Raw genomic sequence first — 108,889 nt, forward strand, 5'->3', positions numbered from 1 at the left:
GCAAAATCAGGAGAGCCATGCTCACACATACACACACAATAATATACTTCATAGTTATACTCCATATTACTCAATGTACAAGCTAGAAATTAAGCTCTGCACAGGTCTACTAAAGGGTTAATGGTGCCACATGGTGATCAACAGTAAAAATGACAGATTTGACCTCTTTGCAAAAGGAAAAACCACCAACATTCAAAAATGCATGATAACAAGGTGTCATTGCTCTGCAATCAAAAAAATGTTGTTATAATGGAAGTCAAGGGGCAAAAACAGCCACTAACAATAAATGAGGGAGAAAACAATAATCAAAAGCCAATGTTTTTACTTTATCTTTGACATGCCCAAGACAGCGAAAAAGGTAAAAAAAATCCAGTCCACAATCACTTTTAATATTGAAAATTTGTCATTTAGTTTTTTCCCCAAATCCACTTATTAACTTGGCAATTAAAAAGTTAAAATCATGGAATTTTTTAAAGATTTGGTAGTTTTGATCAGTACTGACTGTGATTAACAGAATTATGCAAATAAAATGAAAAAAATAATAATCTGATACATTTTCAGATTACAGATGTTTAATTTAGTGGATGTATTAAATTTGAACAATGCACAAGGGTTAAATTTGCACTGTGTACCCCTGCATAAAATGAAAACAGGAGGAATAATAAATCAAACACTGTAAATACAAGCTAAACAGCGCCTACTTCAGTAACACACAAATAGCTTAAGTTGTTAACCCCGCCTATCCAACTGCTGGGTGGATCAGTGGATAGCGCAGGCGACTTTCAACGAGAGGACCCGGGTTCGAGGCCCGACTGGACTCATCAGGTACATTACAAATAATAAGTTGTGTTTGCGTGTTAAGTTGTGTGAATGGGTTGTATGTCTTACTTGTGGTGTGAAATGTGCAAAAAGTAGATAAAAACTACTGTCAAATTTAATTATTTTATGATATATGAGAAGTATATGTATGCAACATATATTACACATATATGTGAAGTCATGTATGTCACATATATAAATAATTATATAGATGACATATATGTCTCTGTATGTTTTTTGCACACATAGACATATAAATTTGTATGGGATAGACATATATGTCAATATATGAAATTGTTCCATTTTCGAATAGGTGTCATATATAGTTGTACATATATGCACATATATGTTTCTACTTTATATTACCATATATTTTATATAGGGATATTTCATATATTCACATATATTACATATGCACATTTTATGCACAAATTTGTGTCTATGTATGCTTAGTGAATGAGACCCATTGTTTTTAGCAATGAAATGGGTGCTCTTTAAAGGGATAAATAAATTATGGAAGCTTTGGGATAAATGATGAGGAAATTTTGATAAATAATGGTGAGCACACAGTTGACGGCTCCCATTGAATTCCATCATATTTGTTTTTTCCTACTATGAAAGTCAATGGTTATGGCAGCTGTGTGCTTACCAGCATTTATCAACATATCGTACTTTCTGTTTAGGGTGGCAACTCGTGCCAGACACGTCCTGAACATGTTTTCGGGTGCGTTCTCCAGAAGTCGCGTTGGTCGACTGCATACGTCATGAAGGTTTAATATTTCAGGTTCAATTTCAGAAAAGTAACCGTTTCATTTCAAAATAAGAATGAAACTACAATGGTTGTATGTCTTAAAAGAAATAAATCTTAATTTTCTAATGAATTTTAACTGAAATGTGAGAACCTCGATATGCGGTCGAGCAACGCGACTTCCGGAGAACGCACCCGAAAACATGTTCGGGACGTGTCCGGCGGAACTGGCACGAATGGCCACCCTATTTGTGTTCATTAGAAAAAATTAATCCATACAGGTTTAAAACAACATGAGGATGAGAAAATAATGACCGAATTTTCATTTTTGGGTGAACTATCCCTTTAAAGGGCGGGGTGCATGATTTTTGAAAAACACTGCGAGTCGGGCCGAGTACCAAAACACTTGTAGCCAATCAGCAGTAAGGGGCGTGTCTACAAACCAACATCATTGCCTGGGTTGCGTATGTGTGGGGCGGGTCTATCAAAAGAAGATCCAGATTCTATCGGGATAGGGGCGTGTTTCTTTAGGTGATTTCAAATATCAACATTGGCTTTCAGAGATCATGCACCCCGCCTTTAATAAACTGCTGTCAGTGATTCTGTGAGCCTGGATTCCAAGTGCATTTCATTATGGGAAACAGTACTTATCACAGCATGCCGCACATTTTATACATTTTTTAGGTCACCCAGGTACACAGAAACCGCATATGGGTTCCCAACTTTGACATGAGCTAAAGACTATTGGCTATTTACGAAAACAACAATGATGGAAAACTCCAGCACTTGTGTTTACAATGCATGGGTTGATACGAAAAAAATGACATTTAAAGTCTTTTTGCACAACGGAGTAACTATTAAGACATTTTTCCCTACAGAGCAACCTCAGAGCAATGACCTTGATATATGAGCTGCCGCCATTCAACCTATTGACACATACACACAAGCTTACACCGGTTCTGTCGTCACTACATTATCCATTCACATTCTAAAACACAATGGTGCTTCACATTTGCATTGTGTTGCATCTTTCAAGCATACATAAAGTAAATTACACACGCACAAACAACTGACAATATGATATTACCACAAAATGACATCAACATACTGTAAGAGATGCCTAAGAGGTGTCCCACCCCAATCCAAAAAGAAAACCATAGCCAACACACATATTAATAAAATTATAACTTGTATGTCACTTCTGCCAAATGCATAAATGTATATGCTAATGGCTGACATCATTGATTGTGGGCGGGGCTTTGACTCACGGTTCATGAGGGCCCTTCAGGAGGCGCCGTACGCCACTGCTCACGCTTACTCTCAAACGGCGTCATTATGAGTCACTCTCTAGAGGCGAGAACCTGTGTATGTGGCCTCCATAAACTTAATAAAATACGAGCGCTGGCGCACACGCACACACTAGGCGGCCTTGTCTATAAAGACACTTTGTTTGTCAGTTGCATTGATCTAAAAAAATTGTGTCACGAAGAGAAGAATGTCGTATTTAAAAAAAGAAAGATGGACATTGAGGAAATGAAGGAAGGAGACACCTACGTGCAAGAGGACGGATGAAAAGAGAAGAGGGGGGTGAGAGAAAATGGAAGCGTACCACCAGCAGGCCCCCACAGTTCTGCCAAACCGCTAGAAGAAAAACCCTGTTTTATTTATAGTGCGGCGTATCCATGGAAACCCGAGAGGTCATTGCAAGCTAGACCTGTATTTCACCCTTACTCGAGGGAGTAGGATTTCACGGCGAGGCGCTTAGATGTGTGTGCGAGTGTGTGTGTGTGTTTGCGCACAACGCAGAACCGTGACTGATGGTGGTCACGCAGTCCCTAGAGCGGCTAGCCAGGCACGGTGCATGCTGGGATAGGTGCTCAGGAGGCGAGAGAAGCACAGGCAGAAATTGCGTCTTTCTCAGGGCGTTTTTACTTGTACACATGCTGGTCTGTGTTAGGATTTGGTGCAGGAGAATTAAATCTAATAGTACGAATCAGTGTTAAGGATAGGTTTAATGTGCCATATTTCAAAACTTTTTACATTTATGCATTTGGTAGATGTTTTTTTTTTAATCAAATTTAGTTCTCTATATTTCTAAATTATTGTTGAAATGCATAATTAGTAGTCTGTTAAGTGGTAACACTTTACAATAAGGTTGTATTTGTTTAAAGGATAGCTGAAGATTTGGTTATTATTTATTATAAATGTTCGTAACCAAACCAATCAGAATCCCCATTCACTTCTATAGGAGGAAAAAATACTATGGATGTCAATGGGACTTCTGGTGGGTTTGGTTACAAATATTCCTTAAAATATCTAACAGAAATTTTATTTTTCGGTAAACTATCTCTTAAACATTAGTAAGTAAATGGATTATAACAATGCGCAAAATAGTTTCATTTGCATTTACTTATCATTGTTAATGTTAGTTAAAGTCAGTACAATTGTTCATGTTAGTTCATCGTGCATTAACTAATGTTAAAGTCACCATGAAACGGAAGTGGCGATTACATTGTTTTCCCCATGGTGACATATATCCGTGAGTGAAACCGTGGCTTCTGAAATGAAATAAGGCAGGGTTGGATTTGAATTTGTCCATCAAAATCTGATTGGATCGTTTAAAGTTGGGTCTTGTTGCTAATTGCTTATTGCTGATCTTCTCCCAAACCCCGTCCACCCATCATACCATAAGACAGAAAGTAAAGAGAGATCGTTTTGAGGAGGGGAGGAGATTTGCGTTTTTAATTAAAGATTATGAGGCCACATTAATTTTTTAAAAATAATGAAGCTCACAGATAAGTCATTTGTAAAAACAAATTACAGTTTTTTATTTTATTTTCATGAGGACTTTTGATTTTAAAAATGCATTAGTGTATGCTGAAATTAATATAAAAACAGTTTAATAAATGCTGTAGATGTATTGCTTATTGTTAGATCATGTTAGCTAATGCATTAACTAATACAATTAAATAATTCTTGTAAAAGTTTGTGCTGTAATAAACAAAAATACCTTAAATCATGCAGCAGCAGGTGTGCTAATGATCAGATTTGTGACCAGATTAGACGTTACGTCAAACAACACGGCGGTCGCTGTCTAGAAAAGTGTGTCGCTCCAAAGTCCCTGTGTGAATGAGCAAAAGTCATGTGAGAGAAAGCACAGAAAAGCCAAAGGTCTGTTTGAAGGAGCTACAGAAACCAGTACCTAACTAAATAAAGGTGCACGAGTCAAGCATATCAAACGTTTGGCACAACACAGGACTGTAAGAGAGGGCGCCACAAATGAAGCCATGTAATAATGTTAATAGCGTCACAGTTAAAACATGGGAAATTATCTTGTGGTCAAATGAGATCAAGATATAAGCAATTTAAAAGAAATTCAAAGCAAGTGTATGTGGTGTAAAATCTAACTTCTAGACCTAGGTTGAAATATGTTGGTGGTTGCATCATACTGTGGAACCTCTTCATATCAGCAGGGACCGGGCATCTTGTTAAAATAGAAGGAAGAATTGATGGTGCAAAATATAAAGAAATAATGGCCAGAGTACAATAAAAATATCATGTCTGTAATACGGATTCCAACATCACCAGTTTCACAAAATACATTTTATTTTATGCTCTTAATAACAAACATTTCAATTAGGAAAACCTTTAACACTTTTTAAAAACCTATGTAAGACTTTGTTAAGAAAACCATGTTGGCTAATTTGTATGAATTTGTGTGAAGTGAAGCGTATAAAAACTAGAAAGTGTCAAAAGATAGCTGTCAAAATATTAATCGCGATTAATCGCTTACAAAATAAAAGTTTGTGTTTGCATAATATATTTACGTGTTTATTGTGTGTAATTATTATGTGTATATTTAAATACACACATACATGTATAAATTTACGAAAAATGTTGTTTATGTGTGTATATATATATATACATATAAAATGTAATTATGCTGAAGGTTACCAGTAACTTACTGTAGAAGATAAAGACTGAAAATGTTTCATGGTCATTTAATTTTGAATAAACTGTTGCCAGTAAATAACATACAGTAAGTTACTAGCAACCAGCTGCCAGTCATACTGTAATTTCTACAGATTTTTTTACAGTGTATATAGTATAAAATATATAAATAATAATAATAATAATAATAATAATAATAATAATAATAATAATATATATATATATATATATATATATATATATATATATATATATATATATATATATATATATATATATATATATATATATATATATATATATATATATATAATTTGTACAAATATATTTTTTTTATATATATATTTTATACTATATACACTGTAAAAACATCTATAGAAATTACAGAATTACTGTATTATGCAAAAACAAACTTTTATTTTGTATGTGATTAATCGTGATTAATCTTTTGACAGTCCTATAAAAAATACTATTTTTAACAAATTTCCGTACAATTGGCAAAGCGGCTTTTGTGTGAACACAAACACGTCCTGTAAATGTTCTGGGATCGCTCCCATAAAAGACGGCCTTGTAACATTTCCGTAACATTCACGGAAAGCATTCTGTGTGAACAAGATGCAGAAACAATTACGAAAGTGACGTGCTGTAGTGAGGCCATTTGTGCCATCACAACAAAAAGTAATTGTTCAGATCTTTGACACAGGGATTAAAACGCAGATCAACATTCACGACGAGAAATGTCGGCAAACTGGACTCAAGCAAAGATAAGGGAGCTCAACACTATCGGCGCTGAAGCTGAGATCATTCACCAGCATGACAGAACAGCGCATCACACGACTTGTATGATCTTGTCATAAACATAAATGCTAATCCATGGAAAACACGGATAATTAGCAAACTTCATCCGCTGTGGAAAAAACCTACAAAGTAAAAGGGACAATAAGTAGGATTTACCCCCATCTAGTGGTGAAATTGTATTTTGCATTCAAACGAATAGTGCTCTCTAGCGCCTCGCTTTTCCAAATGTGTGTTGCAACTACAGTAGCCGCTATGTACTCACTGATCTCCGTGTACGTTTCAGTTGGTTCATGTGTTCTGAATGAAAACGCATTGTTGAAACACGTTGGTAGGCTAGTGCTTTTTGTCCCTCTCTGCTATTATAGTTTATCAATATTGCAGAACGACATGGAAGACTCCTTGGGCTTACCCGTTCAATGTAAGTAAACAGAAGAAATTCTAAGCTTACAAAGAAAAGTCAGATCATCGGCAGAGGTGATTTGACACCAATGAGGACATATTTATGAATAAAGACATTGATTTTGATTAATAAAACACTTAAAATCCTACTTACTGTCCCTTTAAAAACGTCACGTCTTTACGGGATCTTTACGATATTTGTATGAATGCACGCGCAGATTCCGGAAAATCATTGGGAGGGTGAATAAACCAAAAATCGAATGATCCCAGACAAACCCCGGACGCATTTTCCGTGTATTTTCCGTAATCTCTGTGTAAAGAGGGCTATACCTTAAGAATCCGATGCTCTTGAAACACAACCACTTTGGAGAAGGCATTTTGAACTGCTAGGACGTGAATGCTGAAGATCACCTTTTAAAGCATCTTAATGTATCCCAATGAAAACTTGAACCTACCCTAATTCCTACATATTAGTTAAGCTGTTGGTGTTCGCATGGTCTAAAGATGAGTAGATAACCAAAAATGTCATTTTTGAGTCTACTTTTATTTTCTTTAAACAGATAATGAATCCTATTACACCAGAAACATGTAATAAGAGCCTCACTTTGATGTTGATGTTTAAATGCTTCATTGATTTCTGATATTAATCTTCTTTCTTTATATCAACCAACACACACTTGTGTGTGTTTGATGTTTGTAATGTAAATCTGATTAGAGATAAAGCTGTAAACTTTGTTAGTCTCCAGAGGTGACAGCATCATAAACAGCAGATCAAACGTCTCCCCCACCCGCTCCCCTTTAGGCCAATTCAATTAAGTCAGGCCCGTATTTACCATCAGACAACAGTAACACTGCTAGACTGTGGTGAGAAGAACAATGGTCCCTCACAGTCCTGTCTTTACACAACAGGACCCGCAGCCGACGCTGAACCGGCCGGCCCACAGGCCTGGTGCAGTAAAGATAGACATCACGGTCATGCTGGCTTAGTTTGAGCTCTTACGGAACGAGTATGGAGAATCAATCATACAATTTTAGGACTTTGGGTTTCTTGTGTGGATTTGCTTATTAGCTCATTTTTCCAGAAATACAATAAGGTTGTATTTGTTCATGTTAGTAAATCCAGTATAAAACATGAACAAACAATTAACAATATAGTTTTTCAGCATTTATTAATTGTTTATGTCAGTACAGTTATTCATGTTAGTTCATAGTGCATTAACTAGTGTTAATAGTTTCAACTTTAATATATATATATATATATATATATATATATATATATATATATATATATATATTAGTTAATGTTAAAATTAATAAGATTTACAATTAATAAATGATTAATAAAAAGATTAAAATGAAAATACAATTAATAATACAATTAATAATTAATAAATATGTTTGTGTGTGTGTGTGTGTGTGTGTGTGTGTGTGTGTGTGTGTGTGTGTGTGTGTGTGTGTGTGTGTGTGTGTGTGTGTGTGTGTGTGTGTGTGTGTGTATATTTGATATATATACAGTATCTTGTGTCTTTGTCAACTTTTTCACCCCTAATGAGTTTGCACCCCTGAGTTTATGTGCAGTTTAATAATGAATAATACATTGAACACATTTATTCATCTTAGTTTATGTTATTTTCAGCATTTACTAATACAAAGAGTATTAACAATAGTTAATGCACAATGAATAACACGAAAGATTGCATTGGCATTAATTAACGTAAAGTTTAAAACATGCTAAAAAACTATACTGCTTATTATATTGCTAGGGATGCACCGATATATCGGCATATAACCGGCTTTTTTCCACTATCGGACATCGGCCTATTGTTTAAAGACAGAGACGTTGATCAGGGCAGATTATATCCTTAAAATCATAAGGTGCGGAAAAGGGTGCACCGATATTTGTAATTTTTTTTACACCGATAGCCGATTATTCAGACTGATATCTGCCGATACCGATAGTTTAGTGGATATATTAACTTGCATTAACTAAATTCTGAAGATGACACTAATATTGAACATTTAACTAGTTTTCTATACACAGAGCTCAAATTCATAGCATTTTCCTGTTGTCTTTTGATTGACAGGATATATCGGCCATGACTATTGGCTGTTTTTAAACTATCAATTATTGGCTGTTATCTTGGTGCATCTCCAGGAAAATGCATCAAAAGTCATACTGTGTGCTTACAAAACTACCTGTATCAGTATCGGTAGATGTCATTCTAAGTAACCGAATTTTAGTATTGGCACAGAAATGTAGTATCAGTGCATCCCTGAATATTGCTTATTATTTGTGTTGTCATTTACCACGATTATATCGTTTCAAACACACATGCTGTTATTTTCACTGTGGAACAATAAAAGGTACAAACAATTTTTAGAAAACACCATAACAGGATTATAAAAGTATCCCACATCACATGTGCGCTACAAGTCTTCTACAAAAAAAGAATAGAAAAAGGCTTGAAACAGCAGGAGGGTGAGTAAATATGACCGGATTTTCATTTGTGGCTGAACTAATCCTATAATAGTATATTCAGACACTAAAGAGCAGGTAGACTGTGAAATCTTTTGTTCCCAGCTCAAACGCACACACAGACACGTATAAACCCTGATGTCTTGATACCCAGTGTGGTAGAATTGCACATGCACTCTCTGAGGTCACTAGCGCTCGGTGAATTAGTCACATGGCGGTGTGTTAATGAAGCAGACCTTCACAAACTATTTAATCATTAACATCAGGTTTCCACTGCTGCAGCGGGTGCGTTCTTCCACCCCATATTAAACATGCGCACACACACACACACACACACACACACACACACACACACACACAGGACAGCGCTCAACGTCTCTGTGACACACTCAGCCAGGTTCGACTGCATCTCCTCAGACAAATCCATTTTATCTCTCCTAGACTGTATCTGCTTGTCTCCATCTCGCTGTCTTTGGCTCGTTCGAAAGCACACTTACTCTTTCCTCTTTTACGCACACATTATCTGCATGCTTTAGTCTGATTTCTTTTTACTTCATGTCACACTGTTTGTTTCTCCTCTCACAGAAACACATGTTTAGATCCTTACAGCTCTCTAATGGTCTGTTTTGACAGTCTTGAAACACACTATGTGCAAATACACAAACACAAATGTATGGCTAATGCATGGCTTTATTGTATATTTCAAGGCCCCCCAAAACAAAACAAAATGAGTTCTGTTATATGTTTAATCAGTAAAACTTTTAAAATAAGGTTGTATTTGAGGAGCTCAGATGCATGACTTATATGCATGTTTTCTTGTAAATAAACATATTTTTATCTCTTATGTTAAAGTTCAGTAATTTCAGTTTAATGGCTATAAAAAGGTTATTAGTGTTATTAAAATGCCTTATTTTCACAAATGTTCCTTCATTTGATTGATATTTATCAAATTTCGTTGTCTTTCATTGCAAAACCCTCTAAGTACATGCACAAATCTCCACTTCTAAAATGTCAGTCATTCTTCAGCATTTAGTAATATTAATCTTTGTTAACGTTATATAATGCCAAAACTATTGTTCATGTTTACTTTTGATTTTAAAAATGTAATACTGAAATTAACATGAATTAAGATGCTTCAGAAAGATGTTTATTGTTAGTTCATGTTAGCTAATGCATTAACTAATGTTAACAAATACAACCTTTTGTAAATTGTTCTTTGCAAAACAATGTTATTTTGTGTATTTGGTTTAATACAATGTGTTCGGGTGGTTTATGGTAAAAAACACATTATTTTCCACAAACCATATATTTTTGTAGCTCCAGATTTCACTCTCTTCCTGAAACGTACGGATTTGAAAAGCGCTGTGTCCCTGATTGGCCAGCTAATCTCTACGTTGTGATTGGCCTGAATACCTCTCACATCAGCAGGAAATGTGATGCTTCCTACCATGTTTAAAAGATTCGGTTGCTAACAGGAGTTAACTTACAGGTTGAGCCCGAAGTGGGAGGAATTATGATAATGTCGGTCTTTACTACATCTCCAATCCCAGGAAGTAAACAGTTGCTTATAATCTGTGTGTTTGTTGTAGTCCAAGAAAAAAACTATTTACGTTGGAGACGATAACTCGCATCATCGTTAACATATACTAATACACACTTACACGCCAAAGGAAAATTAAAATTGTGAATCCGAGCATAGGTGCTCTTTAATCTATATTCTAGTGTGCATGAAACACTACAAAACACACTAATCTAAGCATTCACACTTAGCATTTTTTCTATTAAAATGGCATAAAAATACTTATTCACTACACATATATTTTAATCCAATGCTGTCTAAAGAAACATACACGGATATATTTAGCTACCAGAATAACAGCACGTCCAATTTAAAAGAACAGATATTTGAACTTAACCATAGCTTTCAAATTCTGAAAGAGTTGCATATATTCTGGCCTTAACCCTGCATAAAATTCAGCCTTCCCCTCGCTCTCACACACATAAATGGTGCACTTTGGACGGTCTCGCTCCTGCATGAAGATGTCCTTGGTTCTGTTCTGTTGCTATGGCCTATAAGTAACCTGTTCTCACATTCACCAACACATAGTCTCCCTCTCTCTCTCGTTCTCTCTCAGTCCTCAAAAACTTTTTTAACAACCAGGTGCATCCCTCTTACTTTATTTTCCAGCTTTAAATAGTGTATTTCATCACTCTATTCCTTTCTGTATTAGTTCATCCTCCTCTACAAATCAGTTGCAGTCTCTTTTTGCCACCCCCCGTCCGTCCTTCCCTCCCTCCCTCGCTCATCCTGCCATCCTGCCGGGCAGCAGTGCCCGCTGGCGCGTTGGCAAGACAGTGTCACGGCAGGCACAAGCCAGCGAGAACAGCAGGTGAAACAGATTTGCGGAAAAGCAGAATTAAAGGTGCGGGAAGCACCGAAGAGAGCGTTCACTCGGAAAATGGGAAGCCGGGGAATTAAAAAAAAGGTCCTGGAACAAAGAGTACTTAAAATTTAAAGCTGAATTAATGAAGTTATAACTTTTGGGTAATTTGGGTAAAGCTAAATTTGATAATTGAGTAAAAATTTATTTCTAGGGTAAAATAAACAACATGAAATGATCAATTTAATTACAAGCACTCTTACTGTCCAATTTAAAGCATAACTAGTTTTCTGACTTTCAACCAATTCTGCAACAATTGGCCTTAAGAAACAAAACATTAAAAACTGCTCACAAAAATGTGACCCAGTTTGTTAAAATGTGGCTGTTTTTACATTAAATCATCCAAAATAACAAAAAGAACTCTGTGAAAATCTTTAATATTGACTGAGAAAGATCATGTCAAAGATTGATATCTAATTGAAATTAATGATTGAAATGAAAATTTTATGCTCGTAATCTCATCCATTAGATTATAAAACTTTACCCTGGATTTCACAGACAGAGTCACAAATAGTTTTGCAACATGAAACCAATTTAGAGGCTAATATTTTTGAATTGCAGGCAATGAGATCACAACAGGAAGGTAAAAAAAATCTTTCCACCGACACTAAAAAGGGGCAAAAAATGAACAGGATACTGGGAACTGTCGTGTAGCCTGCAGTGGTCAATTCCCCACGGTACCGCTTTCTTTGTCAAATACACTCGCTGCCTTACACACACACACACACACACACACACACACACACACACACACACACACACACACACACACACACACACACACAGCGCCTGAGGGTTTATGTCCACTATCTTATCACTATGCAGTGGCAGCTCTCTCTCTCTCTCTGGACCCTGGGTGAATTCCCTGTGCTGTCAGGGCCCTGTCACATCAGCAGAGCTAACAGAATATACGCGAGAGAGAGAGAGAGAGAGAGAGAGAGAGAGAGAGAGAGAGAGAGAGAGAGAGAGAGAGAGAGAGAGAGAGAGAAAAGAGAAAGGTGGGCCATTGTGTTTGTGTGCTGTGCAGATTCACAGCCATAGGCTACGACTAAGCTCGCCCTCCTCATGCCCTCACAACTCGAGTTCCACACCAACTTGCTTCTGATTTCCACAGCTGCATAAAACATCATCAGTTAGATGTTGGCCCTCAAGCAAGTTATAGACTTTACCTGCAGTAGCTCATGCAAGCTTAAACTCACTGGTTTTCCAAGTCTTGGTAAAGGGATAATATTAGGGGCTAGAATAGTATGTCCCTTTTTCTCATAACAAACTTTTGATTGATGGATTTTATGCATCTACGTTAAAGGGATAGTTCACCCAACACTGAAAAAAATTATTCATTCAATTTACTCAATTTGCTTTTAAAGCAAGTAGTTGCAATCAATTTATTTAAGCTACATTTAAACATATGTTTTTTTTTAATATATAGCTTTAAAAAATTGATTGCAACCACTTACCTTAAAAAAGTAAGTAAATTAATATAGAATAATTTTTTTTCAGTAAAAAAATGAAAATTATGTAATAATAATAATGATAATAATATCAGATAAAAACAATACAAATAAAAGAAAATAAAAAACTATCAAGAACAGCATAAAAACAAAATTATATTAAGAAAATGCAATAGAAAATAAGAAGGTTTTTAATTTATTTTAAAAAAACCTCTAAGGTTTTTGTGTCATTATTTACTCACTATTAAAGAATTATTCTACTTTTAGAAAACAAAAAATCTAGATAATTTACTTAACCCCATGTCATCCAAAATTTTTTTTTTTTAGTCAAAATTTTTGAGGAAAAAATTTCAGGATTTTTTCAATATAGTGGACCTCAACAGTTTACATTTTAATTGAGTTTAAAATTGCAGTTTCAATGCAGCTTAAAGGGCTCTAAACGATCCCAACCAAGGCATACACTGAAAAAGATGATTCATTCAATTTACTAAATTTTTAAGGTAAGTTGTTGCAATCAATTTATTTAAGCTACATTTAAAAAATATTAAACTTAAACATTAAAACTTTAGTTTAAATGTAGCTTAAATAAATTGATTGCAACAACTTACCTTAAAAATTGAGTAAATTGAATGAAATTTTTTTCCAGGGTCTTATCTAGCCAAACCAGGGGTCTCCAACCTTTTTGTGAGATGGGAAAAATCTGGAGGGCTACTTTTTGATATTTATCTACTCAAAACGTTTTTATTTTACATGCAGATATGTTTTATATTGTTTAAAATGTTAACTTAACATGCATAAAAGAAGCCAAGCTAATATAAAAAATGTGCAATAAATAAATATTACAATTTAAACTATTAATAGAATAGTTAAATTATTATTATTATTATTAAACTATTAATAATTATTTCGGGGGCAACCAGGTGCCCGCGGGCACCATGTTTGAGACCAGAACTTAAAGTACTTTAAACCACAACCTCTCATCTGCACTAGCAGTGTGATGCGCTTTGTGAAACGCACGCTTGTGGACCATTTTAACAATAAACTGACACAAAGACATTAGTATCATTCAACATACAACAACAACACCAAAACGGTCCTCTTTCTCCAAACTTGTAAACACTAGCGATAGTTTTGCATACATAATGCTCATATCAACGTGATAACGTAATACGTAAGGTAACGCTGGCACATCACAAGGCTAGTGCAAGATGAGAAGTTGTGGTTTGAAAGTACTTATTTTTTTGGCGAAAATGACGATCGTTTTGCAAATAAATGTTTAAGGCAGATGGAGAAAGGCATGATGGTCCGAAGTGGAAAAGCAAGGAACGAAAAACTGGCAGAGAGGAGAGAGAGAGAAAGAGAGAGAGAGGACAGGCGGCTGTAATTGGCAGTCGTTCTTTGTTGGAGAAGGCCGCTGGCTTTAATAGGCTCTGTTGGTGACTCGAGCAGCGAGGTGAAAACTGTGTACACATACACACACATACACACACACATACACACACACACACACACACACACACGCACCCCTCCCCCAGATCTGGGAAGTGTCTGACCGCCCCTCTCACCTCCTTCTGCCCTGCATGCACCATACCTTCAGAACGAGAGCTCGTGCTGAATTACAACACCAGCGAATCTCTCACGAACTCGCTGCAAATGTATTCAGTTAATTGTATAATGTGCATTTGGTTTAACTCCAGTTTCAATCCGGCTCCACATACGCTGCACTTAAATGGAGCGAGGCTAATATGCTTGTCGTGTGCGTTTCCATATTACGGCGTAATTGTCGAATGGCTCATAATTCCCTTTGGTAAATGCTGTGTATTGATTGGTCAAGGGGAGATTGTAGGATAGCGGTGGTGTCCAATTAGCAGCAAGACGGACTTCTCACAGTGGGCGAGGTTAACACACGACATCACAACAGGCTTACCGGAAACACTTGTGAAAGTTTTAGTGGACTGTGTGTGAGGTTAGCACATGTGAGTTAATCCAAGTGACCAGAAGGGATGTGATAAGGAGAGTTTACTTTTTAAAGCCACAAAGAGACAAACATATAAATATACCAAAGCTATATATTATTAGCATGTCCTAATTGCAATTCGTAGATAAAATGTTCCTGTAGCTCGGGCTGGTAAAGCATTGCGCTTGCAATGCAGGTCATAGGTTTGAACCCCAGGGAACACACATTTGTGACCCTGGACCACAAAACCAGTTATAAGGGTCAATGTTTTGAAATTTGTAAGCTGAATAAATAAGCTTCCCATTCATATGGTTTGTTAGGATACACTCTTAAAACAAATGTGTTAAAATAACACGTCTTATATCTAGTTAACACATCTTATAACTCTAATTTAACACATCTCTTGTTTTAACACATCTTGTGTTGTCCCTTTTATTTATTAACTCAAAATCAACACGAAATGACACTTAATATGTTAAAATAACACATAATGTGTTAAAAAGGATAACACAAAATAATGTGTTAAAATTATCACATCCTTTCTTTGAGTGTGTGAAAATATTTGGCAGAGCACTCAAATTACCCAGTTGATTAAACACAACCACTTCAGTCTTACTATCATTGAGGCAAAGAAAGTTTTGTTCGAGCAAAAAATTTTTTAGATCTCTAAGACAGTTTAACAATGGCTGAACTGAGAATTTATCATTTGTTTTCACAGGCAGATAAATCTGTATATCTTCTGCATAGCAATGGAATGGGATGTTGTGTTTTTTTTTAAATGGCTTCTACTGGTGGCATATACAGTAAAAATAAAACTGGTCCCAATATGGAGCCCTGGGGGACACCACAAGTAAGTGGAGCAACAGAGGAACTAAAATCACCAAGGTGAACAGAGAAACTCCTGTCCAGACATATAAGACTAAAACCATTTGAGGGCTATGCCCTTAATGCCTACACAGTGCTGTGAATAAACATGTGCTACTTATGACTGGTTTTGTGACCCAAGGTCACGTTTTGTTAAAAAATGAGTAGAATAAATGCACTGTAAGTGTAATTGAATAAAAGCATTTGCCAAATGCAAAAATGAAAATGTAAAGAAAATCTAATAAACTCGTGAAAGATCACACCTATTATAACCAGCAAAGATGTCTACACTTCATGTGAAAAAAGTCATCAATCATAGTTGCTTCATTGATCATAATTTTCACATTTTTAAATTTCCTTTGGTTTGTAATGGCGCATTTCCATTGCATAGTACCCCACGATTTGGTTTGGGTCAGCTTACCTCACTAGGCTTGGTTAGCTTTTCCATCGAATTTAGTAACACTTCGCAGTGGGAGGGATTATAGGTGTGTTGTTGTATTTGCGCTGCCTGCTGCTGTATCATACAAGTGAGAGTGTTGTTGGATGCTAAACATCCCCATACATTCATTTATTTCTCAGTGTGCCACAAAATCAAAATTGACCAACACAAAGATATTTGCACATCGTGTTTATCACTACCTCTGTATCACATGATAGTTTCCGTACAAACACCGGTGGCGTCTTCAGTCGACACGCTCCGCTTAGCCTTATTTTTATATTACTGGTAGTGACGATTGTCTCAGACCAATTAGTGATCTACGGTGTTTTCGCCTTACGTTTGGTATCAGCTCGGATCGCTGTGAACCTCAAACGAGGTGGTACAAAAAAAGTATCGGGTACTATGTACGGCACCCAATGGAAAAGCTCCCAAAAGTAAGCTGACCCAATCCAAACTATACCAAACCGTGGGTACTATGCAATGGAAAAGTGCCATAGTATCCAATATGCAAAAGGAACAAACCCCAAAGTAAACGATGACGCGAGTTATCTTCTCCAATGTAAATCTCTTTTCTTGGACTACAACAAACACACATATTGTAGGCAACAGTTTACTTCCGGGGATTGGTGATGTAGACAAGACCAATATTATCATAATTCCTCCCGCTTTGGACTCAGCCTGTAAGTTAACTCCTGTTAGCAACCGAATCTTTCAAACATGGTAAGGAGCGTCACGTTTCCGGCTGATGTCATAGATAACCAGGCCAATCACAAAGTACAGATTAGCTGGCCAATCAGGGACACAGAGCTTTTCAAATCCATGCGTTTTAGGAAGAGAGTGAAATCTGGAGCTACAAAAATGTACGATATGTGGAAAAAGTTTTAACCACGTGAAAACTTAGTTTTTTAGCAATAAAATAGGTGCACTTTCAAGTTTATATGTAAAATGTTTTACTGCAAATTTATTTACTGTAAACTGCATGGTATTGCTACCATACTGTTTATCTTTTTTTTAAATTGTGCTCCACAGTATCATACAGGAAAATGAAATTGTGTCTCTGGCCATGTGCCCACTACGGCAAAAACCAAATATAATAGTATACCCATGTTTGTTGAGATTTTGTGATATTTTGATATTTTTAGTATGTTCTGTAAGCGCAAGCATGAAACTATGTGTTGTGTGATTTGTGTTTGTGTATCTGAGAAAGAAGCGAACATAGAACGAGAAGGTCGCAGGAGACGGAGCGATGGTTTTCCGTCAGCTGTGCGGCATGCGTGTTTTGTAGCGTGAAGGGGGGGTTGAATTAGATGGCTTCCTCTCAGTGAGAGACCTGAGCGTGGCCAGCAGCGTTTTCCTGCCACCACACGCAATTAAAGCCAGACACTGCCTGGACAAAGGGGGGTGGGGGATCCAGCAATCTCTAATAGAGGAAAAAGAAAATGTTCTTTCCGTCTGTAGTGATAGCTCTCTCCTGTGTCTCTATTCGGATAGATTGGCCTGTAAAACACCACACTTTCACCATGTAAAGTCACATCAAAGGGTCGATATTTCTTTCAAATAGGGAAAATTACACACACGTTTGAAAAAGCTGTCTTTCTGTAGTAAACTTGGAATGAACTGAAAACGAGTGTGTAAATTGGTTTCTTCATTTCTAAATTATGAGTCGTTTCTTCTGGACTTGAATTTATGAAACACCTCTGAATTTTTTTTTTGATGAGCCACATTCAAAGTGTTTGTAAATGGTGGATTTAAATTGCATTCACACGATCTGTATTATTGCAATTAGAAGAAACTAATTCAGAGATTAAACTTTCATTGCTTCCATATGCGGCTTTGCTGTTCATAAGCAATTCATGGTAACACTTGCCTATGGCCAAACACAAATCAAGTATATGTGGGTCAATGACAAAACAGGCTCCTAAAAAACGGACATATTTTTGAGTCAGGACTCAGGAAGAGTATGTTTAAAAAGTTTTGTTTACTGAACAACATTTCAGTACATTTTAATGATTTATTTTCACAATATTTTAGATATCCCCACTAATGTCAGGTGCTTTAAATGTGCTCCCTGCGTCATGCTGATTGGAATCAAAATTAAAGTGCAAAACAACTTGACCATAAAACTAACATTTGATAACTATAAAATTAAGAACAATATTTTAAAAAAAGTACAATAACTAATATAGACAACCTTAGTTTTAATTTATTAAAATATAAATTATTTAGCTTAATGTTTTTTATTTCACAGAGGCATTCTGTTACATTTATATTTAACAGACCTCTACTTAATGCTGGTATAAGCCTTTGCCTGTGATATTAAATTCATTAAAAATACAATTAAAATGTGTTTGATAAAATAGCCTTTTTTTCTAGTTTTACACATGGTTGTGGTTGTACCACCTGACACAGAAAGTGTAATATCCCACTGATTACATTAAAGGGGCCTTATAATACAATTTAATGTTTTTCTTTGTCTTTGGAGAGTTGAAAGCTGTTTGTGCATATCTGTGCATTCAGACCGCCACCGGCGAGAGCGTCAAAGTGGCCGGAAGTCATTCATTTTCAATGAGAGCCGGCGGTGAACTGTAACTGTGCATTCAGACCGCTACTGGCGAGAGCGTCAATAAAAGCTCTGGCTGCCCGACAACGACGCTAAAGAAAAGTTGTAGTGGACGCTCTGACGCTCGAATGCATTCTCTGAACTCCTCTCAGGCAGAGGTTTCCGCCTTCCGATTGGTTGCCGGTGAACATTTCCGCCTTCCGATTGGTTGCCGCCGAACCGCGTCATATCTCATTACCATAAAGTTGAGCTGATTTCAACTCTCCTCGACGCTCACGCTGTACATGACGCGCCGCGCCGGAGCTCGCCGCCGGCTCTCATTGAAAATGAATGACTTCCGGCCACTTTGACGCTCTCGCCGGTGGCGTTCTGAATGCACAGTAAGAGTCTTAAAGTCACAAAGATTAAAAAGATCTTAGACGCCTTCTTACTGTGGGTTCACACCAGACACGAGTTTAACGATTTGCGCGAGTAGATTACATACTAGTAAATGCAAAGACGCGATCAGATGCGTCCTCGCATGGGGCAATGCGGATGACGCAATATGGGTGGCCCGTTTGCCGTGAACACACGCGCTATTCGCCTCAAACGCGTCTTCGCCCAAGTTGAAAATATTGAACTCATGTGAAAATTTCGCATTACACGAAGTTAAATCATGCGAGTCATCTAGAAAGGGTAACGCGATGACCTGCCTTTGGTGTGTACGTAGCATTAGACTCCTCTGTATTTAGGAGAGAGTATCAACGTAGTGTACGCACTTTTCTTAGTGACGTATGACAAATTTGGAGGGCGGGGGCACAGAGCAGCAGCACAGAACCCTTAGTAAACTGCGTATGCTCTCATCTTGAATGGGGACGCGACTAAGATGGCGGCGTTACTGAAACCTAGTTATTTTCGTTTATAAAGTTTTAAAAATGGATATTTCTACAACTACACAGCATGGATTACCATCAGAAGGCCTTTGTTATCATCGTGGAGCCGTTTGGATTTATTTTGGGAAGGATGAATGCACATTTTTTGGACTTGAAGGAGTGGACCCCGTAACTTTACATTTGATTAATTAAGAGATCTAAAACTTTTTCTAAAATAATTGAGAATGTTTTTGTCTGAAAAATAATGGACATATGCACCTCGGACGGCTTGGGGGGTGAGTAAATCATGTGTTTAATATCATTTTTTGGCCACGCTATCCCTTTAAAGTCTCAAATGCAAAGATATATTATTTCTAAATGTGAAGGCTCATCCACGCCTTCCTAAAATGCCTCATTCAAACATCCCCCCACATATCTACATTACCGTGTGGGAAGATTTGCATAACAACGCCTAAATGTATACGCAAAAAAGGAAGGCATAACTTTTATTCTTGAGGTAGTATTATTGTCACCGCCACCATGTCGTGAAGACACTGTGCTTTGGGAGCTAATATAAAAAATATGGTAATGGGCGAAACGTTTCTGTTTTACGCTTGAGGTATTCGGCCAATCACAATTCACTGGATAACTGGCCAATCACAGCACACATCACTTTTCGGAATGATGCGCTTTGTAAAAATTTGTAAACACATTGCCATTGCCCCACCAAATACACAAATAATCTTTTTAGCAACGTTATAAAGTTGCTATTACCCTTTAAAGTAAGATTTATACTGTTTATACTTGTTAACTTCTTAAAAAAGGCCCATGATTGCGGTTGTACTACCTTGACATTTGAGAACATCCAAATTGTTGGACAAAAGTTTTTCAATTTGCCTAACACCATAACAATTTTTATTTGTCAAATTTGTTTATAGGCAAGGTTTCAAACATTAAATAATGCCAAAGTATCTTATTTTGATCTTTTTATAATTTAAACACCATTTTTAACAGTTTTCTTAAACTGCTAATTTGTACAGACAGTTGCCCCACCTGTATTTTTTTATTTAAAAATACTGAAAATGTACTTTAACTAAATAGGTTTTATAGAATAAAGTTACACATGTCAAAAATGTATCAAGTTATTTTTTTAAGTACATAAAGCCACCTGACACAAAGAAATGTATGTCATGTCATTGACCTATTTTTAGTGAAGTTTGTTTTGTGACCAGTAGGGTGAGCTGCCCATAAAACAAGGATGGCAACATCCAGGGTCTCCTGTTTACAGGACAGCAACAGCTATTAAGATAAATGGGAATCCTAATGGAGACCTCACTTTGTATTATAGACTTTCTTGTGGAAACCTGTTTGAAAATAAAGCCATTATTGTGCCAATAACGGCACAAACAAAAACAATCATTATATTTAAATGAGTAGACTACACATAAACTAACCATGCTATAACATTTACATTACGCTTTTCCAGAGCAACTTACACAGTGAAAGAATACAACAAAGCAATTCATTCTAGGAAGACAATAATATGAGAACTGCAATAAAAATTACAAAGTTTTAGCAAATTTTAGATTGAGATACTAAACATAGGAGGATGTTTTTCAATACAGAGTGTGCTTTCAACATGAAATATACTGTAACAACACTGTCAACTTTAACAAAACATTAAGGATTTGTTTGTAGTTTTGTCAGATTGATTCTCTGATGTTGTTTCACAAAGAATGATAAACATGACTTTAACACATTGTATTTAAATGCAGTTAGCTAAACAATTTTGTGTTTTCGACATTCCAGTTTAACATTAAATAGATAAAATAGCAGGTTGTTGTGATTATTGAGAAGTGAGTAGAGGACAGGAGAAGAAAAAGGGGGAAGAGAGAAGTGGACACGTTGTGCTTTTCTCCCAGCGGGTGTGTAATATCGTGGCTCCCGCGCGCTGACACGCGCACCTGGAAGTGCCGCTATGCCGCTCGCAGCACTGCACCAATTATAGCGCAACATCTCGCTCCGCCGTTACCATAGTAGCGCCGCGCTCCTGTTCCCCTGGAACGAATGAACCGTGGGGGAGCGAATATCTTATCAACCATCGCCCTGGTTACCGTGCTCGCTCGCTCTCTCTCTCCGCGCGCCCCGTCGCTTGAGTGAGAGGCCAGAGCTGCGTGTGTGTGTGCGTTTTGGACCTGTGCACAGAAGAACCTGGATGGAGTCGATAAGGCTGAAGGGGCCTTCGCAGCGTCCCGCAAGCATCAGCTATTCTGTGATCGTAAGCCATCATTTCATAAATGCACGCGCAACTCATGTACACACCTTTGGATTGCTTCCACACAGATTCAGATACACAAATGCATAGCGTTAATCACTTGTGATGGCCGTGCACGTGCACCTGGGCAGTAACTACATAGAGTGAGCAGAACACACGCTTCGCTAACCCCTGTACGCACATCCCACCTCTGCGCATGCGCTTCCTCGCTTCCCTCTGGCTCGCTCTCATCGGAGTGACGGCCGCGTGGAGTGAGACAGTCACAGACGCGGCCTGCAAACGAAAAAAGCTTTCACAGCCTCATTCACTCCTACACCACGGACAAAAATATCACGCGCAGCTCATTGGTTTAGCCCACTCGTGACACATATGCGCGCACGCACACGATTCAGTCAGAGGGCCGTTTTGAGCGCGCACTGATTTCACCTCAGTAAAATTGTAAACAGCATATAAAACAGATTTGTACAGTTTCTCGAAAAACGTGAGTGGTACCTGTCTGTAAAAATACTGAGGTGATGCTTGGGTGGGTGGTTGCCAGGGCATTGCTATGTGACGGGTGAGGGGTAAGTGTGCTTGCTTTGGGGTTTCAGGGTGGATGCTAGGCGTCTGCTACGGGTTACAATGCAGAACTTCCTTAGTTAGTAGTTTGTATTAAAGAGGACATTTCACAAGATTTTTAAAGATGTAAAATAAATAGTTGATGTCCGCAGAGCACATTAGTGAAGTTTTAGCTGAAAATATCTCAGATAATTTAGATAACATATTAAAATGCCACTTTATAGGTGTGAGCAAAACCAAAATAAGCTGATGACCTGCAAACGCTAATCGCCATAATGGTGGTTTGTTGAAATTGAAAATCAATTGTGCTGTAAATTATTTTCTCTCTCTGCACTAAATGGCAGTGTCATGGTTGGATAGTGCAGATTAAGGGGCGTTATTGTTATAATAAGATCCCCTTCTGACATCACAAGGGGAGCCAAATTTCAATGACTAATTTTTTCACATGCTTGCAAAGAATGGTTTACCAAAACCAAGTTACTAGGTTGATCTTTTTAATATTTTTTAGGTTGATGGAAGCACTGGGGACCCAATCATAGCACGTAAACATGGAAAAAGTCTGATTTTCATGATATGTCCCCTTTAAGAGCAGGTAAGAGCAATAGTTAACATGGATTTGAACTTACCAAATGTCATGATGAGCAACTTCCACATTATATAAATTATTATTATTATTTTTGTAAAGCTATACTATTGTGAAGATAATAAAAATAAAAAAACATTTTAAAGTTAGCACGCAAATGAACATATGACACATATAAACATCAAGAACTGTTTGGTTTGCACCTCTGTTTATTAAATTGAGGATGCCAAGACCTATGAACGGGTTGGCTTTGGACACAAACACATGCATTTGTTTATGCAGACCAATAAATTTGGCCCCCACATGGCATAGGAATGGCCTGCTGTTGCAGTATTCTGTCTCGAATGATATGATGAGTTTTGTTACTGTGCATTTCTATCCTTTGAATCAACTGAGATTAGTATTCGAAGTGGGGCAGACCTGTTCAGTAGAATTTCCAAATGAAAAATAAACACCAAATGACAATTACATAGCCTCCATGTTATATGGATGACCTTAAGTCCCTTTCACATGACTCACAGCTTCAACATTTTTGTTTGACTTCTGCATGGAAACCTTTGCAGATTTGTGTTATGAAAGTGATTAAATTAAAGCAAACTGAAGTGATAACGTTTCACTTAAAACAGAAAAAGTCATTTTGTATGACTTTGATTCATTGCAAAAACAAACTTGTAGTGCACGCGTTATCGAAACATTACCGTCTCTTGGTGTCAAGCAATCTTTCTTCCACTGCATAATGATACTTGATGCAAATTGTGGAGTATCATCAACCGTGCAATGAATGTTTGGTGGTAAATTGGGGTCAAAGTTGAAATTGTTTGATCTTGAATTGCTGAGTGCCGCAGTACAATGCTTGACCTGCGCACAGCGAGTTAACACATGCAGCGTAGCGCTTCGCTCCAAAGAGTTCAGGGTATTGAGAAATGTTGACATGAGTCATGTGAAAGGGCCTTAAATATTTTCAAAGGTTAAAGAGAACTTTTCAGGCCATTGTCATCAGGTTAATAAAGTAAAAACGTCCTCGAAATATTGTGAGAACACATTGATCATTTCCTTAATGTTTTTGAGTTCTGGTCTATATGCACCGTTTGATTCCCACTAGTTTTCATTTTACCTATCTTGTAAGGCTACACAAAAAGGAGGCAGGTACTACAAATAGCTGGTACACAGATACACCATTAGCTGGTGTAAATATTCAAATTGGTTTCACCCACCCTCCAATTCCAGCAGGCCTCAGTAGAGATAAAAAAAAACAAATATTCCGCTTGTACAGCATGTAAAACAAACAACCAAAACAACAAATCCCGAAAGGACCTTACAAGCGGTTTTGGGTAAGGGATGCTACATTAAATTGTTGTTGTTTATGGTTGTTTTTGTATCAAATATGGAGCGTCTTGAAAACTGTATGATGAATCGAAAAACAAACCCTTAACATAAAAAGGCAATCGTAACATTGAGGCAGTCAGTAAGAACCACTGTGCTAAATTACAATAGTGCTCCTTAATTATCACAAGCTTTAAAACAGACCCTTGGGAATACATTCTCTAAACGAAATTACGGCATTTCTCCACACATGGACAAACAAAACCACTAAACACACAAATAAAAATGATTGTCCATTTTCCATTTGGCGGTAAATAGTTCCAGAGCATCCAATAAAGGGCAAGATTCCGAAGAAGAACTCAAGACGGTTCCGAAGTGGAACAGAGAAAAGACGGAATGACGTTTGGCCATTCACTGTTTATTTTTGGTTCGCGACGTTCATTCTCAAACAGTGCTCTTCATTTGTTTTATCTGTTTGTTTGCACCCAGTGTTACGAGCCCTAAGCGCTCCGAGTGCCATTGCTGTCCGCTGGTAGTCCTTCATTATGGGATGGAAGTTGGGGGCAGGGTCCAGTTGCCCTACGGAAACCACCGGAATGGAGCTCCAGTTGGCAGCATGACCTTCTTGGAGAGACAGGAAGGACAGAGGAGGAGGAAAAGGAAACGAGAAAACAGCTTTAGTCATTGATTATTTGAGGAAAAACAACACAACATTGGAGTAGTAAGAAAATGACCCCATATATAAGAACATCACTAAAGCTTGAGATTGATGAATTGTCAATGCTAGTACATAAACTTGCTGACAAATGAACAAGATGCAGAACAGGTTGTTCTGTATGCGCAAGTTTTGAGAAAATATATGTTAACATTTAAAGTAGGTCTGCAACAAATAATCAATAAAAATCGACAGAGTTCTGAATTGGGCTACTTTTAAGCCGTTTTGGCAGGTTGATGCTTTTCCGTGGATAAGAGATGGAAGGATTTGGGCTGGGAATAGTATTCGAGATGTTTTTGGACTAATTTGGGCTGGTTTTGTTACACAGATCTGGCAACCTTGACAGGACAATAACAGAAACAAAAGCGCAAACGAACTCTGGTTAATAAAGGTTTATTTCGTCCTTTAATATAAGTGAGTTTGTATTTGTTTAATTGATGTATGGATTTTAGAAAAATAGTATTAAACCTCAAACTATGCATCTGTTTTCAAGTACGGGAAAAATCCAGGTCTTTATTACTGTAACAACGCATGTACATTAAAGTCTGAGTAATATTTTTGTTTTTATCTTATTAGCCGATTAATCGGAAAAAAGAATAATAATCGCCCAATTAATCGATTATGAAAATAATTGTTAGTTTCAGCCCCAATCCAAATAATTTGATTTAATGTCATTTTTGCATCCTGAACTGCAATTGATGCAACGGTGTGATGTTGTATAATTAATAATACAATAAATTAATAAAAAACAATTGCAAAAAACATGCAAAAGCAGCTAAACACCATCTCCGTCAAAAATGAGATGATGGTATAAACTGAAAGCTCTCGACACATATACGTTCTTCAAATACGTTTGCGTCAAATCAGCTAATCCCGCCCTCAGGACATTCAGAATAGCCCAGTCTCATGAAATTTCATTATATAGTCACGTACATTTTTTTATTATTTTTTGTGATACTATGACGAATATCCAAGTTTTTCGTGATGGTATAACGAATTCCTGTTTTCGTGTGATTATCACGGATTGATTACTCAACTGTTTTGTCCTATTTTTTTACCATTGCCATACGTTTTAGGGTTAGATTTACATAACGGCAGAACCCGCTTAATCTCCTTATCCGTTTCAATGTATATCTAAATATATATATCTCCCAAGGGTTTTCCCTCCTAGGACTTTTTTATTTCCCCGGCTAAAAAGTCAGGGTTTTTTCTCCTAGGGGGGGGTTTCAACCCGGGGAGGCAGCCTTCTTGGGCTTAACTTAGCACCCTCTCCTATATGTTACATTAGTAATACGCTCGCTTATAATGTTGATTCATAGCCGCAGCAAATTTACCTGCTTTGCTATCGTGTATTATGTTGTGCTATCTGTCAATTTTCTGTGCTTTTCTTTGCTTCTACTAATGTAAAGCTGCTTTGAAACAATTACTTATTGTGAAAAGCGCTATATAAATAAAATTGAATTGAATAAAATGACATCCCTACCCAAACCCAACTCTAACCCTAACGCCAGGCGACATATAAAAAAGAAATCAGAAAAATAGTATAAACCAATACTTAAAGTGACATTCTAATGCAAGCACCAAATCTAACCCTAAACCGAAGCAACAATGGTTTGAAAATAGGAAAAAGCAGTTGAGTAACCAATACGTGATAATCACACGAAAACAGGAATTCGTTATACGATCACGAAAAAACACAGAAATTCGTTTTTAGGCAGAATCCATAAAAAGTCTGATAAAAAAATGCTAATTCACAAGAAATCATGCCAGTCGCACTTAACAGGTTTTGCATCTGAGCTGAGCTTTAATAACAATTAATTCATAAAAAATAATAAATAAAAATATAATAATCGTTGATGCTGTTTATTTTGACATGCATAGGAACAGGATGCATGCACATCACCATGTTACATCCGGCTTTTTGCACACCTTTGGAAATTCTAACAAAAGCATTTAGGATTTTCTAGTTTTGTGCGATTTAGTTTTGTTTCGAACTAGGGATGCATAATCGAGATTAAACTATAGCAGAATAAAAGTATTTAAATATGTAGTAGTATATATAAATATGCACACATGCACATATTATTTAAGAAAATAAATATATTTATATATTAAGTATTTATATATAATATAAATTATACATAAATGTACAAATGTATATACACATGTAAACATTTCTTAAATATATACATGCATGTGTATGTAAATGCTATTATCTATACAAAGTTATTATACACAGTTCACACACACACACACACACACACACACACACACACACACACACACACATATATGATTTAAACAAAAACTTTTATTCTGCTATAAATTAATCGCGATTAATCGCTATGCATCCTTATTTCAAACCACTTGTTACAGATAACAGGACATTGAATCAATGTTTTGCTCTGACTACCCAAAACATTTATGTAAAAAAACACCCCTAGTTGATTCTTGGTGTGAGAATATGATGTATCAACTGCAATATTTTGAAATATCATTTTCCCCACTTGTAATGGAAATGAACGTTTCCAGATTGAGATCCAACACCAGTGCCTCTGATTAAAAGACCAACATTAAACTGGAATCTCTCTCTCTTTCTCCACATCTCTAGACCTTATTCGTTGCCATCTCTCTCTCCGCCACCTCTCCCACTGCAGAGCCAGAAATACTAAGTCCGTAAAGGGCTGTGATACCGCAGTGGTACACATGGCAGATTTTTTCCCAGCCTGCTTTGGGACTGGGTAGGGGGAGTCTGTGGCCGTGGGACTTTTGGAGATCGGAGACAACGGCAACATTTCCTGGGAAGACTTCCAGGCCTCATAACGAAAGAAGTGGGACTGAGGCAGAAAAGGGAGGGGTGCGTTCTGTTCGTCATGAGGTAACGTGCACAGGCATTGACTTCACCTTACGTGACCTAACCCTCTCTCTATTTCCCAAACACTCTCTCCCACTCTCATTACTCTCTGACAGGGCTTTGGCGTTTGTACACACACACACCCGGACCCCTTTCTCCCTCATCGACCCCTTAGACAAGCCAACACAGATGGGCTCCGGGCCCATCCACATGGCCAATCAGACAGACCACGAATGCATGGACAGACACACACACACATGCTTTTTTTTCCTTTTTCTGATACACACACACGAACACTCACAAGAATCATTTTGGAGGTTATTTTTTAACCCTTCATCCTCACTTCTATCTCTCTACTATACACAAAAATTACAACAAGCAGTACACAAACTTGGTTGCTTGTGCATAAATTTAATCTCTTTAGTTAAATTATGAGTTATAGTTATGTTTGCTTTGAAGTGTCCTATTCAAGTCTATTTAAGTCTAGTCATTTGTTAGTATGCTTCAATCCGTCTTTGGCTCTCACACATACACAGACACTGATACACATGTTCCTAAAATACTTTGACCGTCTGGCTGCGAGTCTGAGATTCCGCTACAGGATGAAGGGGGCGGGGCCTGACAGGCACTGTTCAAAGCCACGCCCACACCCGCAGCTATCAGGGACTTTCCGAGATAATGACCACCACACAGATGTCTTGTGACTGTGGAGTACATTATAACAAATCTTGTCCAAAATGTACCGATTTACACGAAGCACGCACCTAAACTGATTCGAAACATGAAAGTCGCTAGATACTGTATGAGACGACATTTGGCCATCCAAAACACACACACGCTTATGCATCAAAAGTCAATATACCCTCAACACCACTGCCTATGACCTATCAATAAAGGCTCTTTATACTCCATATGTCCTCCATGCCTGATTCAACTAGACAAGGCGTACTGTCAATAAAGCCCACAACACACACACAAAAAATCGTCTGGACTTCATCCAGACCCTGCCCAGTGCATTTGCACAAACACACAAAATTACAAATAAATTAATAAGAAAGTTTGCTATGCAATGTATTGATCCGTTAACTATCAAAAAAAAAATTGATAAACAAAGAGCCAAGAATTAAAACATGAAGCAGATTTAATTGTAAATAAAAGCTTCTTTGTTAATGTACTTTAAGTTTTTCTTTCATTAAACTTATATTAAGAACATCAATAGAAGAATAAGAAGCAAATGTTATAATTTATTAATTTAAATGAATCAAATATTGAATCTGCTGGCACTTGATAGTAGGCTAATAAAGAACAAGTAAGATTTTTTAAGGCCTTTTGCGAATTGTGGTAGGCCTATTTCATTTCCAAAGCCTATTTGTTGTTTTGTATGAAAAATTAGGGCTGCCTAATGATTAGTCACGACTATTCGTTTGCAGAATAAAAGTTTTTGTTTACATAATTATTATACACAGTACATCAACAAATATTGTGTGTACATTAACACATGTATGTATAATTTTAAGGAAATATATATATTGATATAATAAATATTTATATATGATATAAATTATATGTAAATATACAAATGTTTGTATACATGCAAATATTTTTTAAATATTTACATGCATGTGTGTGCATATATATATATATATATATTATACACATTTAATATGTAAACAAAAACTTTTATTCTGCTAAGCGATTAGTCGCGACTAATCGTTAGACAGCTCTATGAAAAATGTCAATATGCAATGAATAAAAAACAACACATTTTTATTTTTACTTATAAGGGCTTTAGCATGTTACTTTAAACTAGTTTTTGCCAACGGTCCGAGAAAAATTATAAATTTTCAAACATTTGGAGTTCTTTGCCTCCAGTACTTTGCTTTGTATTTTGCTCCATTTCTTTGTTATTACTTCAACGATTATGTACGATTTTGTCAGTAGGCTTCAGTATATTGCTGTCGATGAACAGCGCCCTCGCAGCGCTAGGTACCGCAAGAGGACAGATTTCGAATTGTTCTCGGTACACTGATGTCATAAGTTGATCAGTCTGCGCATCGCTGCATGAAGTCAAACGCAGCCACTGTTTTTAATAACTTGATTCTGATTAGCCAGTGCGACATGCACACACCATGCAATCAACAAGCTTGTTTTCCTGTCAGTCTTGCAGCTTGCGTTAGCTTTAAAGATGCAAAAAGTTTGACTAATACAGCAATATAATTATATTTAATAACTTTTTAACATGTCCACTGGAAATCTCCTGGTTGTCCCGATGGCCAGTAAATGCCTGCACACACATAGTGGTGTACGCACATAAGAATTAATTCAAAAACACATTTAAATATATAAAAATCTAAACACAAATTCATGAACACACTCTTTCTGACAGGGTATCAAAAAGAAACCTTCTGGGGTAAGAAACATACAAGTATGCACATGCAGATGCTTGGCAATTGCATTGCAAGCGTGTGGTCTCATTGTACATGCTAAACACGCATTCTTGCATTACAGAGGCCGCAACAACCCTCTGTACTTAAGAGGGCAATGAAGTTTCCATTAAATGTACAATGTGCCATTAAACTAGATGTGATATTTTTCAGGCAGTTAGCTAAAACATGTCGAAAGTCTAACTTAAAGCCAAAATTCTCAAACCGTGGTTCTATCATGACAGACTGCTTTGTCGTCCTGTGAAAAAATGTGAAATAAAATACTAAACGATTTCTTCAATTTTGTAAAAGTGTGAATCACGGTTTTATGCAAGACGTTGACTGTTAAAAACAGTTCGCTGTAACGCCCCTCGCAGCAATGCTAAGAATGCGGCGTGCATTCGTGTCACGTTATAAACGACACTCAGGCATTTCAAAACGTGACAAAGTGTGAAATCAAGCTTGCTGAGGAAAAAGCATTTTACATATCTGCATGTAGTTTATTTGCGCCCTTGGACTTCGCAGATAAATATACACGCACTAAACCTCTCTAAGCTCCAGCACACAGCAACACCTCCATGACTGCCTCCAACCGCTCGCTGCAGAATGTCTGATCAGATACGGGCTGGTCAGTATTCAAAACATAGACACGTACAGTCTATAATGATTTGTGTTTGACTCTTCCGGCGGACACACACATGCAGTCAGGGCTCCCTGGAGGATGAGACCGTCAGGGGTTCTGGGATATACGGACACCTGGCACTCCAGATGACAGGCGCAAAGGCCAGATGGACATCACAGGGCAGCCGCTCGCACAGGGTTCACATGCATGCGTTTAAACGTGCATGAAAACAAACTCATTCATATAAACACACTGAAACGGCTTTACTCTGACAAAAAAAAAAACAATAAAGAGGTCCCACGTGTGCATTTACAAATTAAGGTTATTACCTGTCCCAATGTGCACGTCTTGCATTGTTTCCTAATCAGACGTAACATGATGCATGACAAATGGCCAAAAAATGGTCCCAAGTTGACACTGGGGCAGTACCATTTGATTACGTCTTAATATGTACCATTTAGGTACAGATATGTATAATATTATGCATGCACGCTCTCGTAACAGTTTGTACCTAATATGTATAACTTTAGGTGCAAACATGTACTTTTTGGAAATTTGGGTACCCCAAGTGACAGCTAGGGAACATTTTATGACACAGCCATTTTGAATGTAGTTAAAGCTCCAATTTAGAATATTTTAGTTAAAAATAACAAATATGAAGTAGGGTGTGCAGGGCAAAAACTAACGCAGGGTTAGTTGTAACACGGACTGTTTACATTGTTGCACAGGGTTGAGCGTTTTGGTTTTCCGGTATTTTTTTCACGCTGCCAAAAGACGATTATTGTAAATGTATAATGTTTTTCCAGAGAGTTATTGATGAACGAGTGTTTTGGTGGCATGCAAGCAAATTTTTTTTTATCATATGTTTTTTTCGGTTACTAAGTTGGGTGTGTAAGATACCAAATCCAATGCTATGTCATATTAATCAGTGTCTTGTTGACTAATACATAGCATTGTTTTGAAATATGTCTGCAGCTCTTAGCAACTTTTTTGGTAGGTTTGAAAATATTTTTACCCAGTGGGGTTAATTGTAACGCTGTGTTACAACTAACCCCTCAGCACTTACTATATGAAAACCGCTAACGTTAGCTTAATTCTTGCCGTTGTTTTAAATAGGCTACACACGAATGATTGCTGGCTGCCAACAAAATAAATGTGCCTGTCTTATCAAAAATCATGTGTCAAATTTATTTTTGTTTATATCTTTAATATTAATTGAATAAGGTCACGTCAAAGATTGAAATCATAATGAAATGAATGGCTAAAATCAGACTTTGATGCTCATTATCTCAGAATTTGATTTTGAAACTGTAGTACGGTTTTTACAGACTGCGTCACATATATAAAAAAATTGTCACAATAGTGCTACTATTATACACAGATACATAAACAATATCCACTTCAAGTATACAGACAAAATAGTATTGAAAAATTTGCCTTCAAACTTAATTTTTAGCAAGTGTTACAACTAACCCCCTGCCTGTTACAATGAACCCCACCTATGGGGTAAGTTGTAACGTTTGCACTTCTGTCACGTTTGGTGTAATTGTCCAAGAATGGGAAGTACTAGAAACAAACTTCAAATGTTCGTTTGTAGCAGAGATGTGTGTGTTGCTTGTGTAAAAATATAATGAATCAAATTCAAATATATTTTGAATGATTGAGCCAAAACCAAAAAGAATTAGGTTGTGCCCCGCTCTCCCCTATTGGGCAGGTAACAAAAACGTTCTCTTTACCTTACCGCAATTTAAAATGGTACGCTTATAATCACAATTATTAAGTTGAGGTGTCATGTTGTTTTGTTTTCGACAAACAAAAATAATACCTAAAGTAACCTGCAATTTTATGTTTCAAACGGAGATGACGATAGAAAGGCAAAAGTTACGGATTGCAGATTTGATGTTTAATACACAGCATGTAGATTTTGTAGCAGTACGTTTTTTTGTTGTTGATGCAATTTATTACGGTAGTTTATTTTACCATGCTATTTATACTATTCCTGTAATAAACTATATAGTTTGTGAATTTTCTGTGTTTATTGAATACACAGGTGACCTTTGACATTTACATTGAGATTTACATTTAGTCATTTAGCAGACATTTTATCTACAGCAACTTACAACAGTGAAAAAAACAATAAAGCAATTTATCTTAGGGAGGCAATAAAAATCAGAAGAGCTTTAAAAAGTAACAAATTTACAATATTTAGAGAAAATTTTTGGGTATGACTTGACCATGAACCTCTTAATGGATTCTACCAACAAAACATTATTTCTTAATGGCTCGAGGTCAGGACTAAGCTGATTTTAAACGAAAGTATTTGACGAATGTATAATACGCACCGAGAGCATTCGGTCAATATCATTATGACATTTTTTGACTGATGTGGTTTTTGCATTTGAGATCCTAAATTGCAAGTAATATTCAGTTCATATTCATAGTTTCTAATTAATTGTATAAGAAAATAATTTTTTACACAAAATAAAAATGACACAAAATGGAAATAAAATAACCCATTCCAATGTACCATGGGAGGGACACTACATTATTTGACAGAAAACTTCATCAGATACAACAACTCAAAAACAAAATGCTAAACATGTCACATATTTTTGGAAAGCTGAAATTCTTCTGATTCGAATTATGTAAACCGTATTAAGATACAATCAACACAGAAGGTACAATTTGTGTCCTTTTTAGGCGTTTTTTTTTAGCCTTTTTCGGGAATGGTAAGGGGTTAATGTTCGTGTTTAGCTCAGTGGTATTGTGTTAGCAGCAGAAAAAGTCATGGGTTCGAACCCAAAAATATCAAAGGTATTATGGCAAAACACCCAAAATAATAAGGTTGTGCGCAATCCTATTTCAAATAATTGTGGAATGATGGCTACAATTTCAGTTACTATTGTTTCAGTTTAGTAGGCAGCATAAGTTCAATGTAAAAAATACTTTGCTGCCTTAAAATTTTTTGTTGAATCAACTCGGATTTACAAGTCCTTTTAACTTACTATTATTTATCTTGACTAGAGATGAGTTGTTATAACTACAGGTGAGTTGTTATAACTTATAAATTTAAGTTGACTTTTCTCAACTACATTTTATAAGTTGTGACAACTAATTTCTGTTGACATGACTTATAAATCTGAATTGATTTAACAAAAAGTTTTAAGGCAGCACATTTTTTTTACAGTGTTAGTATTCTGTAACCACTCCCTTGTTATGCTGTGAAGCCCCACCCATAGTGAAATATGGGTCCAAAATCCAGAACATTTACTTGATGCATAAATCTTGTCACAGTGTGCCTGGTTGGGGCACAGTATTAGTTAAACATTTGATATTCATTGCATTCATCCAGCTTGAGTAAATGTGTTACTGACACTTCTCATCATCTAATCATTAGATGATTAAAGCATCTAACAGAGGGCAGTGAAGGGAAACATTACCTGAAGAACATCGACTAAAACAAACGACTAAAAAAATCAACCCAGCATTTTTGTCAAATCAACATATATTTTATGTTAGTTTACCTTAAAAAAAATTAACAATTTCAACTTGATTTTATAAGTAATGTCAACTTATCACATGCCAAAACTTAAAAAAATAGGTTAAATTGACTTGCAAACCAAGTTGCTGCATTTTTTTACAGTGCACTTTCCCTGTAATCAACTAGACCTTATCTTCTCATGACACCACTGTCACAAACCCTAACTAGCTTACATCAACTCACAACTTATTTTCCCAAAACTGAACTGAGCTGAAAACAATGCAGAAACATTTCAAGTTACATTGTCTTAAAGATGGGTAGCACAAAAATATTTTTTTAATAATTGTGGGATAAAAGCTACCGTTTTATTTACTATTGTTAAAGATTGATAAAAGAAAAATATGGTGTACGTAGAATTATATTTAGTTTGCCAATTTGTCGGGATGAGTAATGTTGATATACACACACACTTTTGAAACAAAAATTGAACACATTTTTGTAGATTGTTTGTAAAACCTTTTATATAAATTGTAAGTCTGAATGAAGAGTTGGCACTGAATTATGTTTTATTTTTTTAAAGGTGTAGTTCGCCCGAAAATGATGTTCTGTATAAAAAATCTGTATATTTTTTTGTTCTGCTGAACACAAAAATATTTTAAGAAATGTTTGTAACCGAACAGTTTTGGAGCACCATTGACTTCCATAGTATTTTTCATTCTACTATGGAAGTCAGTGGTGCTCCTGCTTACTGTTTAATGAAAATTTTCCTTTGTGTTCAGCAGAACAAATAAATATTTATAGGTACTTGAGGATGTTTAAATGATGACAGATTTGACATTTTTGGGGGCAAACAAACCCTTCAAAGATAGAAGGCACAGGAAACAGACAGGAAATGACATTAGTGCACCAAAAATCAATGCATCCCAGGTTTTGTTTGGTTTGGTGATAAGCTCACGTGTTGTGATGGATTGAGCTGGGTGCTCATACTAGTGACTCAGGGTTTGAATCTGGCTCATGTTCAGCTATAATTTTTGTGAATTTACTGCACATCATCTTACCTCCAGCCCACCAGAAGGTTTCTTTTTGAGCTCTTCACACTTGCGGAACTTGCAGATCTGATGGCCGGTTTTCCGGTTGCGGCAACTGCTGCACTGTTCGCAGTTAATCCTGCGTCTGCAGGGCTGACACAGGCCACATCGCTTTCGTTTCTTCTTTCCGTTGGCGCCGATGGCCGACGAAATCTCGCTCTGCGTTTGTTGGTGTTCCGTCGCCCCCGTCGCGTGGGAAAGCGCTCCGTCTGCGAGAAACACGCCCGCCGGCGTCATGATAAAAAGCCCCGGGTGATACGGAAAGCTGCTGCCCAATCCACCGTTGCCAAGCAATGGGAAGTCCATCACGCTGGCCAGCGAATCAGAGGCAGAGACCGTCTCCATGTCCCCTCCTACATTTACATTTGACGCATCGCTGACAGGAAGAAGCATGCCCGCCCGCCGCAGGAGCTCAGCGGCCTGGGCGAGATGAAGGCCGCTTGGAGAGTCCAGAAGACCGGACACTAGAGCACTACGGTCCACTTTGGCGTACCCTACCTGTGCTCTGTGCTGGCCACTCGTGGGGTGTGTTTTCACACCCGTCGCCACCATAGAGCTCTGGGCGAGTCTGTTAGCGTTTGCGACGGCAGCGGCAGAGCAGGTCGCAATGTACTGTGAGAGAGCCCGCGAGCGTTTCAGACTCTTGCTGAGCGGAGCACTGATGATGCCGCTTCGGTTTCTTCGCTCGACCACAGGAGACGGCTCTTCATCCCCACAGCAGCTGTCCTGCGCCTCATCATCCTCAATAGCTCGACTTCCCTCCATGGACCCTCCGCTGGCAGACATGGGCCACAGCGTGAGGGGGAGGGAGATGACGAAGGTGTGGATGAACAGGAGATAGAATTGCAGTGCTGCCAAGACGAGACTGACGCATGCACAGCTGGAGAATGAGCCCGCTGGAGCTGCAGTCCACACTATTCCTGCATCAGGAACATCTCACAGATCCGTTTGCTGCAATGGTCTGAGAATCCAAAAGATAGAGGAAAGAGATAGAAAGATATCTCGCACAGAAAGGTGGTGAAAGTCAGAAAGGAAAGGGAAAAATAAAGCAAGATGGGTTTGATTAGATTCATGATTCATCCGGTGAGGCCGAACGTTTTATAAGTGTGTCACCCAGACCTGGAGAGCGCTGGAGAAACGCGTCACGTCTGTCTCACCTCGTAGCTTTCTAACCCTGTCAGGCGCAAAATAAATTAGCATCACGCTGCAGTGGCAAAGCATCGCACAGTGTCCCTAACTGCCTAAAACTGTTTATAACCAAACTAATGCTTTGAAAATAATGGTGCGTGTAGCCCGTGTGGCTGTGCTGATGCGAGAGTTCACAGTGACAGATAATCTGCTGCTCACGGTGGCCTCATTTGACCCATCGTGATGTCTCAGAAAACATTATCTGTATTAGATATCTGCTTTAATGACAATAATGCCTTGCTCCATGTTCTCGCACAGAACCGAAATGGTTATAAATGACTCAGAAGGTTAAAGAAAAGATTTTGTTTAGACATCCAACTGGACGTTTGAGTCAGTTAAATTGTTTTATTTCATAACCTTTACGTGCCAAAACCTGTTCCCGTGACAGCAATTGCTTTTTAGTGAGGAACCTCTATCAGGGTCCACGGGCGGTCTGTTCTATCACGAAGCCGCGTCGTGAGCTCAGGCGCAAAGCTCCTGGGGTGAGCCGAGAGTGAAATCAGGATGTCAAGGTGCGAACTCAGTCGTACGTGTGCATGCACGCACACACAGACGTCATGCACTTTACATTTCAATTAGGTGCAAATCCTTAGTACTGCATGCTATCAGTAATAATTAAAAAAAGAGAAGGAAAATAACTTTCAGGAGTGAATTTTTCAAATCTGTTAATGAAAACATACATATTGTTTATGTGAAAATCTTAATAATTGGGGAGTTTAATGTTGGCCTTATTCTAATTCCTCTAACTTTATTGATATGAGCTAATGTATTTAGGTTAACTGACTCATAAACGTGTTACATACATATTTAATAAAGATTTTTTAAGGTTACTTGACTAATATGTTTTTACAGTGTGGTCTGTCTGTTATCTAAAGACAAGATATACATATTATAGCAAGAGGCATAATTATGGTACAAACTTATTGGAGACAGGTAGCTTTCATATGCATGACAAAAACTGTCTCAATCCAGTAAATGATTGACCTGACTTGCAGATAAATAACTTCCTAGCAACAGTTTGAACGCCTGTGTAGATCATAATTCTGAATTGCCTCGTGTCCAATGCGCCAGGCGCCAGTTAAACATAAATGAGACTCAATGCGTTGGAAATTGCTGTGTCCGGTATTGCGGCGAGCCAGAGGGACAATAGCGCGCCGTAGCCCACAGAGCTCTGGACATCACCAGGGAACAATAGCCAAACGTGCACAAACAGCCCAACTCTACCCAAACGAGATGAGCTGCTTATCAAGAGCTACGTGTCAGCTCGTTTCAGTCAAACAATCGCGTCAATTAGACCCATTCATCTCTTCCTCTCATCAACCACAGACCTGGATTAAATCCATATATATATGCTACCCTTTAAAACGATTCAAAGATTTAAAAAACAAATATGCACCGCGCGCAAAAAGTTTCCATGCAACTCGATTGATTAATAATCAAATGAATATATAATGCGCATGCATGCTTAAGCGTCTCCACGAGTAATCCTGAAACGATTCAAATATTCCCACGCTGTGTATCCCACAGCGGCATGCTGACGATCGATAAAAACATAAAATGCCATAATAGTATGTTTACATTGACAACGCTACAGCCAAACAACTGACGGCGGGCAGAAACAAATACGCGTAAATGCGTAAACTATTCAGTGCGCCCATTTGGTTACCCGTGCCAAAGTTGCATCGATGCATCTAATGCATGTCCGACTACGGGCAAAATGTCAAGCAGATCTAATGCCGATCATTTGACAGTAAAACAGAAAGCCTTTTGTCTGATCTCGACCGAGGTGTCTATGGTGACAACACTCGGTATGCGCCAACACGTCGCGATGGTTAAATTAACGGACATTCCCTTGTTATTTCAGTGCCAACTTATTCGTCTTGCGTGAATGTCATTGTAACTTTGAGCAGCCCTGTAAGAAGTCGTAAGATTGCCCTCACTAACATATTAGCAAATTGCATATGTGCAAACACAGGCTGCTTTTCATTTCCACCTACCGACCGACGCGCTGGCGAGCCGAGGGGCGCGTTTACGCCTGTCCGAGCGGTCCGGCGCTCTCACGCTCTGCGCAGATTTATATAAAAATAAAAGAGCTAGAAGAGACAGTGATCACAAATATAAAGACAAGCTTACCTGAACAGAATTATACTCGCTGTTTTCCTTCAACAAACACCGGCAGATACGGGCAGAACGCACTTTGTCCGAAAGCGAGCGCGTGGGCTCCTCCAACCTCTCGCGTCTCTCTATCCCACCTCCACATCCTCGCTCCCGGAGACGAACATGCAAACACATTTCATAGATTTTTGGAGCTTCACACAAAAACCGAAGTGGACTTTCCGTGGCGGAAAAAATAAATAAACCTAAGTGGTTAAAGAGGGGCGCATGAATGGGAGAGGATGTAATAGGTGCTCTCTTCCCCTCTCTCTCTCTCTCTCTCTCTCTGTGCATATGAGAATGGAATAATGAATGAAGTATAGTTTTGAGAGCACTTCTTATGGAGAGGGCTGGAGTCTCAGCCCATTGTTGACTCTGATGTTAATGGCTGAGCTCGTATTTTTTTTCTCCGAGCGCATGATTGATTTGTATAAGCGAACTTTTGCACATTCATGTTTTCTTGGAAACCCGATGCTGATTGATTATTTTAATATGCAAAGTAAACATTTATGTATGGGAAATAGTATAAGCCAAAATATTATGCAAAAATGCAAAATATTAAAATAACGATTTTTTTGAGTAGCCATAACTACATATTTGATTTAAGTTAAATAAATGTCGTATAAAACAATAAAGTTTTATTGATCAAGTTTGCCCCATAATGCATTACGCGTTTACGTCATTTGGTAACGTGTGAATATTTAATTGTGAAAAGGTAAATACCCAAAGAGAATTACACAACAATCAAATAATAACATGATTAGGCAATTAAATATTATTTAAATATTTAATTAATTATTATAAACCATAATTGTTTATTTTATTAAGTAATCAGGCATATTTTCATTTAAAAATATTCTAGTATATTTACTTGCATTAATGCATTTTTAATTGTTATTCCAACAGTTTCTCTACGTCATTAAAATAGACGATGACGCAATTATTCTGTCCAAAAGTAAAAGTGAATGGGGCTTTACCATAATTCTCCGTGCTTAGTGCATTACAGTCACAGAATAACATTTTTTTTTGTACGCGTATCCATTTGTCCGTAAGTCCGGTCGCTCGTGGACGCTCCTCCTCGTCGCCTCGCGAGTCCACTCCACCTCTTGCGAGCGTCCTGCGCGTTTGGCAGTCGGCCAGCTGAAGTGTGGGGAAGTGACACCGCCAGGGCGGCAGAAATTTTCCTCCGTTTCGGGCTCCTTCCCAATCGCAGACGGGTGCTCGTGCATTGGCTGGAAAGTGGAGCAGCTCGTCAGGGACAATCAATGCGGATCGATCAGTGCGGCGCTGCTGGCTGCGGCTGTTACAGTCCTACACTATTACATTAACGGGAAAGTTTAGACACACAAAATAACAAACTCTATTTTAGTCCTTTATGACTGAATGTTCTCTTACGAAACACAACTCTGTGATAGTAGCCTACATGTTCATAAGATACTCAAAAGAATAATGGTATTACTATCATGGAAGTGTCTGAAAACAAAGCACTGGACTTCCTTAAAACTGCCATGATTGGGTAAAATGATCAAACCCAACACTTTACAGCGTTTTTTTAATATCAGTAAATGCATTAGCTAACATGAACTACCAATAAGCAATATAGCATCATTTATTAATCTTTGTTAAAGCCAATACAGTTTTTTATGTTAGTTTATTGCACATAAACTAATGTTAAGTTACATTTTAAGTTATGATGCTAAAATTAAAGGTGTCATAGAATGTAAAACTGTATTTACGTAGACATAGATAAATAATATTATATATTATATTATATATTTTGTACATGGTAACGACCTATCATGAGTCTCAAACATGATTTTTTCCTCCTTCTTATGTAAACATGCAAAAGACCGCTGGACAAAGGCCAATCTCAACATAAAACCAACTGTGCAGTGCAGTCGAGATGTACGCCCCAACATTAAATTACACATTAAATTAAGTACAATGTTGTTACAATGCTAAAACAAAGTTGTGACTGCAGAGTTATCGCTATATGCTAATTAAAGCTATATGCTAACATTTAAGGGCTCGTTATAGTTGTGCGTAGGTTCCGCGTTGGTTTTCATTTATACTTTTGCGTCGTCGTCCGCGTCGACGTGCAAACACACCCACAGACCGCTGGTAGGCAATATCCACGCGTGTAACCACAGTAGCAGCGCGACCGTCAAAGAAGAAGCTCGGCAAGTTAACCCACAAACGAAGAAGAAACAGCAACTTGTTGTGTATGTTTTGAGAAGACCAGTGATGGTGGAAGTAAATAAACAGTGACTTTTGTTGCAGTTTGAGTTAAATCACTCCTCAACTTGGCTCATCTTTGTTTTCACTGTCGCAAACGGAAATACCTATGACGCAGTTTTTTTACCTGACAGGAGGGGTTCTGGTGGACCAATCACAACGCTTTTGGTCCGCGTAGAACTGACGCGCTGTTAAAGGCGCAAAAGAGGATGTTTTTCGCCGACTGAGAATCCAAAAACGGTTACTGAGTTTTTTAAATGAGCGCATTCATAAGAACAGCCTCCCTCCTTCACAGCTCATTTCTAGGGAACGCCTTCCAAAACTCCTGCACGAATATTTGAACACGAGTGTTTGTTTACCACCGGCATATGCTGTATCGCGTGACTCGCGTCATGTGAAATGATGATAAACAAAAAAAGACGTTAAAACGTTAGATCAGTCGACGCTACTCCCATTTCAACTAGCATGTAGCAGACTGGTCACTGCCTTACAACTACAGTACAAGAACAACGTCAATATACTTGAATAACAGTACAACAATAATTATTCCCCAAAGAAAGAATAATCACTGTTACCTGTCGGGAAGAATTTTGCGAACTGCACGTCTGTCTTGACACCTCTCTGTTCCTTCACTGCTCTCCAGCGTTGAAATGTTTCTCCAATAACGACTCTGTTTACATTACATTCTTCTGACAATTTTCTCCCAGCGGCTTAAAAAAGTCTTTCTTTTGCATCCTCCTTCGAGTTTCTTCTCTACCGTGGTGCAAATTCGAGGAGGAAAGCAGGATCGACAATGAAAACAAAACAAAACTTAAGACGGAGTTTCATGCGCTATGCGCATGCGTCGCCTGTGTTTAGTTACTGGAGCGCGCACGTCTCTCACAAGGATCGTAATGGCAGTGATTGACAAGCCGGAGGGCCAATTGCTTATGCGATGACCGCATGAGCAATTGGCTGATGTTTTTAAGGGCTTATCTTGTGCACAGATGACGTATATTAATAATATTACTTTCAGTGCAGCTAATAAATAGTCTTTTATCATTTAGTAAAGACAATTTCAAGTAATATTGCAAAAATGTATAAAACAAACATCTTCTTTTGCACCTTTAAGTGTTTTGCAAAGTGCACGTCAGGCTATGCACAGGCTACGGCTAGCCTAGGCCATAGCTACGGTGTAGAACTTACGCACGACTATAAATTGGGTTTTAGGCTGAAGTTCTACTATGGATATTACAGTTATGTTTTGCAGGTCTATACTAAAAAAACACACAAACTTATCACTCAGAAACATCCATTAACAATCTCCAAACTATTGATTATTCCTCAAATTCCGTATCATCTTCCGATATAAGGTCTGTTTACACACACACAAAGCTACTAAAATGAGCTGCTCTAAGAAACAGCCAATCACAGCAGAGCTCAACATTATTATTCATGACCCTTTCAAATAACGTAATAATAGACCATTTCATTCAAAAGCCAAATCCTACGGTTGTAAATGGAGATGTAAAACCATCTCTGGAAAATTTTTGCCCTTAATAAAGCCACATAACTTTGTGGATCTGTATCACAGAAAAATTTAATAGATTATTTTAATGCATTCTTTGGCACCTTTTACATCAATTAAGATTAATGAATGCTTTAAAAGTATGCTTCCCAACCATATAAGTTGAAACAACAGTCTATTGTAGCATAGAGAGCGTGTTGTAAGGGAACTAAAGTGTAAATCTAAAGAATCAGTCATTAAAAACCCCATACTGACAAACCAATAATCTTTATATTGGAGGTGGGGGATGCAGGTCCTGACTTGAGCCAGTTTTGTTTGCGGGCCCATTGATTGGACCTTTGGATCTTGCATCATACCGTCAATACACCCTGAAGGACATTCCTGTAGTATCTCCCCCCAGTAAAAACACAGACACACATCAGTGCTATGTTACAACACATCTCATCTCCAAATAGGCCACATGTCTTTTGCTACACTGTTCACTGGTCTGATCTGCTATGGCTTTAGGTTCCTGACCCTAAAACTAATTAAATATCCAAAAGGTGACTAAAAATGAATAAACAGTACCCTTTCCGCATGGCTACATAATTCCCAGATAACTTTGATATCCCCCTTTCTTATCTATAGGTCTGTTTGTCTGTTGGGGGGATTGAGTGGGAAGGGGGTGGGGAAAGGACGCTGGATTAATGTCACATGGCTCTCTCTGGCAGCCAGACACATGACCCGCTCCACAGGAGAGGATAAAACCCACTTGAAAGACGAAGGCACAGAGACCGAGAGAGAAAAAAAGAAAGAGATGGAGGAAACGTCCGGTTTTCTTAGGCGCTGAGGAATGCTGTCGGCCTGCTTCTCAAACGCAGAAATACAGCCGACTCGTCCCCCTGAGAGCTTCTCTCGGTTTTCCATCTCTCCTTCATAAGCTTGTACCCCAGGTTTTGAGTTGCACATTGTCAACTTGACTGAGATGTTCATGCCTCCCCATATAATTGACAGTCTGTATACATGACATACTGTCACTGTTTTGTTACGGCCAGTAGGTTGCTATCTCTCACCTATGGTTTCTTTTATTAGTACCGCTCGCTGTGCAGTTGCTAGGGCGTTCCATAGGGTTTTATTAAGTGGTTACTCACTGGCCCAAATTGAAAGAGTCCCACCCCTGCAATATTCTGTGTTATGTCTTGTGTCCCTTTGATGTAAGCCAAAGTCATTTTTTATCCATACATCTGATTGCTCAGATTTCTCAGAAATCAAAGTTTAATACTTATTGTTTAATTCATCCTAAGTATGAGCAATAGCAATGCTTGGCTTGTGAAATGACACTATTGAAAGGTATCTGAACCGGTACAGCAGCTCTATCTGGTGGATGTGGGAGAAACTGCAGCAGGAAGATCTCTGTAATTTCCTGTGTTTTGCAGTACAGGAAGTACAACACATTATCTCCCACATCCTGTGGGTAGAGATTGCAGACCGTTTACTCCTCCAAACACTTAACCACTGATAATCAAAACATGCACATTTGACAAAACAGCACAGGGATGACCAATTTCAAATTGCATTTATTTATTTATACATTTGGCAAATGATAATTCAACACCATGATAGAAAATGTATGCAAATGGCACATTTGAAAAAGAAAGCATTTAGTTTTACAACAAAGACCACTAATACTTACACAAACACAGACATTTTAATAACACATTGTGCGCTTTTAGCTCTGTCCCAGCCCCTAAAACTCAAAGTCACATTAGTGTCGATTTAAAGGGTTTTACAGTATGTGTCGTGTTGAGGCAGATAACGCAACCAGGCATGAAACCTCAGCACAGTTACAGGAAATACAGTACATCTATGTATGTTTGCAGAAGTCCTCGGTCTGAAGGAGGGAAATGAACATCTGTATGTTTTAAGAGAATTACAGCAAGGTTTTTCAATTTGTAAAAAACATTTGTACGACTGGATTTACAGTATACTTGGATTAACCTTTTTTTGTAAGGCTATCAAATTTAAAGGATTAGTCAATTTTCTTAAAAAAAAATCCAGATAATTTACTCACCACCATGTCATCCAAAATGTTGATGTCATTCTCTTTTCAGTCGAGATGTTTCTTGAGGAAAACATTCCAGGATTTTTCTCATTTTAATGGACTTAAATGGACCCCAATACTTAAAATAGCAGTTTCAAAGGACTCTAAATGATCTCAAACGAGGCATAAGGGTCTTATCTAGCGAAACGATTGTCATTTTTGGCAAGAAAAATAAAAAATATGCACTTTTAAACCACAACTTCTTGTCTTCTTCCGGTCCTGTGACGTGCCAGTGGGACCTCATGCAATACGTCATCACGTCAACAGGTCACGGATGACATATCGAAACTACGCCCCAGTGTTTACAAGTGTGGAGAAAGAGGACCGTTCTGACGTTGTTGTATGTTGAATGATACTTATTAATGTCTTTGTGTCAGTTTATTGTTTAAAATGGTCCACAAATGTGCATTTCATATATGTAACATGTGAACTACGTCATTACGCAATTACGTGAGGTCGCGCTGGCTTGCACACAGCCGGAGGAAGAAGAGAACTTAAAAGTGCATATTTTTTATTTATTTATTTTTGCCAAAAATGACAATCGTTTTACTAGATAAGACCCTTATGCCTTTTTTGAGATCATTTAAAATCCTTTGAAACTGCAATTTTAAACTGCACTGAAACTGTTAAGTGTTGGGGTCCATTAAAGTCCATTAAAATGAGAAAAATCCTGAAATGTTTTCCTCAAAAAACACAATTTCTTCTCGACTGAACAAAGAAAGACATCAAAATTTTGGATGACATGGTGGTGAGTAAATATCTGGATTTTTTTTTAAGAAAATGGACTAATCCTTTAATTCATTTTCGGTTACTCTGCATCACTGGCACACACAAACACTCTCAGTTGCATTTCTTGGGCGGACTTCTCCAGATTTAAGCATTTCTCTTCTTAATGATCAGTGGTCCGACATTATCACCCGTTTCCTCGTTATGTTTGGCGTGTGCACCGTCACAGTAGGGAAACTGTCCAGGGGTAAATACAAATGCATATAAATAACAAGCAGACTCAAACTACGTATCAAACATTAGATAAAAGCGCAAGACAAATACTAAGATCCTTTCATTCCCCCTTAGGAGGTCAAAAACATCTCTCCTTATTCACTTTCATTACAAGCCAGTGAAAATGTAAACAAAACACTGTTTCTGTTTCACATTTGAAAAAAGGTCACATGGGTTTGAAATGACAAAGTGTTAACAGATTCATAATTTTAAGGAGAAACTATTCCTTTGAAGTGATCTTTTCATCCAAACAAAATGGGAGTGAATCGGTTGCACAGGAAAATGCCAAAAAATGGTCCCTATTTGTCACTGGGCCGTTCCCTTTAAAGGGGAAGTATCATGAAAATCTGACTTATGTTTAAGTAGGGTGACCATATGTGCCATTCTTCCCGGCCACATCCCGTCCAGGATTTTGGTGCGTCTTCCGGAAGTCGTATTTGTTGACCGCATACGCCATTCAGTTAAAAACATAAGATATACAATCGTAGTTTCATTCTTACCTTAAAATGTAACGGTTGCTTTTCTGTAATAATAATAATAATAATAATCCTCTATGACGTATGCGGTCGACAAATACGACTTCCGGAAGACGAACACAAAATCCTGGACGGGATGCGTCCGGGAAGAATGGCACGTATGGTCACCCTAGTTTAAGTGCTATAATTGGGTCCCCTGTGCTTCTATCAACCTAGAAAATGTGAAAAAGATCAAACCAGGAACTTAGTTTTGGTAAACTATTCTCTGCATTTGAAAAAAATTGCTTATTGAAATTTGGCTCCCCTTGTGGACATTATTCAATTCAATTCAATTCCACACATTACACACCCAACTCAGAATTCGAAACAACATAAGATGAAGAAATTTACTTTCATGTCCCCAAAACACTCTTTGTTCCATATATTAACCAAAACATATCAAAACTTTTCACAAATTCACAGTTTATCATCTTTTGACAGTAAGAGAAAAAACCAAAAGCACAGATTGCTTGGTCCTGTAGAAATAATGTAAATTGGCCGTGTTACAATTAACCCCGCGTTAGTTTGTGCCCCGCTCACCCCTACACATGTGTACCTAAATAGTACATTTTAGGACCTTTTTAAAGGGAACCTCCCCAGTGACATAGAGACCATTTTGTCTGACAGTGTGGATAAGACACTTTCTCAAACTTTTATGCACACTAAGACTAGCGAATAATTACCCCATTCCATTAATATTCATTCAACCACATAATTAATCAAGAAACATCTTAATGCAATGCTTTCGCTCACCTTCTTGGACCTCCAGCATCGGCAGTAGGCGACCTTGTTGCCGATGTCTTCGATGTCGAAGCTGTGCACTACTTTAGGGCTGTCTTTGTTGATCGTCTGGTTGACTCTGCTTTTTGTACCGCTCTGCCCGCTGAAGTAGCGCGTCACCAGGTAGGTACTCACAGCTGCGGCCACTGCAACAGGAACGATGGTGATCAGCCGATCTGCAAACGCACACATCAGGAGGCGCTTGTTTTTGACAGGGGTAGCGGCTCGCATGCTACGACTATCCCTTTTAAATTATTAAAGGCGTCATATTATGCCCTTTTTGGAAATCGTGATTTTGTTTTGGGAGTGTACATAAATAATTTATTCATGGTTGCTTGTTCAAAAAACATGTTAATTTTCATATATTTTACATAATTGTTTCCTCTCTCTTATCATACAACGGGCGCAGCTAAATCTATGTCAACAAAAAACAAGACAAAGTGCTTAAGAATCAGGGCAAAACAAACAACCTGTCTTCGACATGGTAACAATACTCTCCTAAAGCAACTGCTCTTCTTTAACATCTTTTTAAAGCATCTTAAACAAGGCCTTGCCGCTTTTTTTGCATATTCCCAAGGGGTGGGGGTCATTTGATTGGAGGGGGTTTATGATGTCACAAACCCAGGAAAAACTTTGTAACTCTGCAGATCTATTTTATGCTCAAACATCATCTCCTGTGCAGCTCTTTGGTGCAGCATTGCGTTAGTAGTGTGAAAAGTCATGGGTTCGAACCCAGGGAACACACATACTGACAACATGTATACCTTGTAAGTTGCTTTGGATTAATGTGTTTGCGAAATGAATGAATGTAACTGAAGTTGAAAAAGCATATTTAAGTATAATTGTAATCATGTTTAATTAAAATGTTTTACTTTTCATTTTCCCTTTAAATTATTCTTGATTGTTTTGTTATTATTATAGCTTAAAAAGCCTTTCTAGGGACAAGTGTTGGAAATTAGCTTAAGCTACAAGCACTATGACGCATCGCATGCATTGGATGACTGTCTTTTCAGTTTGTCTATGTTTATTATATCTGTCCCTATACAAATAAACTTAAATAAAATAATAAAATATGAACCCCCTTAAAACATGCATATTTTCTTCACCTAAATAACCGTAGGTTATAATAAAACAGTATCTTTTACTTAATATCTATTTTAAGGAAAGTTGAGTGTTTAAAATAACAAGACGTCTCAGATAAGTAAATGTATTAATGTATAAACATACATGATGTTTCAACAACTTCAGCCATCTCGATTTGTGACTAAGTGACACATAGATGAAACGTTACGTTGGTCTTGCTCTAACCTTATATTAACCTGCCAGGACATTTCAATCAAAAATGTAAAAATATCCACGAGAGGACTTTAGTACCCTGTTGTTTATTAAAATGGTAACCATTACTTGGCATTATACACAGCCACATAGCTGTATAACAACAAGCTGCATAATTGTACATCCGTCTATAGACATGATCTGCAATTTTTTGCCACTTTTTCTATTTAACTGTTTATAGAGAATGTCATAATACATCTTAAATAAATAGCAGAGGTAAAAGATATGCATCTTATATGTCACAAATAATACTTTAAATAGTCCAAATACTGCTTTCTTTTCCCATAAACATTACTTTTTAATCCCTAAATAGTTCTTGGGGATATACATTTTGAAAGCAGAACAAGACAACAGCTTTAAAGGGGACATATAATGAAAATCTGACTTTTTCCATGTTTAATAGATATAATTGGGTCCCCTCAGTGCTTCAAACAACCTAGATAACTTTGTTTTGGTAAAACCACAGGGATGCATAACAATTAATCATGATTAATCTATGACAGAATAAAAGTTTTTGTTTACATCATATATGTGTTTGTGAACTGTGTATAATAATTATGTATATATAAATATTCATGTATAATTTAAAAAAAATGTTTTTATATATTAAGTATTTATATTTATATATAATATAAAGTATACGTAAATATCCAAATATATATAAACATTTCTTAAATATCCAAATGCATGTGTGTGCATTTATATACAAAGTTATTATACACAGTTCACACACATATGATGTAAACAAAAACTTTTATTCTGACGGTTTCATCGGACGCACGTGATACACGTCTGGATCCGAACCTTACTTCCGGTTTCGTTTTTTTTAATGGTCTGACTAGTTGCTAAACTGATCTCTTGAACAAATGCCTCGTCGAAAAAAAACCATGTTTTGGTTTCCTAGGTAATCTATGTGTTGTTTTTTTGCTTGTTATATAAATAAACTACGTTTAAAGAACTTTGTTGTTATTTATTCTTAGCGGAGTTTACCGGAAGTTACGTGCGGATCGCGAAAGCCGCTTGTTTATGTTGTTACTGCTGAAACGGTCTATAGATTCATCACGATTAAACCATTCTCTGCAAGCATGTAAAAAATAGGTCATTGAAATTTTGTTCCCCTTGTGATGTCAGAAGGAAATAATACCGCCCCCTAATCTGCACTACCCAACCACGGCACTGACATTTAGTGCAGAGATCAGCTCATTTGCATTTAAAAGGACACCCAAAATGACAATTTTTGCTCACACCTACAAAGTGGCAATTTTAACAAGCCATAACAGGGTTTCCCGCAGAAAATGTTTTAGTTAAGGTGGTAGGGTTGTGCCGGTGGTCGGGCCGGGGGCGTGGCAATTAAATACGCGTCATGATGAAAATATTTTTATTTAAAACACCCAAATTAAACTCAATTTTGAAGAAACTATGACAGAAAATGAACACATACTAGATTATTAATTAATTAAATGTTTTATCAACAGGCTAGTTATCCTCCAGACAGTGACGGACCATGTCTTTCTCTCATTTCGGCCATGTGGCTCGTGCCCGCTCGCGGTGTGAAGCGCGTCCACGCTGTTCTCCGAGATGCACTTGACAGCCTTTTTTGCAGCGAATTTTTTTTTGGATGACCTAGTTAAGGTGGTAGGGTATCCCAGCTTAGGTGGGCCGCCCGAACTGAAAAGTGCTGCGGGAAACCCTGCATAATAAATGATCTATATGGTATTTTGAGCTAAAACTTCACATGTACTCTGGGAACACCAAAGATTTCTTTACATCTTAAAAAAAGTCTTGTGAAATGTCCCCTTTAATACAATTTCCATGTTTAAACCTCTGCCAAATCGAGTAAATTGACATAATAATAACATGATAACATAAACTTAACTGCATGCACATATTAATAAGTCATACTTTAACAGTTTTACAAAACAATGGGCTGTAAACATTATTTACTATTATTGCCCTTTGGACCACCTTTAGATAACATATGACTTTGTAACTTGATATCAGGTAATTAGCAAGTGCTTTCCACAACCCAAAGTTATTAAATGAATAACACTTGTGCAATGATACACATTACATATAAAGCAAATGCACATGCAGTATAGATTCATTATAGGGCGCTATTCCTTAAATATTATGTATGCGTCACGTGACCCAAGACGCCACTCAAAACTCTGAAAGTTACTCGATTTAAAAACATGGTTACATTATGCCGACGGTAATTTGAACAGAGTAACATAAGTTCCTGTAATTCGTTGTGAAAAAGATTCACGTTTGTTTACAGAGCGCTTGGCTCAGCCACGTGTTTTAAAAACAATTATGTCACTGTTATGAAAACATTATATTATGTCAATTTCATAATTTACCCAAGTACAGATGCTGTAGAGATTTAATCTAAGTAACGTTTCAGCAGGTGACAAAACTGCACTGACCGAAAGGTTTGGTCCAAAACAAAAGTTGAAGCGATTATGTATGACATGCAAACCTATGACCCACTAACGCGTGACTGCATTACATAACGCCACTTATTTGTACTACATGCATGTTAAAATTGCAGTGCAATACAACATTTTTGACTCAACAATGTCTAACTTGTATGACTGCTTGTAAATGTGATATATAACGTTGGTGTATACATGCATGACAGTCCATGAGTCGCTGGTCACTGGCTTTGGGATAAAACATAAAGTATTATTTACCTTTAGAAAGCCTGAAACCCGGTATTAAACCCGGTTTAGTCAAAGCAGAAAATCCTGGAACGTGAGATGACATGATAACTGACTACAACTTCAAGTTTAAGGGCACTGAAAGACAAATGATCAGCGTTGAACGGTCGTTGAGCGCGTCTGCGTCACACTGCGGAAACATATGCGCGGTGACGTCACCGAGGAGCTGGCCAATGGCTGGAGAGCGTAACCAACCGGTCCTGTTTTGTGTAAACACGAGGCCCAAAGCTTGATTTTCAAGTTGAAGTGGCTGTTTTGTGGTAAGGGGTTTTGTGAAATAAACACAATATGATAAAAATTTTAATTATAATGCAGTATATTAAACTGACTGGAATCATTTAAAAAGCTTAAAACTGCTTGCATCATACAAAAATTCATTGTATGTTGGACCAAAGTACAGCAAACGTAATATTAAAAATATTTAAAATTAAAGAATTATTTGTAATTAAATAACTATATAGTTTATTAGTCTATTAAAGGGATAGTCAGCCCCCCAAAAATACTCTCATGTTACAAACCTGTATACATTTCTTTAAGCTTGTGTACATGAAGATATTTTGAGGACCAGTCTGAGACCCCATTGACTTCCACACTAAGAAAAAAGAATACTATGGAAGTGAATGGGGCTTATGACGGTTTGGTTACAAACATTGCTCAAAATATGTTCCTTTGTATTCATCAGAACAAAGAAATGTACACAGGTTTGTAACAATGTGAGAATATTTTTGGGTGAACTATCCCTTTAAATCAACTCAAGCTAAAAGACATAATCTACTTTTACAATGCAAACTGCATTCAAAATTTGACTTCACGTGAGAATTTTCTTTCTCAAATTGCAAGACTATTTGTGTGTGTGGGTAATATATATATATATATATATATATATTAATCCTGGTTTATTTTCTACATGTCGTGGATAGTGTTTGTATTAACAGCCTTCAAAGACTATTCTTCTTACAAAAAAAGCTTTCAAAGTCTTTGGGACTAGAAGTATGGGATGTATGTCCATATCAGCCTTATGACAAAGCAGTGTAGACACAAAGTGAGACTTTAGTAATCATTTTATTACACAGTTTTAATCAACACACAAAGCTCGCGGCACACGAGCCTGTCAGGAAATTAAATATACAGAAGTTTGTCTGTGAGGAGTTTGTGTCCTCTCACCCATGGACCCAATCGAGTCTGGCTGAACCATGTTAGCATCTAATTTAACAAGAGCAGGACAAAGAAATAAAAAAACTCAACTTAGGGGTTACAAGGGTGGTTTGGAGAGAAAAAAACAAACAAAACAAGACGCATGTTATTGAGACTGCTTTAAATAACTGGTCCGAAACGCTCCGTAATGGTGAATGGTGGAGTTGGTCATTGCTAAGAATAGGGGCAGAGACAGTCTTTGCAATGATAAATTCATAGTTTTCAAGTCCTTAAGAATACTCCAGAAAAGAGGACAGGAGGTCCATTTTCCTTGAATTATATGCTATGATTTTAAAAGAATTCCTTACAGATTTTATACAAAAAGATTGCCAGCATACCCCTCCCTTCTCAGCAAAAAAACAAAACAAAAAATTATTTCCTGATCCAATCGTACAGTTGGAAGCCCAGGAAACTAAAATAAAAAAGTAAACTGTAAAGAACACATCCCTCTTTTCCAGACTACGACAAATGCACGGAGGGAAAAAAAATAACAGTCCTCCCATCCCAGTTCTTAAATCAAGGAATGCTTTTAGAGCCATAAACATTTTCAACAGCAAAATTCATACGGACTGATCCTAAGCAGCAGATACGTCGTTATAGCAACGAAGAAGGTAAAGCAGGAGACGTGGAGCAGAGAATTGAATTTGGGGGACGAGGGGCTGAAGTTTGGAGTATGTACACCATGGCTGCCGAGGGGGGATAAGAGTAGGGAGAGGTGCTCTGATGAGGGGAGGCGTGGCTTAAAGAAAGCACTCCAATGGAAACCAACAAGATCTGTTTTTTCTTTAGCTTTTTTTATCTTTTAAACTTTCAAATCTCCCCTAACCTTAAGATGGAGAGGTTCATTTCTCCCACCATGATTCTTACTCCAAAACTACATTGCATACTTTTGTGTCCATTCCCGAGCTATTCTGTTGTACCTGCGAAAAGAAAAAAAATTGTCAAAATTCAAGAATGCAGAACACTAAAACTAAACCATGCTCGTTTTGACCTGTCAATCAAATGTTTACATTCTCAAAACATTTTCACTTTTGATTGACTCGATAACCCAGAACTGGTTTTCAAGTACATTTTAAGACAGCCTTAGGAACTTAGATCTAATTATTAGGACAGTGGCTATGTTTACATGCACAAAATTGTGTCACTCCGACTGAATTAATCCGATTGCAGGTTATGACAATACTGTTAACATGCACCCTAAACATTTCAATCTGATAAAAAATTTCATTTACATGTACATTCTATAGAATCCGAACTAAAAGTCTGCGTAAGCACACAGCCAGGGTTGCCAGATTCGCGTATCAAAACCATCCAAATGAAAATTCAATACTAGCCCAGCCTAGCAGAAAAAATAAACTTGCTGATCAAGTTTAAAAGTAGCCCAAATCTGAAGTAGAATGCTTGGCAATGCAGTAAACAACATCTCTCTTTGAGTTCAATCTTTATCTCTGGATATATGTACAAAGTCAAAATTGAGTAGGAGAAAGTTGCTCTTAAAAGTTTTCAGATATAGACAAAAAAAAAACTCTTTGTAAGACAAAGCTATTTTATTGCTTTATGTAATGTAATGAAAGACAGGAACACTGCAGAATGTACAGCGCGTGACCCCATTTCCTTAATAATGCGTGTTGCCATTGCCTTGCTATTGCATGTTTCTGTGACTAGAGTGCACAAAGCATTTTTCGTTCAGATTGAGAAAATACTACGAATTCATGCATACTTTTCTTCTGCTGATCTGATCACAGATCGGACTACACCACCTCTTTCAATATAATTGAAATTTGCATCCGATCGACCTCAATCTTATTGATTAAGGTGTTTACGTAATGTAAAGTAATAATGTAAGCGACAGCACAATGCCAAGTAACTTTTTTCATATGACAGATCTCACACGGTGCTAAACTCAAACATATCTGTTCCCTACATTACTGTCATGCCATCTACAACTCCAAAGTTTAGCTGCAGTTAAAATAAACGAATCCCAAAACAGGGATTTTATCTTGTCAATCAATAAAATTTATCGTTCATATGGCGGAGAGAATGAGATGCATGTCCAAATAGGAAATGAAGCAATAATATACATACTAATGTGCGATAAAGCCTATAGGGAGAAAGCGTTCAGACAAACACGTCGACCTTGTAAATGCAGTGTGCTGTACTCCTCTAGTGCGCTATAGGACACTTACTTTTCCCTGTCAGTCTTGTAAATGCGGGCGATCTCTGGTACTAAGGGGTCATCCGGATTAGGGTCACACAGCAGGGAGCAGATGGACAAGAGAACTGAAGGGCAACAGACAAAATGTTAGAAACAAAAAAACAATGAGAGAGATATCCTGCACCTTAACACAATCATCAAAATTTTAATTTGAACAGAACAAAACTATTATTTATGCAATTATGTTTGTTTGTAAAAAATTACACACTTTATCCATGAAATCCAAACGAAGGTTTAAATGAACATAAAAAACAATGTTTGTTAGAAAAACAAATGAAGCAAGCAACAGCAAATACACAAAATTTGTCTAAATCTGCATGCATCTGCATTGAAAGAACGCAGTAAATTCTAAAATCTTACTTTCACAGAAAAAAGTGACAGGTTTGGTCTTTTGTGCTCATTTTGGAAACTATTTCAGATTTTGAAGTTAATATCCTACATGTAACTCATAAATCAGTTTAATATTGGGAAAATATTAGCTCATATATAATTCTTATCTATTAGAAAAAAATAAAACACTGCTCAGGAGTAAAAGCCAATATTTCAATAGCTAAAAAAAAAATCTCAGCAGTCTAAACAATGCCATCAGACAGCTTTGAATTAATCTTAACCCCATTCTGATTATTTTATTTTGTCAGACTTCTGAATATTAAACTATATGTAAAGCAGATCCTCAGGGTGCACTTCCTAATAAACATGCATGTATAGTATAATGTGTAGTAATGCACATCTTTTAATGCACTTGCTTGGATGAAAGTACCTCCAAAATGCATAAATGTAAAGCAGCATGGGAAGTAGGCTTGCACGATATAAGGAAAAACATAGCATAGCTCTATTTTAGGAAAATGGTTACGTCGCACTACATATCTCGTCAAGTGACAAGATCGTTACCGAATAAAGTTTTAATAACAGTTGCATTTGTTCATTCAGAAGATGCTTTTACCCAAAGGAACTTAAAAGTGAGGCAATGAACATTAATTGAAAGGTGAAATGTTACAGCAATTTCACTCTGCCCTTTGAAACCCCATTAAAAAAATTTTTAACACAAAATTAAACAATTGTGACTACTGCGCAGCCCTAATGGAAATCTATGATCTCTTATGAAACATTATATAGACCAGGGTAACATAACTTGGACAAGGAAATGTATCCTAATTAATTGCTGGATTAAGAAAACCAGGCTGAAATATACCTTTGGAGATGGTGAGTGCCGGTGACCATTGTGACCTCAGAATATCCAAACAGATGCTGCCATTGCTGTTGATATTTGGGTGATAGATTCTTGTGGTAAATGCAACCTTAAAAGACGATAAATAAATGCACAAAGAAAAAACAATGATACCAAGTTGGACAGGAAACAACTTTTGCAAACACATTTGAGAAGTAAAAAAAGATGATTCACATTCTAAAACATGCATGACATGGATCCTTCATGTGTTTAATGTTAACTATAAAGATATTTTCTGATGTCCTGACAAATATTTAATAGCACATGAGAACCAGGTGTGGACATTACTCACCTTTGGCGGTTTGAAGGGGTAATCTGTGGGAAAGTGTATGGTCAAGAAAAACACTCCACCCTGGTAAGGACTGTCATTCTGAAGAGTAAAACATTTGATCTTTTATAACCCATGGCTCAAAACAAATCAAGAACCAAAGTAATGTGAACTTTGTCTACCATATTAGTCAATATCGACATGAAATTATTTATGCATAACCTTGATCTCTATCAAGACATTAAACCAAGAAAATACCAAAAAAATACTTACAGGTCCCATTATTGTGGCCTGCCAGTGAAACACTGAAACATAAGGAACACACAGAAGCATCACTGTGAGAGTCAATGCCTGTTTACATGACCATAACTGTATATAAAAGTGTACCAAATAAAAGACATGAATTTGCAAGCTCAAGTGCCAACTGAGGATTACAGTATAAAAGATGATGAAGCAAATTTGGGTACAATTATGTTTTCATATTCCAGTCAAGTCCCTGCGGCTCCAAGTGGGTCAGGTAGTCTTCTACATATGAGTCAGGATGTTATAAAGACTTTGAAGGATGCTATATACTGCTATCTGGCCAATCGGTTCATGTATTCACTCTTCCTGTGACAAAACCTCATACTAAATATTAATGCGCACTATAGAAAACACAGTTAAGACAGGCAAATAACACTTATGGTAGAATATGATTGAGGCTGGTTTGATGTTCGGACACCATAAAGAGCTCATAACAACAGCTGATGGGATTAAATTTAGCATTTGAATCAAGATGATGTTTTGTTTTTTGAGACCACACTACATCTAAAGGTATCTTACACAGAATCTGGTTTGTTGTGGTACACCAAGCGGCGGTTTCCCAAACAGGGTTTAGGTTAAGCCAGGATGTTAATTTAGGACATTTAATGTTTTTTTAAAAAACACAACTTAGACAAAACAATACTGGTGTGCATCTTAAGACAACAATGACACTGATATGTCAGGAACATGCATTTTAGTCCAGGACTAGGATTAGGCCAGGAAACTGCCCATAAATTGGCATCCTATTAAACCTGTCTGAGAAAGGTCCAGATGTTAAAACTTTTACTTTACACAATGCTATAGAAATTATGGGGCAGTTTCCCAGACAGGGATTAGACTAGTCCTAGACTAAAAAAAATGTTTTAAGAGCTGTCCAAACTGAAATCAACTTGCACTGAAATCTTAAAATACATCAGTACTCTTTGTTTTGCCTCAAAATGCACACAAGTAATGTTTTTAGTAAGGCATGTTTGTTAAAACTAGTTATATTTCCTAATTTAACTAAGGTCTAGTTCTGGTTTAAGCTAATCTCTGTCCTGGAAAAAGAAACTACATGTACTTGCAGTCTGCATTTTGGAGTGAATAGCATTTAGCAAATTCATATTCCTAAAAAGCAACTTTGAAATTAAAACGACACAAAAAAGGTACCAATAAGTATCCTTAAAATTCCAGTGTCTTATAATATGTCTGTTTAAAATTAGTTACTTACTGTCATCCCCTACTGGGCCCGCTGAACACTGAGCAGGTGGGTCACGGCCCAAATCATGCAGCTCCTGTAAAGGACAGAACCAATTTGTCAAATGTAAAAAAGCAAGCAGGAAAAACTAAGCATCACCTGTGTGACATGCCTTCACACCTGCGGCGCGCGCTTGTCTGAGTGAGCAACCGTGACCACAACGTAGCGCCGAAATGAAACCGACACCGAAACCTAAACTCTGAATTTCTAAACGTTTGACCAAATTAAAGTAAAACACACCGACCAACTGCAATGCAAGTGTAACTCAAGTATAAGCGAAAAGTAATATCATATCGGACGTAACAGTCGAGTTGATGCTGTAATGATATGAGAGGTGATCACAGGTTATGCAACTGCGTTTTTTACCGGGTTACTATGTTCTAATGAAACACTGCTTGATCTTAAACCGTTGAAATAGCAAAAAGCCCCCCAAAAAGTTTCAATGTGTATATGAACGCACTAGATCACGTTCTTAAGTTTTTATATATGGCCAATTTGCGTCAGGAGCTACTTTTGACCACATACGTTTTAGTTCTTGGTTTTAACACATGACATGTCGATTCACATATAGTTTATAATCGAGCAGGACACGTTGTCTAAAATTATATACAAAATAGATGCCCATATAACATAAAAATGGCTAAATACATCAAAGCAAAGACACCTGATGGGCCAGATGCCTCTCCCCGAGCGGCAGAGCTAGCTCGTAGCTAACGACCCGTTACTAGAGTTCACACCTAAAACGAAGTATTTATAAATTATTATATTATTAAGTAATACAAATCTATTACGAATAACAGTACTAAAACACCGTCCGTGAGTTAAACTGCGAATGATATACACGATTTCTGTTCAGGGTTTAGAAACGGGCCTTTAGCACAAGCGGTTAGCAGGTGTTAGCATGCTAACACGTTATCATGAGCTAACGTTAATCCTCCAGTGAGCAATTTCTAACGCATCTCAATCACAAAATGACTGTTTGTTTTAACTGAAGAAAACTTCGTACAGTTATAAACAACAGACAGCGAGTATATTTTAATATCAGACACACACATCTCGACGATGAGTCGCTTAGCTACCATGCTAACCGCTAGCCCGGGCCGAACCATCGAACCGGGCACTTTACTACACTTGTCATCGTACCACCGGCAGGGCTAACACATATTTCACGTCTTGATAACATTCCTTTAATCGACTTCTATGCGAAAGTAAGTTAGGATGGTATGTTTTCGGTGGGAATTGGGCCCTGGCACCCTTGACTTCCTTCTCCTTACCTTGTGGATTCTTTTGAGAGCCATTGTTGTGCTGTAAGTGCTGTCAAAAAGACGCAAAACCCGTTTTATATTCGATTAAAACGGTGTTTCTTCAATTTTATATCGACCAACCCCTCGGGAGTCGTGATAAGAGACGCCTTGGGGTGATAGTTTAGTCGGCTTTGCGTGTATGACGGAGCCGGTTGGTGTAATTTGAAGGCGAAACTGAAAGGTGGTGCTGGTAGCGGTTCGATCCTTCCTCCTGCAGCAGCGACGGCGGCGAGCAGCTACCGCATCACGCACACTGCGCTGCTCTAATCAGATCCCTCCGCCAATGGACGCAGTCGCCGGGGACCGATTGCGCGCCGACGCCAGTTGCTCGATGACGCTATAGAGAACAGAGAAACTGATGCAATAGTGGGGCCAAAATGGCGGCTCGCGCTCGAATACTTCAACGCTTATTGAGCCAAAATGAATCCTGTGGTTAAAAGCTTCCATTTCGAGAGAAGGGGTTTTAACATTAAGTGGCATGGCATCTTACGCACAGAAGCCAGTGGCACATGCCACTGTGTTTTGTGGCACTTCCGGTTTCAATTGGCTCGTACCAGTGGCTCGTCGAGTGGCACTTCCGGTGTCCAGTGGCTCATGCCACTCCGTTTAGTGGCTCGTCGAGTGGCACTTCCGGTGTCCAGTGGCTCATGTCACTGTTTAGTGGTGGCTCGTCGAGTGGCACTTCCGATGTCCAGTGGCTCATACCATTCCGTTTGTGGGTTGTCTACTGACACATGTCAGTAAAACTTAGGTCTGTTGGATTGAGGCATGTGGCACTGATATTCACCGATCGATCATTACAGATCCGAGAGTAACTTACGCGTGCTGCTGCTATGTTCATTTAATTGTGACACAATGATTTTGTGTGTCCTTTTTGACTGTCTGGTGTTTCAGGTAACCGAATGCGTGAAATGCATCGATATTCATAATGATCATAATTCACAATTTAAGTATTAAAAATGTAAATATTTAAAATGGGAAGGCAAATATTTTATATATTTAATAAAGCACAACATGCCTGAGCTATATTTCATAATACTGTTAGTTTTTAATATAAATTTTCTAATTGCATTATTTGTGAAAATGTAGTCTGTGAGTGGCATGTTTTTATTTGTAACCAGTGCCAATGTGTTGTATTTAATAAAAAGTGTCATTTATAAGAATCTCGCAGGATATTATAATATTTTTTTCTGCAAGTACCGCATTTACACACATGCACGCCAAAACAGTAGGTGTCAGTCTAACCATGTTTATGTTTAAAAAAACAATGTCCTATTACATATTTTACAACTTGATATTTATTTTATTTTTTTACAACTTGATATTTACACGGTGTTGACAGTGCAGATACGTCACGTGCCCTTCAAAATTAAATTTTATATAGTCTATATAGATTGTTGTCTATAAGAAATAAGGGTTTGAACAAATTATTATTTCACAACATTTATGAGAGAGTAATTATTTTAAATAAATTGTTGGATTATTTCAAAACAAAACAGATTTACAAAACACTTAGCAAAACACTTTACAAATGATTAAATCAAACACAGTTTTTCCTTTATTTTATGCATTTCAATGGATCTAAATGTTGCCTACAGTATGCTTTAAGAAGGGGTCAGTTTTTTTTCTTCGATCTCGTCTTTCATTTAAAGGGTAGTAGACTCACCTAAATTAGGCAAAAAAAAAAAAAAAAGATTTACAAAAACTGAATAAATATTAAGAAAAGGCACAATGTTCACACGACCATGGCTCAGACAAATACTGTGCTTTATTAAATGAAAACACTCATAATATTATGCATTTCCATTTTAAATATTGTGATCATACAATTCCTTTATGAACGAGCGTCAAGATGATAGCTCTCGACTCAATTTACGCATTCGGTTACCTGAAACATCAGAGTCTAAAAGGACACACAAAATCATTGTGTCACAATTAAATGAACATAGCAGCAGCACGCGTAAGTTACGCTCGAATCTGTAATGATCGATCAGTGACTATCAGTGCCACATGCCTCAATCAAACAGACCTAAGTTTTACTGAAATGTGTCAGTGTACGAGCAACCAAACGGAGTGGTATGAGCCACTGGACATCGGAAGTGCCACTCGACGAGCCACTAAAAAGTGGCATGAGCCACTGGACACCGGAAGTGCCACTCGACGAGCCACTGGTACGAGCCAATGGAACCCGGAAGTGCCACTAAACATAGTGGCACGTGCCAGTGGCTTCTGTGCGTAAGATGCCATGCCACTTTATGTTAAAACTGCTACTGCATTTCGAGCAGAAAACGCCGATGCCTGATGCTCATCTCAAGCATAGGACGGATAGAACTAGAACACTATATAAATTACTGAAATGTATTTATTGTTTATTTATTGTATGTGTTACTCATACGAGTCGTATTCGCATTTGGAGTACAGTACGGTTACTAACATTTTACAGTAAACGTAATAACATAAATACCCCGGTTAGAGGAAGTGTCACTAGTGCGGAGGAATACTTATAATATTTTATCGCGGTACAATACGGGATTATCGTTCACGGACGGGATAATATGAATTTCAAGATAAGGAGCGATTAATAATATGCGATTAATATTTAGACATATTTATTTATTTATATATTTTTTGTTTTGATGTATACTTATTTTTTTTAGCTTTTGTACAACTAAAATTCATATTTGACCTGAGTTCTGTATCTGACAAATTATCCTGGCCATCAAATAATTTAATTCTAGTTAAAATCAATGTGATACATTATAACTTTTTAGTTATTTTGTGGTTGCTCGGATTTGTAATATTTGATTGTTCAAACAATTATTAAAAAATATTTATAGGAATGCTTTTGTCTGATCCCCACATAATCCTGATTACACAAATCCAAAAAGATCAAATATCGGCCTGTATTCCCAAAATACCTCGTTTTATTATGATATCTTAATCTGGCAAACACAGGCCGGTGCCCTCTCCATTCATGCAATCACATTCATTGTTAAAAATGGTTGAATGTTTATACAATTTAATCCAAAATAATACAGATTAGGAGTTTATGATGATAAGGGATTAAGTGGAACAACACGGTGTTAAAACATGCAATGTTATTTTTAAAGCAATTAAGAGCAAAAACATAGGAATACAGACAAGAATACATAACAATAGATAGATAGATAGATAGATAGATAGATAGATAGATAGATAGATCTAGGATAACTCAAATACCATAACACAAGTGCATTTACAGAGACAATAATTTATGCGTTTTGCGTTAAAACAGACTGACGTAGAGCAGCAACAAGGCCTGAGTGCGCGCTCGCTTTCTTATCTCGTGCGCATGCAGGGAAACCCCGAATCAGCCTCCGCGTGATGGCGGTATGAGGCAGTCCCTGGAAGCCAGCGCGTGGGAGTTCCTGCCTTCGCCATGTCGGGGTGGTGCTGCAACGCGCTGAGGATACCCTGAACCGTGCAGAAGTCTCCCAGCCCCCCTCCTGTCGTTCCATCAATCCATCTCTCTATCCATCCGCCCCCTCACGGCAACAGGCAGAGTCCAGCATCCCCACCATCACCGTTTCCCCGGATCTGCTGCGACACATCTTCACCCCCTGACCGACGGTGGACGAAGGAGAGACGCACCAAGTGATGCTGCTTCTGCAGCCGGCGAATCCGTCCACTACCGACGACCATACACTCACCCGTTAGGAGTAGGCGCACTTTCCCGTTATCTACAGCAACCCATGAAGATGTCCAACGTAGACATCATGGGTTTAAACCCCGCAGACCGCGTAATCAAATGTAAGTGTACTGCGTTTTTTTGCGTTAAAGGGCACTCAGCGTATCCGTGAATGAGAGACTCGACAGTTATGTGCGTTTCTGCATGATTAATGATAGATCTGTTTCTATTATAATGGCTCATATTGTTTTGATGACATGCTATGTGCCTACACAGTTTCTAGTAAATGTAGATTTTTGGGGGGGAGGGAAGGAGAGACGTCAAAAGTTTTGCATCAAGGATTTATGAAAGATCACAGAATATGTTTGCACTTCCCCCCCAAAAAAACCCAGTAATGAGGTTGGCAACCTAGTAAAGGCTTCCTATATGCCCAGTGTTGCTGATGCAGGCGAGGCACAGCTCTAGAGCGCATCGGAGGCTGCGCGCGCCTGCTGGCGGATGCATGAACTGTTATACAGTGCCAGGTTATTAACAGAGGGAGGAGAGCAAGAGAGAGATTAACATCCCGTTCCAATGAAATATTTTTGGCAATTTAAGGATGACAGCGAAAGGACGACTTAAAGGTAGTGTGATTTTAGCATTGCATTTATGCATTATTGCATGCATTTTTGCGCACGGCCGTACGCATCTTTTACTCAGTGTCAGTGCGCGCGCTCTTGTTGGGTAGCTACCATAGCTCGGATAACGAGATGATCTCGTGAGTTACTGTATCGATTTGGCGTCTAATGATGTGAAATGTACAATGCTCTCAGACCTTACACGAGTGCGCCCTTGTCGATGAGGCAAAATGCGCTGCGATGCTCGTTTATATACGGACACGGGCATCCTTTATATGGCCTATGAGGATATTTTAGCGTGTCATTCTAAAGCAGTTTATCGATTCGTTGCTAGAGAGGAGGCATTGTAAACAAGGATGCACAGGCTCGATACGATGGCTAAATACAAAATTCTTTGCATTGCATCTGCATTGCTTTCTATGTATATGTGATGACGCATAAATACAACGATGCAAGCAGTAAACATACCCGTCATGTGAATTTTTTGACTTTATTTAAAATTTATTTGACTTTATTTTAAAGTCCTAGTTTAAGCTAGAGTATACATATCATCAAAACAGGCTTCTGGTGTTGATGATGTATGTTGCTGCCATATTATTGGGCAGATGATACTGTAGGGATGCGGTTTATTTGATGTGTATGAGGATGTATGGTGTGGGTGGTTAATTGGAGTTCAGCTTGGCTGTAGACAGGAAATGAACACTGTGAGGAACACTGGAATTGTGTTTGGATTATAGTAGACAATAGAGTTTTGAAGTAGGATTTTGGTTGACCATGGGTGTACATTGGACAGAGAGAGTGGAGAGTGAGATCTGTTTTCTGGCATCTAAGGGATCATCCCTAAAAACTGGAGTAATTATTTAGCAACATATGCCATTCTGCATTAAATAATCATCATACTATGGCATGTGTGTCACAGTTATGTATTTTTAACTGTTGGGATTTAGTTAACACCCAGATTTAGTTAGTGAACAGGAGCAAGTGCAATGATACAGATGCATGCATTGTCAATAACTGGTTAATAACAGTAGTATTTACAAGAACATGTTTAAACAAAAACATGGTAATTACTTTTATTACAATTCCAAAATTGAACACCATAGCATTACAGTGGCACCTGATGTGCATCCCTACTTTTTGTTATTGTTCATTTAGTGTAGAAGGAGGTGTAACAGTCGTGAAAATGGCATTTTTTAAATAATGAAACCCAAGCACACACTGAGTAACTAGCTGTATTATTTGAGATGATTTTCATCATTAACGCAGGATATTATGTGCCGCGTTCACCATTAGACAGAATGCAGCTCACCGCCATCTGTTTCCCAGAGGAATGTAGTAATGCGACAGTAATGACCAGGTTCTGGTAATTGCATCGCAGTGTATTTTTTATGATTGGTACTAATAGGTGTCCCCGGCTTTAAAGAACGGAGCAGTTTTGATACAAGAATAAACTGTGTTTGCATACACAGGTAAACACACGTGCACACAGAGAGAACTAAAGCATTAAAGAAACGGCTTCAAAGATCAACACCTTCTTCAGATCATGTCTGTGTTAATTCATGCATGCCTCCCGCCGAGCGCCAACACACAACATGAACGGGATGTTAAAGCCCGACAGAGAGACTGGGAGTGTTGACATCAGCTTGCCGATAAATGAAGCGAGGGGAGGTGAAAGAAAAGAGAGGGGGGTGTGTGAAGGGTGTAGAGGATGAAAAGTGGGAGAAACAGGGAATTAGATACATGACAGCAGATTGATGGATTGACGTGCATGCTATTGTTTCCAGCATCCTCCCTCAGTTGAGTTGGATGTGTACTAAATATTGACTAATATTTAAGAATGGTACGTATTATGTAAAAATAAGAACTGGAAATAGTGGTACAGTATACTGCACTATCATCACACAACCTCAATACGTGTTTCACATGTTGTCACATGACCTCATTATGTGTGTCAAATTTTGTCACATGACCTCGTTACGTGCATCTGTGGTGCTTCCCTTAGGTCCTACTGGGAAGCTCCTATTTATGAACAGGAAGGTCATTATCACCTTCATCATTTATTTCTTTAAAAATCTAGCAATTACATATGTTCACATTTGCATTTAGGCATTTATGAGATGCTTTTATTCAAAGCGACTTAGAACATTGAGGATAACAGTGACTATCTTTTTATTGAAAACAAGGATGGGTGATTCTCACGAAATCCAGACTTAGAAGGTATCCAGCATCAGATTTTTTAAAAAGCATTTGTTTTTCACATATAAGATTAAGGTCTGAACTTACTATAACCATTTTTTTTAGAGGATTTAAAAAATATTTCCTATAGAATTATTATTTTTTAGATTATCATTATCAAAAATTATCATTACCGCAACATGACATTACAGTAAATATATGCATTTACAAATCATGTTTCGGTAATGAGAACTAAAAAGTTGTCTAGGTATTATGACAAACAAATTTCAACTTTTATCTGGAGAGAAAAAATAAGAACTGCTTACCTGGTAGCCATCTTGAGTGTCACAGTCAATTATGTCCCTTCCAACTATTTATTTTTATTTTTTTATGTTAGTTCCTTGAGGGCTTAAACAATGATTGAAAATTGTTGCGGAGGATGAGAAAATTGGTCTTGGACACATTTTTTTTCTGTATTATTGTCTCTACATTTACCAATGATCACCAAATACCACATGTTTCTTTACTGTTAATGTTTATAGTATAACATGCACTGGAGCTTTTTATTCTTTAGATTTTTTAATTATAAATATTTCCATGTCAAAGAACCCAAATCCAGTCATGGACACGTTGCGGTAATGAGAATTTCCCCCTTAAATGTGGAAAAAACAACCAAATTGGTTTGTTTGATGTCATTTGAAATAATGTGCAAAATAGTACATGAAGAGATGTTTGTAACTGTATGCTTTTTATTTTAATAGTCTTACTTTGCATTTCTTTGTTTTATCAAAATGTTTCATGACACCTCATAAGTATACTTTCACGAGAATCACCCGGATAAACTCACTGAAGGGTTATGTTTTTCTGAAACCAAGACTTTTCTTGGTACATTTACATTGATGCATTTGATAGCTTGTTTTATACAAAGTTGAGTGCAGTGTGCTCTGTGGTTTACTACAAAAGGTCGTCTGGATATTTCATGCATACAGTATAAATTTGCATACTGTGCACAGTATTAAAACAGCAGAAAAAGTAAGGGTAGAGTCACACAATTCTGTTCTGCTTTTATGCATATGAGAATGTTGGTTTTAAACAGGACTCGCAATATAAAGTGCTGCCCCTTTCACCAGATATTGAGATAATCAACTTTATTGCCCACTTAAATTATGCAATGCAGAGAAAGAGAGAGAGAAAGAGAGAGAGAGAGAGAGAGAGAGAGAGAGAGAGAGAGAGAGAGAGAGGCAATTTCACATCACACAGTGATCTAGGACTGCAGGAATATGATGAAAACTGTTTCCTCCCACACAGAGGCACAAACACACACAGACACACAACAGACATATGTTACAGGTCATCAGATATGTTGACTTGAGCATGCATACACCAATACATGCAGATGTATGTAACTGAGAACTAACACACTCTCTCTTTCTCTCTCTCTCTCTCTATGTCCTGGGTGGGACCTGAAGCTAAAAGCAACTGTAAGTCATTCATAGGTTAATTCACCTGTAAAATTGTACACACTGTCGTTCTAGAATGCTGTTAAAATATTTCCTTGTGTGCTTGAACATGCAAGCCTGACACAGCAACACTGGTAGAACTGCGTTTGTTTGACCTATGGCAGACGAAGAACTATTTCAAACTTTTTTATGCATTAAAAATGAATGCATGAATTGTTTTAAATTTGTATTAAATTATAATGATTTATCTTAGTTTCTTTACAGCAGTGGCGGTTCGTGACTGCTCATCCGAGGGGCGCTAATTCAAAATAAGTGTTCAGAGTGTCATATGTGTTGTTGCGTTTTCAAAATATGTGTTCGTTGCGCAATATGCATCATGTGTTTTGTCAAATAAGTGCCTGCTGTACACACATCGAAACCGTTTATGATAAAAGAAACTCCCTTAACAGTAAACTCTGATTACGCATGAGATTATGTGAGTATCTGGCAAACGCAAGCATCTCTTTTATCATAAACCCTTTAGATGCGTCTGCAGCAGGCACTTATTTTGACAAGACACTTGATGCACACAGGATCTCTCGATGCGTAGAACACATATTTTGAAAAAAAGGAACCACACACATGACAGGCTACATACATGTTGTGACGAACTTCGCATCGTGCGCCCTCGAAAAAGAAGTCACCCGCCGCCACTGCTTTTCAGTAGGTGCCCAAAAAATTTGCATCACCTTTAAAGATGCAATATGTAATTTCTCCACTAGAGGTCGCCGAACAACAACAACGGCATTGCTTGATGACACTATGAAGGAGTGTCTTCACCTTCACTGTTGTAATGAGTCGAACTGACAGGACTCACAAATAATTTTCATGGGTGATATAATGTAGTTAAGTTTTATAATCGTTACATTAAAATGCAAGTCCACATTGTGGCTTGATAGAAGAAACAACAATACGTATACAGTGCTGCGCAGATCGATTGGTGTATTAGTAGAACGATAGCGCCACAACAGTACTGCTTTTGAATTGCACTTACAATACTTTAATGTTACCCGTCGAACGGTGTGCGCAGTGCCACATTAAAGGTGCAGTGTGTAATTTTTAGAAGGATCTCTTGACATAAATGCAAAATATTATACAAAACTATATGATCAGGGGTGTATAAAGACCTTTCGTAATGAACTGTTATGTTTTTATAACCTTAGAATGAGATGTTTTTATCTACATACACCGAGGGTCCCCTTACATGAAAGTCGCCATTTTGTGCCGCCATGTTTCTACAGAAGCCCTTAACTGACAAACTTTTTTACTAAGTTTTTTCCAATGATGACATGTTTGTTCGGTGGTGGCTACCATAGCTTCTCTATGCGTTTCAAAAGCGAGGGATGAGAGTGGACTGAGCCGTTGGTTGCAATGAGCAACCTCACCACTAGATGCCGCAAAAATTTACACACTGCACCTTTAAGTCAAATCCCCCTATGGTTTCTATGGCAGCAAAAGCGGAAACTGAGCATAGCCGGATATGACACCATTGACAAGTGACCCTATGAACAGTGCAGAGCGCTGGTTAAAACTGTAAATTCTCTGTATTTGAACATCTGTAAATGCATTTGTTATATGTGTGTACCCCCTTTCGCCTTCAGAACTGCTTTAATTCTAAGTGGCATTGATTCAACAAGGTGCTGAAAGCATTCTTTAGACATTTTGGGCCATATTGATAGGATAGCATCTTGCTATGTTACTTGTTGATGGAGATTTGTGGGATGCACATCCAGGGCACGAAGCTCCCGTTCCACCACATCCCAAAAATGCTCTATTGGGTTAAGATCTGGTGAATGTGGGGGCCATTTTAGTACAGTGAACTCATTGTCATGTTCGACAAACCAATTTGAAATGACTCAAGCTTTGTGACATTATCCTGCTGGAAGAAGCCATCAGAGGATGGGTACATGGTGGTTATAAAGGGATGGACTTGGTCAGAAACAATACTCAGGTAGGCCGTGGCATTTAAACGATGCCCAATTGGCACTGTTTTTCCCTTTTCACACCATTCTTTGTAAACCCTAGAAATGGTTGTGCGTGAAAATCCCAGTAACTGAGCAGATTGTGAAATACTCAGACCGGCTCGTCTGGCACCAACATACATGCCACGCTTAAAATTGCTTAAATCACATTTCTTTCCCATTCTGACATTCAGTTTGGAGTTCAGGAGATTGTTTTGACCAGGACCACACCTCTATATGCATTGAAGCAACTGCCATGTGATTGGTTGATTAGATAATTGCATTAATGAGAAATTGTACAGGTGTTCCTAATAATCCTTTAAGTGAGTGTTAAAAAAAACCTCACAGTCCACTGCAAACTCAAATTTAGCTCTGACTCCATTGTAGTATAAAACACCCATTATTCATGATCCAATTAATTCTAGATAGATATAATAAAGCCCCGCCGTACATCTTTACAGCAATGTGCACGTTTAACCTGGAATGGAGGACATACAAAAGCTGTTTACCTTAAATTAAGATATTTAATATATTTTAAATTATTACTGCACAACACACGATCATTGGTATACAGATACATATGCAGATATATGCCACATGCAGATACCCGTCCACAGATTTGGTTCAAAACAGGTGAAATTGAGAATAGTGAAAAAGCAAGGGAAAAGAAGAAGACGATGAGACTAAATTTAGCTTCTTTAACATATATACTTGTGTGTTAGTTTAGAGCACAGAGGACATTGCAGAGCGACCTAATAAGGCCGCTCAAAACCAAGAACATTTATGTGATCTAGAAATCCAGCAGATCTGCACTGCTAACTTCTTTCCTGTATTTACCGACCTGTCAATCATCCCAGTTCATCCTCCTTGATTGGTTTATTCGCCCATTTGTCAGCTTGAAGTCTCGCCTCCTCTCCGTATACATGTGTGCAGATGACATATTTATGCGTAAAGTGTGCATTCATTGCGCAACTTCAAACGGTGCTTGTAAAATCCCTCTGACAAAAGCTGGTGATGCCCTGTTACCTACTAATCTGGGTCAGGCTCATATGCACCAAACGACTTTCATTTCGTTTTTCTCTTTTTTATGATCTCATTCCTTCGATTCCTTTCTTTCCCTCATTCCTGAAGTAAAGTCTTTCATAGTTTCTGTGGCCCCATGTGGCTGAAACAGGCCCGTCTTATAGTGATCACTGGATGATGTATTTCAGATTGTCAACGGTTTAATTACAGGATGTTGCATCTAGCACACTGGATGTGTTTCTAGAGCAACATCGTGGGTGTTCGACTGCCCTCGGTTTCAGTTGTATGTTGCTTCAGATCTTTAAAGTTTAATATACTGCTCTAAACCGTGAATAATAGTGTTGTATAATTTAATATCTTACCTTTTGGCATAGTCAATGTAGTAGAATAAAAAGCATTACGTAGTCAATTTCACAGCAACTATATATATCTGGATAACTGAGGTATTTTATGGTATGGAACACAGCAATGAGTTTAAATAGATTTGATTGGCTGTCAATGGTTTATCGTTTATCAGTTGGGAAAAAACTATACCGTTTCTTAATTTTTATGGTTATAGTTGTGGTGTGAACTTTAATACAAAAGATTTATATTTTTTATAGTAACAGTTAGCCTATCTTTATGGTTATAGTGTGAACGGACTTTAAAAGTCTTCAGGACACTTAACTTATATGACACAAGTTGAGTGGAATTATTTAAACGGTTTTGGGTCCATTTTTTAAGCTTAAAGGGTTTTCTGGTTAATATGGGAGTGGATGGTGACTGAGGTGGTGACACTTTATTAAATCTACATTTGGGTTCTGAATAACAATGAAAGACATTGGGGGTTCACACGACATGAGTAAATTATAATAAAGCTTTAATTTTTGGGTGAACTATCCCTTTAATTTGTAGGAAAATATCTTAAGGCTAAAATGAAATGCTACTGCTAAGTGGTTATGAATGATACATTTCTGTATCTTTAAAAAACAACACTATAGATATAATTCAGCACAAGTGGCTGAAAGGAGGATCAATACCTTTATCCTAAAATGCATACTTGACTACTGAATGTACTGAATTACATGAAGTAGAGGAGAGCGGGGCACAACCAAACGCTTTTTTGATCAAGCAACACACACATCTCTGCTACAAAGGAAAATTTGAAGTTTGTTTCTAGTACTTACCATTCTTGGACAATAACACCAAACATGAAAGAAGTGCAAACGTTACAACTTACCCCATAGGTGGGGTTCATTGTAACAGGCAGGGGGTTAGTTGTAACACTTGCTAAAAATTAAGTTTGCAGGCAAATATTTCAATACTATTTTCTCTATATACTTAAAGTGGATATCGTTTATATAACTGTCTATAATAGACAAGTATTCACACTGTAATCATTCATCCAGCCCTTTTCTAACAATAGTTCAATTATAAATGGATACAAATGTGTAAATGTGTGAGAAATAGCAGCACAATTATGACAAAACACTTTTTTATATGTGACCGAGTCTGTAATAACCATATTACCGTTTCAAAATCAAATTCTGAGATAATGAGCATCAAAGTCTGATTTTAGCCATTCATTTCATTATGATTTCAATCTTTGATGTGACCTTATTCAATCAATATTAAAGATATGAAAAAAAATATATTTGACACACGATTTTTGATAAGACAGGTACATTTATTTGTTGGCAGCCAGCATTCATTCGTGTGAAGCCTATTTAAAACAACGGCAAGAATTATGCTAAGTTAGCGATAAGGAAAGCCAAATTTCAATGACCTGCTTTTTACATGCTTTTGGAGAATGGTTTACCAAGAGTGCTTTCACATATACACTGTTTAGGTCGGCCCAAATGACGTGTCGCTCCGAGTATGGTTCGTTGTGTCAGTGTGAACACAACAGCCGCACTCGCGTGCGCACTAAACGGCCGCTCCGAGACCGTTCTAAACAGGTGGTCTCAGAGCGGCTGTCGCCGAACTCTGGGGTGACCCACCTGTGGTGTGAACACTGCTAGACCTCGGGCCGAACCAAATTCAGGAAGTTCTCCACATGTTTGAGCCACTGGGCTTCCGTTGTGAGTGTGACGTGAGCCGGGTGTTATATTGTGGGTTAACAACAAACAAGCCAATCCTGGTCCGTTGCAGAGATTCGCTGTCTCCTTTACGTTTGAGCTGATGATTTTATAAATGCATAGCTGTCCTCCACACACAAATAGTGACATTACGGGCTTTTTAGCAAACGGCTCCATGAGGAAGGCTTTAATAGAACAGCTACGGAATTTCACGTTAAAGCAAAGAAACTTCGCAAAGACGTGCATCGTTTATCTCCACATCTTGGTAGCCTCGCTCTTCCTGTCAGGCTGGTTTTCGTGGAAACGTGGTGGTGGTCATGAGACGGTAAGAGCTGTCAGAGACAAAAAAAAAAAAAAATGTGAACACGGACCGAACTAACTGAAAAATGATACAATGTATTTTGGTGCGCTCCGAGGCCGTACCACGGTGCGCACCAACATATGTGAAAACACCCTAAGTAACTGGGTTGATCTTTTTCACATTTTCTAGGTAGATAGAAGCACTGGGAACCCAGTTATAGCACTTAAAGGAATATTCCATTTTCTTAAAAGAAAAATCCAGATAATTTACTCACCACCATGTCATCCAAAATGTTGATGTCTTTCTTTGTTCAGTCGAAAAGAAATTATGTTTTTTGAGGAAAACATTGCAGGATTTTTCTCATTTTAATGGACTTTAATAAAGCCCAACAATTAACACTTAACTCACGCAACAGTTTTTTTCAACAGAGTTTCAAAGGACTATAAATGATCCCAAACGAGGCATAAGGGTCTTATCTAGTGAAACGATTGTCATTTTTGACAATAAAAATAACAAATATACACTTATAAAGCACAACTTCTCATCTAGATCCGGTCAGCGCGACCTCACGTAAATGCGTAGTGACGTAGGGAGGTCACGTGTTACATATATAAAACGCACATTTGCGGACCATTGTAAACAATAAACTGACACAAAGACATTAATTAGTATCATTCCACATACAACAACGTAGGAACGGTCCTCATCCTCAACACACACTTGTAAACACTGGGGCGGAGTTTCGCGTTCGTCCTCTGTGACGTCATGACGTATTGTTAATTGTTGGGCTCTATTAAAGTCCATTAAAATGAGAAAAATCCTGCAATGTTTTCCTCAAAAAACATAATTTCTTCTTGACTGAACAAAGAAAAACATCAACATTTTGGATGATATGGTGGTGAGTAAATTATCTGGATTTTTCTTTTAAGAAAATGGAATATTCCTTTAAATATAGAAAAAGTCAGATTTTTATGCAATGGCCCCTTTAAACAAGTACAGTTTAACAATTAGCAAAGTGTTTTTGGTATGACTTGAAAAGGGTCACCCATCTTATTTTTTTTACAGAATTGTTTAATGTGTGCTTTTTGAATCTGGTGGCTCCTTCCCTCCTGTGGCACTCTGGGATAAAATATTGTCCATCTGAGGAAATACTGAGAAATCTTGGCACAAGCAGAATAGACCGTTTTTTTCCATCCTGAGGTTTTGCCTATACTATGGAATTAGGCAATTTCGGACACAGATAGTCTCACATAGAGTTTACTGGAGGCCACCTTTTTTGTTAATCTGCTTTGAAACAAAAGGTATTTCATGTGATTCCTTTCCACAGATGCTATCGTTGGAGCCTTTGTGATCTATTGCATATTGTGAAACGGTCCAAATGCAGAAGTGCACTTCATACTCGCTGTAAATATCAGTGTGTACAGACTGCTGACTCAACACCTCATTCAAACCTCTGGTGGCTGGAAAATCACCTCCAAAATGTAACGTTGTGTCACTCGGGGCCAAATAGAAATAGGTTTGATGTTGTGAACCAAAGTCTGAACGATTACTTAAATATTGTGCTTTAAAACACAGCATTTGGGTCAAAAAGGGACGAACCCAACACACTGGGTTGTAATTTAGCCTATGCTGGGTTGCTTCAACAAACAAATGCTGGATTATTTTAACCTATTGTTGGGTCAAATATGGACTTTTTTAGGTTAATTTAACCCAACGGCTGTGTTTGTCTCCTTTTGACCCGTTTTAGAGTGGAATAGTAACCCATCATGTGATTAAAGTACCAAAACACACTTGTAGCCAATCAGCAGTAAGGGGCGTGTCTACCAACCAACATCGTTGCCTGGGTTGCGTATGTGTGGGGCGGGTCTATCAAAAGAAGGTCCAGATTCTATTGGGGTAGGGGTGTGTTTGTTTAGGTGTTTTCAAATATCAACATTGGCTTTTAGAGATCATGCACCCCACCTTTAACATGTCAGTCAGATGACTTGGATTGGGCTATTGAGACTGTTGCATGAGAGTTTCTGTAATGTGCAGGTCAGGACAGTGTGAGGGCAAAAGTACAGTAAATGATCAGGGAAAAAAGGGTAAGATGGAAAGATTGAGAGAGCGAGAGAAAGCTCTAGCACATCTGTGACCTGAATGAGTCCCTCTTCTCGTACCTCTGGGGTCCGGGAACAAGTGCGAGCCTGCGAACGCCCTACTTTCCCAAAGTATGATTCTAGGCCATTATCTGTGTTAGCAGTGGTGGGGCTCCAGCAGGCTCAACGGATCCGCAGACAATCCTTTTCATCGCTTATGAATGTGTAAAGGGAGGATGGGCCGGGCGTTTTGTAAGTGTTACTCTGAGAGGAGAGTATCATACAGATGGGAACCAAGGTGAGAATGGAGAGGGAGCGCCGGAAAAGAGACAGAAATGCAAAGATAAACCGCTGCATATTAGGAAAGTTTTCGAAACCCAAAGCAGCCTCTTTATTGCCTAGTTTGTTCATTTCCATGGTTTTTATGAACAAAAAAAAACTATTAAAGAAAATTTAGACGAGCAAAATGTCACATGTAAAGTGTAATTTATAGTCGTTCGTAGGTTCTACGCCGTAGCTTGATGCTAAATTTAACAACGCGTTTATTCTACGCAGACAATATATAGCTTACATCTGGCAAATGCATAAATGGACATGTTCTCATAACCCACGATGGTGTGTGTTTGTTGTTAAGGCTTTTAAAGTGTGTGTGGAGGTTGAGTTTCGCATCTTGCAACAGCAGCGTTATATTTAGCCCACACTGTGTTTCGCGGCTGCGTTCTGCTCTCTGATCAATGATTCATGGAGTTGCATTGCATTGTTGTGGCTGATTATCTGACATGTGTCGGGGTTTTATCCTGCATGTTTATTTGCATAAAACCCCTGTGAAAAGATGAACTTTGTGTCTGTGTTTATTGACATGAGAGGATGCTGTATGACTGCATCCATGACTACGCTCATGGGGCCAAGTAGAAATGTATGTAAATATCTCTACTGTAAATGTGTACTGAGGAAAAATATTTACATTTATGCATTTGGCAAACACTTATCCAAATAGGGATAACCATGCATTCAAGGTCCTAAGCATTTTGTCAATTTATGTTTTTATTGCTGGAAAACAAACCATAGACTGTATAAAACATGGACGTATTGTCCGTGACATCACCCATAGGTAAGCATTTTTGAAGTGGGTGGAGTCGACTATTACAATCTTGGCAGCGAGTCACTTCTGGATAACCAAAAATGGGCAAAGAGGCGGAAAGTGGGTGGTGCTGAGGTTTGTGTGTATATATATATATATATGGGTGGTATTCTGTGTTTTCCCCTACATCTATTAATGTAAAGCTGCTTTGAAACATAGGGTGACCATACGTGCCATTCTTCCCGGACGCATCCCGTCCAGGATTTCGGTGCGTCTTCCGGAAGTTGTATTTGTTGACTGCATACGCCATTCAGTTAAAAACATAAGATATACAATCGTAATTTCATTCTTACCTTAAAATGTAACGGTTGCTTTTCTGTAATAATAATAATAATAATAATCCTCTATGACGTATGCGGTCGACAAATACGACTTCCGGAAGACGAACACAAAATCCTGGACGGGATGCGTCCGGGAAGAATGGCACGTATGGTCACCCTATGAAACAATTACCAATTGTGAAAAGCGCTATATAAATAAAATTGAATTGAATTAAGTGTTCCTCAACAGTTTACAGTTTCAATGCAGCTTTAAAAAGCTCTAAACAATCCCAACCGATCCAAGGATCTTATCTAGCGAAACGATCGTCATTTTCGGAAAAAAATTACTTTTAAACGTTCTTGGGCCCCATTTTAACGATCTAAACGCATTGTCTAAAGCGCATGATGCACGGCGTGTCCGATTCCACTTTTGTTAATTAAAAAGAGGGGGGAAATGGTTTTTGCACGGTCTAAAAGGGTTGTTCCTATTCTCGTAATGAGTAATGGGTGTGTTTTGATCGTTTTTTTTTTTTTTTGTAAAGCATTACATAAAAACGGTTCTAATCCCTCATATCCATAGGTACAAATTCATCATATACAATAAATCCGTGGGGTAGCATTTAAAAAAAAAACATTTAAAAATAGATGCAAAATTTAGACAGCTCTTTACACCTTCTAACATCTTGTAGTCTGTCCTCATTTATGTCCAAGAGACTCTAATCTTTTACATTTTAATCCTTTAATTTTTCATATTTTAAAACTTTTGTGTGCTGCTGCGCATTCATGTATGTGATAAGCAAACACGCATTGTCCTCCCGTTTATAGGCGCATATTACTAATGCGCTCATTAAATAACAAAAACAATATTGCGTAATTGACTTTAGACCAGGTTTTAGTTGGTCAATGGCGTAGTCTATTTTAGTTGCCTCAAAATAGCAACGCGCCAACAATGCGCCTGAACACACCTCATTTTCAGACCAGAACGCCCATGGGTGCAAAATTGCACCAGGTTGGAAATAGCAAAATACTAGCCTGGTTAGCCAGACCTACATCAAGATGTAAGGTCTGGCAACTCTTCACACAAACGGCTCAATGCAAGGGGCGGGATATAAGGTTGTCCCTCAAAATGCCTCTGCACGCAATAGGATAGCGCTATGACGATCAGAGCAACGAAGAAGGTGACGTAGTTACCGTAACCAGTCGGCAAAACTCCAAACACATCTTTCTTGCTTAAAAAGGACTTCAGTAGGGTTTATTTGCTCTTCTCTCAAAGAAAAACATAAGTCTAAGTCCTCCAGAGTCGCGGCCAAAGCCGCTTCAAAAGATAGCTGTTCGCCAGCAGCAGCAGCCGCCATTCTCTGTTTTCAAGTAGGAACCGTTGCAGCTCTGTCATCATCATGTTAAGCCCGCCCCACAGACGCTACACACGATGTGATTGGCCTGACCAAATTTTGGTTTTTGGACCGGTTATGTGTATTGTGAGTGCCTAGACTAAACCCTGGCAGCAAATATATTTTGCGGCCGCTAGGGTGCGTCTAGATTTCTAGGCTAGCAAAATACACTAACGCTGCGCATTGCACTGCATTGCGTCGGGTTTATGACAGGGCCCCTTGTCTTGCACTAACACTGGGATGCGCCGGTGTGACCTTACATATTAAGTAATCACGTTGAAAGGTCACGCATGACGTATGCAAAACTACCACTCCAGTGTTTACAAGTGGGGAAAAAGCGGACCGTTCAGACGTTGTTGTATGTGGGCTGATACTAATTAATGTCTTTGTGTCAGTTTATTTTTTTAAATGTTAAAACATATGTAACGCGTGACCTTTCGACATGATTATGTCATATGTAGGGTCGCACTGGCGCATCACACGGCTAGTGCAAGACGAGAAGTTGTGGTTTAAAAGTACTTTTTTTGGGGAGGGTGTTGAGGTCCACTACAGCAACTATATGGAGAAAAACCCTAAAAAATCCAATCTGTCTTTGTATTTTATTTCTTATTGTATGTGTATGGATGTACGTACGTGTATGTGTCCTTATGTAGCAGCAGTATGGGTGTATTATTGAAGTGCAGTATGCAGCAAAGATCTCTTACATAACACTTTCTCCTCAGGCAAATACACTGCACTGACAAACACACACACACACACACACACACTGCAAACTTCACAAGCATCACATGCACGTGATCAACACACACACATTCTCATAAAAAGAAATATACTCTAGACAAGCTTAACCTTTATAAAAAAAATCAAGATATGGCTGTGATGTAATTTAATGCATGCATTTCCAATTTTGTGTAGTCATACTTTTTTATAATCGTACTTAAAATACCTACAGGAAAGGACATTTGCAAATGAGATTACATTGATAAGATCTCAATTACTTGTCCTTGACAGCAATGAGATTAATTTGAGAGGGTGGTTATATAATTGCAGGTACATTTGGTGTCCAAAGTCATTATTTTTTAGCTTTTTCTAATAGTTATATTTTTACACATATTTAGTACCCATTGTCATGAATCACAAGATTATACAGGTAATAGCAATTTAATATTTTCTGTAAAAAGTGTTTTATATAGCTGAAATATACACACATATACATACCTTGGTAACAGAGTTTAGCAGTAACATAATTGACACATACTAATTTGGACAGCAGTAAATTTTATTGGGCTAAATAATTATATTTTTATAGCCTTGTGATTTATAACAAAGAGTACCAAATAATTAGTATAATAAACCAATGTACCTGCAATTATATAATATTGCATGGTATATAACATAACTAAGAACTCCATTAGCTCCTGTGGGCAGGGCAGAAGAGATGATCCCTGAGCAATAAAGTTGTTGTGGTTATGATCTGTTGTTCAGCGGCAAAAATAACAACATTCCTCTGTTTATCTAATGTGGAGAGTTTTTTTGTGAACGGTCACAGATACAGACTGAACTATTTTTGCTTGATTCGATCTCAAGTTCACAGTTGCTGTTTTGGCCTGCGCAGCGGGTCTGTATGGCTCAAATGCTTGAATAAAGCCTAAAAAATACATTTTGAAAACACAATTTTTTATTTTTTTTGATGTAGAAATGGGTTAGCATGTGGGCTGTTATGACTCAGTGTGTGTGTTTGTGTGATGCGCTTCACTGGTGGAATGCCAACCTTTGGCTGCTGTTGCCCGGTAACACTGCCACAATTTTTCTCATTTCACCTTTTTTCAGACTTTCATTTTCATTTTATAGGGCCGTAACCACACTAGACATTGACAGAGTCATGTCACCCAATAATCAGAAATTTTTATATTTTTTATATATTTTTTAAGTTTCTGACTATTGGGGGGACATGACCCAGTCAAGTCTATTTAGGTTATGGGCCTATAAAATAAAATTAAAGTCTGGTTTATATATGAATGATATTGCTACATTATCAGTAATTAGATTTACGTTTTGATTCTCTTATCAATGTGAGGTCACACTGATAAAGCTCCACCCACTTACAATCCTGCATTACCATAGTTTCCACAATCAGCTAATTTTACTCGGTCCACTCACTACTATTGTCTCAGAATGTATTAATCAGATCTATTTTAACTGAAAGTGCTCACTGTCTGTTTGTAAGGAAGTGATATTTATCCTCTCTCTCTCTCTCTCTCTCTCTCTTTCTCTCTCTCTCTCTCTGCAGCGGTTCCGTTTCCACTAAGCCACAGGTTAAGCATGCGTGAGGTGTTTGACTGTGAGGGGAAACCTCGCGTGGACCTGCTTAAGGCTCACCTCACTAAAGAGGGCCGCGTGGAGGAACCAGTCGCCCTGCGTATCATTAATGAAGGCGCTGCTATACTGCGCCAAGAGAAAACAATGTTGGACATAGAAGCGCCTGTCACAGGTACTGACTGTCAGATATTTACATATTTTAACAAAAATATAGCTTTGTTTGTTTTGTTTTCCCAGCCTTGCATTAGCTTATCAAAAATGTATTTTAATGACAAAGCATAAACCTATTTAGCTGCCTATCTAGACAGTAAATTCAGTCATCATGAGCTCTGTCAAAACAATGCTAACTTATAACTCATTTTGGTGAAATTACTTCAGCTTTCTGTGTATCATTTTATGGATACGGCCATCCCAGAATGCACTGAGATTAGATCTAAAATCCCCTTAAAGGTGACAGATGCAAATGCAGAGTATTTTTCTAGTATTTGCATTTGCAATTTTCTGCATATTTCCGTGTTAAGATATATATGTTTAGAAACATAATATGTCAGATTGTTGTAAACTCTGGGAAATTTGGAAACATACATCAGTTAATATGAGGTTGTGTACTTTATGTATATAAAATCTCTATGTAGATTTGTCTACATATTAATGCATGTCAGGTAAAAGTTACTTTGAAAAGGAACCAAAAATAATTTTTTGTAATACTTTTTAGGCCTAGGAGAGGATAATGACATCATTATTAAGTACCCACCTCAAAACTTTAGTTTCCCATGAATCATTGTGTTAAGCTGCTTAGTCTGGCCCATAACAAAGATGCTGCTCCTTAGCTATTAAAATGCCAAAATTCAGACACAGAAGGTGAACACAGGACCCTCACATCTGAGATCAAACCTCTGCTCCACCCCTACTTCCCAGCATGCATTTCAGAACCCTCTTCAGCCTGTGACCTGGTGCATTTCACACACAGGAGTCATTAAACATTAATGGCTTTCTGGATAACTGATTTAATTCCCTGAAAGCCATTATCCAGATAGCTTTGTGTTCGCTGATTCTGTGACCTTTAACCTTTAGACCTCCTATCAGACACGCACACACAAGCTTCAATTAGAAATCTGCATTAGATACGAAACAACATATTTCATCTTCTGGCGCTCTGTGAGAAGATCGGTGAGAAGAGGTCACAGCGAATACATGCAAACACACTTTATAAGCACACACACTTTTAACTGCTTTAAATGCTTCTCATTTAAATACTGTTGGAAATGTTTGCTTCTAGGTCTGTATGTATAATGCATATAGTGTGTATAAGTCTAATGCAATAAAACTATTATAATTATTTAATTGCATGATATCAGAGGTACTCGAATGTAACCCGGTAAGAGTCATAATGAGGTGCGACTTGTGGGTTGCAGGTCTGTTTTGAAAGCAGTAAAAAAAAGCTAAATACTACTAATAAAATGCTTTCCAAAAACCATATCCATATTGTGCATAGTTAAAGGGATCTAAATAACACATAACCACATAATAATTTATGATTGGATATTTCTAAAATATCCTATTTTCTAAAGTTTCTAAAGAAGACCACCAGTTTAAGATTAATGTTAAAAATGTGTTGTTTTCATTTTTATTGAAATTTTTATTTTTTGAATTAAAACCTTTAAAAGCCTTTTTCTTTCAGTCATAGAAGTACAAATAGCAGGCTTTTATTTGCTGTAAATGTATTGATAGCTTACATAATCATTGTAATATCATAAAATAATTTGCAAATATGCAGGAAAAGAATTTACAAACGTGCCGAGAGCTGAAGCGTTTCAGCACTCGGCCAGCACCATATGGGATTTTTTACAAAGCATTACTTAAAATGTTTCTCATCTCATCATATCCACAGGTACAGAGTCATCATATACAATAAATCCGTAAGACAGCAGTTAAAAACATTTAAAAATAGATGCATTTGTTTAAAGCAAAGCATTTATTTACTTTGCAGGCTACAGGTGAAGCAGCTCTTTGCGCCTTCTAACGTCTCATAATTAGTCCTCATTTATGTCTAAGAGACTCAATAATAATCTTTTACATTTAATCCTTTAATCTTATATATTTAAAAGCGTTTTTGTGCTGCTGCGCATTCATGTATGTGATATGCAAACCCGCGTTGCCGTCTCGTTTATAGGCGCATATATTACTACTGCGCTCTTTAAATAACAAAAAACATATTGCGCCATTGACTTTAGAAAAAAAATATTTTTCTATGCTCTATATTTAAAAAAAGTATAAAAATGCTGTTTATCAGTGCTCTGTGAAGTTTTATTCATGTTTTAAATGATATAGTTTAAATTTGGTGCTAGATTAACATGCAGGACACTTTGCTTAATAATAAAATGTATTTTAGAGTAAGTTTTCTTGCATTTTTTCTTGGCGATAGAAATGGATTGGGTGGAATCCAGGGTTAGGTCATGCAGACAGATTTGCATATTAATAACAAGCTGTTGTTTAATTTGGCATTTAAAAAAATTGCCTGTTTTCTTTAAAAAGCCATTTGGGGAGATGTTTCAGTGTTGTGTGTATTGTTACAGTGTGTGGAGACATCCATGGGCAGTTTTTTGACTTGATGAAGTTATTTGAGGTTGGCGGATCTCCTGCGACAACCAGGTATCTGTTTCTAGGGGACTACGTGGACCGAGGGTACTTCAGTATTGAGGTTAGTGGGTTCTTTTTCATCATTATACATGCAATAGTATAAAAAGCAAGTTCTTTCATGAAAAGAAATGGTTTTAATAGCATTGCTCTCTAGATATTTTGATCTGTGACAGCGTCTCTCTATGTCTCCTCCACAGTGTGTCTTATACCTCTGGTCACTGAAAATCCTCTACCCAAAGACTCTGTTTCTACTGCGCGGAAACCATGAATGTAGACATTTGACTGAATATTTCACTTTTAAACAAGAATGTAAGTTCAGTTCTTTTAAAACGCCTCTATTCATCCCTATCGTCTCACATTTTGTTAAAGCAACACTGTGTAGTTTTTTACCTTTAAATAATGTCTCTAAAATTATTTCAGTGATAGAACAAGTTTTAACTGGACAAATTGTTCTGTTGCTGCAACCTGAGCACCCTCCTAGCTTCTACAAGCACACTCTGAAAGTGGCGGTGGAGGGTACGAAACAAAGCCCCGCCCCTCCCCCTGCCTGCAGAAGGCACTGTTGCGCTTTTCAGCCACATGGGGGAGCTGTAAGTCATTTTTACATGGAAACTACATAGGGTTGCTTTAATATCAATCACAAATAACAGCTCATGTACTATGAAGCTTGACCTTGAGAGGTTGCCTGACTTCACAGATGCTTTCGGATAGCTGTGATGTACAGACATCCCATCCACATAGTTTTGCCAATGTAGTGTAAATGTCTGGTCGCCAGTGTTGGGGGTAACCCATTACAAGTAACGTGCATTACGCAATAATATTACTTTTATGAAGTAACGAGTAAAGTAACGCATTACTTTATAAATGTACACATTGATATTTGAGTTACTTTTTAAAAAAAGTAATGCGGGTTACTTTGTAGTTTCATTAATTTGACTTAATAAAAATAATAATGTACTGAATTAAACTAAACATAGTCATGTCGAATCACGCACTCTATGCGTGTGTGCCTGAGTGGGAACAGTTTGAGTCCGAATTGGAGATGACAGGCCAGAGCTTTTTTCATAGAGACATTTTTGTGATGGAAACTTCTCAGTCATAAAAAGACCTGCAAGGCCTGAAAGAGATCAAGCCTCAGCCAAGTTTGCAAAAGTAACGCAAAAGTAACGCAAGTTTTACTTTCAATGAAAAGTAACTACAATTAGTTACTTTTTGGGAGAGTAACTTAATATTGTAATGCATTACTTTTAAAAGTAACTTTCCCCAACACGGCTGATCATGCATATTTAATATGCATGTAAAATGTAATTTTCCATTATATATATATATATAAACAAAATAGCTCATCCTAAAGCTAAAAGTATAGTCTGCGTACAGTGCATGTTACCAAATTTTGTCATCAGAATAGTACACACGCACTAAACATGCAGTGCAAAGTTTTTGTAAACGCACATACTTTGCATAGCGCATGCGTCAAATGTCTGCGTAAACGCATGAGTCATACAAACTATGTTTTGCAAGGCTGTGCGTTGGGCTGTTTCATACGTTTGCATACACGTAAATCACATACTCCGGGCTGAAATGCCTAAGTGTGGGTTCACACCAGACACGAGTTCAACAATTTGCACGAGTAGATTACACACAAAGTCAATGCAAAGACGTGATCAGACGCGTCCTCACGTGGGGCGATGCAAATGACACGACATGGGTGGCGCGTTTGCCGCGAAACACATGCTATTCACCTCAAAAGCGTCTTCGCCCAAGTTGAAAATATTAAACTCGAGCGAAAAATTACCATGAGACAAAGTTAATTACCCCGCGAGTTATCTAGAGCGAGTATCGTGATGCCTCGCGTTTGGTGTGTACGTAGCATAAGTATAGTCCATTTTTACGCATATGCAGGGGTCCACGTACAGTGCGCGTAATGCAATTTGCATCATCAAAAAAGAATGCACATGTACTGTGCACACACCACTGGATTACTCACTCACAAATACTGTACGCGTAGGTTGCTCATGCGCATATGTAGGCCAAGAGATATATTGCGGTTTGTCGTGATGCATCTACATCGAACGTCAGCGCACATCAAATGAACTATGCTTTGCAAGGCTGTGCGTTCGACTGTGCGTATGCGTAAAACAAACAGACGATACTCAGAGCTTCTTCTCTTTTCCTCCTCTCGTCTGATGGAGGTCTTTTTCTAGAGCAGTCTCCTGTCAAATAAAGAAGGAGAGATGCTGAGAGATAAAGGGAGATAGATAGTATGATTAGCAGGAAATTAATTTGCCTTTTAATGTTCGGCCCAGAGAGCCTGTGAATGTGATTTCCCCAATGAGGGAGGTGAGCAGGAGTGGGTGCCCTGCTTTACCATCTGCTGACTGACACTGAACACAAGCGCACTTATACACAAAAGTTTTCTTTGCTTTCTAAATCATACATGTTTAAAATAAAGTTAAACCAATTTAATTTAATGGAATAGTTCACCCTAAAATATAATGTCAGGTTATTTCGAGGAAAAATTGGCCTAGCGAATACACATCAGCACACAGCTTTTATATGTTGATCAAACCACTGTCATTAGAGAGAGAGAGAGAGAGAGAGAGAGAGAGAGAGAGAGAGAGAGAGAGAGAGAGAGAGAGAGAGAGAGAGAGAGAGAGAGAGAGATGAGAGATGAGAGATGAAGTGGTGTGGCTGGACAGATTGGTAGCTTTGGAACAGTTAGATTGACACAGCATCTCTCTCTCTCTCTCTCTCTCTCCCTCTCTCTCTCTCTCTCTCTCTCTCTCTCTTTCTCTCTCTCACACACACACACGCATCTCTCTTTCTGACAGTGTCCTCTGAACGTGTAAATGAAAGCAGGAGCTTAATGTACAAATTAGATTCACACAGAGAAATGAAAGCCTTCAAAACAAGCTCACTACTTTTCGGAGTGTGTACAAAACACAAGAGATCACATTTGTTTTAGAGAGATTATATTACTCTATACACACCCATCTCTATCTCTTCCTCTCTCCGTTTATCACATTACCATTTTTGTATTTCTCTTTTAGAATACTAAGATAGCCTTAAAACAAGATTTACTAAAAAAAGTTTACTTTAAAAGAAAATGTCTTTATTAAAAATACATTATCTGGCAAAAAGTCTAGCACACAAAGTTCTGTGTTGAAAATCTTTAATAAATAAAGTTCCCATCTTCTTCAGGCATTTTCTTTTAATATCTAATGCAGTTTGCTTCTCAATTACACGTCCCTTGCTTAAAGGTTGTTCAGGTTTTTACTTAACAAACCAACACAAAAATACTGATAAACTGTGTTTTTGAATTTATTTTCCCAAATAGGTTCTTCGTATTGAAAAAAAGAAACGAAAAAATTGTTCTTTTTTCTGAATGGTTCTTTGTGGAACCAAAAATAATTCTTCTGTGGCATTACCGTGATGCCTCTCAAAGGTAAAATCAAATGCTCCGAGCAGCTGCGTTATATCCGTCTCTTTGTCTTTCAGGTAAAATCAAATACTCGGAGCAGGTGTACGACGCCTGTATGGATGCGTTCGACTGTCTGCCTCTGGCTGCACTGATGAATCAGCAGTTTTTGTGCGTTCATGGTGGCCTGTCCCCAGAGATCCACACGTTAGACGACATCAAGAGGGTAGGAGAGAGGGAGCTGGACTAGTTAACAAAATATTTTGAATGTAGTCATTATCATAACCCGTTAAGGTTATTCTGGGTCATCTGTACCATGTGTCATACTGCATATTCTTTACCCTGGTTAGTAAATAACCAAATAACTGTGTACTTGTATAAAAAATGGTCAAAATATGATATGTACCCCTGCTGTCACTGGGGCCCTTTCAGAAAGTACAGATTCGCACCTAAAGAGTTCATATTAGTATCGAATGTATACATCTCTGTACCTCAGTGTCGGCCGGTGACTTCTTTTTTCGAGGGCGCTTGCCAGATACTAGCATAATTTCATGCGTAATCAGAGTTTACTGTTAAGGGAGTGTCTTGCATGTTTTATGAACGTGAGCGTTTTGTGTGCAGCAGGCACTTATTTTGACCAAACACGTGATGCACATAGGATCACTCGACTCGCAGAACACATATTTTAAAAACACAAGCAACACACGACACTCTGAACACTTATTTTGAATTTGCGTCCCTCGGATGAGCAGTCACGAGCCGCCACTGGTGTATCTAATGGTATACATACTAGGACCTTTTTAAGGAGTACTGCCACAGTGACAGCTGGGCTACATATTTTGACAATTTGTTTTCAGACAGTCCCATACGAAAAAAAAAAAATTCTGGGCATTTTTTTTAACTCTTTCCCCATCATTGACTAGTTATCTTGTCAATTAAGAGAAAACATTTTCCTTCCATCTACCCTTTCCAGACGAGTTTTTATGGTAATCTGTAATTCCGTTATCATCCACTAGATAACGCTTTTACCCAATTTATAAAAAACTTTGTGTATGTTCTGATAATCGCTCTGAATATGATCTCTAACAAAATTCCTTTACAAAAATGCAATAATTTCAGCTTTTGCTCAAATGTTTTTTTTTTAAGAAACCCACATCTAAGAGATTATAAAAAGAGATCAAATGAAGATAGGATACAACTTTTTTCCCCCGTTTTGTTTGTTTGTTTAAAAACAGAAGGTACAGTATTTTCTTTCATTTGACATATTTGTATTTTTATATATTTGTAGAAGAAAATTTTCCTGGAAGGCATTTTGTGAATTTTTTGTTAAAATCACAATAAATGCTAGTAGCAACTTTAAAAAAAAGGCTGGCGGGGAATGAGTTAAATCTATGCTAAATCATTTTGTAGAAGGTAAATCTTAATTAAATATATTTGAATTTGACCTTTATATATTAACACATTTCAAAATGTATTTCAGGGGCAACCCATACGGCAAAGAATATATTTTTCTTGTCCAAAATAGTAAAGTATATATAAAATCTAAAAGTCAATTTTTGCAGTTGAAAATATACTTAATTTTAATATTTTCAAACCCGTTATGTACACTTAAAAAATATATATTTCTGCACATTGTCTAATTTACTCAAATGAAACAAGTTAATACAACACAATTTATGTATTTTTTGGTCTCAACCTAATTTTATCATGTTCAATCCACTTTTTAAAAAATGACATTAACTTCGCTTTATGTTGGGACCACATGAATGATTTTTGTTGATATTACTAACTGGGCCGTGGATACAGGTTTATAACATAAAAAGTTTTTCTTACAAATTCCATTGCAACAGGAATAAAAATACTTTCATACTTTTTTAAATACATTTCAAAATATACAAAAAGGGACAAAAAATATACTGGTGAAAAATTTATTTTTGTAAACGTATTTGAAAATATATTTCAGCAAATATATTTTCTTGCCATTTTTTTGTAGATTTTGAAATATATTAAAAATTATATTTAATATTTTTTTGCCATATGGGGTGTTAACACTCAATAGGGTGTAAATTCTAAATTTTTTATTGTAATAGCTTTGTGACACTAAAGAGGAAAATATCATGAATATGTAATGAGAACTTCATGTTTTCACGCTGTATACCTTTGGCACCTTAATTCAAGCTAAAAGCGGTGCTAACCTTTTTCAGAAGTGTGCAGAATTACAAATGTTGCATATTTTATAATCCTCTGTTAAGGGCACGTTCTTACACAGGGTTCAAAAATATGTTCTTGGTGTGAAAAGCACTCATTTCTGTGTTTCTTATACCTCTGACATGTTACAATAACCTTTACAGGCACTGAATTTCATCAAGTATTTAAGGGCATTAATAAAATCTACATCATAAAAGAACGCTTAGAGGACGAGTGACTTTTAATGGATTTTATATGCTCTGCATAACTGAGTCCAGTTTATATTCCTCAGGTCTTACAGAACAGTCATGGGATATTTGGCATGTTTTAGCCTTAAGACTGAGCTTCATCAACAGACGTTTGACTGATCCTTTACAAATCCCTACTTATGTTTCTCATTTATTTTCTACAACAAACACAGCAGACAAATATTTTTAAGTATTATTTAGGGTCTCTCGTGTATCTCTTTCAGCTGGATAGGTTTAAGGAACCCCCTGCGTTTGGCCCAATGTGTGATCTGTTGTGGTCCGATCCATTGGAGGACTTCGGGAACGAAAAGAGCCAAGATTACTTTAGTCACAACAGTGTCCGTGGATGCTCTTACTTTTACAGGTAAACAAAACCTTAACATTATCTCAATACAGAACATGTCAAACCTTTAGAATTGATTATTCTTGGATAATGAGATGCCCATTGAGCAGATGTCTTAGATCATACCAGAAAGAGAAGTCATTACCGTTTTTCTTCTTGTGCACTGGTTGGTTATGCCGAACAGCCAATCAGAATAATCCAACTCCTACACGAGTGCCACAGCTGGTTCAATGTGGTGAATCAGCCAAAAAAGGCAACGGTGACTTGCTTTAGCAGACGGCATGGTCAAAATCAAGTTTTTACTGTTGTTTATAACTTTTAGAAGGATCTCTTGTCAGAAATGCAATATAATATACATTGAGGTTGGTTGCAATTCGCAATCTCACCACTAGATGCCGCTAAAAATCCACACTGGAACTTTAAGACAAACCATGTTTAAATTCATTATTCAGTATTTTCTCTATCAAATTGCAGTCATCTCATTCCCATGGTTTGAAATTGCCTCAGTTTCCATCATTACAAACATGCAACCAATCATGTCAACGTTAATCAAGTGGATCAGCGGCGACGTGTCTGAAATTGCCCAATGCGACATCTATGTACATATATATCTATGGTCCGGGCCAGTGAGATTGGGTGGTTTGCATATTCATATTAATGGTCTGAGCTGGTGTGATTTTGAGCTGTGGTGAGTTTGTGGGACTAATTAGCATATTCATATGTATGGTCCGAGCTATGCATTTGAGTGGAGGCGGGTCCTAATTTGCATATTCATAGATCCACATATAGTAAAAGGGTGTAGAGATAGATTCAAGCTCTTTTAAGGCATGAAGGAAGGTATTACTGCCAGGATAAACTATTACATATGCTACTATGATGCTCCAAGATGAATTTAACTGTGCGTTCACACCAGACGTGATTTACATGTTAAGTCAAATGCAAAGATGCGAATAGGTATCCTGTGGCCGCATGGTGTGTTCCGCGCGAATGAAGCGTTGGTGTGAGAAACTTGGGAGATGAAAAATCTGAACTTTGGCGCATATTTGCGCCGCGTTTACCAATCAGGAGCTTGCCCAAGTAGTGGCGTAATTAAGCAAATGGAGTTGCAGAAGCCCCTTCCATAATGCAAATTTCCGTGTGAATGTCTTGAATGACTACAATTTCATGCAGGAATGAAGCAAGATAACTCAAAATGTTCAAGCGGGCAACTATGCACAGATATCGTGTTTTTGCCGCCTCAACCGCGTCTGGTGTGAACGTAGCATAAGGAATAAAATTATCAACTACAGGAAGACGATGCTCAAAACCTGCCGGAACGCTGACCATTGGCTTGGTGTGCACCTGGCTTAAGAGTATATATGAAAAATGACACGTGAGATCGCTTGAATACCTTCAACAAGATTAATTGTACAATCCACATACCGTTCACATACACAGAAAATTCCCCAAAGGAATTTTAAGGGAAACATTTAGGGAATTTATCCTGAAATGTTACATATCCAAGAATGAAATTCCTGTACGGTACGGACGGGATAAGTGGATTCCGAATTAAATTGGAATTGTAAAGCAGTGCAAAGTGTCCAGCTTCAACACACCACACACAGCATCTCCACGGCCTCATGGGAATCTGCACTCTGCCGTTACCATGACAACTGGCTACTACTGCCAGATCCACTGAGATATGAAGATACAGCGATATAGTGAGAACCTGAGAAAGTGAAATGATGGAGCAGTCAAAAATGAGACGGAATGGAGAACATAAAAAGATGGATAGTTGTACTTTTTTTTACGGAGGAAGAATAGAAACTAATTTTTGATCGATCCGGAACAAACGTTGGGAAGGCTGTGAATGAAAGCATGAGGTGTGAATATTACCCACAATGCGCTCTGTTTTCACATCTTATGAAGGTTTCTGAAATCAATGAAGCTGTGTTTGTGCAATGCTTTAAGCATGTCACGCATTTGGCATTTTCAATATCCTAGTATAAAAAGTAACACCATTTTACACTTATTTTATTCAAAAATTAACAAAACGGATCAACCAAATTCCCATGATTTAATCTTACATGTTTATGGTCTCTGCTCTGTAGTGACCTGTATGTGTCTGATATCTCTATTCTCATTGCCGTGTAATATGTGGTGGCATCAAAATCTACTGTGATGTACAGAGGACAACTGACTTAATAATCTAGCCTACAAACAAATCATTTAATATATATACCAGCAGAACTTTATGTTATGATCTCTTTTACATTGTGTAGATACAGTACACGAAGTGTACAGTACGAGGATTGCTGAGCTCCCATCTGTACTAGAATCACATTTCGTTATCCTGAGCAAAATCAAAAATAAAGATATTATTTATTGTAGGTCTCCACATTTGCATCACTGCTGCCTCCTGGTGGATAATAGTCGAAAGGCAATAATACAGACCCCATGCACTTCTATAAAACAATGATTTACAGTACTCTACCATACAGTTCACTTTACACGTGCATAATAATGCATTATTAAATATAAAAGATAAATATTAAAATAGTATTTCATTGAATATTGTACAAGAATATCGTTTCTTATGCTGTTGTGTTTTTTCTTTACAGCTATCCCGCAGTGTGTGAGTTTCTACAGACCAACAACTTACTGTCGGTCATCAGGGCACATGAAGCTCAGGACGCTGGGTAATAACACTACACACAACTGTACATATGTGATAGCACCTGACGCACAGACACAAGACGCACAACTACATTTGAATAGTTTTTTTAATACGACGAAACTAGGGTTGCAAAATGATTAACTACTTCCGCAACCAATCGTTTACAAAATAAAAGTTTTTGTTTGCAATATATGTGTGTTGTGCTGTGTATAATAATTATGTGTATATAAATACACACACATGCATGTATAATTTTAAGAAAAAAATCTATTTATATATTAAGTATTTATAATTATATATAAATTATATAGATTAATATAAAAGTGTATATACACATGTAAATATTTACTTGCATATGTGCAAGCATTATTATACACAGTACACACACATATGATGTAAACAAAAACTTTTATTCTGCAAACGATTAGTTGCGATTAATCGGTTTGCAGCCATAGACGACACCTCTCCTTCTCCTCCTTCTTCGTTGGGTGACTCCTCTCCTGGGAGCTCACGGGATAGTAAAGTGTCCATCGAATACACCCTTTAAATTTAGTAGGAGGTCATCTGGGTACTTTTTAAATACTATGAACTCAAGACATACTACTCACCTGTCCTACTGCATTTCACATCCTATGTAGTAGGGCTGGGCAAAAAATTTTTTTCGATTAATCGGGTTTTTTTACGGGGTCGATTAAAAATCGATTCTCAAAGGCCACGAATCGAATTTTTTTTTATGAAATAACCTAATCATGTTTGATCAAGAAATGTGACTGTTCTGACTTTAAGCATACATTTTTCACCAAAATTGGATTGCATACAATTATGCTAAATACATTCGAAAATTAAAGATGGGTTCTTTTTTAACGTACCGAAGTGTACCTAAAATAAAAGCGTTTAACTCTTTCACCGCCAGCGTTTTAAAAAAAAGTTGCCAGCCAGCGCCAGCGTTTTTCATGATTTTCACCAAAGTTTAATGCCTTCCAGAAAATGTTCTTCTTTAAATAAATAAACATACAATATACCAAATGAAAGAACAGACCCTCTGCTTTCAAACAAAAAAAAAAACGTTTCATCCTACCTTCAGTAGTTCTTTTGCAATCAGCTTTTGAATATGGGTAGGTTTTTGCAAAAACACCATATTTTGAGCAAAAAGCAGAGATAATTCAATTTTTATGACGGACTTTTCATAGAGATCCCATTCAGAGCAATCTTTAAAACAGACACGGACATGCAGCAGCTTGCCATAGGGCAATACTTCCGGTTTTAAAAAGTTGCGGAAGGGCGCTACCTGGTGGATAATAGCGGTATTGCGGAAAGACGGAAAATCTCGTCATTGGCGGGGAAGCGTTTTCTCTTAATTGACGAGATATCTCGTCAATGGTGGGGAAAGAGTTAATATACATGTTTGTGGCTCCTTATCTCTTATTTAATTAATTACCCACTTGTAAACTTTTTTATAAATATTGATTTTGTATTAAACCTATATTCATTGAGTTGAATTGAGAATCGAATATAAAAACCGCCCCGAGAATCGCGATCGAAAATCGAACCGAGAATCGAAATCGGATCGATCTGATAGCTTGTGAATCAAAATCTAATCGATCTGGAACATCTGAATCGATTTCCAGCCCTACTATGTACAATATTGAAGAGTTTGTCACATTGGCCACACCCACAAATTTCCCATCATGCACTGGTACGATTCTGATGATCTCTGTAATAACTTTGATAGTCTTCCTCTTCTTCTTTGTTCTCTCTCTCTCTCTCTCTCTCTCTCTCTCTCAGTTACCGCATGTACAGAAAGAGTCAGAGCACAGGATTTCCCTCTCTCATCACTATCTTTTCTGCTCCAAATTACCTGGACGTTTACAACAATAAAGGTCTGAATTCAGTTTAACCCTCTGTGAAGTGGACACACAAACTCAGAGGCACAGGGTTTAGTTTAATCTTGGTCTAGGCCTTAGTTATATTAGGACATTTAAGTAGTTTTTATAAACATACCTTACCAAAAACAATACTGGTGTGTATCTTGAGACAAAACAATGGCACTGATATATATGTTAAGATATGTCAGTGCAAGATGTTTTTAAATTAAGGCAGCTCAAACATGCATCTTAATCTGGGATTAGGATAAATTCTGTCCGGGAAACCGACCCACAATGAATTAAAGTACTGCAAACACTACCATGATGTAGAAATGCATCTTTCAACAAGACATCTTTCAATATTACAGTATGAGAAATCACTGTGCAAATAATGTCTATACTCCTAATTCAGCGTGACGCCAAGTTGTTTCCAGACCGAGGCTGTGAGAGATGGACGTCCTATGTAGCATGCGCTTTAAACCTATTATTTTGTATCGGAATACTGGACATTCAGCCATTAAAACAAAGAAAATACTTAATTTTACACATTTCCAAACAATAAAGAACCTCAGAAATCATTATCGTTAAAATGAGAAGGGACATCCAGTGGCGTAGCGTCTGGGCATGCAGGGTACGCACGTGCAAATGGGCCCAGGTCAATAGGGGGCCCGGCCCTGGCCCCCCCAGCTTTTAATAATTTTTTTTTTCAATTTAATTTTTATTTGTGGCAGCAATAAATATATTTTTGTATGCATATCATGTGTAGTGATTTCATATTTCTCCGTAATGTCTAATTTCTCCATCATTTCTTGTTTGCGTTTATTATTATTTTTGCACTCCTACGCCATCATTTTTTTACATGACGCATCGCCACACCAAAAAAAAGAAAACACAGTGTGAGAGGTTATTATAGCGGCTATGAACATTAAGGATGGACAAATATAAACATAAAAGTTAGTCAGGAGTCAAAAACTACCCAAAACATTTTGTTTTTCTTTATTTAAATCTACCCTTTAAAGTAAAAAAGTAAAGTAAAAATATTTGACTACCTTATTAAAAGTATATGTTGTTAACAGACCTGCGCGCCACAGTTAACAATTACCAGTGCCAACTGGCAAGGTTGGGGGGGGCTTTGGCTTCAGGGGGCCCGTACATTTTTTTTGCATATGGGTCCGGGACTCACTTGCTACGCCATTAGGGACATCATTTTGAGATAAGAGCAGCATGTTTGGTTTTCTTTAAAACACCTAAATAGTCCTATAACTAAGTACTTATCTCCAATTCATACAGATTATAAAAGCCGCAAGGCATGAATACGTTAAAAACTTTTAAAGTTTTTTTTTTAAGCACACTGACAATCAACAGAAGCTGAATTCATTTCTAACTAAAAACCATTTGGACACAACTTTGAGGGTTCATATGGGATTTTACATCTACTTGCATAGCTAACTATCACTTAAATACCTTGTTATCAAGTCAATCACAGGCTATTAAATTCATATAGTGAAAAAACAGAGAAAATACATCGGACATACTCTGATCTATACAAACTGTAGATACTCCGTTGTTGTCATAAAATATTGTATTGTTGCACTATATTGGTGTTTTAAAGAAAAGTAAACATGCTTAAAACATGAGAAATGAGCGATTAGCAAAATATGCAAAACAGATATTATGCACATAATGCACCATTATAATCTCAAATTAGGTCATCTGTCCTTTCTAATTTTAACAATCCGTGATTTTTGAGGTTTTTGTCCTGTGGAAATTTGTAAAATGATGTATTTTCTGTGTTTTGACGGCTGAATGACCAGCATCCTGATAGGTTTAATACGCACAGACGTCTATACCTCACAGCCTCGGTTTGGAATCAAAATTTGGCACGGCCTGAATAAGGTGTATGCATGGCTTATGTCTATTTATGCTAATTGATAATGTTTATTTATTTTAAGATAAGAACTGGATTTGTTCCATCTTGACAAACACCTACTAAACCGGTTTTGTCAGATGTATAAACACACAAAAATTAGATCATGATGGTATCACACAGCAATAAAAAAGTGCTTGTGTTGTGTTTAAGTCGTTTACTTATAAAGCTAAGAGAAAGAACAGTATATTTAGTACATAATAGTTGAGATACACCTCGCTTCATGTAAATGTGTTTGTGCATCTGCCTCTTCCCAGCGGCTGTGCTCAAATATGAAAACAACGTTATGAACATTCGACAATTCAACTGCTCCCCACACCCATACTGGCTGCCGAACTTCATGGACGTTTTCACCTGGTCTCTTCCTTTTGTTGGAGAGAAAGGTGGGGAATTTGACAGAACATGTTCTTCTTTGTGGTTACACAAATTCCTCACATTTTATCTGTGATATGCTGGGTGTGTGAGAAAAACACATCATTGTCTTGACGTGCCAAAAAGAATGCATTTCATGTTTTCTGCCTCAACAGGCCAAACTAGAATGAGGCAAAAATCGCAAAAAAAATGTTTTGGCTGATAAAGTCATTTAATCGAGATTAAAGGATTGAGTTCAGCTGGTTTATAAATATTAAAATTGCATTTCTTTTGCTGATGTTGCTGTTAATGTAATTGTAATAAAATGAAATGTCACGATCTCGTCCCTTTGACCCCTTCACAGTGACGGAGATGTTGGTGAATGTTCTTAGTATCTGTTCAGACGATGAGCTTATGAATGATGGAGAGGAGATCTTTGATGGTGAGGGCTATCGACTGCTTGTAATGTTACAGTACAGGTTGAAATTATATAGTTATACTTTCTAATGGCTTAGTCAAATATATGTGCGAAACCAAACTTATCATCATTCTCTGAAGTTGTCTTTTGATTGTTTCTTCTCAGCTAATGCAGCGGCTGCCCGTAAAGAAGTTATCAGGAACAAGATTCGGGCCATCGGCAAAATGGCTAAAATGTTCTCAGTCTTGCGGTGAGCCTTTAAAGGATTAGATACTTAGATCAAAACATAGCTGGTAAAATCAATATCACAAACAGTCTGCAAATTTGTTATTTTTGAAAATATGACTAAGTAATTTGTGGTGAGTTGGTAATATGACCAAATGATGCCTAACTAGGGTGTTTTTTTCACAGCAGTGGTGCAAGTGCCATCTTAAAGGAACAGTTCACCAAAAAATTGAAATTGACCCATCAAATTTACTCTCAAATTTACACAAGCACATATTGAGCTATATTAAATAATATCTTGTCTCTTCGTATAGCACTGAATAATAGTAGTTTTTTAAAGGGCACATGTTATGCGCATTTTTTACAAGATGTAATATCAATAGTATCTTTAGCTGCATTAGCGCTACGATGTGGGTAAAATTAACCATTTAGTCAGTGGCCATGGGTGGGGCTTTATCAGTGTGATGTCACATTAACAAGAGAATAAAACAATCATGGTTTGGTCACTGGTGCGTTTACACCAGAAGCAAATGAAGCGTTAAGCGCAAGTGATTTACATGTTAAGTCAATGCAAAGATGCAATAGACATGAACGCTGCGAATGACGCAATTCGGGTGATTCTCATGAAATCCAGATTTAGATGGTGTCCAGCATCAGAATTTTTTAAAAGGCCTAGAAGCAATTTTTTCTTGCACATCTAAGATTAAGGTCTGAACTTACTATAACCATTATTTGTAGAGGATTTAAAATCATTTATTATAAATCATCATTTATTATAAATCATAAATTATTTCCTATAGAATTATTTAATTTTTTTAGATTATCATTATCAAAAATTATCATTGCCGCAACATGATATTACATTAAATATATGCATTTACAAACTCATTTTTTGGTAATGAGAACTAAAAAGTTGTCTAGCTACTATGACAAACTAAATTTCATCTTTTATCTGGAGAGAAAAAATAAGAACTGCTTACCTGGTAGCCATCTTGAGTGTCACAGTCAATTATGTCCCTTACAACATTTAAAAAAAAAAAAGTTAGTTCATTGAGGGCTTAAACAATGATTGAAAATTGTTGCGGAGGATAAGAAAATTGGTCTTGGACACATTTATATTCCTTATTATTGTCTCTACATTTACCAATGATCACCAAATACCACATGTTTCTTTACTGTAAATGTTTATAGTATAACATGCACTGAAGCTTTTTATTTTTTTAGATTTTTTAATTATAAATATTTCCATGTCAAAGAACCCAAATCCAGTCATGGACACGTTGCGGTAATGAAAGTTTTCCCATTAAATGCGCAGAAAAACAACAAAATTGGTTTGTATGATGTCATTTGAAATCATGTGCAAAATACTACATGTAGAGATGTTTGTAACTATATTCTTCTTATTTTGATAGCATTTACTTTTTTATCAAAATGTTTTTATGACACCTCATAAGTCTAATTTCGCAAAAATCATCCATTCATGCGGATTAAGCGTTTGACAGCTTGGCGCAAGTTGATTAATCTAAACTTTAGTAGATATTCGTGTTGCAGACATCGATATTCAAATACCACAGATATGACTTACTGTGGGTTTACACCAGACGAGAGTTCAACGATTTGCGCGAGTAGATTACATACAAAGTCAGTGCAAAGACGCGATTAGACACATTCTCGCATGGGGCGATGCGAATGACGCAATATAGGCAGTGGGTTTACCGCGAAAACACGTGCTATTCGCCTCAAACGCGTCTTCGCCCAAGTTGAAAATATTCAAGCGAAAAGTTCGCATGACACAAAGTTAAATCCCGTGAGTAATCTATAGCGAGCAACGAGATGCTACGCGTTTGGTGTGTACGTAGCATAAGGGTGACTCTGGTTTTGTTTTAACAGAGAGGAGAGCGAGAATGTGTTAACCCTTAAAGGCCTGACTCCCACCGGCATGCTGCCGAGCGGCGTCCTGGCTGGAGGAAAACAAACCTTGCAGAGCGGTGAGTTACAAAACCGAACATCTCCTTCTCACTCTCCCATCTCAATCACTTCTTTCAAGGTCACTAAGACAATGTCTAAATCATAGTTTTCTAACCATGTTTTGAAGTCAAACACTTTGTTTTCTTCATATCGCTAACTGACCATCTGAAACGTGAACGCACACGCAGGAGCACTAACCGGCTGCAGGTGCCGCTAACGCTAAATGCTAACGGCCTGCAGCGGCTAAACTGCAGCTAATGCTGGGCGATTGTGCTCCATGCATGACTGTCACTATAAATCCCCATCCATCCTACCTCTCTCTCCTCTCTCCCTCTGTCTGTTTGTCCGTCTGTGACTCCTCAGCTACCATTGAAGCCATTGAAGCCATCGAGCCGGTTGAGGATGGAGAAGGTAAACACTGACCGGCCTCTCTATCTCTCTCTTTCTCTCTGCACAGGTTTCATAGCGACTGCCGTAACATGCTTGATAGCTAGACAGCACAGCCTAGCAAACTGAACATGTAGGCACTATAACTGGTCAGGGATTGTGGATTGCACACTAACACACACAAAGATACCTACATCTGACAATATCAGTGAAATACATACTTGAAATATGAGACATGTGATGTATGATGAACAGAGTAATCCTGTATCTCAACTGGTACAGCATTGGGTTAGCACAGCAATGGTCATGGGTTTGATCCCGGGGAATAGGGTGCCACAGGGATGACATATTTTTGTCGGGCAAGCCGGAAGTTAGCGGGACTAACAAAAAAGTTAAAGTCGCAATGAAATTGAAATGAAAAACTATATATGTATTTTTAATAGTGTGGTATTATTAACAAATGACTTATCTGTGAGCTTCATTATTTTTTAAAAATTCGTGTGTGCTCATAATCTTTAATCAAAAATGCAAATCTCCTCCACTCCTCAAAACGATCTCTCTTCACTTCCGGTCAAAAGTATGGCAGGTGGGCGGGGTCCGGGAGAAGATCGCAGTGATTAGCAATTAGCAACACGACCCAACTTCAAACGATCCAATCAGATCTCGATGGACAAATTCAAATCCAGCCCTGCCTTATTTCATCTCAAAAGCCGTTTCATTCGGATATACATCACCACGGGGAAAATAAGGCAATCGCTACTTCCGTTTCATGGCGACTTTAAGCAAAAAGCAAAAAAGTCCATTCATTTTTCCCATAGACTTTTGGTTTATCGCAAAAAATAGGCTCTGTTTTGTCCAACTAGATAATGTTCACAGATAAATACAAATTTGATGAATTTTGAAGTGTAAATACACTTACTAGGAATATACAGTTTGTGAATCTGGGGGGAAAATTCAAAGCACTGGGAAGTTTTTGAAAATGTACATACATAGATACAGGTCACGTATATAACTGTTGTTCCCTGAGAAGGGAACGAGACACTGCGTCTCCCTTCCCATACTTCCTGCGTCCCTGTAATGCCGTCTTTGGCAACATTTCAGATAGCGATATACTTCCTGGCTCCTGCGTCACCCTGTCTTTGTCTTTCAACCAATCTCACCATTGGTTGAATTTGATATACACATTGAGACGTCCCCAAAGTGTCACAGCAGTGACGCAGCGCGAGTTCCCTCGAAAGGGAACTGTAACAATGTATCTTAAAATGTAACTTGATGTAACCTTGCTTTCACTTGAAATGTGTCCCCACATTTTAAGATTTAAGATTTTTTTTATTTTCACAATATCACAATATCACAAATTACATATGTTGCATTGCAATCACTACATTTCAATGCAGCAGATACAAATAATACTATTGTGAAAAATGGACTCCCAAGAAGCAGTAGCTTATAAATAGGGTCTTTTGTCAGTTACCGAGAGGATGGGTATTCATTTATAACCATAACCAGAATTAGGAACACCTCCTGAAAGAGACGCACAACGACAAAGTCGCTTGCGGTGTGCATGCAACATTAGCAAAATGTTGTTTTATTCAAGAAAATGTAATTTCCACCATGACATGAATGATAAATAACATTTACATGCATCATTTACATTTTATAAGTAAGTGTTTTTCCTGGGATCAAACCTATGACCTTTGTGCTGCTATTGCTGTGTTTTAGCAGTTGTGCTACAACATAGAGTGTGAGTAGTATTACACTTCATTATGTGGCAGGGGAACAAAACAAAGTGTCAAAATTCTCTACTGACATCGTTGTAAATGATTAGAAAATGAAGAAGACTAGTCAGTTAAGGACATTTTAAATTAGTTTTTTATATCTATAGGGAGCTTTGAAGAACTATACTGTATATATACTCAAATATATAGCTCACACAGACATTTTCCTGCTTCTGTGAATGCTGCCCGTTAATGAGCGGGTCACATTCTTACGCACCTGATAAGCAAGGTTACAAGATGACTCAGCAGACGGCAAGAATCTGGGGCCGTCTCCCAGCTGACCCAGTATTCTTACCGCACCACGCCCTGATCACCCCAGCTTTCACCCTGGGTTTGGTCTTTCGTGACCACGTGATCTGCAGGGATCATGTGACCTCTGACAAATGGGTTTGTTTAAGGAAACTCAATTAGTTTCCTGTCAAGCACACAGATGTCGCCATCATTCACTGAGGACTGATGTAAGCCTGGCTGATTGATTTATGCGCAAAATGAAAATGAATGCTAGAAATATTTCTTCACCTCTATTTTCAGGGCTGCTACGATGGAAAACGTTTGAAGCAAAAATCTTTGTGTGCACAAACCCAACAGAGGATCTCACATCATCTCTGACTGTGCTATGACGCACCATGTTTCCATCAGAATAGATCGGAGTATATTCAAATCTGTAGATTAACAGTTGAGCAGCTAACATGCTTACATGGTGATATGGGTTTGTTTTCTAATGGAAACATTGACTGTGCTGTTGGTCCCTTGCGAGGCTTTTGAGAAGATCTTGGATTGTGTTTAGCGATACGCTGTAACTTTCATCATCTTTGCCACAGCTTTTCACTGTAATGTATTGTAGATGTGTGTGTTTTGTGGATTAGTGAAGTGTTTGAAGTTAGAAAGTGTGTGTAGATGGATGAATCTCACGAAAACATGTCCAGCTCACTTTTGGCCAAAAGCACAAGAAAATAAGAAACAATATTTTGCATTAAACAAAATGTTTTTAAGAGTCTTCACATTAGGTCTTAATGCACACTCCGCTTAATTTGTATGTTTATATATTTTTAGGGTTAGGAAGAACATTTTTTGAAAATCTCAAAAACTTCTGACTGGGCAACTTTTAAAAAAAATGTCTGGCAGGGAATGAGTTAAACACTGGAGTGGTAGTTTCACAGAAGTCATGCGTGACCTTTCGGCATGATTAAAGGTGTCAAAGGTGATGGAAAACTCAAATTAATCAAAAATTGATCAATAAATCATTCGCAGATAATTGAAAATTGGCAAAGAGGTGGGACATGAGTGGAGCTGAGGTGCCTGGTTGCTGAAACCACGCTCGCCTAGCTCGACGGTAGTGACAGCAGCGGCAATCCACCTGTCACTCAAGTGGCCACGCCCTTAATTATGCAGAAGTTTAAGGCTTAGTATAATTAAAACAGATGAGTTAAAAAAAAATTCACTCCCCCTCAGAATTATTAGCTATATCAAACAAAACACTTTTTGTGCCAGACTATAAACAGTTATTTATGCTGTAAAGTTGCACATTTTTACATGGGGGTTTTGGAGCCAGACTCTAGCGGCCAGTCAATGAATTGCAGTTTAAATCATTTCCGTGTTGGCTTCACTATAGAAACCGGAACATAGACATTAAATACATAGACGCCTCATGACGTGGTGGAACGTAATCCAGCATTGCTGCTATATTGGTTGGGTCTTCTCACTCTACACTAGCACCAGAGTCAATCGAGTCAACGGAGAGCAAGCAACTATGCTTGTATTTTGTGCAGTTAACGGTTGCAATAACCGGCGCGGTATTGTTACCAGATCGTATGGGATTACTTTCACAAATAATATTTAAACAATCATTTTGATTATTTTACCATTCATAATATTATGTTATCGTAACTTACATTACTTATGTGGTACCAAACCATGTGTAAATCCGGTAAATTCGGCCAAAAATGATATTAAACCCATGATTTGCTCACCCCCAAGCTGTTCGAGTTGCATATGTCCATAATTTTTCAGACAAACACATTTTCGGATATTTTAGAAAATGTTTTAGATCTTTCAGTTGATTAAATGTAATGTTACGGGGTCCACGACCTTCAAGTCCCAAAAAAGTGCGTCCATCCTTCACAAATTAAATCCAAATGGCTCCAGGATGATAAACAAAGGTCTTCTGAGGGTAATCCGCGCGGTGTTGTTGTAGAAATATCCATTTTTCAAACTTTATTAACGTAAATAAATACCTTCTGGTAGCAGCAGAGTAGCCTCCTTAGGCTGCATAAGCTCTCATCCTGAATGCGGACGCGACAAAGATGGCGGCGCTACCGGAAGGTAGTCATTTACGTTAATAAAGTTTTAAATATGGATATTTCTACAACAACACCGCGCGAATTACCCTCAGAAGACCTTTGTTTATCATCCTGGAGCCATTTGGATTTATTTTGTGAAGGATGGACGCACTTTTTTTGGACTTGGAGGTCGTGGACCCCGTAACATTACATTTAATCAACTGAAAGATCTAAAACATTTTCTAAAATAACCGAAAATGTGTTTGTCTGAAAAACAATGGACATATGCAACTCGGACAGCTTGGGGGTGAGTAAATCATGGGTTTAATATCATTTTTGGCCGAACTATCCCTTTAAGTATGAACAGTGTGAAGCCTAAAACAGGCTAACCCAGGATTCAGTTTACCCGGGGTTAAGAATAACCCGGAGTTAATTATTTCAAGTCTGAAAAGCCATATTGTAACATCATATACCCCCAGATTTTCTTATAATGCATCTGAATGTTTTACTCCTGGGTTTATAGAAATGTCTATCCATCTTTTATAGCGGGGTCCCCAACATTTTTACAAGCTGACCGGTTTCAGCTTAAAAAAATTCGCAGACCGTAGGGGAAGGGGAGGTTGCTGAGTTGCTGTTCAAACAAAATGCTTTGCGAAATGTATAACGTTTTTAAGGGAAGTAAAGATCAAAGAACCATCCATAGGAAAATTAATAACAGCTTTATTTCAACAGACATGTAAAACTATATTTTGGCGTATTGTTTAACTCTCATTATTTCACGAGTTTGCCTGCCCATTAAGTCTTAATAACTAACAGTAAACAAACTTAGCTTACTGTTTTCAAAGGCAGCTTGAACCTTAGGTCGGGCTCCAGACCCAACTTCAACGCTGCGTCCTAAACCGCATACTTCCATACTATATAGTAGGCGAAAATCACTACTTCTCGTATTTTTTGCCTACTATATAGTATAGAAGTAGGGGTTTTGGGACGCAGCGCAAGTAACAACCAAAAGAAAAAAATGAGCTGTGAAGGAGGAGAAGTAGGAGTGGTCCCAGAAGAATTGCGGCTGGGCGCAGAGGCACATCGACTATCGTTTACCATATGCTTTTTAATGATGATTGACACGGGAGTACATGTTTCAGTTCATTTCAAACCTATGTTAAAAGTGTACCCATTAAAATATGGTTACTGTAGTAAAACAAATTATTTTGTTCATGGTGCCACGATCGCTGGATAATTCTGTAGTTGTTTTCCAGGAGCCTGCAATTTGTTCTTACGACCTGGTATTGGGTCGTGACCCGGTGGTTGGGGACCTCTGATTTGTAGTGGTGATTCTCATTTGATAAATCACTATAACGAATAAAGTAACTATAAGTTAAAGGCAGTACAGCAATACTACCATGGTGTATGAACACTAAAAGAGATCTTTATTTTTAAGATCCTAATATAAGTTTCATTGTCTTTAATGCAAAATACAATTTCTTACTTTCCTTCAGTTTGGGTTAAATATGACCTGGACATGTTCTCCAGATGTTTTCCGAGATTTACAGATACATGTTTGTGTTTCTCTTGATGTAATGCTAAATTATACTTTAAGAGTCAAGAGTTCACAGTACATTGTCAGAAAAAAATGGTCCCTATCTTTCACTGGGGCTGTACGCTTTCAAAAAGTACACCTGTACCTAAAGAATCCATATTAGTACATAGCACGACTCCAGGCTGGATCCGCAACGCAGTTGCCGACTTTGCCGCAGATTAATCTGCCCAGAGTCATCTGCTGCCCCTGTGATAGCTAGGGACCATTTTTTACTAACAGTGTACGCTACACTTACTATAATAGTACACTTGCTTAACTATAAGTTTTTAAGCTATAAGCTTAACTAATACCGCTATTCATTTTTCTCTCAGCCATCCGTGGCTTTTCTCCACAGCACAAGATCACCAGTTTCGAGGAAGCGAAGGGTCTGGACCGCATAAACGAGCGCATGCCGCCTCGCAGAGACGTGGTCAACAGCGTGGGTCTCTCAATGGGCAAGATGAACATGGCCGAATCCAACGGCACGGATGACAACAGCAATATCCAGTGATTCATCTTTTCCTCCGCCACTCTCTTCCTCGCTCGTCCCCGCTCCTTCTCCCATAATGCAATTCTCCTCTCTTTCTTAATATTCACTGCTACCGTCTTGTGTAGCAGATGGATTATGTGATATATTTAGACAGAACTCCCTGCTTGACGCTCAGTGGCCTCAACAACAGAGACGGACGGCTCGAGGGGATCGTGTGCGGTTGCAGTGTGAGAGTTGCATGATGGGATGTGTAGTTTTACGAATAAGGGGCTGTGTAATGAAACTGTGGACATTGGAAAAGAGGGCTCTTTTGTCTGAAGAAATGTTTATTTATGCGTGTTTGCACTTATGAGTGTATGTCTGTCTGTGTGTGCGGGCACCATGTGTTATATAATGATATAATATGTAGGTTTTCACACAAATGCCGTTTTCTTCCTTGGTCCGCAGTGGAACCTAAACACAAGCGTATTGCTCTATTTAATGTAAATCTGATGAGCGTATGTTTTCATTCTTGTGTGCGTGCGTGCGAGTAGCTTATAACCATTTACTTTTACAATTCTCTCGCAGTTCTATATGTTTTGCGACAAGTAATCACTATATATATATATAGCCTATGGAAAGTAATATTAAACAACTTCATTAATACAGGTTATTAATACGAATAATCCAAGAGTAAAGATTAATTCATTCCTTGTAATGCCCCTCATGCCTTTTTGGTTTTGTGCTCGCTGCGGTGTGTAAATGCGCTGTCGTCACGTCGTGCTGCGGTTGCTATGGCAGTACTCCACGTGTCCTCCGGAGTCTGACACCTCCTCGCCTCCTTTTCATCGACACTCCAGAGCAAAGCAGCGGGAATATTCAATAAACAGGGACTGTGTTGGACCATCACAAGGTCCTCGTGACAGCAGGTGGTTTCAACGAGGTCCTCTTCTGGAATAGGTGCACCGGGCTGACTGGATTTCCTGCTTCGCATAATTCATGGGAGTTTATTTTGTATATAAATGGCGTATATTTTTAAGGAAGGTTAATGTTTTGTTATTGCTTATTTTCATGTTATTTTTTAATTTATTTATTTTCATTGCTGTACAGTTAATTCGGCTGAAATGAGGTGTTATAGCTTTTCTGTTTCTTTATTGTTGTACAGAAGTTATCTCGTAGTGTGAAGGAACGTATCGTGTGAAAAGACACCTGGGCTGCCAAAGCATGAGTGCATGGTTATTTCAAATGTAAATCCAATATGGACACACCTTATCGTGTCTGACATTTTTAAGGACAAGTATATTCTGATCATTATTCTATACGATATGGTTAATTATTATTATGATTAAGAGTTCTGCTGGTTTAATCCACTTTGCTTCATCCTCGTTTCGGTTTCTCATTGTGCTTTACTTTATAACGAATGAAGAAGTTATGGGTTCTTTGTGGTTCTATATCTTGTATTTTTCTCTGGAGCTTCATTTTGATCATCATTATTTTCTGGTCTTCGGTATGGACAGTGTGAGCATGCCCTATGGGACTAATATCTTTTTTTACTCTTGAATAAAATATGCATGAACCTTTTGGAATTTCCATTTATTGATCAGTTTTCTACATGTCAGACATCACGGATGAGCAGTCAAAACCACACCGCAGGTTTGGATTCTGGCCCGCTTACCTATAATTAGGTTTTGGAAATAAAACTAACCTTTGATGGCTTTGGGAGTAACGCTCATTGGGATGGTTTCCTGGACAGGGATTAGCTTAAACCAGGCCTTAGTTTAATTAGGAAATTTTAACAAACATGCCTTATTACATGAAGCAAAACAAAAGGCACTGATGTAACCATATACATGGATATTAAAGGTACCTTGGAATGAAAAACTGTATTTACCTAAGCATAGATAAATAATAAAACTTCTGTATATGTTAATGACTTTTTCTAAGTCTCAAAAATGATTAATGTCAACCTTGTTCATGCAAAAGGCCGCTGAAAAACTGGCCAAAGTCAACATATCACCAACGTTACAGCCAAGATGTACACCCCCAACAATAAATTACCCACTTACAATGCTAAAAACAAAGTTGGGACTGCCAGGTTACCGCTATATGCTAGTTAATGCTAACTTTTAGGCTAAAATTTGGCTATAGATGAATATCAGCCATGTGACCTTTACATCATGCCACCATCTTGAGTACCTACCGAGTACCAGTAGGCTACTGACAAGCATTGGCTAGTTTCCGACAATTTACCGATTTCTTATCTTTTACTGTCTGATTTTTACGGATACAGTAAAGAGTTACGAAAGACAACATTTCGCTCCTCAACTATCATGAAAAGAAACCCTACTTTAAAAAAAATATCTTGGTTAGGGTGTGATGCCTACTCGATCCCTGATGCGTTCTTCCAGCCGCTGCTACCTAACTACCACTATTTCTAAGGCGGCGCGACACAACATGAAACTTTGCTGGAAGTATCACCTGGATCTCTACATGAACGCGAGCATTGAGAACATTGTTTGTGTACACAGAGTTTACTAAAAAGAAAGGTTTTGTACAACTGACTTTGGCTGTTATGGTGACCGCTCGCCATCTTTGCATAAAGAATCGATCTCAAAATGTGAATGAATGAATCTCATGAGGCTCCTTTTTCAACTAGAAGGTCAATATTGTTTTTCGCTTGCGACAAAACAATGAATTATTCGTGCATTTTAATGGAACTATGCTTTAGGAGCTATCCATCTTTACTCTCCTCCCTCCTTACGACGCATTCAGAGATCAATACATCTTGACTGGGAAGATGGCGGCGAGTGGACGCCAAAACAACCAAAGTCAGTTGTTCAAAACCTTTTTTTTTGTAAACTCTGTGTACACAAACAATGTTCTCAATGCTTGAGTTCACATGTAGAGACACGTGATACTTCCAGCCAAGTATCATGTTGTGTTGAGCCTTCTTAGTGTTGTAAAAATAGCGATTTTGATGCTCACAACATACTCAAGGCATACCTTCTAGTTCTTTTGCAACCACTTCAGGTACTCAAAATGGGGGAAGACAAGTTTGAGATGTGCTGATATTCCTGAATTGACTTTATAGTTATGTTTTGCAGGTCCATACTGAAAAAACACAAATTTACCACTCAGAAACGCCCATTAACAATATCCAAACAATTGATTATTCCTCCAAATCTTATTCTGAAGGCAAATCCTAGGGTTGTTCATTCATTTCTCTTTTATTCTTTTCATGAAAATGCATTATTTGTACAAGCCACATGCAATTCATTTGAATTAACATTTCCATGATCAGAAAGGAGCAGATGGAAGAATAATATTGGTTGTAAATAGGCATGTAAAGCCACATACCTTCTATCAAGATATCAGAGAAATGTAACATTATTTCAGTGCCTTCTTTGGCACCTTTAAGTTTGCACCTAGCTTTTATAAAAGGAGTCATTTAAGCATGCTAATGTTCTGGTTTATTGTGTCCAACGTTGCTAATTTGGTAAGCAAATTTACAGTGGGGTACAAACGTCTTTACATTATTTGCTGCCGAAGTTTAAGCAGTGTGTGCAGATTGAGCGCGCATCAGTGTTGCCAAATTGGTAATGTCCAAGTAAATTATCGTACCAGAACCACAAAATTATGATATTTGGAAGAAAATTAGTCAAATGTGCATTTTAAGTGTACTTTAGTCGGAGAGTCAAAAAAACTGGAAGAAAAGAGAAAGAGTCATTCTCAACGATGATTGGCAGAGAATACATGAAGAGATGGAGTTGTGGCAAGAAGGGAAACAGCAACTGCCGAAATCAAATGAAATCTCGCCGAAGGTCGCTGTTTTTATCCTAATCCTGCCCCAAACCAAACCCTAAACCCAACATTTCACCAGATTTATACTGTAGCTTGATTCCATCTAGCCAGGAACACAGTTTTAACCCTAATCCTACCCCCAAACCTTTATTTAAACCCAACATCTGGTGAGATTTAGGCCATAGATGTATCCCTTCTAGCCAAAACCAAGACATAGAAGACATGCATTATTATTACATTCTCTTCTCAATTATGATGAAGTCAAAATAGCGTTGTGTCTTTCGAAAAGTATTTTGTTTTCCTATATCTGAAAACATCTTAAGAACAACTTTCTCCAAATCAACTTTGACTTTGTACATTTATCCAGAGATAAATCCTGAACTCTATGAGAGATGCTTAGCGCTGCGTTGCCAAATCCTCTTCTTTTTGCGGACATAGAATTGGGCTTCTTTGAAACTGTTTCAGTGAGTTTATATTTTTCTTTGCGGTAAAGATGAAATGATATTCATTAGTCATTGGTAGTTGGGCTGTAAATAGTCATTGGGATTCTTTTGGGTTAGTTTTAAATGTCTAATCTGGCAACCCTGCGCCTGCGTTTGGTTCAGATTATATAGAATTTACATGTAAAATAGCCTTTTAATCAGATTGCAATGTTTAGGGTACATGTAAACTGTACAATAGTAACGTGCAATCGGATTAAATTAAGTCGAATTGACAATATTTTGTGCATTTAAACTATATAATCGAATTGTGCAGGATCTGCACATTTCTGGCCTTTACATCTGAATAACCATTACCAAGCTAAAGCCTTGCTGGTTTGTTTGCCTTGACAGATATTGCACAGACCCAAGAGACATTATTGTGTGTGGTAAGTAAAGTCCTAGGTTAGGTTAACTCACAGATCTAATATATCTAATATAAGAGCT

General features: G+C 37.7%; 4 protein-coding genes across 8 annotated transcripts; 1 reads left to right on the forward strand and 3 right to left on the reverse strand.

Moving 5' to 3' along the window:
- Nucleotides 1-23,347: 23,347 nt before the first annotated feature.
- Nucleotides 23,348-39,319, reverse strand: cxxc5b (CXXC finger protein 5b). 2 transcript variants are annotated; one of them, XM_065275252.2, is made up of 3 exons: nt 38,998-39,319; nt 35,647-36,637; nt 23,348-25,117 (listed from the first exon to the last, which is right to left on the reverse strand). In XM_065275252.2, the coding sequence occupies exons 2-3, from the start codon at nt 36,460-36,462 to the stop codon at nt 25,073-25,075; spliced, it is 861 nt and encodes a 286-aa protein (XP_065131324.1). In that variant the 5' UTR covers nt 36,463-36,637; nt 38,998-39,319; the 3' UTR covers nt 23,348-25,072. The 2 variants fall into 2 exon arrangements, with proteins under 2 accessions (XP_065131324.1, XP_065131325.1); XM_065275253.2 differs by having other exon boundaries at nt 23,348-25,114; nt 38,998-39,318.
- Nucleotides 39,320-44,296: 4,977 nt separating this feature from the next.
- Nucleotides 44,297-51,326, reverse strand: LOC135762223 (CDGSH iron-sulfur domain-containing protein 1). Of its 2 annotated transcripts, none has more exons than XM_065275256.2 (3): nt 51,163-51,326; nt 47,108-47,280; nt 44,297-45,803 (listed from the first exon to the last, which is right to left on the reverse strand). In XM_065275256.2, exons 1-3 carry the CDS (start codon nt 51,233-51,235, stop codon nt 45,714-45,716), a joined length of 336 nt encoding a protein of 111 aa, XP_065131328.1. In that variant the 5' UTR covers nt 51,236-51,326; the 3' UTR covers nt 44,297-45,713. The 2 variants fall into 2 exon arrangements, with proteins under 2 accessions (XP_065131328.1, XP_065131327.1); XM_065275255.2 differs by having other exon boundaries at nt 47,108-47,310.
- A 906-nt stretch (nt 51,327-52,232) lies between these two features.
- On the reverse strand, nt 52,233-59,178 carry ube2d2 (ubiquitin-conjugating enzyme E2D 2 (UBC4/5 homolog, yeast)). Its single transcript, XM_065275257.2, has 7 exons — nt 58,909-59,178; nt 57,608-57,671; nt 56,368-56,399; nt 56,119-56,196; nt 55,791-55,896; nt 54,570-54,663; nt 52,233-53,303 (listed from the first exon to the last, which is right to left on the reverse strand). Exons 1-7 carry the CDS (start codon nt 58,930-58,932, stop codon nt 53,258-53,260), a joined length of 444 nt encoding a protein of 147 aa, XP_065131329.1. The 5' UTR covers nt 58,933-59,178; the 3' UTR covers nt 52,233-53,257.
- Nucleotides 59,179-62,140: 2,962 nt separating this feature from the next.
- Nucleotides 62,141-105,744, forward strand: ppp3cb (protein phosphatase 3, catalytic subunit, beta isozyme). 3 transcript variants are annotated; one of them, XM_065275258.2, is made up of 14 exons: nt 62,141-62,727; nt 79,399-79,599; nt 82,004-82,128; nt 82,265-82,376; nt 85,566-85,711; nt 88,145-88,284; nt 90,864-90,941; nt 92,705-92,799; nt 94,969-95,094; nt 95,427-95,504; nt 95,646-95,730; nt 97,596-97,693; nt 98,037-98,084; nt 104,026-105,744. In XM_065275258.2, exons 1-14 carry the CDS (start codon nt 62,670-62,672, stop codon nt 104,202-104,204), a joined length of 1,569 nt encoding a protein of 522 aa, XP_065131330.1. In that variant the 5' UTR covers nt 62,141-62,669; the 3' UTR covers nt 104,205-105,744. The 3 variants fall into 3 exon arrangements, with proteins under 3 accessions (XP_065131330.1, XP_065131332.1, XP_065131331.1); XM_065275260.2 differs by lacking the exon at nt 62,141-62,727 and adding an exon at nt 63,072-63,228; XM_065275259.2 differs by lacking the exon at nt 62,141-62,727 and adding an exon at nt 66,828-66,878.
- Nucleotides 105,745-108,889: the final 3,145 nt, after the last annotated feature.

The sequence above is a fragment of the Paramisgurnus dabryanus genome, chromosome 16, assembly GCF_030506205.2.
Source record: "Paramisgurnus dabryanus chromosome 16, PD_genome_1.1, whole genome shotgun sequence".
NCBI classification, from domain to species: domain Eukaryota; kingdom Metazoa; phylum Chordata; class Actinopteri; order Cypriniformes; family Cobitidae; genus Paramisgurnus; species Paramisgurnus dabryanus.

Excerpts from the sequence above, each read along its gene's own strand:
- ube2d2 (XM_065275257.2), bottom strand. The coding sequence starts at position 58,932 with ATGGCTCTCAAAAGAATCCACAAG. Across the intron at positions 56,400-57,607 it reads GGGCCCAGTAGGGGATGACA|TGTTTCACTGGCAGGCCACA; the intron begins GTAAGTAACTAA and ends CTTATGTTTCAG. Across the intron at positions 56,197-56,367 it reads AGGCCACAATAATGGGACCT|AATGACAGTCCTTACCAGGG; the intron begins GTAAGTATTTTT and ends TTTACTCTTCAG.
- LOC135762223 (XM_065275255.2), bottom strand. The coding sequence starts at position 51,235 with ATGTCATCTCACGTTCCAGGATTTTCTGCTTTGACTAAACCGGGTTTA. Across the intron at positions 47,311-51,162 it reads GGGTTTCAGGCTTTCTAAAG|ATCGGCTGATCACCATCGTT; the intron begins GTAAATAATACT and ends GTGCGTTTGCAG. Across the intron at positions 45,804-47,107 it reads GATGCTGGAGGTCCAAGAAG|TTTCCCTACTGTGACGGTGC; the intron begins GTGAGCGAAAGC and ends ACCCCTGGACAG.
- ppp3cb (XM_065275258.2), top strand. The coding sequence starts at position 62,670 with ATGAAGATGTCCAACGTAGACATCATGGGTTTAAACCCCGCAGACCGC. Across the intron at positions 79,600-82,003 it reads CATAGAAGCGCCTGTCACAG|TGTGTGGAGACATCCATGGG; the intron begins GTACTGACTGTC and ends GTATTGTTACAG. Across the intron at positions 88,285-90,863 it reads GGATGCTCTTACTTTTACAG|CTATCCCGCAGTGTGTGAGT; the intron begins GTAAACAAAACC and ends TTTTCTTTACAG.
- cxxc5b (XM_065275252.2), bottom strand. The coding sequence starts at position 36,462 with ATGTCTGCCAGCGGAGGGTCCATGGAGGGAAGTCGAGCTATTGAGGAT. Across the intron at positions 25,118-35,646 it reads AACCTTCTGGTGGGCTGGAG|AAGGTCATGCTGCCAACTGG; the intron begins GTAAGATGATGT and ends TGTCTCTCCAAG.